Here is a 118,568-nt window from a genome sequence, read left to right on the forward strand (position 1 = left end):
ATGAAAAAAATGTGATATATCTCACAATGCAATATTATTCAGCCATAAAAATAAAGAAATCCTACCATTTTATGATGACATGTATGGACCTGGAGGGCATCATGCCAAGTGAAATAAGCCAGACAGAGAAAGACAAATACTGCATGATCTCACTTATATGTAGAATTTTTTTTAAGTCAAATACCTAGATACATTGTAGAATGGTGATTGCCAGAATCTGGGGTGGGGGTGGGGAGGTGGAAATGGGGAGATGTTGGTCAAAAATTACAAATTTTCAGTTATAAGGTGAGTAAGTTCTGGGGATCTTATGTACAGCAAAGTGACTATCACTAACACTGTTGTATCTCTCTTATATTTGAAAGTACTTATAAGATAATCTGCAAGTTGTTATGAGAATAGAGCTTTAATGTTCTCACCATAACAACACAACAAAATGGTAACTGTGTAGGTGAAGGACATAAGGTTATTGGGGGAAACATTTTGCAATATACAAATGTATTGTATAAGTGTAATACACATGAAGCTTACACAATGTTGTATGTCAATTAGATCTCAATAAAGCTGGAGGACCGGGGGAGGAAGGACAGAATACTAATACACACCACAGGTTGGATCTCAAAAACATGGTGCAGAATGAAGACAAGGCAGCATTTACACAGCCAGCCATTCCACCGACCTGAAGTTCTAAACATGTAAAATAGATCTGTAGGGATAAGAAGCAGATAAATAGCTCTGTCTGGAGGAAACTGACTTGCAGGGGGGAAGAGGGAACTTTTTGGAGTGGTAACTTTTTGATTGCATTTTAGTTACACGGGGATATGCATTTATGAAAAAATGCACTCAGCTATATAAGTAAGATTTGTGCATTTTACTGTATAACTAGTATACCCTAAATTTGGCCTAAATGTAGTTCTGATTTAAAAAAGAAAGAAAGACAAGACAAGACAAAACAAAATGTTTGTTTAAGGATGAACCAGAATGAGAGAAAAAGCAGGCTCTAGATGTGAAGCCTGAGCAGAAATCCTGGGCACTGCCACTTCCCAGCAAAACCCCTTCAGCTCCCTATGCCTCAGTTTTCAAATCTGTAAAACAGGGAGAATAATATTCCCTCAATCAGTCACCAGACTTTAAGGAACAACTAAGTTAATTTGTGTCAAGCACTTAGAATATTATTTGGCACATGGGAATATCTCAACAAATATAAACTTTAAAAAAATAATAAGTCAGCCTCGGGTGTGCGGGCCTAAATAGCCCTCCGCATTGGAGCCACGTCCTGGGCTAAGAAAAGAGGGCCTCCTGGGGGCAGTCTCTGAGAGGCGAGGTCTGCAGAGACTACAACTCCCGGCATGACCCTGTGGGAGCGGGGCGCACTGGGAATTGTAGTCCTCGGCCAATTATACCCAAGGATGCAGGCGGCGGGGAGCCCAGCAGGTATCAGCCACGCTCTGGTCCAGGCTGGCTCTAGCGATAGGCATGGGCGTTCTCTTGTCACTAGAATCTCCCTACCTCCCGAAGGAGATATCATCGCTCCCATTGCACACACAAGGAAACTGAATCTCAGAGAATGACCCAAAGGGAGGAACCAAGATGTACTGATCTCTGAGTGTTTGCTCTTTGTGTATCGATCCCTGATTCCACTACCAACCCCTGCAAAAAATTCCGAGGCTGGGGGAGGGGAACAGACTATCCGCCAAGCGAAGGTTCTCTGAACGGCCAGGGAGTCGTATTATCTTTCCTATTTAGTCACTCGTCCAAGGTCACACGGGTAGTAAGGAGGTGGCTGGGCGCTTCGCCCTTGCGCGCCCTTCGCCGCGGGACACTGAGTGGGCGTGGCCCAACACGCCCCGCCCCCCCGCCCTCCGCTCCTGCGCGGTTGGTGCAGTCCAGGTACTTCCATACGCGCGCGGGAGCGAGGGTGAAACTGCGCAGCCGGCGTGGGCACCGCGCGCGTGCGCGCGCGCCTGGGTGAAGAGGTCTGCGGACGGTTCCACTGCGTGGGGCCAGAGGGGGGGCCGCGGCAGGCGGCGCTCGGGCGGCAGCGGGACCGGGACCCCGGGCTGCAGCGGGAGCGACGCGCCGGCCGCCCGGTGGGGGTGGAGCCCCGCCGCGGCCCCAGGTAACGCCCGGCCTGGACCCTGCGCCGTGCGCCCGAGGAGCGGGGCAAGAGAGGACTGAACGATAGGGGGCGGCCGCGGGCTGGCAGTGTGGTGCAGGAACCTCCAGCGAGGCCTCTGCCTGCGTCCGCAGGGCCAGAGCTCGCTGTACGCGGACCTGGAGCCAGAGCCGCTCCGCCCGCTAGGTCCAAGCGCCCCAGTACGGGGACCCCTGGGAACTACAAGTCCCAGCGTACCCTGCGCCCCGCGCATGTACCGATTGCAACCTCTGGCGGGTCTCGGTTTCAGCTGGGGCCCAGGCGTCCGGGGCAGAGTTGCAGTCGTTTGCCCTCGCCATGTCTGCCCCAAACACTTTACCAGCGCTCTTTGTCCCAGCCGCTGGGGAGCCAGAGCGACCCGAGCCCTGCCCTGTAGCGGCTACGGGTCCGGGGAACAGACCACTGCTCACCAACGGCGTCGTTACTGCTTTGAGGGTGTAGGAAGGCGGGGGCTCGAGAGGGTCTGTTTCGCCCAAAGTCACACACCTTTCGTTGCCAGAGGGCCACTAACCCTGAGTCGAGACGGTGCCGGGAGCCGGGAAGGCGATGTGGGCCTAGGAAGCTGGCTTTGGAGAGTAGGGAAGACGCTTAAGATGGAGTGAAAATGGGGAATTCGGTTGGACTCATCTCCCTGGGTCTGCCAGGTGCCCCCACTCCTGCAGCCCCCGATTTTCATTTTTGTATGATGTGATGGTACCTGCTTCTTCCTCTGCAGTCCCTGCAGGTTCCAGTGGGAGCTACGGAGAGGAAGGAGTCAGAAAAGCGAGCCCCTTACAACCCCATACCCACAGAACTCACATATTCAAACGCAGACCCAGACCCAGAAAGTCAGGCAGGTGTCCCGAAAGGTGTACACCCAGTGAGAGCCACTATTGACTCACGGAGGTAGGTACAGTCACCCCCATTTTACACTTGGACAAACCGAGCCTCACAGAGGTGGTAACTTCCTGAAGGCCACCAAAGTGATGAAAGGCAGAGCCAGGGTCCGAGCCCAGGTGGGCTGGCTTCAGAGGCTCTGTGTTTAGCCGTCAGATTATTTCTGCCCCGTCCAGAGGCGACAGGAGATGAACGGCAGTGCTACACAAAGTGCTCAGTAAACATCATCTGGCACTAGTGTTGTCTTCATCCTGATTTTACAGATGAGAGACTGAGGAAGAGTGAGGCCACATAGCTGACCAAGTCTCAGAGCTGGAGCTAGAGCGCTGCAGCTGTGAACCCAGAGCTGGGAGCAGCTTTACAGACACTCCTCCCGCCCCCATATGCACAAACAGCTTCTGTTTTTCAGGAAAGCCAAAGCTTGGGCCTCAGGTGTGTTCCGGCCCACCCTGGGCAGAGGGGACTTGGCAGGGGGCCTGTCAACTCCCACCCTGGAGTGTGAAGCTCTGGGCTCGTGTCTGATGCTCTGTGGTGGCTAGGAGGTGTGTGTCCTGAGCTGGCTCTACCAGCCTGTGCTGTGCGTCCCTGGATGGTCCCTCCATCTTTGTGTTCTGCCAGCTCCACTTGGGAAGGTTACTAGGCCCTACATCTGGAGGAGGATTTGAGGGGTCTTAGAAGAAAGGTGTGGAGTACTTTCTGACCCTGATGGAGGGAAGGAGGCAGCCCACTGTCGAGGTGGACAGATGGAGCAAGGGCGGGCCACAGAAGGAGCCAATGACCCCACCTTCCTCCTGCCTGTGAAGAGTCCCTTCCATCTCCTGCAGAGGCGGCCTAGGAGTGGCAGCTGGAATATAGCATCCAGTGCTTTGCACTTGAGGGACCATGATTTGAATCCCTCCCTGCTGCTCTTGCACTCTTTTATCTGGAGCTACCCATCCTGGAGCCTCCCTGGTCTCATCTTGCCCCAGAGACACCTGTGCTTTTGAATAGTGAGCAACCCCTGGGGACCCTGTGTTGGCATTTGTGTTGCATGGACCAAACCTCATGTTAGGTTCAAATGTGGTCCCAGGTTTGCCCCTTGATGGCTGTGTGATGGTGGGTGAGCCATATCCCCTCTTGCCCCAGCTTCCTCATCTATAAAATGGAGCAAACACTGGTACCTAGCTCTTAGGTCACTGGCAAGACCAGTGAGAAGATGATCAGGAGGACCTGTTCAGACTTGCCCAGATCATGCAGGAGACCCTAGAACCCTGATTTATCCCCAGAACTTCACATCAGATGCCTGGGCAAGAGTAAGCCCCCCCACCCCCCGTGGTTTCCGGAGCGCCCTGGGCCACACTTCCGGATCTGTGGCCAGGGGAGTCATTTCCTGAGCCACTTTCCTCTTCTGTAAGATGCAGGTAACAGAACCTGCCTTCAAGGGAGTGAGGTGATAAGAATGAGGCACACAGTAGGTGTGCAGGCCACAGGCCCGCACTGGGGTTCCAAAGCATAAGACTTGTCAGTGAAGCTGGGAGGAAAGTCCAGACTTCTGTCTTCTCTGGGAAACCTAGTGAAATTGAGCCTCCTTCCCACTTGCTCCAGAGTGATTCTGCATGTGCCCAGGAAAGTTTTTCAGGTCAAAGGGAGATGTGTTATTGGTCTCTGGCCCTGGGGGGAACCCTGGAGGGCTGTGAGGATGTACTGAGGGCCTCCCAGGGGAATAAACCAGAGGGTCATGCAGGAGAGAAGGCAGAGTAGGAATTTCCTGGCCCTGAAGCATCAGAGGCAAGAGTTAAAACCAGAGCCCCTTCCTTGGGCATCCACGGCTCAGTGGGAGCGAGGCCCTGCTGGGGGTCGGGGGAGCAGTCCCACGGAGGTACCTTCTGCCATCATGATGCGATGCAGTAACAGTCTTGCTGTGTATTGAGGAAGCCAGCAGACAGGTCAGGAGAGGCTCCGAGGAGGCGACCTTTGAGCTGAGCCCTAAAGGTTGAGCAGGGTTTTACCAGAGGTGAGTGGGGGTTGCTGAGGACTTTTTAGGCTGAGAGAATGGCACAGAGGCTTGGTGGCTTCAGAGCAGTGACTGGATTGTGCAGTAGTAACTGCAGTCGCTTTCTGATGGTGGGATTCTCACTGTGTGGCCTAGGGCAGGTCATTTCACCTCCTTGAGCCTCAGATCCTCACCCTTAAACAGACTGGTTACCCAGTCTGTGGGGTCGGCCTCTCAGTAAAGGCCGGATGTCAGTGCATTTAAAAATGCCAAATCCCCTCAGGCCAGGAGGAGATTATTGAGTAAGATGTGAAGGATAACAGGGCTGCATGCAAATTAAATGGCAGGAAGTGAAGGTCAGGGTGCATCTAGGCCTGAATTCAGAGATGGGAGAGTTGAGCGCAAGCTGGAGACTTCACAGCTTCCTGTAAGAGGTAAGACGGGAGCAGAGCCTTGAAGGACAGAGATGAGGAGTGGCTTGGTAGAAAGGAAGAGGAAGGGCATCCCAGGCACATCGGTCAAGCTGAGCAAAGGCAGGAAGGGGGCAGGCAGGGAAGGCTAGGAGCGCCGCTGTAGTTGTGGGAGAGAGGCTGGGCAGAGGTGGACCTGAAAAGTTTGGTGAGGGAACCTTGTCTTGTTGAGCACAGCCCGGAAGGCCAAGCATTATGGAGCCATTGCAGGTTCTAACCCAACATGAGTGAAAGAGGTGATCTTAATGTAGGTAGGTACCTTCAAATGTGAGAAAGATTTTCTAATTGCGTTTACATAGGAAGAAAAATAAAAGGTTGGAAGGGATTTAGGAGAAGGAAGAGTTGATAAGGAGAAGGTTAGAAAAAGGCATCCCCATTTATTTTCATGCACACATAGTTTAACTGTGATAGATAGAATGTGGCATTCCAGGTAACATCTGTAGCACTGCCTCATGAACTTGATCTTGTGTCCTTAGAGATCTGCAAACGGTGCACAGGCACCACCTTCAGTCATTGTATTGCCGGCTGCACATCCAGTGTGGTGTCAGATTATTGCTGGCCTAAACAACACTTCGATAAGCACGTCTGTTCCCCAGACTTGCTTCTGGATTGTTTCTGTTGGATCGCCTTCCTGAAGGGGGATTTCTGACTCTAAAGCAATACAGGTTTTTTTTTATGGCTTAAAATATTTAAAACACTCTTTTACAGTAAATTTCTTTAGTATTTCTAGTAATTTATACAGTGTAGGGTTTAAAAAAAAAAAAGAACAAATGTACGAGGGGAGGATATGGCTTAATTGGTAGAGCACATGCTTAGCATGCACAAGGTCCTAGCACGTCCTCTAAAAATAAGTAAATAACCTAATTACCTCCCCCCACCCCCAAAAAGAACAAATGTATAAAAGCATATACAATAAGAGGTCTATCCTCAACCCAGTGCTCTCTCCCAGTTCTCCTTGAGGACAATTGTTAGTTTCCTGTCTATCCTTCCAGAAATATTCTATGCAGATACTGTATATACCCGGTGTTTTTTTTAATTGATACTGTTATACTGTGTTCAGTATCTTGCTTTCAATTTTATTTTTAAATTTGGGATTATGAAATATACTAAATTAGCACAGAAAATCACACACACACACACCACCACCACCACCCCCGCTAGTAGCCTGCCACACAGCTTTAACAAATGTTTAACATTTTATGTTGATATCTTGTTTAGGGCTGTCTTAAGAGGTAGCCGAATGTCAGAGCTCCACACAGAGGAGTTGATTATATGCGTACACCATTCTTTATTCGGCCTGTTCCCAGCTCTTGGAAATTGAGGGTTTTTTTTTTTTTCCTTAAATAATTGAGTGGAGGTAATACCCCACCTTGTATAATATCTGCCTGAGGAGGCACCAAGGCAAAGGGGAGCAAAGCTCGGCTTTGGCTTGGGTTCAAGTAGCTGCTCAGCCACTCTACATAGCTGTGTGACCTGGGGTGGGTGACGCCCCTCTTGATTCTTTTTACTCATCTGTAAAATGGGTAGGTTGTAGTAATCCGTCTCATAGTTGCTGGGTGGAGGAGAGCAGAAACTTAAGACTTAATTGGGTTTAGTTTCCCAATCCCTTTAGGCAGGGAACTCTCCGCGGGACGCCAAACTCTCCTGGCCTAGAGCAATTAGAGCGCCGGACCCCAGCTCCTCAGCTTCAAACTGTTCCCCGCCCCTTTCCCCGGCCACGCTGGGGGCGGGGCGGTTGAATGTTTCTGTGATGTCAGCGTGCGCAGGGCCAATCCCCCTTCCCGGCAAGCATTAGCTTATTTGCATGGGTTGCCCATTATTGGTTCGTTGGGCAATCCAGGCCGTCCCAGCTTTTTAAAGCCACCGCGTAGTATAAACAACGAGATGCGGGGCGGACAGGCCATGATGTCATCGCGGCGCAGTAGCTCTCAGGGCTGACGTCATCTCCGGGGAGGTAGCCCGCCCAGGGCTCTTAGGGCCCTCCTAACCATTCGGGCTGGCTGGTTTAAGAGGCCGCTTCTGCCCCGTCGAAGGGCAGCTCCATTGCACTTCAGTGTCCCAGGCGCCGCCTTGTCCTGAAGAGGGGACCATGACACAGTAAGTCCAGGCTGCGGCTCTCAAGGCGGGACCCAGTTCTCCGGCAGGGAAACTGAGCCTCAGAAGCACGAGTGATTCGCGAATTTGCATAGCAAGTTAGAGTTGCAGCCGATTTGTCTTGCCCACCCCGGGGTCTCCCATCTTTAGATCAGGCCATGTGGCCCCGCCCCTTGCCTGCGATGGCTGCGGCTACTTTAAACGAGAAGGTGGGGGCGAGAGGGTTTTTTTTTTTAAGGAAAAAAAAAAAACCTGCCTTCCAAGATGGCGGCCCAGTAATCACGTGCCGAGCCGCGGCGGGTGATTGGGTCTCCGTGCTACCGCGGGGCGGAGCTCTTGGTGAGGGGCGGGGCTTCCGCGGGCAGCAGCCGGTTACTGTTTGCCGGAACCTCCCGGCGCGCCCCCGCGAGTCCCCCTCCCGCCTGGCGCGCGACCCCGCCGTTTCGAATGTTGTGAATCAAATGTGGGGTTTGTTACATTCCGCTGCCGCCGCGGACAGTTCTTAAAGGGCCAGCCGCCGGCAGCTGCGCAAACCGGGCCGCGTCCTGCGCCGCCTCCCGCTCCCCGAGGGCCTGGGCCTAGAGACTGACCGCGCGTGGGCCTCGCGAGGCAGACGCCCGGCGGACGGACAACAAAGAGAGGGGCCCGGAAGGAGCCGGACTGCCCCTGGACCGGGGGGTGGGAGGGGAGCACATTGTTCCGCAGGGCGGGGGCTCTTAAAGGGTCCAGGCAGCACACCCCCACTCCCCGCCCCCTACCCAGCTTGGCCGTCCTAGATCGGGAACAAAGGAGTCAACGTGTGGCCAGGCGGCCGAAGGTGAGTCGGGCCAGAGCCCCCAACTCCCGATTTCCGCATCCTTGGAACTCCCGCCCCCCTCCCCTGGGACTGGGGGCTGTGATCTAGCTGGCTCCGCAGGAGTTAATCACGGGCAGTCCGGAGCGGGAGCGGCGAGGCCTCCAGAACCAGGGACCCCTCCCCATCCCCAGCGCACCCCAAGGCCTGGCCGAATCTCCCTTCTCCCGAGGCGAGGCAGAGCGCTGCGGTTGGAGAGGAAGGAGCCGCCCCCTCCCCCTGCCGCCGCCACTTCCTTTGTTGTTGCTTTTGTCTCACGCCGAGCACATGGTCCGGGATCCTTGGCTCTTAAAGTCACAGCGCTCCGTCCCCGACGCCGCAGTGTGGCCACCCGCCCCTCATCTCCCTCTGAACACGGCATAAAGGAGTGAGAGGGGGACGAAGGAAGACCCTCTTCGGGCGAATATCAGCACTTCGGCCCACTGCCCCCATCCCTAGGGAAGGATGGCTGAGGAAGCTCCTCAGAACCCCACAACCCGCGCCTGGCCCATACTGAGGAGGGGCACTGGTGCTCTCCCCCACTAATATGACTACCAGGTTTCTTGTCTCTTCTGGTTTTACTTGGGAGCTCTGGGAAGAGAGGTTTCTACCCCCATTTTACAGTTGTGGCAACTGAGATTCACAAAAGTGAAGAGATTTCCTTGACCAAGGTCACTCAAGTAGTCTGGGGTAGCAGAAGACTCTTAGCTACCAGCCTGGTGGTCCTGCCTTTAGCTCCATCCAGGCATTGCAGCTGGGGAACTCTGCTTGCCTGCTAGGCAGTGCTGGTGCCTTTGCGGGGGGAGGGGGGGTTGGGAGGAGGAAGAGGGCTTCTAAACCTGCTTGAGTGTGCTTCTGTTCTCTGGGCCTGACTTGGCTTATCTGCACAACAGCTCCCAAGCCCAAATGGTATGGCGGGGTCTCCCTAGACCAGGATGGTGTATAGCTGCTTGGGGCACTGGAAGTAGAGAGTTGGCTGCCCCCTGGGGAGACGGTAGATGCAAGGTGCAGTGCCTGCTTCTGGGCAAGATTGGATTTAGGGACAGGACCTTCAAGACGCATTTACCCAGACCTCATTGAGAGCCCAGACAGGAGAGGTATGGCAAAAGGCGGAGCAGTTAGGTGGTGGTCACCTGGCCAACCCTTGCTGTTGACCTTGAGCAAGTTGCTAGCTCCAGCTCCAGCTCCAGCCCTCACTCACTTCTCTCCACAATGGGCCTAGTCAGGATGCCTGAAAGAGAAAGCTCTCCTGATCTCTTTTAGGGCCTGGAATAGAGAATTGAGATTAGGTAGTTCTTGGGGCTATGGATGGGGTTGAGGGAACTGGGGCCTGTGGGCCAGCCAGGACTAATTCTGTCGCTCTCTGGCTTTATGGTTTGGAGCAAGTTACTTCCTTTCTCTGGGTCTCAGTTTCTTCAACTGTGAAGTAAGTGTGTCTACCCTGGGGCCATCTCTGTTCCCAGTCAAGAACCCGGGCCCCCTCCCTTGCCAGCTGCGGTATTCCCAGAGGGAGGCACATTTCCTGGCTGTCTCCTTCAGGTCTTGAAGTGGCACCTGATTTCTGCTTGGGGGATGGGGGTGGAAGCCATCCTGTCTTATTTTCTGATAATGATCATTCACACCTAAGCTTTACAAATCACTGCTGTGGCCTTTGAGCAGTCCTTGCCAGTCCACCGGGTGGTGATTATTACTAATACTGTTCCCATTTTACAGATGAGTTAGCTGAGGCTCAGGGGAAGCAGTGTCCAGTCCTCAGCTAAGACTCTGGCCAGAAGTCAGGGTAGCATGTGTAAGATGCAAGGTTTGGTACCATTGTCCCCAGCTAGAGGCCCTTCTGTCTGTTGGTTTGGTTTCTCAGCTCCTTGCCACTTCCCTTTCCTGAGGAATGGGTGTCTTTGAAGAGGTTGGCCAGAGCAAACTGCCGTGGGCCTGGGCCTGGGCCTGGGCCTCTGTGGTTCCGCACCCCGGAGCCTGCACACTGCCCAGGCTTCAGCAAGACAGCTTGGGACAAGAGGCGCAGTGAGGGCACTGCCGTGTCCTCGTGCACTCACAGCTCCCGCTCACTGGCCTTGGACCGGCCTCTCTGAGCCTCAGTGTCTCTGCCTCTGGGGGTTGTTTTGAGGACTCATGAGGATGGCCCATGGGAAGTGCTGTAGTTGGTGTTGTTAACACCCCTCATTGGTAGGCCTGCGGGCTCCCAGGATCTCTGAGGTCAGTTAGGGTAGAGGTTCTCAAGCCTGGCTGTGCTGCAGGAACCGCTGGGGAATTTGCGCCCTTGTTCAGGAGGTCTGGGCCAGGCCGAGAGTCTGTTGTTTCAGTTTTTGGGGGGTTTCCTCTGACTCTTAGTGTTTGTTTGCTCGGCTGGGTTATCCGCAGGCTGTGTGTGTACGTGTGTGTGTGTGTGTGTGTGTGTGTGTGTAAGGCCATGTGCTTGGCCCAGGCCAGAGGTCACAAACCAACTCACCTGTGGTGGGCAGGCAGGGAGTGGGCTTGCAGCGGCCTAGAGGGAAAGCTCATGCGCAGAGTGAGGGGGACCACGCAGAATGAGGGCCCAGTGGGACCAGATTATCTGTTTCCTGCCACCCTTCCCACAAGGCCAGGTTTTTATGTAGTCTCCCAGTTTTTGTTTGCTTGTATTTTTGCGGGGGGGAATTAGGTTTATATACTTTTTTTTTTTAATGGAAATACTGGGGCTTGAACCCAGGACCTCCTGCATGCTAGGCATGCACTCTACCACTGAGCTATACCCTCCCCCCTGTCATCTCCCAATTGTTAATCACTGGCGCTAACTTCACTGCTGCCAGACTGTGGCCGTATGTAATCGGCTCTCCAGTGTGCATTTACTACATCGAGCCTGCCCTGTGCTGGACACAAGCTGATCACTGGGCCCTGCCCTCCCCTCTGCCAAGTGCTAGAGCCCAAGTTGGGCAGGGAAGGCATGAATTCTAGCCCTTACACTTCCTGGCCATGGCCTTGGCCCCATGCTGTAATCAGGTAGAGAAGAGCCTCCCCTGCAGCCTTGTTTAGAGATTTAGGGCCCGGGTAAAGCTCAGCACAGAGGAAATGTTCTTCCCACTGTTGGCAAGAAGGAACAAGGTGTTGAGGGGACAGCACACCAGTTCCCCGGCTGTGTCAGCCAGGTGGTGACACTTAAAGCTGGGTATAAAGGAAGCATAGGAGTTTGGTGGGATGGAGGCTGGGCTCCCTGTGGCAGGAACAGCCAAGGGCTGGTCCTATTAGATGCACCCTTCAGGGCCTGACAGGTTCCAGGCCTTTCCCTGCCAGGGCCTCACTCCAGCCTCTGGAGTTAATGACAGTCCCCCCAACTTCCCCACCTGGATCCCAGCTCCGGCCCCGCCTCATTCCCACTCACCTTCCTCCCTTAGATTTAGGTGCATGCTTCCTTTTTTTTCTCAGCAAGCCCCACCTCCCACCTGGGGGCTGTGTTGGTCAGGTTTGTCCATCCCCCAGCCCCTTCCTGCCCTGCCTCCAGTCCTCCAGAGGCTCACTTCCTTCATCACCTTCTGCAACAGGGTGCAGCAAGAGGCTTGTAGTCAGCTTACCTCCCAGCTTTGACACTTCCTGTGGGGCCATGGGCAAGTCCTTTCCTGTCTCTGAGCCTCAGTTTTCTCTTCCTCAAAATGGAGCTAACAGTACCTTCCTTGAAGACTAGATGGAGACCACTTGAGTAGGCGCTGCGGGAACAGGTTATGGAAAGAAAGCATACAGTCGGCCCTCTATGTTCATAGGCTCCACATTCATGGATTCAGCTAACTGCAGATTGAAAATATTGGGGAGGGGGCAGGATTCTACAGAGTTGTAAAAGCCAAAACTGGAATTTACCACTTTCGTGGCTCTTACGCTCTATTAGGTGTCATACGTAATGTAGAAATGGTTTACATTAAGGTCCATGGGACGATGTGTGTAGGTTATTTGCAAATGTTACACCATTTTATATAAGGGACTTAAGCATCCTTGGATTTTGGTATCTATAGGGGATCCTGGAACCAATCCCCTGTGGGTACGGAGGGACGACTGTACTGACTTGTCTTGGGTTGGGAGCCCTCGAGAGCAGGCACTGGGTCAGAACCCCTGACCCCTGACAGTGGAAGGAGAACTGGGCCCCAGGCCTATTTGGAGTCGTCCCCACCGCCCCCGCCCCAGGAACCCTGGTTATCTGGAGGTCAAAGTTGCAGACTGTCACACCAGTCTAGGGTTCCCTGGGGACCCCACCCTGAGGGAACCTCACCAGAGCCACCTGGCCTGGAAGCATGCTGGCCAGCCCTCTGAACTTACCACAACCCTGAGGGGGACCCTGATCTCACTTCAGAGCAGGAAATGGGAGGCCTGGGCTCCCTGCAGGCCGAGCCTGTCCCTGGTCTGTCAGCCCTGAACCCCGGTGCTACAGTGCATGCTGCATGGGGAACACGGGGGCGTGGTGGACCCAGTGGCCCACCTCTGGTACCAGGCTGCAGGGGGTTGATGCTGTTTCCGCCACCCCTAATGGAGCAAGGGGCTGGACTTCTCTGTGCCTTAGTTCCTTTGTCGGTTTGTCTCCTAGGGTTGTGAGCCCCGGCCCACCCCTCCACCCCTCTGCCACCCCCGATGCAACCATGGGCTCTGGCAGTGACTAGGTGGCTGCCCTCCGTCCCTGTGGGTCAGCGGCGATTCTCTGCGGGACCCGGCAGCAGCCCGGGCCAGCTCCGGGGAAGGTAGGAAGGAACCTCCCAGTCCTGCCGAGCCTGAGCCCCCGGTGCTGGAGCTGTCAGCCCGGGCTGGGGGCACGGGGGCCAGGGGTGGCGGGGCACAGGGCCCTGAGCTATCTCCCTTCCCCAGTGGGTAGTGACCGTGGCTTCTCTCCATGCTCTGTGAATGAGCGGCCCCCCTCAGTCCTCCTGGGGCCTCCTCTCTGTGGTGCAGCCCCGGCCGCGAGGGCCCCCTGGCCAGCCCACCTGCCCAGGATGAGCGCTTACCCTCCCAGCAGCCGCCGCCCCGACCAGCACACCTCCCTGTAGAGGAGCGCCGAGCCTCGGCTCCTGCCGGCGGGAGCCCCCGAATGCTGCACCCAGCCTCCCAGCAGAGCCCGTTCATGGTTGATCTCCATGAGCAGGTAGGCGGGATGCTCCCCCCCCACGCCCCCCCACCCCGTTGCCCCTGGCCTCTGGCCAGCCAGTCTGAGGAGCAGAGGGAACAGCCCTGACTTCACCTGCTGAACTCATTGCACATCCGGGGAGGAACCGTTAGCCCTGTTTTACAAGTTGGTAAATTGAGGCCCAGAAAAGGGAAGGGCTGTTCCTGGGGCTGCACAGAGGCTGAGTGGTGGAGTCAAAGCCCCTCCCGGGTTCCCAGGGGGCTCTCTGCTCTCTGGGGCCTGGGGCAGGGGGACAGCCAGGTCTGTACCTGGGTAGGCCCCAGCCACAGAAGGGAAGGGAGCTGCCCTGGTAGGACTTTCTCACGTGGGAGCAGCTGAGTGGCCTCCCTCCAGTTCCTGGGTCTCTCTCTTCCTACAGGTGCACCAGGGACCTGTCCCTCTGTCCTATACGGTCACCACAGTGACGACCCAAGGCTTCCCCTTGCCTACAGGCCAACACATCCCTGGCTGCAGTGCCCAGCAGCTCCCAGCATGCTCCGTGATGTTCAGCGGGCAGCACTACCCCCTCTGCTGCCTCCCGCCCCCGGTGAGTGAGCACCTGGGCCTCCTACCCCACCCCCGGCTGAAGCCCCAGGCACAGGCCAGTAGCAGAACTGAGCTGAGCTTACCTTGCGCATCTAGGCTGACAGCCTCTACCCGCCTCCAGCCACAGCCCTGTCCAGAAAAGTGTCCATGCATTCGTGTGCAGTGGGAGAGCGTTTCAGGGTTCCGGGACCCCCCTGCATCCCAGCGCCTGCTTTATGCTTTGGAGCTGTAACTGTGGGTCTTAAGAGCGAGATGCCCCGCCTGGGAGGCCTAGGCCAGGGATGGATGGTCCAGAGGACTTTGGTTGGGACCTCTTGCTGGGTAGTCTGGCCCCTGGCCCTGGCTCCAAACATAGGCCCAGCCCAGAGCCCAGAAGAACGTTCTCCAGCCCCACCCACTTTTCAGCAGCTGATCCAGGCGTGTACCATGCAGCAGCTCCCTGTGGCCTACCAGGCCTACCCCCACCTCATCTCCAGTGAGCACTACATCCTGCACCCACCGCCGCCAGCCCCACACCCCCAGCCCGCTCACATGGCGCCTCTTGGGCAGTTTGTGTCCCTGCAGACTCAGCACCCCCGCATGGTGAGTCTGGACAACGAGTCTGACGCCAGAGGGGACCGCAAGGGGCTGGGAGGTGGGGCTTCCCCTGTCGCTGACTCTGCTGACCCCCCTCCGCTCCCTCCAGCCCCTGCAGCGCCTTGACAATGACGTGGACCTGCGGGGGGATCAGCACCCCCTAGGGAGCTTCACCTACTCCACCTCTGCCCCGGGCCCGACCCTGTCCCCGTCCGTGCCCCTGCACTACCTGCCCCACGACCCCCTGCACCAGGAGCTGTCCTTTGGTGTGGTGAGTGCCATCCCCAACCCAGGCTTTAGGGTGCCCGGGAGACAGACCTGCTCTGACCTGCACCTGGCCCCCCTCCCACAGCCATACTCCCACATGGTGCCTCGGAGACTGAGCACCCAGAGATACCGCCTGCAACAGCCGCTGCCCCCGCCGCCCCCGCCGCCTCCCCCACCACCGTACTACCCCAGCTTCCTGCCCTACTTCCTGTGAGTACTAGCACCTCTGCCCCAGGGCCGTGGGGCTCTGTTCTCTGGGGGCCTCCAGTGATTAGACCCAAATACAGCGCCAAGGGGCCCCAGGGCCTCTCAAGCCACTTGGCCTCTTCACTAAACCACACACGCACACTCACGCTCACCAGCTGGGCTCCCTGCCCTCCTCTGACAACCTGGGACAATCACTGGGGTCCCTGGTGTGAACCGTGCAGAGTTCTGGGGTTTGTTTCTTGGTGGGAGTCAGGGTAATAGCTCTGCGCCCCCTCTGCCTTCTGACTTTGACCCTGGGCCCGCATACCTGTCTCTCCCTAGCTCGATGCTGCCAATGTCACCAACAGCAATGGGGCCCACCATCAGCCTGGATCTTGATGTGGATGACGTGGAGATGGAGAACTATGAGGTCCCGTGAAGCCCTGTCCTGGGAGGTGGGGTCTTGGGGGACCTCCAGCCCTAGCCGCCCCTGACCCTCCCCTCCTGCCCACGTCCAGGCCCTCCTGAACCTGGCAGAGCGGCTGGGAGACGCCAAGCCCCGCGGCCTCACCAAAGCCGACATCGAGCAGCTGCCATCCTACCGCTTCCACCCCGACAGCCACCAGTCGGAGCAGACGCTGTGAGTGCCCTGACCTCCTCTCCTGCCCGTCTGTGAGCACGGATGGGCTGCAAGGGGACCCTTCCTGGGGGGCTTCGTGCTCCACCATGAGCCTTCCCTCACCATCAGTGTGGGGGTGACCCCTGTGCCTTCCTCCCAGGTGTGTCGTCTGCTTTAGTGACTTCGAGGCGCGGCAGCTGCTCCGGGTCCTCCCCTGCAACCACGAGTTCCACACCAAGTGTGTCGACAAGTGGTTGAAGGTAATGCAGCCATGCCGGCTCCCAGGTGTGGTGAGGGAGGAGGGCGGGCTTGGAGGGCTTCCCTTCACGTCCTTGTCAGCATCTAGAAGTTCTGGCTCCATTTAGGCAGCCAGGTCCCCACCAGGCAACGGAATAGCCCCAGGTGGGATGGGGGATAGGGGAGAGTGGAGCCTGATGTGCGGCTGCTCCCCGCAGGCTAACCGGACGTGTCCCATCTGCCGGGCCGACGCTTCCGAGGTGCCCAGGGAGGCTGAGTGAGGCCCACAGCCACCCAGGAGAACCCTGCCCAAAGCTCTGGAAACTCGGGGTGCCCAGGGAGGCCGGGGAGGCAGTGGCCCAGGCCTGTCCTGCCGTTCCTGCCTGCATCTCCAGAGCTGGTGCCAGGGTCGGCCCGAGAGAAGCCCCTGCAATAAGCCCCTGCATTTGCCAAGCTCCAAAGACTCCCTCCCCATCTGCCCGCCAGTCTGCCCGCCACGGAGCGGCCTGAGTGTCCCTAACTCGGTCTCTCTCCTGTTTGCCCTTGGGTCTGTCTCCTTTTCCTACTGGCACTGGGAGCCAGGGTCTGTTCCCCCAGTGCGGCTGGTGGAGACCCTTAGGCCCCGGATGGGCAAGGGGGTGCTGTCCTGGGTTGCCTGGTCTCCTGCACTGCAGTGGTGTGTTCTCTGCCCAGGTGGCACTGACAGGCGTGGACAGACAGTGGCAGGAGGCCAGTGGGTCCTCCCGCCTTGACCCCAGACAGACTCAGGCAGCCAGCTCCACTCAGGCTGCTGCGAGGGGTGGGTCTGGCTCCCTAGGGGACCCTCACCCCAGGCACAACATTCCAGCCCCACCCCTGGCTGGAGGGCATCAGAGCCAGCCTCCTGAGCAGTGGGGCGGCATGTACCCTGAGGGGGCCTGGGCCCAGCCAGGGAGAGGGACCTCCTGTGTTGCTGGTGGCTGCCCGTCCCTGGCTGTGCCGGGGCCCAGCCCCGCCCCCCGTCTCCCTCTCTGTCGTTTTGCATGAACGTGAGGAGCAGCAGTTTTCGTTTATTCATTTGGCCCAAAATCGCGTGTAGGATTTGGGGGTGTGGACTTTTAAACAGTTTCTTTTCTTTTGGTTTAATGGGGGGTACAGGGACCAACCAGGGCCAAGTGCCCAGGGGGCAGGGAGTGGTGTGGTGGTGCCGCCTGCTCTGCGTTGCATGCGCGCTGCTGGGGCTGGGCTGGGCGGCTGGCGGTCGTGGGCGGGGTTGAGGGGGGTCTGTGCTCAGCTGATAACTGCCATGCACTGTACTGCACACGTCCCCAGGGCCTACCGGGACCGTACGCTTTTCAGGGCATTTCTCCCTCTCCAGCCAGGGCCTGTCTCCCACCTGCCTGGGCGAGTCTCCTCTGAGGAGGTCCCCGGAAGACCTCTGGGGGCCCCCTCCCAGCCTGAGCCCTGCCCTCCAAGGTCTCGAGGAGCCCCCATAAGGTCTGGCTGAGCTCCCCACCCTCACCTTCCCTGTCCCATTTCTTTCCTTTATCACCCCCAGCTGGGGTTGCTGCCCGAACGAACCGCGTGTGGGGCCGGCACATCCTAGCAGGCAGCCCCTGGCGCCTGCTGCCTCAGGGATGCTCCAACCACCCTCGTTCTCCCCGCAGCAGCCCTGGCTCCCTGCCACACACCCCCACCCCACCCAGCCTGCCATGGGGCCCCATCAGCCTGGCCCCACCCGGTGGAGAACCCAAAGTCTTACTGTATATAACTCCAGGTGACATTTCTATATTTATAGCAGTGTTGAAACCCCACGTGTTTTACACAGAGAACCACCCTCTCCAATCCCCTCCCTTCCCCACCCCCCAAAAAGGTTTTGCAAAACCCTTACGGTTCCCGGGGCAGGCGGAGACAGGCTCATGGGTTGTGCATCGGCTGCAACAGTGATTCCAACGAGCAGCTGTTGGGGGGGAAACACAACATGAAAAAAAAATCATTAAAAAAAAGATTTATAAGACAATTACTTAGGATGTTTGTGATTTGCCGACCTTGCTATAGATGCCATGTTACCAATGATTTCCTGTGGTGGGGGCTTGTCATTGTTTACTCTTTCATTTACCAACTTCTGGCCTAGGCATGACAGTGGGCACCATCCCCCAGCCCCGGCTGGGCCCGGCACCTGTGTTCTGTGTTAGAAAGGTCTTATATATATATATAATTACATATATATATATAAATATATGTAACTTTGGGGGCCCTGTTCCTTGCACATTTTACAGTTACCTCATTTTTCCCATGTATGTATTTGAGAAAATGCTAATATATAGAGAAAAAAATGGTTCTTAAAGCTTAAATGTGTGGTTTTTTCCATTCCATTGGATTCACATTGGTTTGTAGCATTTAACATAACTAGTATGTTGTACTATATGTATGTGTATACTGATTGAAATTTTTAACAGATTTGTACTTTTTTTAAAATGAAAGTTGCTAGTTCTGCTTGACCAAGTAGTGCAATCATTATTTTTTTTAATATTGTTGCTGATTTCAGAGGGATATTCACTAATAAATGTATGATGTATACCAAGGATCGCCCAGGCTGCCTTTGGCTGCCTGTCTTCTTGCTCTTTTGTTGGGGGTGGGGGTGGGGGCTGTTGGCATCAGTCTGAGAGTGGGTGGGAGACGGGGATGAGGAGGGCAGAAACGGCTGTTCTCTGCTGTGGAATCTTGGAGGAAATGATACCACCCGATCAGGAGGGATCTACGGGGATCTGCCCGCCGATTCAGTAAACTTACTCTGTACCAACCTGCTTCACATGCAAATCAGGCAGGGTCCCCTCTAGCTAGTTCGAGGAAAGTGGCACTTAACTAGCCTGTCCCTGAAGTTCTGGAAGGAGGTTCTGCCGCAGCCTGACTGGATCTCGCTCACACACGTCATCAGGAACCAAGGTCTCCCTGCATCTCACAACCTTGTTCTGTGTGGTGCTTCCTGGTCGTTCTAGCTCAGTTTCCTCTAATTGAGCATCCTCTCCCATGTGAACACTTTTTCCCTCCTAAGAATTCTAACAATTTCTGGTCTGAAGTCTTGTTAGGCCATCAGGTTGTGTGCCCATCCCTCAACCATGTGCCCCCGTTAGGGAGCTCGAACAGTGTGACTGGCCCGACCCGCATCACACCCACACACCCATGGGCCCCACTGAACCTATACAGGATTGGGCCCCTCATCCCCAAGCTCAGTGGGACCAAGGGCTTGAGAGCCACCAAGGGGACCAGACTGGTGATGGTACGTTGCTCTTGCCTGTGATAGTGTGTGGTGCTGCGATTGGGAGCAGTGGGCGGGGCGGGGCTGCGATGCCACTACCTGTGATCTTGGTCAGGGTACTTTCAGCCTTGGGTCATCTGCAAATCAGGGGACAGACTCAGCTGAGTGACTCCCTGAGTGTGTTTCAGAGAAATTTCCTGTGGAACATAATAGGGTTTGTGCAAAAACAGGGCTCTGTACTCAAATAAGTGGGAAACTCCAAGTTGAAAGCAGCAGGAGCCTGTATTACAGGGCTTCTCTGAGCCTTGGCTCTGCTGATGTGTGTTGTAAATCTCTAGCAGTGGGTACATTTCTCTGTGCAGCGTTTCCTACACTGCGCTGCCCTGGCCACGTGTAGGGCTCAAGCTGCATGCTCTGGAGTGCTCTGGGCGTGGTGGGCTCAACCAGTGGGAGCAGCTGAGTTCCCAGGGCCCTAGTCTGAGAGGACTGTCAGATGGGGAAGACTTTAAAATGTTTTCAATATTTCAAAAAGTCTGTAGGAAAGGAAGAATCACATCATTTCAAGTGATACAAAAAAAGGGGGGGGGGTGGCAAAATTCAACATTCATTCATGATAAATTGACAAAGATCATCTACACAAAAGCCTACAGCTAACATCATCCTTAATGATGTGAAAGGCTACATACTTACCAGCTCTGAGCTCAGGACCAGGCAAGGGTATCCATTTTCACTACTTCTGTTGATGTCACACTGAAAGTCCTAGCCAGCACAATAAGGCAAGAAAAAGGAAATCTAATTAGGCATGCGGATTGAAAGGAAGAAATAAAACTAACTCTTTTTGTAAATGATATGATGAAGTTCTTGCATAGAAAATCCCAAGGAACCTACAAATGACCACAACTAAATGAGTTCATCAGGTCAGGGTACAAGTTCAATATACAAATAGTAATTGTATTTCTATATACTAGCAATGAACACACAAATTGAAATTAAAAAACCCCAGTGACACTGTTTATAATCACTTGAAGGAGAAGTTAAATACATGTATATATCTGACAAAATAGGACTTACATGTCGGTAACTACAAAACGTGGATGAAACAAGGGAAAGAACTATATAGACGGAGAAACATGTCATGTTCTTGGATTGGAAAGCTCATCTCTTCCCAAATTGACCTGAAGGTTTGATGCAATGCCCATCAAAATCCAGAGAAGTTTTTTTTTTTTTGAAATACAGACATGCTTATTTTAAAATTTATATGAAAAGGCAAAGAAATCTGAATACCTAAGACAATGTTGGAAAACAAGAATCAAGTGAGAAGGATCACGCTGCCTGATTATCAGCCTTCACTGTAAGATGCATCCATCAAGACGTTTCTTATCAGCAGAGGGACGGACAAGTGGATCAGCAGAACAGAATAAGGAACCCAGAAACAGACCCACACAAGTACCACCGACTGAGTTTTGGAAATCCAGTGAAGAACCGTTAATTTTTAACAAATAGCACTGGAGTACTTGGACATCCATTAGCAGAAAGAAAGGATTCCTGAACTAAAACTCATACTTTATACAAAAGTGAACTCAAAATGGATCATAAATTTAAAGGTGAAACGTAAAACCAGAAAATGTCTGGTGAGGGAGGGCATGGCTCCGTGGTAGAGTGTGGGCTTAGCAGGCACGAAGTCCTGGGTTCAATCCCCAGTACCTCCATTAAATAAATAAACTAACCCCCACCCCTCCGAAAAAAGAAGGAAAAAAGAAAAAGAAAACGTTTAGAAGAAAACAAGTGAAAATCTTCACTAGGATCCAGGGCTATGAGAAGAGTTCTTAGACGTGACACCAAAAACACAATCCATAAAAGAAAAAAATTGATAAATTGGACTTCATCAAGAATTAAAAACTTAATTTGCAAGTCACAAACCTGACAAAGGACTTCTGTCAGATACATAAACAACTCTCCAAACTCAATGAAAAACAATCCAGTTAGAACATGGGCAAAAGATACCAACATGCATTTTAGCAAAGAGGCTACTATGCATCGTGTTCAACACCACTTGCCATTAGGGAAATGGAAATTAAACCACAATAAGATAATTACACCTATTAAAACAATGAAAGTAATAGATGGTGACAATATAAAATTCTTGCAAGGATGCAGAGAAATTGGCTTTCTCATACATTGTGGGTGGGAATGTTCAGTAGAGTCATTCTGGAATACAGTTTGGCTGTCTCTACTTTTTAAAACATTGTTTAAAATATTAATTTTGATATAGTCTATCATGTCAGTAGAGATGCGCCTGTGAAGGAAGAGCCCTGAGCCATCAATTGGTGAACATCTGAATGAGGTCCCAGCTCATCCCAGGGAGAGCACACACCTTCCACACTGTTCCTGTCCACTGATTGCTTCCAAATCCAGGTGACCAGGCCTCGGTCTTCAAAGCAAGTTCACAATGGTTGGCTCAGCCATTCCAGCTGCACCCCTCTTTAATCCCAGGTACATCATGAGAGGAATGAAGCCCCAGTGAGTGGCAAATTGGTGGCTCTTGAAGAGCTGTGGCAGCCCCTGCTTGGCCGCTTTGCCCCGCTTCACCATGGCGACAGCCCAGCATTTTCTTATAAAACGAAACATACACTGAGTATATGATCCAACAAGTGCGCTCCTGGGCATTTATCCCAGAAAAATGAAAACGTGTCCGCCCAAAAACATATACACAAACGTTCATAGCCACTTTTCTTCTTAAAATAGCCCCAAATTGGGGACAACCCAAATTGTCCGTCAGTGAGTAAATGGATAGACTGTGGTCCATCCAGATCATGGATTACCACTTAGCAGTAAAAAAGAATGAACTACTGATACGTTTGACAGCTTGGAGGACCTCAAGGGAATTATGCTGAGTGAAAAAAGCCAATCACAAAGGTGACGTGTAATTCCACTTTTATAACGCCGTTGAAATGACAGCATTAGAGAGATGAGGAACAGATCAGTGGTTGCCAGGGGTTACAGACGGGGAATACGGTGGTGGGGTGGGGGGTGGCTACCAAGCGGTGGCAGGAGGAAGATCTTTGTGGAGATGAAAGAGTTCCGTACCTTGATTGTGGTGTGGTTACATGAATTAACAAAGGTGATGAAGTTGACAGAACTACACACACACACACAAATGGGTGCGTGGAAAACCGGTGAAGTCTGTGGATGGTGTCGATGTCAGTTTTCTGGGCTTATACAAGACGTTATCGTTGAGGGAAACTCAGGGTACATGAGACGTTTTGTAATGTTTTTATAACTTCCTACAAATCTATATTTATTTCAAAATAGAAAGTGAAAAAGGGAACTTGGGTAAAAATTCGACATTATGAATCAGAGTAAAATCCTCTCATCTTTGGGCTGCTGTTCTGTTCCTACGTGTCAGAGGTGGGCGTAGGAGGTCATTCTGGTTTCCTCCTTTCTATCAAAAGATCTGTCTGCCACCAACTGCAACAGTGCCTGGCCTATTGTGGCCATTTTTTGGAGTGAATAAATTGGCAGTGAAGCCTATCTTTATTTTAATAACAGTTGGTATAATTGGCAACATATTTCCAAGGGGCACACACTGCAAGTTGTCCTTGCAAGGAGGAGGGTGGGCTCAAGGACTGGATGCTCTCCCACCACTTTTGGCCTCAGTGTCCTTTGAGCTCAACCTGTATGCTGGTGGGTAGAACGTTCAGAGTCCTTCTCTGGGCGCAGAGGGTATGACAGCCTAGACATTCTATGAAGGCGGCTGAGTTGCCACTGGATCCTCAAGGCCTGGTGGGGTGCTTGGCTTGTCACTCAAAAAACTGGCTGAGTGCTTCTGCCCAAAGCCAGGCACTGTTCTAGGCACTGGGGAAACTCCAGTGAGTGAAATAAAGTTCCTGCCTCCAGGAAGCTGGCATTCCAGAAGGAGAAACAGACAACATCCAAGTAAGCAATTGTTTCAAATTATAACAAGGGCCTTGAGGGAGAATTCAGGGGCACGTGTGCCCTGACATAGGGGTGGCCTTTCGGAGGAAGCAACATTGAGATTAGTGAGACCTGAGTGATGGGAAGGAGCTAGTCAGGCCAAGAGCAGCCCAGAGGGAGGGAACAGACTGCGCAAAGGCCCGGGGGCAAGAATGAGTCTGGGCAGGAGCCCAGGGTGAAGCTGGAGAGGAAGGCAGGGGCCAGTTCCCATAGTGTTTCGTTTACTGAACACCCTGAGTTGAGGTATTTATTATCTTCAGGTTCCATTTGGAGGAACTGAGGCTCAGAGAGGTGTGGATCCAGGCCCAGGTGCAAAGTGGGAGAATCCGGGCAGCCTCGTAGTCTCCACCTCTACCTGCCCCACGTCAGAGACTCTACTTCTGAAAGGCCTAGCGGAGGCCTCCCTTCACACTGTTCCTCCCCCTCTTCCAGGCGGTGGCGGGCCCTTCCCCGCCACTGCCACCTACCTCTTCCCAGGAGCAACAGGTGGTGGAAACCTCTGTCCCTTGGAGGGGTCCTCTGGGGGCTGACAGACACAGAAGGAGTTTTGCTGACTTTTCGTTTTCTCTTATTTGAATGGGGAGACTGACTTCAGCCCCAAATATAAACTTCCTTTGTTATTTCAGAGAAAAATGGACGGTGTCAGAGGAAGGGGTTTCCAGGCTGCTCTTCCTGGGCCTCCCCATCCAGAGGCAGTGGAAGAAGCAGCACCCCATCTAGCCTCCCGTCAGCTCCCGCCCCTGCCGCCTCCCTTCCAGCCACCCCCAGGTTCCCAGGGTTTTTCCAATGTGCCCTGTTTTCACCCCTGCATGGTGCGGGCCGTCCTCTCTGCTTGGAAGACTGCTCACATCTCATGAGCCCCCACATGCTGCCACGTTCTCTCCCATGGGATCCTTCTGTTTTCTTGACTGTAAAGCTGTTCCTACCGTCCTCACGGTTCCCTTTGAGGAGACTGAGAATTGGCGCTCAGGGAGGGGAGCGGCTCCCTTGGCCCATGAACCACACTAAGTTGCTTCAGATGCTCTAAATTCTCTCCTCCTGGTGGGCGTGCTCCCTTCCCGAAGCCCAGCTTGAGCGGTCCCTCCTCAAGAGAGCTTCCTCAGACCCCTCCCTCAAGCCAGAGCAGGTCGCACTCGGCCCTGGGGTCCCACCGCACCCCACGCCGCTGTCTCACCTGACGTGAATCCTGCTGGTTGCCGCATCTCTCCTCACCAGACCAAGGGCCATCACAGTCCCCGCATTCCCAGACCCTATCAGGAGCCAGGCCACAGTAAGCATCCCTGAATGTTTTCTGAATGGATGAGGGCAAGGCTGGGAGGAAAAACGTGTGGGAAGCTGACCCTGGTCCCCAGGTCCAGGTGACCTTCCACAGACCCTGCCCTCTCTTTGCAGGGTCCCAGCAGAGTGACATGAACTGTTCTCTCTCCCATTACCAGTGATTTTTGTATGGTGATGCCTCTGCGTCCCCACTCCAGGGCCCCTGCAGTTTTGACGTGCTGGGAACCCCCTGCCCCGCTGGCCTTCACAGTCACTGTGACCGCAGATGCTCTGACAGAGATGGGCAGGCTGGGAGCGCCCCCCGACCACAGAGGCTCCTGGCACGGGGCCCCGCTCAGCCAGAAATGAGCTACATCTGGTCTGCAGGAATAGATCTATTTGAGCAAATAAACAAACATTTCAGGTAATTTTAACCAAAGTACACCCACAGAAAAAAAAAAAAAAGAAGCTGGAAGCAAATATGCCCAAATCAGAATGTTAATAATCTTGGGTGGTGGGAATGTGAGTCACAGTTATTGTCTTTACACTTTTCTGCAACTTTTTAAAAGAAAATGCTCTGCCTCGTTGTGTGGGGTGCAACCGGGCACAGAAACCTTAGTCCACTCGCCTTGCCAGGCATGCTCCCCAGGCGGGAGTCCTGGCATGGGAAGTGTGCCCTCTGCCCCCGCCAAAGCCCTTCCCACACGGCCCTCCGCCCTCCCTTGCTGAAACCTGGACCTTGGCCCTTCCGAGGTCTGGCTTTCCATTCTGGGACCTACCCCTCAGCCTTTCAAAACATCAGTTTTCTTCCTTAAATTAGCTAGAGTGGGTTCCCTGTTTGTTGCTTGCCAATGAAAGGCCTCTTTGGAGACAGACACCAGAAGGTAAGAGCCGTGAGAACATCCAGGCACGTGGCTGTGTGGGTCTAAATTGCTATGCCAGGCCGTGATGATTTACATCCACTCTCCCTGCCAGTATCTGGGTTGTAAAGAAGCTGGAGTTAAACAAAAGTCTTATAAATGTGATTCTAGAAGACTAGCATCATGTGGTTTTCTAGACACTTACTTCCTGGCAATCAGAGGAGTTTGAAAAAATGACAGTCTATCCTTTAAACCGTTTCTCTTGAACATGAGTTGTCTTGGTCTAGCTTTAGGCGGGAGAATGCCTGCTGTGTCTAGGGGACAATCATGAGATCTGTTTGGCGACTTAAGGTGACCATGTGGAGGGACGGAGGAAAATGAAGTTATGAAGTTCCACAAGGCCCCAGATTTCTAGATTGGGGGGATGGGAGCCTCTGAACGCTCCCATGAGGCCTCTGTTTTCAAAAAGAAATTGGCAGCTGTGAGCAGGTAGACTGGAGGCTCTCTGTGCTGACTCCCACCGTGTATTCTGGTCTCTCACCATCTGACTCTCACCTGGGCCCTCCGTTTGCTGAAAAAGGCTTCTAAGTCTTCCTATACTCTGTCCTGCTTTCTAAAATAGCTATTGCAGAAGCATGAATTTTTTTTTAATCTCTCTTTTTTTTTAATGGAGGTACTGGGGATTGAACCTAGGACCTGGTGCATGCTAAGTGTGCACTCTACCACTGAGCTGTCCCCACTCCCCTGAAAGTGCTATTTCAAATCTTCCTCAGTCTTCTCAGACCTCTGGCCCCATCACTTCCCCTCAACCTGACAGAGAGAACAGACATCATCACATGGGGACACCCTCAACTTCTGCCTTCAAACGCACTGACTTCTGCTTTCATCCTTTCTCCTAAGGCCACCCTGCCACCACCCCAGGGACATCTTTCTCTCTTATCCCTTCTCTGTGCACCTTCAGCCTCTTTCTCTAAACTCTCATTACTTTTAAGAGTCTCATGCTCTACCGGCTGAGCTAGCTGGGCGCCTCTAAACTCTCATTGCTTTTAGCATTTAAACATAATGCAGCCTCTCCTTACCTTAAAACAAATAACCCTCCCTCTGTCCTGGCTCCTCTCTGACTTACCCTATTTCCCCCTAACCCTGTCACCAGCATTTTCTGAGAGCTGCCTATATTCAATCTTTCCACTTCATCTCCCATGCGTTACTTCTGCCTCTGACAGCGTACTTCTCCACTGAAACAGCACCTGCCAAGGTCACCAGTGACTTTGCTCCTAAGTTCAGTTGTTGGGGGCATCGCTCTCAATTTCTCACTCTCCTTGACCCTCCATATGTAATCAGCCTCCAAGTCTTGGTCATTATGTCCCCTAAATAGTGCTCAGTCCGTCATTAGCTTCTCTCCACCCCCACGTCACCCCCGACCTGAGCCTCCATCGTGTGGCTTCTTAGTTGTGCCTGCCGTCTTGCCCCTCCCACCATCTCTCCACAGTGGGAGAATCAGCTTTCTCAAACCCCCATCTCAGGTGCTTCCCTGGTTTAAACCCCTCAGTGGCCCTCAGGATAAAGTGTGAAGTCTTTGCCCTCATTCACATATTCTGACTCCCAACCTGTGGGAACGGAAACAAAAAGACATTCTGCGTCAAGTACCAGCTGGGGAGCTCCTACGTTCCGAAATGTCTTGTAAGAGGCCATTGAAGATGGTAAACAGGAGGTCACGGGTGACCGTAAGACACAGTCAGCGGGGACGAAACGTAAAATTAATAAAGGAGGTTAAGAAAGAATTGGAGGCTGGTTGTGCAAACTATCTTGGCAGAGAAGGAGACAGGGTGGTGACTTGTGGGTAAAGCAAGATTAAGGTTTTGTAAGGGAGGAGATGCCAAACATTTTTTGGTAGAAGATAGAGATCCAAACAATTGAAAAGGGCATGTTGGGAGAGGCCTGGTGATGATGACACAGATGGGAAACTGAGCACACACTGCTGGTAGGAGTATAAATAACTTTTCTGGACTACAATTTGGAGATAAAAACATTTTAAAAAGTAAAAATTTCCATTCCCTTTTGACTCAGTAACATCACAACTAGATTTTTTTTTTCCTGAGAAAATTAACATGGACATGCACATTTAGCTACAGGGATGTTTATCAATCTATTATCTAGAAAAGCAAAAAAAAAATTAATAATCTAAATGTTACAAGAGCCTTTTGATCAATTTATGATACATCCAGTCAGTGAAATGCTGCACAGCCATTAAAAAAGATACAGAAGAATGTGTGAAACTGCACAGTATTTATAATATTATCCCATTTCTGTACAAAAATATTTTTATATGCAGTGAAGTCTGGGAAGGTATACGTCATAATACTGACAATGGACATCTCTAGACAGCGTGGTAGAGTAATTTTCTTTTTTTTGAACTTCCTAAAATTTCCCATCATGAAAAGAAGTTACAAAAGCATACACACATACACAGTGGGTCCATTTATACGAAGTTTAAGAGCAGGCAGAACTATGTGAAAGCAGTCAGAGCGGTGGGCCGTCTCCGAGAGGCTGCTGAAGGGGGAGACGTGCAGGGCAGGTTTCTGCGGTGATGAGACGTTCTGCCTTTTGGTTTTGGTTTACACTTAGGTAACACTTTATGAAGTTGTGGATTTAAGTCACATGTCTTTAAAAAAAGAATACACCCACAAGACAGAAGGGAAAGAGGAAGCAGGTGACATCACAGAACAGTTTGGAGGTGAAAAAGGCCGATGAGGAAGTTGTGTGACCAGACCTGTTTTCTCAGGAAGTAAGCCGTTGCGATGGGCTTCGGGTGAGGAGGCTGCAGGTGGCCTTGGCCTTGGGGAAGGGGGACAGAGGGGAGCAGCGTCTAAGCGGGAGACACGCGGGGGGCTTCTTAGAGCTGGATCCCAGGGGCGGGCCTCGACCCCCAGGGCCCTCGGCTCACTGTGACCTCGGGCTTGGGTCCTGCGGCTGAAGGAGCGAGAGACAAACCGGACGGCTGGTTCACTCTGGGACTCGTGACAGTCAGTACTGGCTTGCAGTGAGGCCAAGGCGATTCCAGGAGGATGAGAGGGAAGGGACAGGCAGGTTCTGAGGGCAGAATAGGGAGAGTGGAGTTGTAGCAGTAACGGCTGTGCTGAGAGGGACTGGCTCTGAAGCCCCGAGGGCGAAGCAGCCCTGGGGGGCGGCGGCCTCGCTCGGCGCCCGCCCGGCACTGCTGGGATGGGGGGAGGAAGCGAGCACTCAGTGTCTATCCGACGCCAGGCACTTCACAGATAGCGGCAGCTCGCTAAAACGGATTTCGCGAGGATGCACTGCCATGAGGTTTATATATGAGGAAACTTGCCCTGAATCAGTCAGCAAGCAGCAGTTTCAAACCCAGATTGACTCCAGGCCACCATACTCAGCTGCCACACAAAGCAGATCGGGAGCAGGAGGACTGGAATTTTAGGGAACCCACATACGTGGACAGGAGTCATTGAGGCTGCCGCTGCAATGTATCAGTTGCCGACATCTGGAGAATGGCCAGCAGCAACCAGAACAGGATAAAGTAGCCCAAGCAGATGGCGTGTGCTCCAGGAACTCGTCCTGGAGGACAGTGTGTCAAAGTGGCAGAAGAGGCCTGAGGAAGGGACTCTGGGAGCTGGGGGCTCGTGGCTCCATCAGGGTAAAAGCACACACGGAGTTCCAGCTGCAGCGACAGAAGCATGTCAAGAAAAGTGTCGGGCACTATTTGCCCAAAAGCAAAGCCTCACCTTACCTCCTCCCCTTTTTCTCCCCTCCCTTGATCCACGCAGTGGGCAAACTATAAACTGTTTGGAAATCAGCAGTAAGACCTTTCACCCAACATTAACTGCACGACACACTGCAGCTGCAATTCATCGAATCTTTACAGTTGGCCCTGTTTCACAGATAAACTGAAGCCTAGAGTTGAGGTCGGTTGGCCACAGCCACAGCCAGCATTTGAGACCAGCTGTATCTGGCATCAGTTTGCATCTTCCTTGACTGTTGATCGACGGCAAAGTTTTCATATGTAACCTTCACCATCAGTTGTGGAGTGTTCATTTTTAGTGCATTCTGATCTAAGGTGAATAAACTCATCTTGCAGACTTACTAGACCGAGAAGACATTGTAGTTTACACTTATGCTGTGCATTTTTAAAAAATACCCCTTTGGGTAAGGGACAGGGAAGACTCTGAAGGTGACAAGAATCCGTAACTCACAGAAAAAAAAATAAGTTCTTTGTCCAGGATGGATAGTGGGAAAGAGAAAGGCAAAGAACTGAGGCTTCAATTTCCTCTCAGAAATGACAATATAAGCCAAAATGCCCTAGGAGGGAGTCCCAGTAGTCCAGAATCTGTTAGGTCCAAAGTGCCTCTTCCCTAGCCTCTCACTGGCAAGGACATAGGTCTGTTCTAGCAGGAGAAATGACATTCCTTAAGAAACTGACAGTTACTACTGCAAGGAAATGCACCTTCAAAATCCACTTCCTTAGAGAACGGGGGACAGACACTTGACGACATCAGTGCAGTCACGAGCTTTATATACATTTATTTGACTTTATCTACAAACCTATCCTGAGGTACATGGTGCTAACTTCATTAATAATTGGGAAGACTAAAGCTTAGGGGAGCTAAAGAACTTGTCTGAGGTCACGGTGGAGCCCCAGCTTGAACCCAGATCTGCCAGCTCTCTGCAGCACCCCCCACTGCTGGAGCCGCCATTTTTAACAGGAACACATCACAGAACATCTATTTTAACTCCTTGTTTCTTTTTCATTCTCCTTTGCTGCTCGGCAATGCAAAACCCTGTTCCCTCCTCCCGTGTGTTCCAACCTTGCCTTCACACAGAGAGAAATATCTACCACCTCTCTCCTAGACAGAAAGACCCACAACTTAGGAAACTTTTGTTATAAAACATTTAATGTTAACCTACAATACAATGTAAACCTTTATGAAAAAAATTTAAAGTACACTAGGTTTTTTCAGCAAATTATCACGTAACTATTCAGGTGCAGTACAAGCTGGGGCACTGCACCTTTTGTGGATGGATTTCCTGTTGCTGCATCCTCACGAGTCCTTTAAAAAAAAAAAAAACAACAGTTGTAAGTGGAGCTCCTTGTTCAAGCACCAGATAATACTCCCCTGGTCTTGCACTCTGGGGGTCATGACTCTCCCACAGTCATTTTCTGTAACTTGCCTTGGCCTTGGCACCATTAGCAATTTTCATAATGACTGCTCAGTTGAAGATTCTAGGTTCTTTTAGCTTTTTTTTTTTTAATGAGATAAATATTCTCCACTGGTCATCTCTTATACAAACATCATAGTGGAAGCAAGCAAGGAGAAAAGTATTTGCTGCAGGAAATTCTGCAGAAGTGGAAAAAAAAGGCCAGAAGGGCCCCAACTGATGCTGCAGAAATTCAACTGACTCCAATTAGGTGTCTTTGCTTTGTCATTTCGTGCGGAATCTCAGCCGAATCTACTTCGGTCTTGGGAGTGCAGAACAAACTGGAAACAAGTATTTTTGTTTAGTTGATGACTTGCCATTTGGAAACAGCTGAAATAACCCAGAGGTGATTTGGAAACAAAATGCTTGCAGATCACCGGCTTCTCAATGTTTTCTCATTTCAAGTCCCATCGAGTTCCCAGAGGTCCACAGATTGTACTGGCATTGACAAAATGTGCATCTTTCACAGAGGAAAGGAGATGGCACCCAGGCAGCAGCTTTGTCAAGGACACAGGATCCGAGTCTGAGTAAAGCAGGGCTGGGTCAACATGGACCAGAAACGGGGTGTGGGCTTCAGGTGGAGCCTCTTGAAACTTAAAGTAAATGGGTAAGCCATCCCAAGAGTTGCACCAGCACAAACAGACTTTCTCTTAATACTCTGGCATCTAACCTCTTTCACTGGACAAGTTATCAAAAGGCGAGAGGCATAAAGTGCACATCATAAAATAAAATGCAGACTGAGTTATTAAGGAAAAAATTTACAACTTCCCAAAGAGGTGTGGGCAAGATACTTGGTACAGCCAGCCTGGCGAGGGTCCTCAGTACCCTCCTGCGCACTGCAGAGAAACCACTATGAATTCCAGACGGGGAGACGAAGTGGAAGCACTCCTCTTTGCATGGTTGTCAGCAGGAAGCAGACTTCACGTAAGGTGGAGAACAGGTTTATCCTGGTCATCACTGCAGGTACATTTCATGACAGCAGTGAGATGGTGATTTCCCACTCGTGTGGCCTTGGAACAGCAGGAAAGTGGAAGAACAGGCAGCCAGGAGCAGAATTAGATTTTCCTGGAGACGGTGCTGTAGACTCCTGTGCCAAGGCCATCGGGAAGCCCTCAGGTTTCCCTGGGGCCACCCCTGAGGCCCCACGCCCTGCTCCTTGGGGTCCACCCCAACCACTCAGGGCTACGGGGAGCAGCAGCCACACCACTACCTTAAAGAATGGTCCGTAGGTTTTAGCTAAGCAAGAGGAAGCCTCTGGAGGCTGCAAATCTAACAAGCTATGCTTCATCTTGGTAGGAACCCTGGGCCTCACAGCCCGCTAGCGACCTGCAGCAACTTCAGGGCCCGCAGTGCCGGGTCTGCGCCAGCTGCAGAGCACTCTGGAACACTCGTCAGCTCACGCGGGCACCTGTTCATATGTGGCCTGACCCGTGCACCCACGAACTCAACCACAGACAAAGCATCCAGGGGTTAAAAACCCTGTTACTTCAACACAGCAACAGAGGGAGAGGACAAAACTGCCTCCAGCAGGTGGCTACATCAGAAACTGAAATGTGCCTTCCAACGGCTGACGCAGGCCGCGTTCTGGCTCGGCGCCCTTCAAGGGCTCTGGTTCTTTCTGTCCTCAAACCACCACCACCACCACCACCACCACACTCCCAACGAGACAGGAGGGGCGCTCTGCCGTGGTGCCGCTGGTCCCACCGCGGGCCCTGCCCGTCCTCTGGAAAGGCACCAAGCCTGGTGGCTCAGGGCCAGGCGGGACAGCGTGCACACAGCAGAGGAGGAACGAAGGGCTGCTGTCCTTTGGTTCAGATCCCACAATGACCACCTGGCCGACTCCAAGGAGACGCCTGGCTTGTGTGCACAGGTGCGTCCACACGGAGTTCACGGCACATACACGGGTGCATATCCATACACGGCCTTTGTAGGGTTCCAAACCCAGACTTCCTCCCACTGCTCCACGTGGGGTGCACAGAAGGCAAGAAGGACAGCAAGAATTGGACCAAAAAGAACCACCTCTCTGGGAACACGAGAGGGACAATGGCAGAAATAAGCACAAACCAGCCAGGGGCACCTTTATTACACTCTCGTGGGCTACGGGGCCCAGGGCATGAGCTCATGGATTTATGAATTGGCTCTTTATCAAACAATGTTAAGGAAAAAAATACACCTATGTCAGCCTCATTCCTTTGGTCATTACAAAGCAACTGAAAAAATTTAAAAGTTATTCGTAAGTTGTGGGAAGTTCAAGGAACATCTCTGCTCTGTGCCTTCTCTTCCCTCTTCTCCAGAGGGGGAGAAGCGAGTCCCCAGGAGATGCTGCAGTGGCTGGCTGAAGGAGGTTTTTTCACTTTTATTTTCCATAAAAGCAAGAATGAAGAACTGGTAGGAATGCTCCCTTCCCCAGTGGGGACGACGGCTGGGTCGGAGGTGAGGCCTCCTTTTGCTGGAGATGCGCGGTGCAGACGCTGAAGGGAAGGGAGAGCTCGCCAGCGGGAACATTCACTGCTAACCTTGCGCGTGCACACAGGTGGTGACTCCTGCAGGCAGCATGGTTTCTGATCCTTCCTTAGGATGCAGCAGTCTTTTAAAAAAAATATTGTATTATAATAATAATAATATGAATTTCTCTCTTATTTTTTGTTTTTTTCCATTTCTTTTAGGGACTGGGGTGGAAGAGGAAAGGAAGAAAAAGTGTCATTCGTCTGTTAGGTCCTGAACAAAGAGAACTTCTGTGTGGCTGAGTCCGGCCTCCTGCAGCGTCGGCGGGTTGGGCCACTCCTCTGAAGGGATGCAGGGCAGGACCCTCCGGGGAAAATTGGCTTCAATCTGAAACTTTTCAGGGCTTTCTTTCAAGGAGAATAAGAAGTCGTGGATCACCTGCAGAGGTTGCACAGAAAAAGAAGGGCAGTGAGAAAAAATAGACAGACACACACACATACATACAACCACAAAATCGAATAACCCCCAGCTCCCCCCAGGACGACTCAGAGATATGAAGTAATCACATTACACTGAAATTCCACTTCAGAGTCAATCCATCTCACAGAGCAAACACGTAGGGTAGCTCTTTTAAGAGATTTACTACACAGTCCAATGTGAGTCCTGCTCTGAACTGACCCATGTTTCTTCTCTGAAAACTTGTCTGATATAAAGCTAAACATTATTTACTTAGAAACAATCAAGAGTTACAGGAAAGACGGAAGAACAGGACACAGAACCTGTCTCTCTGAACCAGCTGAAAACGAGCTACCAGCTGAACGTCCCGTCACCCCATACACTTGCGTACATCTTACAAGCAGGACGCCCCCCTTCACAATACAACCCTCGAAACCAGGAAAGCTGATTCGTTGTTGCTGTACTATAGTAACATACATTGCATTTTCATTCGGGATCCATTCAGGCTTTGGCAGGTGTCTTTTATTTATGGCGAGAGGACTCAGTTTGGGATTGTGTTACGTTTAGTAACTGTCACATCTCCAAAGTCTGCTCCTTCAGCCTGGAACAAAACCTCAGGGCTTCTGGGGCTTTCATGACCTTGACATAACCTAGAGACTACTGGTCAGCTGTTTACTTGTAGACCGTCTCTCAAGCAATCCGTTTATCTGACGGTTGGTCACTCATGATTAGATTCCAGCTGTGCATCTCTGCCAGGAGTATCACAGAAGTGACGCTCCCTTCCACTCAGCGCGCCCTGCTCGGGAGAGCGCGGTTTCAGTCGGCTCCATCACCTCTGACGCTTTGACCACTTGATTAAGGTGGTGCCTGTCAGGCCTCTGCACCCGAAGTTACTCTTTTTCTCCTTCGTAATTACTGAGTATCTTATAGGGAGGTACTTTCAAACTATGGAGACATTCCGCTCCTCAGACTTTCAATTTATTTATTTGTATTAACATACATTTCCTGTGTTAGTCAATAGGTTACAATGTTGAAATTGTTTTATTTATTTAACTTTATTTTATTGAGTTATATAGTCAGTTTACAATGTTGTGTCAATTTCCGGTGCAGAGCAGTTTTTCAGTTATACATGAACATACATAGATTCACTGTCACATTCTCAAATTGTTTTAGATGGAGCCTGAGGAGACCACTCCAGCTGGCTTCTGTGTCTTTTTGACACGTCTCCATTGTTCTTTGAATAATTCCTTGCTTTGTTCCAGGCTAATCTTGTATTTTCCCTGTCCCAGCCCTGGATTTCCTTAAGGAACTCTGAGTCTTTGTAATGGACAATGGCATTTAAAAGCCACGATCTAGATGCTAGGTGTGTTCCCTGCTACTGGGTGTCGATGCTCCCAAGCACTCTCTGCGGAGAAAGCCAAAGGATACGAGCATACACACACACACACAAACACACACACACACACACACACAACCTGTGACTGTGCTTCCCTCTACATCCCGAAAGCCACGAACTGATTCCCCTCTCCTCGTGTACACCCTCCTCACCCAGTTCTGGCTTTAGCAACCCCCCCTCCCCGGGCCACTTGGGCTCTGGCTTCTCTGCACTGGGCTGCCCCTACATGTGGACGCCCTCCACGTGGACCTCTGCTCTGTGAGAACGCCCCCTTCAGCTTGGTCTGGCTCTGACAACATATGGGTAAATTCCTAACGTGAAGCAAGGCGACAGCAGGAAAGCTCACACTGCTAAGACGTGGCATGTGCGATGCCCGTGTAACAGGCCACGCGTGAACAGGCACCCTGCATGTGCTCTATGGTCCTCGTCATCTCAGATTCTACTTCTTTTGTTTGTATTTTACGTTTTTGTTTTTCATTTTTAAAATTGAAGTTTAGTCGACTTACAATGCTGCGTTAGTTTCCGGTGTACAGCAGTGACTCAGTTATACAGATGTGTATTTTCACTGTGGGCTATTACAAGGTATCGAATATGGTTCCCTGTGCTCTACAGTAGGGCCTTCTTATCTGTTTTATACACAATAGTCAGTATCTGCCAATTCTGAACTCCCACTTTATCCCTCCTGCCTACTCCATAACCATAAATTTATTTCCTACATCTGTGAGTCTGTTTCTGTTTTGTAAAGAAGTTCATTTGTGTTATTTTTTTAGATTCCACACATAGGTGATATCACATGGTATTTTTCTTTCTTTCAAATTCTATTCTTAACAGAGACTCTAACAGATGTGCTATGGAGGGTGTTGCTAACCTCTTTCAGGTCCGTTCCAAAGATCAGAAACACATCTTCAAGTTGCCCTTGCTTTTTTGAGGCAATTTATTTATATGTTCTTCTTGTTCCACCTCTCGTAAGTTTATTCCCCTCTGCAGGAAGCAGTTTTTCCTGCCTTGGTCTTAAATTTACCTTTTTAGAACTTTTAAGGGGCTATAAAAGCCACAGATCCATTTGAGTAAATTCTTCTTCCTCTTACCTAATCCATTCATGATTTTATAAACTTATACTTTGATCCGTCAATCTCATTTTCAGTTCCTTACTCTGTCTCATTGCTTGACAACACTCAACACTGGCACAACACTGGAATTTTATTGTTTCTCACTGGCGATGTGCTAATACCACCAGGGAACAGGTGAAATCACCTTTAGGGGTCCCTTTTGGTTCACAATGGATAGAAAAATGATCTCTGGGCTGAGTGTAATTTGGATTCTCTCTTATAAGCATTCATTTAAGAGAAAGTCAGCTGCCACTTTTCTGCCCACTTATGGGAGCTGTAAGTTTTTCTGTAGTTGGTCCTTTTTATCCTAGCATTTAACCACTCCCAGGAGCTAAGCACCAGGTACAAGCTGAGCTCTTCACTGAACACTCACTCATTCAGAGTATTTATGAAAGGCAGAGCTCACAGGAAGATCACACAAGGTCAGAAAGAGCACTACGTCTACAACTCTTCGTTCAGGTACATGTTATTCACTCTACGAGCATTAAGTGGAAGGCAGCGCCGCCCCTGCACTCCTCACGCACACCCTCCCATCTCTGAGCCCTGTCCCCATTTACCAGGTATTCCTCTCCGCCTGAAGCTGTTGTTGATTTTAAAATAACTTTTGAGTGTGAACCTGTTTAAAAGCCTACAAGGATTAAATAGTTAACAAAACAAATGGGTTGGTTCCCCTTTGGCGCCACAAGTCTATTCTGTTCCACAATTCTAATAGATTTTCCTCCAAAACTCTCAAGAGAGTAAATTCTGGTTAGGGTTTTCAGATACCTAGTAAGAGTTTGGAGAGTAAACGCATCATAAAAGCTCAGGTGCACTTATAAAGAAACTGCTAGTGAACACAGCTGCAAACTAAAATCCGTACACAAACCAGTAGTCAGGAAACACACTGAGGAAGGAAACGAACACTTAGGGGCCATCTACCACCTACGACGTGGAAGGTCCTGTGTGAGGCTCACTTATGTTACTCCAACTGAAAGTTCCAGAGTTAGAGACGTGGGCACCCTCCCCCGTATAAATCAGTGTATAAACAAGGGACATGCAAAATGAGGACACTACCGCTTCCCTCTCACCAGGACGCCTCACAACTTTTTGCTGAGTTAGCTCTCTGAACCGCCCTGCATTCCTTACTGGCCAGCAAGCTCTAGGAATCCCAGCTGCCTGCAGACCCCCAGCGCGCCCAGCACACTGCCCGACGTACCTTCAGTTTGACATTACCAGATGGCAGATTACGTTTCCATTGTACACACGGGAACCCGAGGCCCTACAGAAGGTCACGTAGCTCGCCCAGTCCTCTCCAGTTACACAGGGAGAAGTAATGAATGTGCCTCCCCTGACTGCAGTACACCCACACTCCTATTAAGCAGTTTATTCTGGATTACGTCAAATGATCAGGGAAATGCCAGAATCTATTATAGCTGTAAATTTGGAAAGGTGACATACCGACTCTCAATATAAATAGAAACTTCCTTTTGATAATAAACACCAAAAACATTTGAGTGCTAGTTACTAAGTGCCAGGTACAATGTTGAGCACTTTACGTACGAACTTAATCCTAACCATCCTATTAGACTGCCGATTATACCCATGTTACAGACTGAATTTAGAGGTTAAAGCGACCAAGGAAACATATCTATTCACACCAGAACAATGAGAATGTGATCCTCATTCTGTAAGACTCCGAGAGCCTCTGCTTCTAACTACATCCCTAAGGAATGGCAAACACTATTTACCTACGGAACTGGGTGGGGCTGCTCACGGGCTAAATGAGCCGAGTGACAACTGCACGCAGCCTGCCCGAGCCCTCACATCCAGCTGCGTAACGTATAATGCCAGAGCCTCCAGGGCAGTGCAGACAGAGCTCTCGCTACACAGTGAGGGATCTGAAGACAATGCAGGCCGAGCAGCATGGAAGAGCCTCCCACCTCAAACATACAAGCAAGTATCGTTTCCTCCTAGCAGAGCTCGGACATGGTGAAATAAAACCTTAGTACCTGCTCTGAGTTGGCAGCTAGGTCTGAAGGAGACTGCAACGATTCAGTGCGCTCTTCTCTCTCTCTGCCCCACCCCCTTCGCCCTCGTTCATCAGAGCAGCAGATACACCAACAAGACTCTTACAAGTCCTTAAAAGCTTCCAAATCTACAGTCCAGACTGTATATACGTCACACAACTCAAGTAGTCCTTACTGTTAGAGACTGTGAAAAATGGAATCGTCTTTCTACTCGAGAATCATTGGGTAATTTGAAAATGATTTTGACACTTTCAGGGTCATCAGGGGAAGGCTCCGGGGGCAGGCATTCCAACTTCCTTTCCTTCTCCTCTTGTAGGTTCTGCAGAGACACAAAGCAGAGTGAGGCTACAGCTCCTATTAGGGAGCAAGGAAACCAGAAATTCAACAATATGCAGGTTTACTGGGCAGTCAGATGAAAAATTAATGACCAGCATCAGAAGAAAAACTTCTTGGCGAGAATCAGAAACACCCTAATTCAAACTCTATGTATTTGATCACATGCTATTGCATCACATGTATTATTTACTGACTATGTTAAGATACTTAACTGTTTGACAAAAGGGAACGACCAAAAGACACAAGCTTTAATCAAGCGGCAACACACAATGAAACAAGATAATGAATCAAGTGTCAGATGAGCTAACGCTGTACTAAGAATGAACGCTGAACACTACTGCTGTGAATCAGCATTCTCGACCGCTTTACTTTTCATGGAACAGAGCGGTTTTGCCTGACTTTCACTCACTCTTGTATTTGGTTTAAAAAAAAAAAACTTAAAAAAAAATTTTTAAAAGACTTCGGCATTGGAGACTGTAAGTCACTCACTACCCCATCATCTAGCTTCCCCTTTCCCACGCCAGAAGAGACCACTTCGGGCGGCTCCCTACCCGCCGCCGCCTCTCCTCTGCCAGCTTCTGCTGCTGCACCTCCTCCTCCTTCCGCCGCTTGCGCTCGCGCTCCTCCCGCCGCTTGCGCTCCTTCTCCTGGTCAGCCCTGAGAGAGGCCAGGTAGGCCTCGTCCTGCTGCTGTCTCAGCACCTGGGTCTGGTTTCGTTCTTCCCTGCGGACAGAGCAACAGCGCAGAGGGAAAAGATATATCTCGCAGAGCTCTGTGTTTTCTTAGATCGAAACCTTTTTTTGGGGGGAGGGCGGGGGCGGTGTCAAAAGGTTGACAGTCCTGGCAGATGACTATTTCACATTCCCATAAAGGGTTCCAAAGCAGAGCGCTGAATATCTGAATGAGCCATCTCTTCTCTGAGTTTAATTTGGCAGAAAAAGAAAAGGCCAAGTTTTCTCCACACAGTATTATTCCTATAAAATGATCAATGACCAAGATTTCACAGGTAAATGTCTTTTTGGGTTACCGCATTTTTATGTATGCTTTCGTAAAACCAAAAAACCACATACACACATTTTAGAAGATTTAAAAAATACAGAAATATTCAGAGTTCTACTAACCAAAGAGAAAAAACACTGTAATGTTTTGGAGTATTTCCTCCTTCCGCTCCAAAAAATTGTGTACGTACATAGGAATGTGTGTCTGTGCTTATAAAATTAAAGGAAAATATCCCAGAATGTTAAAAGTGGTGGTAGGATTATGAGTGTTTTAAAATTTCTTTGTGCTTTTCTGTTTCCTGAGTTTTCTACATTAATGAATGTACAATACTTACGCAATGAGGGGAGAATTATAACCACTCCTCAGTTTTTACATTTAAGTTCTTTATATCATGTTGAGCTGCTTTAAATGACATATCTATTCCTGAGCATAGAGTCTTGGCTTTATTTTGAATAGGACTCTATGTTTTAAGAACAGATGATCTGATGGACAGTTATTTAGGTAAAAGTATGTAAAAAATCTTAACACAAAATGAACAAGGCTTTTAAAGTTGCCTAACACAGAGAAGAAATCAGGATTTGTGAAACTCTAAGTAAGGCACCCAAGTCTGCAGCTGGCCTCTCAGTTCCAGAGAGGAACTCCCCTGTACCTTTCCAGGCGTTCTGACACCAGGTAAGTCTGGTTTGCATCCATGATAAATGTCAGCTGGTTAATGAGGTCATCAGGCTGAATAAGGCCTTCCAGCCGTCCCACCACAGTCATCCTCCGATCCTTCAGCATAATCATGGCCAGGAATGGATAGGTGTTCTCTCGTAAAGCCTGGGAGACTAACAGAAGACCCAACAGATCGAGGGCAGGACTTAGGGATGAAACAGATCAACTCTCAGACTTTCACAACAAGCTAGAACTGCTTTAGTCTCGGCTGGGAAAGAAGGGCGGTGTCATTTATTCCCTGCCTTTTTTCCTCCTAGTTTCTTAAATCTTTTTGTTGTTGCTATTTATTTGTGTGCCTATTCCTAGGTAATCTGATTAGAACAGGATAGGCTTTTCTGGTGGGGCGCGGCTGTCATGCTGTTGCTGCAGAGTTCAAGGACAGTGCCGGTAGGAAAAGGATCTCTAAAGGGTCTGGCTGCTGCTCGGCGCCACTTCCCCACGTCAGGGTCAAGCGTACGGTCTCAGCCCTGTGCTGCTGGAGGTAATCTCCACCACTGTTCTCCTCTGGTTTTTTCCTTCTCTTACCTAATTCTTACCCTCTCTCCTATGTCCCACCAGCCCCACCCTGCCAAAAAGGGCTAGTTTTTCTGTTCCAAAAGAATTTAGAAAGTTGGTCTCCCAAATAACCAAGATTTTACCATAAAGAGTTTTGCCTATGTTTTTTCTTATGGCTTGAAAGGAGAGATTTTAAGCTTCTATTAAAAACACCCTTGAGGGTGGGGAGGTACATCTCAGTGGTAAAGTATGTGCTTGGCGTGCACAAGGTCCTGGGTTCAATCCCCAGTGCCTCCATTAGGGGGAAAATAAAAAATAAAAAAATAATAATAAATTAAATTAAAACAAATATATGTTAAAAAAAGGAAAAAAATCCTTAGTCTCCTTCTATCCATCACCCCTTACCACCAAAAGCCACATCAGAATAGCAAAACATACACCACAGGAACTTAGGAGGTATTTTAAAACCAACTAGGAGGAAAGACTCAGAGGCCAGGCTGCAGGGAAGACACCTGCTCACCTGCTGCATCTCTGGTTCTCAGGATCCATCCAGCACAGGGCCTGCTGTGCTAGCAGATCCTCAAAAGCTGCTGAATAGAAGTAGCAGCAGAGTAGCTACATGTTCCTTCACTGGATGCCTTTATATCTTAGATACTGACTTCTAAAAATACTGGCCTCCAGCTAAGAGTTACAGTCCACACAGATCTGAGCTTTCTGAATCCCTATCAGTACTCAAGGTACTCAAACAACTAACTCATTGTGCAAGAAGCTCTGTTAAAACTGCTGGTGACAAGAATGGAGTCTTCAGTAGGAAGCCCATTAAGATCAAAGGTAAGCTGCTGGCCAGGACTGGGTGTTTTAAAATAAGACAGGCTCTGGCAAAGGTTAACTGCAATGAATGGGCCAGTCTGACAGACCTGAGCTTGCTCCAGACTTGCCGACTGCGTGACCCTGAGCCATTGGCCTGAATGCCCTGAGCCCACTCCCTAAACCATGAAGTGGAGGGAACACACACCCCACCCCTCAGGACTGCAGAACAGTCAGCCATGAACACAAGGAGCACGTCTTTCCAGATTATTCCAAAGATACCCCAACCATCTCAGTGAGACAAAAGCAGCACAACTTACCCCTGTATCCCTCAGGTTTGTTTGTGGAGCACGCCCAGAAGAGCATCCTAGTGTTTATTAGTGAAACAACTTCAGGTGCACAGAGTGTGTTGCTGTGGAGAGGGGTGAGAAGAACTTGCTTACTGTAAACTGTCAGCAAGTAAGACCAGAAAAGAGAAGAGGAAAGGTCAGTCCACGCACCGACAGAACTCGTCAGAGTCCTGGTGATCGTCTCCGTGAAGGTAGACCAGAAGGAAGCGCAGCTCCCGTTTGGCATCGTTGAGTGCCTGTGAGAAAAAAAGACACCAATTATTATGATGACTGTGCTTTGAGCTTTTAATTAGGCTAAGTGTCCTAATGGATACACTGTGTATTTAGGAACAAAAGAAGAAATGAGGAAAAAATGTGAGCAAGGAAGCCAGAAAATTCCTGGGCTTCTACCTTCACACCCCTGGCATTTCTCTCCCTACAGAAAGTCCATGCTAACAAGCTTCAATGAAAAGGTTTCAGTGTTGTTAGGATTTAAATTGCATCAGGCACATGAGAGTAGACAGGCTGATGAAGAAAGTTCCCCCTCCCTCAAATCACAGAAAAGCCAGCTGTTCCCACAGTCTAAAGAAAGTTTTAAGAACAAGTGAACCTGACCTGAAAAAGGAGACAAGAATTTTGCCTCTTTACAGCTACAACATCCTTGTAAATAACACACTGAGAAGATGAGCCTGATTGCAGGCCACGCACCAGGCGGAGCTGGAGGGACTAAGGGGCCCAGAGGCCTCCTAAAGAGCATGGGGTTTAAACAACCTTCAGAGACAAGGCTAGTGTCCAAGATTCCTGCGTATGCATCTGCATTTGCAGAATATCAAGCACATAATTCAATTAAGATTTCCTGAATGACCAATGGGGGTCCACTCTCAGGATCACAGCAAAGAGGTATATGAGAGGTGCCCATCTCTGTCCGTATCTCTAGCATTGAGCACGATGTGTGGCATACAGTAGGTGCTTAATGCTTGTTGAGTGGGGTGAGAGCAGCCAGTGAGAAAAAGCAGATGTGGGAGAATCACAGCAGGAAGCAAGAGTAGAGCACTCTTCTCTTTCCCCAGATTCAGGAATCCTGGAGGCTGCAAAACGGAAGCCCCCTTAGGCCTCTGCCCACAGTGTTACTTCTGCATTTTTCTCCAGTAAACTAGAGATATGCCTAACACCCATAGAATTCTTAATTTTTACCCCCTGAGAGTTAGTAACAGTCAAAGGTCTGTGTGGCTTGGGTTGAATGAGATGTGCTGTCTCAAGTCTATGGTCGATGCCCTTATTCAGTTCTGTGAGGGAGCCAGGAAGACTTACGGTTTGTCTATAAGGGGTTTTTAGTCTGGTATAGGAGATAAGACATGAACACAAACAACTATAAAATAAGGAAGAATGTGAAACTGATACTAGTTAAAAAAAAAACACCACTGTGAGAGTACAAAAGGAAAGATGACTACTTCAGAGTGTAAGGCAGGCAGGGCAGGGGACAACAGTCAGGAAAGGGTGTAAGAGGGGAGTGGCACGAGCTGGTGAAGGATGGGCAAGATGCCAATTAGTGAAAGCGTGAGGACGGCACTCCAGAGAGAGGGACAGTAAAAAGCAAAAGCAAAGGCACAGAGGTGGCAAAGTACAGAGTATGTTAAGCAAATGGTTTGGCTGGAACCTGAGGTATGGGGAACAAGTTATGCAGGAAAGACCTCAAAAGGAGGCTGGGATCGGATCAAGGAGGGCCCAGTTAAAGGGCTTGGTATTTTTCTGTGTAAGCAGTGAAGAGCTATTTTAGATTTCTGAATAAAAGAGTGACATGATCAGTGCTGGGCTATGCTTTCCTTTGAGGATAGAATCATATCAATAAATTGGCATCTATATGGTTTGTGGCACTGACCTGGCTGTACGTTCCCTGGTAGAAGACAGGGTGTGCCCTCCCATATTTCTCTTCAAAAGAGTGCATAAATGAAACAATGTCCCCAACGGGGTCAGTGACCCGGCTGCGAGGGTCAGGCCGTATAAAACGAAGAGCAAACCTGGGGAGGAAGGAATAAATATCACATGAATCGGCTTACTGTAGTGCACACGGAGTGGGCCAGTCTGTAAAGATTCCCACACAGAGCCGCAGGCACGGCCGCAGAGGGAGTTCAGTGAACGGCCTGTGAGTGGGCCATCAACCCTGAGAGTACAATCTGGCTCAAAAGGCACAAAACAGTAAGGGTTGTACCACTGCCTAAGAAGAATGCAAATGACTAGGATTATACATTCCAACACTGGCCTAAATAAATCCCGAGTGCTTTTTGCAGAAAAATTTAGGGCTATAAGAATTGGGAAAGGAAAAACACAGTATCCAAAAGAGACCACAGGTCAGGCCGTGCTCCCAGACTCTGTAATGGCGCTGCCTGATCGAGCAGCCACCAGCCACGTGCGGCTATCGAAACTGACATGGAAATTAAGTGCAAAATTCAGTTCTCAGCCATAGCAGCCACATTTCAAGCGCTCGACAGCCACATGTGGTTAGTGGCTTCCACCTTAGACAGTGCAAATACAGAGTATTTCCATCATCACAGAAAGCTCTGTTGGACAGCGCTGCTCTGGGACAGAGCTCTGTCTCTTTCTTGGTGTTCTATTTGCATTTCCCTTTCCTTTTTGTTCTCCTGGAATTTTGATTTTTCTAAAACGCTGTTCAAATTATGGACAAGAACTTCAGTTCCAAACCTGCAGTCATGATTTACTTACTCTTCAACGGGGCAAGTAAATCTGCTCAGTGAATCAGTTAACAGCTTCCACGGAGGGAGTTATGAACCTGAGCCAGACAACACTGGCAGAGTTGGAGACCTGACAGCTCTTGGAAGGTTAAAGGTGGTACCACACACCTGTTTCTGAACAGCCCATCACTTTTGTATACCGCCATTTGTTTATCCTTTGGGTTTCCATAAAAGGCAATAAGCAGAGGCCTGATAAGTCAATGTGCTACATAACACTAAACAAGTTGCTTGGATGATACAGTTGCATTAAAATTAGTAACACATGCCATGCATATTTTTTCGAAGGAAAGCAAACAATATTTATATACTTCAGGAATTTTTCAGCAAAGAAAAGCTGACTACACTATTATACCTCCCTTACCAAATCTTGAGCCAATTCCTTATTCTCTTAACAAATTCCCCATATGTACACAATTTCATTTGGAATCTGCCCTGAGCAATCAAATCAAATTCACTGACACAAACATTCCAGAGCAAACTAAAAACATAAGAAGCTGTGTGGGGGGGAAGTGGTTAAATCCTTCAGAAGACTGATGTTTTGATAACTCCCTAAAATCAAGTATTTTAGGATTATCTTATTACTCTTTTAAGTTTTCAAATTTTGGTCCATTCAAGAACGGATAAAGGTTTTAACTTTTCCGTTTCTCATTACAATATATCCCCATGGCCAACACAATTTATGATAATCAGCTTAAAAAAAAAATAGAGGTGTCAACTGACTCTTCATGGGGTGGGTACAGCTCAGTGGTAGAGCATATGCTTAGCATGTACAAGGTCCCAGGTTCAATACACAGTACTTCCATTAAAAAACAAAAACAAAAATTAAAAAAAAAACCCTGAGTCTTCATTATGATTTTAAAGGTTCTGATATGTCCATTCTTAAATAAAACAGGATGGGAAAAGTACTAATCGTTAATTGGTGAACAACAAGACCTTTGCTAAAGCAAGGAAGCTATTATGGCAGCAGCTCCATAAGACACCAAGCGGCCAAGGTGGAAGATACTGTCTGATCCTCACACTTCAGCAACTGCCGGGTCCCTACCTTCAGCCTCTGCTCCCGAGAGCAAGGCAAAGATCAGCCCATATTCAGAGGGAGGTACAGGCTGCCCTGTATGCAAGGCCCAGATGACATATTCTAGCTCCATCTGTTGGCCTGGATGCTCATAAATATTTTAGTTCTCCACAAAGCCTTGGTGTAGGTTTATCTACTACTCAGCTCCAGGCCAGACACCCCAATCCTGATGTGCCAGCAACTTGGGCCCCGTGACAGTTTCTAGCCTTTCTGTAGCTTCCTGTACTAAGCTGAGTGGTACATGAAGGAAGTGAGAAGAAACTTGAAGGTGTGAAGCAAAGGGGTATGCATGTGGAAGGGGTCCAGTGCCAGCAACCCATGGGTTGCTAGGACAGCGGGAAATGTATTGAAGGTGTGTCTAGAACGGTGAAACTTATACGAGGAATCCAGAAAAAAGTAGGTGAACTCAGAGGAAGAGAACTTGCTGGGATTATGAACTACAGGACGGTTCAGGGTAAAGTTACAAGAGTGTGAAGCTAGTAGATAACAGTGGTTGGAAAGGAACGGGTGCGAAGATTAACTAGGAAATGTCAGGGAACAAACATGGTGGGATGGGGAGGATGTCACACATGTAGGCAGTCATTTGTGAAAATGACAGGCAAGACTAGCTTTAAAACAATTCCATTTCACAACATCTGCTGTTACGCTTGAAAAACAAAGTATTTTCACATTATATGAACACTTCAGAAAAAGTACTCAATCTGATGACAAACTGGCAAGTCAAAACTGAGAGAAATTAAATCTCATTCCAGTCTATGTTTTAGCTCCGAAGTTTACCCTCTTGCTAGTAACAACTACTAACACACAAATACAAAGGTACGTACCTAAATATATCAAGTATTGTGTAATAGGTAAACCGGAATGGAAGCATTATCAAGTAATAACCCCATCCAAGCAGCCCCTGAAATTCCAAAAACAAAGTTAGAGCTCATTCTCTCAATCCTTAATACCTTGTAAAACTGCTAGTTAAGATTTTCACTCTTTTCCGTCCTTTCACAAGAGTCTCCCTCTGCAATATGTGATTCTCTCTTTCTGGGCACCTTACCCTTCTTAAAAACCAACTACCTTTGACCTCATTTCATCTAACACTATTATATTTTCCTTTTATCACATAATTTTTGTATTAAATTTGCTTCAACACTTTTTTTCTGCTACTTATATTGTCAAATTCAACTGCAAGTTTTCCTCCCCAAATCATAAATTTTCATTCTTTCCCTTTTAGAGTTAACAGACTAAAATACAATATTTAAAAATAACAAGAAAGATAACCACTATTACTACCCTGGGCATTTGTATATAAACGACATAATTATATTAACCATAACTATAAACCTCCATACAGCTGCTAATCTTAGTGATGATGTTAATTATTATTTTAACAACACTGATTTTTGCTGCTCTTATTATTAAGTAGCATAGATAAACGGCTCTAAAGTTTACAAAGCATTTCTTATACGTCATATTGTGTTAACCTGAGACCCTCTCTGTGCCCATGGCCTGAGAGCTCGGAGGCTCCACAGTGGACATCAGGGTCCCAAACAGTGAAGCCCAAAACAAAGTGAGGAAACACTGGGCACACAAAGGAGGACCCCTTGGGTCATGTGATTGTTTAAGGAATCTCTGCTCTTCTGCTTCAGAATACCCCAAAGCAACCACTTAGAAACTCCATTTTTAAAACACTGCCAAATATTCCACAAAGAGGTATGATGATGGATGATGGAGTAAATTCCAGCTGCTGCAAGGGTAAAGGAAGCGCTTTCTTGGAATTCTAAATCCAAGTGTAAGAGGTGCATGTAACCCCAAGAATAAGAAAAAGAAACTCCAAAAAGCTCTTTGGAGCTCATTATCAGTACACACACCTGGCTGACCTAATTTCACTGCAAATAATCTGAAGGGGAAAGAATGCCTCTGTTCATCTCTAGCTCTCCAACAGCAAAATACCAAGTGCACTGGGGCACTCTTAAATGCCTGCGAATTTAACTGAACCACCTCCTTGCTACTGGCCCTTCAAGACTAATTTCAAAGATATGGCCAAGGCCCCCACAGTCCTTCCCTAGACGTAGCATAAACTTAAGCAAAAGGAAGCAACAAAGAATTCAGTAACATTCTAGAAGCTGAAGCTCTATTAAACATGTAGCAAACATTTTTAGACATGTAAATAAAGCACTATTACTCAAAACAAGGCAAATGAAACTCTTCAAATAACTGGCATAGAAATGGGAAAAAAAGGACAGTTACTCTATCGTTCATTAAGGAATCAAGGAAAAATGATAAATCCAATAAATCTGCCAAGGAGCTAGTCTAGCTAACAGGTTTACATTCTGAGTATTTCCTTCGGTCCAATCATACAGAGAACACCATAACCAGGTAAATGAACTTATAAAATAAAAACGGGAGGTTCCAGTGATGAAACAACTTGCCCTTGGTTGTGGTCTGGAGACAACGTAGCTGTAGATCCTGTGGTCAGCTGTATTAACCTGCAGGGGTCGGGATGGCGGTGGGTTGAAAACACTTGGTACACCCTCTTGCTCATTCAATCTGTCCTGTACAGCAGCCTGGGAAGAAAAAAAAAAAGTAGCAAGAGCTTCAGTGATGCTCTCATCAGACTAGAAGAGACGAGGCAACCATTGCTCAGTGTTTCAAAACAGGCCACCAGGAAGTATATGCTCATGGACCTTTAACTTATGGTGGGAGGCGGGCAAGCTGTGGTGATGGCTTCAGAATTCACCCACAGTAGAGTAGTCCAAGCAACTTGCCTGGACACTCCATTTATAAGCAAGCACACTGCTTTTATTCAAGTGGTATGTGTTACTTAGAGTGGCTGGGATACAAGGTGCTTCACTGTAACAGCCTACGGAAAAATGTCTGCAGAGAACACAACGCAGGCAGTGCCCCCAGAGCTGTGCGACGGAGCAGTTCTGATGGGTGTTTTTGATGGAGGGCTTGGCTTTGCAGTAGAGGAACCTGGGTCTGAATCTAACTCTACCACTTGGAAAAGCTGTGTGGCTTATGAGCCTCAGTTTTCTCATGAGCAAGATGAAGAAACAGTATTTCTCGGGGTTTGACAATTTGATGAGGTGACCATACATAAAGTTTTTAATACAATTCTTGGCAACAGATGATGTTTAGTGAAAAAAAATCTTAGTCTCTTCCTAACTCAGCTCCTGAAAATGGGTATTTGTCCCAGTGTAGTAAAAAATTCAGCCTTACCCAAAGGAAAGCCTGGTCATTGCCTTGCCTCCTGGAAATAACCTGTGCCACATCAGACAGGAGTGTCTTTGTTATGGGATCTTAGAGTGGGGCTGACCACCCTAGAAAGACCAACCATGTGATTTAGGCCAGGACTTGCAGTAATGCAGTACCAGTCAACCTGAAGACTGAGTTCAGTCACATAGGCAACCAACCAAATCAATCATGCCTATGTAATGAAGCCCAAGTGAAAACTCTGGACCTGGAAGCCGAGGTGAGCTTCCCTGGCTGGCAATACTTCATGTATACTGTCATACATCTATGCCAGGAGGGTAACACGCCCTCATTCCATGAGATAAGTATGGAATCTTTGTGTCTGGAACTCAAGACTCTGCCTTACATGTCTCTTTCTTCAGCTGATTTTAATCTGTCTCCTTTCCCTGTAATAAACGGTAACTGTGAGTTATAATAGCTTTCAGTGAGCTCTTCTAGTGAACTACAAAATCTGAAGGTTTTAGGAGTGCCCTGAACTTGCAGTTGCTGTCAGAAGTGGGGGTGGTCTTTTGGAGGACTCGTATGACCTTGACAGCTGGCTTTCAACTCTGTCATATAACTTCAGGCAGTCCTCTAGGTTTCATGTTTTCAAGTATGAGGACCCAATTCAATGGGTAAAGAACAGTCTTTCCACAAATGGGACTGGGACAACAGGACATCCACGTGCAAAATAATGAAGCCTAAACCACACTATATTACAAAAAGTAACTCAAAATACATTAAAGACCTAAATGTAACAGCTGATATTATAAAACTCTTAAAAGAAAACATGGGTGAAAATCTTTGTGACCTTGGATTAAGCAATGATTTGTTAGACAAGACATTAAAAATACAAGCAACAAAAAGAAAAAAACACAGGTAAACGAGACTTCATCAAAACCAAAAGTTTTTGTGCATCAGAGAAGTCAAAAGACAACCCATGCGCTGTGGTTACGCAGTCCTGGTTACAGCAAATGCACCCCGAAGTACTAGTGGTGATGGGACATCCGGTAGGCAAGCTACCCTGGTTTAAGAAAAAATAACTTCTGTACTGTACGTACAACTTTTCTCTAAGTTTGAGATTGTTTCCTCATTCTATGAAAGGTTTGAAAAAAAAAAGACAGTCCACAGAATGGGAGAAAATACTTACAAAGCATCTATCTGATAAGGGTCTGGTATCCAGAATACATACAGAATTCACCATTGAAAAGACAAACAACCCTATTTAACAATGGGCAAAGGATTTGAATAGACATTTCCCCAAGGAAGATACACAAATGATCAAGAACCATGTAAAAAAGACGTTATTACATCATTAGCCACCAGAAATGAGGGATTAAGGGTGAGCACTGTCTTATTTACACTTTTTAGAAATATTTGCCTGTGTGAGTGTGCATGTGTACTTTTCCAACAAGTTTTTAACATTTCTATGTCATTTCCTGTTACAGAAAGATTGATATTACACCAGAGTAACTGTAAACCAATAAATAAAAGAGGAGCAGCAATAGCAATAAATCAAATTTAAATTTAAAGTAGAATTTAAAGTAATTAAGTATCACCTGATATTAACAGAAGGTATTATTACAAGAAAGTTCTCACAGCTATGTGTTTGTATGTGTCAAATAAAATAATCAAACTATATATAAGCTAGAAAATGTCTCCCTCTCAAAATAAACATAGAATTAGTGCATTTTACTTGCATCACGTAGGCCTTTCCACAGCATGTAGAAAAGCATTCTCTTTGATACACTTGTTACTAACACTGGGAAAGCTTATGCACGCTGTCAGCACACCTAACAGAGCTGTACACATAAGGAAGTCTGGAAGGACATGTAATACACTAAAACGTCAAACGTGGTTATCTCGAGTATGGTTACCAAGAACTTTCATTTTCAACTTTATAAATTCTGTTTTAAATTTTTTGTAGACATGTATTATTTTTGTAATTAGGAAAAAAAAAGACATTATCAATGGGAAATAAGGAAATCTATAAAACCACATTCAGGTTCATCACGTCAAGTAGTCTTATCAATAAGTAAACAGAAAAAAAATAGCAGATTATAATCATACATCTAATGAGCTTGATTGAATGCAGACACCAAACCCTTATCCCACAAAAAACACACTGCTTGATAAACACCTAGTTGTCAACAGTGGTTGCTTCTAGGAAAGAAAAAAGAGAGGGGGTGGGGTGCGGGCTGGGACAACACACAAGCAATGTACGTGAGGCTTTGATTTTATCCATATCTGTTTAAAATAAATTTGAAACAAGCATTGCAAAATGTCTGGTTTTCAGGAGCTGGATGGTAGGTACATGGTTGTCCCTTTTATCTCTGTATTTTTCTCTAAGTTTGAAACACTTAATTTAAAAATATATAATAATAAGGAATATGATTAAATCAAAGAACCTCCTTAATATATAAATGTTATATTAAAAAATAAAATTAAAGATCAATATAAAAAGAATAAATTTTAAAAAGCCAACAGGAATTCCAAAGTATTCCTAAATAACTCTTGGGCCAAAGAAGAAAATCAGAACTTTTAAAATGTATTTCCAGAAGAAAATCCACAGCCGTAAATGCAAGCGTACCAATAAATTTGTATTCTTAAAAAAAAAAAAAAACTGCAAAAATCAAGATGCTAAAAAAAAAGACAATCATACAAAAGTGTAAAAAAAAATTAGATTTTGCTTAATAAATAAGCAGAAAAAAAGAACTGATAAATATAAGAGCTTTCTATAAATAAAACAATCAAATTAAAAACTAGTCTCCAGCAAGTCTCATTTTTCAAAAAGGAAAAAAAGCATAAGAAAATAAGGAGAAGAGGGGATAACAGAGCAGACACAGAAGAGAGCAAAAGACGTGCTGCTTTGTACAGCCTGTACCATAAATCACTGAAAATCTCGACGGAAAAAGCATTTTTCTAAGAAAGCTTATTAAGAAAGAAGTAGGAAACAGATTATGAATAATGGGTAAAAACACGAAGAAGTTAATAAACAATAGGCAAAAATAAGTTTTCAAGTGCTTTCTTTCAAATCTTTGCTATTTATGCTTCTCAACTCATTTTATCAAGTCAGTCATTTTATAAAGCCAGCATATGCCTGAAATCAAAGTCTAACAGAGAGAGAGCACCAATGCATCACACAGGGCAACATCATTCCCTCTGCCAACGTGCATTTCCCCCTGAATTCTCACAGTCATCATTCCTTTTCATCACTCAGGTGTCAGCTCAAATATAACCTCCTCAGAAAGGCCTTACTTATTAAAATAACCTCCCAGATCCTCTCGGTTACATTTTCTGCACTCATTTGTAGCATTTATTACAAACTACAATTACCTAGAATTAAACTCCATGGGAGTAGGGACTTGGTCTTGTTTGCTGGTATCCTGCCAGGCCCCAGAATTTAATTCCTCAAAAATAGTGCTGCATAACTAAGTATCACTTAGGAATATATTTTCAGAAATCCAGCACCCTATTCAAATAATATACCGTAACTACAACAGAATTTCAAAAAGAGATCAAAAGGGTCCTTGATAAATGTCAACATCCACTCTTGATATAAAACTATTACTGTACCAGGATGGAAAAACAGTCAACAGATACCCCCTGAGAGCCTATGATGTATCAGGATCAATTTTAGATGCTGGGAGCACAGCAGTTAACAAAACCAAAAAAACCCAAAACAAAAACCAAAACCCTCTGCTCTCATGGAAGTTACTTATATTCTAGTGGCTCTATCTCAAAACAATGACCAACATCACACTTGATGATCAAACACTAGAGGCATTATAGTAAGGACAAGACGTTTGCTACTACAGTTATTAACTGAGATTGTTCTGAAGTTCTAGCCAATTCAATGATCAAGTAAAACAGAAGGTCCGTATGCTGAAAAAAAAAAACAACACTGAGTTGCACATGACACAATTACCTAGAAAATCCAAAAACTAAATTATAAAATAGGTAATAAGAAGGCTCACATTATGGTATCTGGTTATAAAACAAAACATAAAAAACAGTATTTTTTCCAAAGGCCATTAAGAAAAAAATAAAAGAGGGAGGGACACTATATTAAGGGATTTGGTCACAACCTCTTCTATGATGTTATAAAACTTTGATTATAATCTTCATCTTGCACAAATTTATTTTTAAAGACCAAAAAGTCATACAGTTAAAAAAAAATCTATTGAGAGGAGATTCATGCTGTGAAAAAAAATACATGTCTTTGAGATCTGTTATCAGACCAGGGAAAAAGAAAGCAGCTCAGAATGAGTCCTACTATACCTCTATGTTCCAGTTATGCTGTTCCAAGGTATGGCGACACTGATCCATAGATTCTATGCCAGTCAGATCCTGAAAAGAAAGTTAAGAACAAAGTTGCTTAGGGAAAAAATAACAGTACTTACTGGATATTTTTACTGCTAAGAGAATACTTATAAATACTGCTGGGAAAATACACTAAGAAGTGTTGAAGGCAGATGTTCAAACATGGTCAAACTTCACTATTCAGAATTTATTCACTCCATTATTATAGCTATTACTCCCATAGAAACAAAAATGAAAATTTCCTGTCTTGCAAAACTTCAATCAAGAAGACTACTTGATTAAAAGCAATGCTATCTCAAATTCAAGTTTAAAAATAAAAGATTTCTTCAACCTCTGGGTCCAACAAAATATTCTTTAATGCTAACCATCTATTCTGTTTATAATACATAATGATATAATTATGCAGGTTTTTTGCAAAATGCAAGGCTGGTCATTAACGTACATCATTTTACCAACTGCCACATAATTTAGCTTATACTATAAATTGTACAAAACTTTTTATTAAAAAGGGCCTGTAATTCAGACGTTTCCCTACAGTAAGAATTTTCCCTACTCCCTTAACCTTGTACTATTCTCGAGTTTCACTTTGTCTATGACCAAAGCTCCTTCTCTGGCTCCTCTTCTTCCATTCCCTCTAAATGTAGGTGTTTCCCTAGGGATGTGCCGTTGGTTTTTGTCTTTTTCTGGCAATCTCATTTAATCCTCAGCCTTCAATGATCCTTTCTACTCAAATAACTCCTAATTTAATTTCTGGACCCACCTTCTCTTCTCAAGTTTAGCAGCACTTTCCCAAGAGCCTATTCCACATTTCCACCTAGATATAGCATCAGCACTATTTAAAACCACCATATGTGTTAACGCCACCACCACCCTCCAAAATACACAGGCAAACATGACACCTGGAACCGCAGCCTCATCTCTGAGTACTCTATCCCTTGAACTCTACGCTTCATCAGTAATCAAGTCTGTTTTCTGTATATCTACAACCACATTTCCATTTCCAGAGCCAGCACCTTTAATCAAGCTTTTATAACATCTTGAGTGAACTGTCAAATTAAATTTCTTTCCTTCCTAACTCTTCCCCCGCCCCCAGTCTCTTTTTGTGTCTGGGTGTGTGTCTGTTGCTCCTCTGCTCAAAACATTTCAGCTGACTGGATAATAAGTTACAGAATCCTTAGTTTGGCACTCAAGTGTTCCTATAATGTGACCCCCACCTAGCTTTCCATATTATTTTCTATTTCCCCTTAGGTGTCCAATACTCAACAAATCTAACAGTCCACGTGTACATCTAATGACCAGGATTGCCAGAGCTAAATCCTAGCCTTCCTTCCAGGTCAAACACAAAAGCCAAACCCATCCATCCATCCTTTCATGCAACACACATCTACTGTTACTGTCTACTTTGTGTATTACTCTGTCCAGGGTTTTGGGATGAATACAACACAGTCTCTACCCTAAGGAATTCCTCTTAACAATCAGCAACCAACAGCAAAAAGAGACTGAGCTCAACCTGACAAGAACGTGTCAACAGGCACCGGTGAGTCAGGAGCCTGAGGTTCTTTGGTTCTGCATCCTGTGATCATGGACCAGACACATTTTAACTCTGAATTTTAGCTTCCTTTATGTGCAACATGAGGGATTTAATTTGGACTGAATATCCAGAGCTTAAAAGAACAAAACAAAAACTGAAGTTTGCATTCTTTAGGAATGCAATTGCCTTTTTTTAAAATTCACAAGTAGTACACAAACTTCGCTAGTAAAATTTTATGTTTAAAATACTGTAAAATTTTCAGTACTTCAACTGGAAAGCTCTGCTAAGAACTCTAAAGCTCTAGTAAGGACTCTTGGCTTCGACAGCTCTGATAATCTGGATATTGGTTCCTGACCTTCCCAGGCCTCTCCTACCAGTTTGGCTATCGCCCTCCGGCTTGTAAGAGGCTCCCCTGTAACTTCTAATTTCCTTACAGCCCCCTGCGGAGAACGGGGATGTCCACGGTTCCACCTTCCCTCTGTACATTCTCTTTAAGAACTGGATTTTATTTTTACCTTCTCAGGGTGTGAATGACCGCTCTGCCTTTAAATACCAAAAATGTTTCTACCTCCTTCATGTACCTATTATTTTCTACCTTCTTTCACAACTATTTACATTCATTCTACTACTCCTTAAGCTCAATGTCTGGGATTCATCTATATACAATGCTCCCCAATACCTAGCACATAGTAAGGGCTAAAAAGGTTGCAGAAAAAGTTAGTCCAAGGCAAAAAGATGTTTTAGTATAAGCTTCAACAATCATAGCTATAAAGTGAAATCCTCCAGACATTGTCACCAAATCTCATTGTACATTAATGCCCTGAGACTTTCAAACTCCAAATATTTTTACTAGATCCTAAGATAGCTGTTAAAAATGCAAATTTGCAGAATCTTCCTGGAGATCAGTAAGTCAGGGATGGAGCCAGAGAATCAGGGTTGGTTGGTTTGTTTTTTAAAAAAGCTTCTCAGCTGATTCTAATGTACAGCCCGATACTGTACACAATTTTACACAGGACTAGAGAGAGTAATTCACTAATTAAAATAACTTTTAAAAAAGGGTTATAAACATTGTAGGACAGAATAATCAGGGTAATTGCACATCTTCAGTATACTGAAATAACCTAATTTGCAAGCAAAATCCTTTTGTAAGTAGTGAATCAGGGTAAACTGGAAGCCTAACTGAACAAGCCTGCTTTCAACCACTGCTGATGAATATTAAAGACAGGCACCAGCCATAGTCTAGGACAGGACTATTCATTCATATAGCAACAAATATGCACTGAGCCAGTATTCTAGACATCCAGGACATAGATGCAGTCTCTGCTCTCATCACATTTGTTTCCTACCAGAGGGAGACCAAAAGAAGCCACATACACAGAGCAAATAAATGAAAAAAAATGTAGGCTAGGGGATTCCTTAGGACTGAGTGCTCAAGGAAGGTCCCTCCAAGGAGGTAACATTTCAGAGATCTGATGAAAGATAAAGGTCTAACCGTGGGGAAACATGTGCAGGCAGAAGGACAAATGCAAAAACTCTTGAGACAAAAAAATACGTATGAAACAACAAACAGTAGGGGTGGGGGGAAGGTGCTGACCTAAGCAGCTGGAAATGAGTGTGGAGTCCGTAAGATTAAAGGCAAAAGGAACCGCATACAAGCACGACGCTTCATTTGATAGAGTGGTCTCACATGGGGGTATGTGTTAATTCTGAAGCCACTGTATCTATATAAATATACTGGACTTGAACAATTAAGTAAACAGATCGTGGGAGCCAGTTTTCTCATTGTTGAAGTGGGAAGTTACAGTCATGGGGAGAAGGCCAGAATAATCCATGTGGTAATGGATGGGAGTTGAAGACATTTGAGTCAACTCATGTTTAAACTTATTACAGACAGATGGTTGCATACAAAAAGTTAGCTTAGTACATTCACATCCTTGCTCTGTCAGCTGAGAGCACCTAGGATCAACAACACACATGCCAGCAGCAAGCACACACATCGCCCAGATTTGGGGTTCTAACACTGGAGCATCTTGCAGTGCCAGAAAGAAAGGAAGCACTCATAAACCCCACAAGGATGGGGGTACATCAAAGCGATACAGGAATCAGAATCAGCTGAAAGAACTCTGTGGCTAAAGCTGGTACAATCTGAGCAACACGAAGTAATACTGGATTATAATCCAAAGTACAAAACAAACATCCATGAGTCCAGACAGATAGAAATACACGATTAAATAAATAATTAAACGGGAGAGAACAGACAAACATCTTGCGCAGAATTCCAAATAATTATGTAAACAGATACTTTGCCTTCAAGGAGGTGGATTATAACTCTTCACTTCTTTGGTATGGGCTGTGCATACTGACTTCCTTCCAAAGAGTACAGTATGGAAAAGCAAGAAAAAAGATTAACTTCATAGTGGAGAAACCTGACAAACACTACCCCAGCCAAGGTCAACATCATAGTGATAAATCATGTTGACAGTATGCACCCTCGATAAAATCTAATGAAAATGCACTTTACAACTCTGTGGTCTTGGTCCTCAGACCCCTAACTCCAGCCTAATCATGAGAAAAACATTAGCCAAATCCCAACTGAGGGACAATCCATGAAATACATGACCAGCGCTCCTCAGTCAAGGTTATTAAAAACGAAAGTCCTAGAAACTGTCACAGCCAAGAGGAGCCGATAGTCACTAAATGCAAGGTGAGATCCTGCAACAGAAGAAGGACATTAGGTAAAAACTAAAGAAATCTGAATAAAGTATGGACTTTGGTCAATACTTCAGTGCAATAACATTGGCTGGTTGTGACAAAAGTGCCCAACCAATAATGCAAGATGTTAACAGGGAGCACCGAGTGACGATGGGGAAGTCCGTGTACTACGTCCGCAAGTTTTCTGTAAATCTAAATTTATTCTAAAATAAGAAAAGTTTACTCAAAAAGAAAAAAAAAACTGGGGTAGGAGGGACACACCTGAGACAGAACAAGCTTGGCAAGTCGGTAGATAAGGTCTGAGGAGTAGGCAGGAGAGACAACATTCATCTAGGGCAGTTTTTCAGCCTTGCTTGCATATCCAAAGCACCAGAGGGGAATCCACAGGTGACTAGAGCCCTCCCCTCCTCAAAGCAATTTAATCAGATTCTCTGAATGTACAGTCTAGGCAGAGGTAAACTTTTTCCTGGGAGGGAGGGAGCTTCTAGATGATTCTACTGCAGAGCCAGGGTTGAAAATCACTAACCCAGAGCCTTAATTTATTTCTGTTCAGAAGTGTCATGACCATATGTAGATTTTTTTTCAAGTTATTTTAGCTTCTGTGTGAGGAATTAATTGTAGAGGGCATGAAAGAGAGCAAGACACCGGCAAGGAGTCCAAAGGAAAGAGAATGGTGGTTCAGCATAAGATGGTAGCAGTGAAGAGGGGAGGAGGAGGATAGACTGGGGGTATCCTGTAAAGGTAGAGCCAAAGAAAGTGGATAATGTGTGCAAGTGGAAGAGAAATATTAAGATGGATTCATAAGTAAATGAGATGATAGTGTTATTTACTAAGAATGAGGGAAATTATTTTTTGCCCATCTTAGTGAGAAAATTTTATTTTTGGTAAAGGAAAGTGTTTACAAAGATTAGGAGAAAAAGTGGAAACAGACTGCTAAACACAGATAAATGCACTTATTTACTCCATCAAGATGCTCAATGCATCGTGTGGGAACAGATTCCCTGCCCTCAATGCTAGCCCCAGAATGGCCAGTGACCTACTCACAGGGGCAAATGGAAAACGTGCCAGACTCACCTGGCACTCATTGTCTGAAAACAGCTGCACTCATAAACCTGGATGAGGGTTGGCTACCTAGGTTTTCTCTGTCTTATACTTTTTAAAACCTAGTATAAGTGAGGTTAAGAAAGTTTAAATACTAGAGAAAGATAGGGAAGGGGGAGGTTTCCTTGTGGTCACAACCACTATTAACTGTTTAACATTTTAGTATACTTCCTTCTAGTTACCCACACTCTAAGAAGAGGATTTAGAGTTTTGATCCAATTTCCCTTTCAAACTTTATGTATATATATATATATATATATATATATATATATATATATATACACACACATATACACACACATACACACATATATATGGACTGGTAAATGGGCTTTGCTTCTCCTTTCTGGACTGTAAGCATCTTATGAATAATGTATTCACCTTTGCTCTTTGATGTCTGTAGGACTCTTCTGGTGTTTTCCCTTGTGGCTTGGGAACCAATCTTTCCACCTTACTCCTTCCACATTGTAACCAGCCCCAGCTTCATATCACTGCATACAGTCAAGGTTTGGGGAGCTTTCTCTATTTTCTCTTCTTGAAATTCCTCTCTCCTATATATGTACAAATCTGAGCATTCTTACTTATTCTACCAAGGAGTCCCTTATGCAATAGTCTTATAACCATTTTAATGGTTATATAATATTCCAATTGGCGAAAACAATATACATATAGATGTTAAAACTGCTTCTGATTTTCTGCTATTAAAACAGCACTCTGATGAACATTTCTGTTTATAAGGTTTCTCTGTATTTAGGATTTCCCCTCTTAGGATCCAGTTAACATTATGGGCCAAGAAATATGCATTTTTTTTCACAGTCTCAAATTTCCCTGAGAGGAATATGCATATTTTAAAGCTCTTGATACATATTGTTAAAATGCACTTCAAAAGGCTTATTCCATTTTATACTGAATAGGGCTGCTTTCAACATGAGTCAAAAGCTAAATGTCTCAAGCCGATAGCCATTTCAGCACCAATTAAGTTTTGCAATGCTAGCTTTGTTCAAAAAGAAAGAATACGGCAGCTTTGGCTGGAGACACCGGATTAACTTTGCTACCAATTCTTCCCTCAGCAATAACGTTTTGCTATAAGCACTTACAGAGGAGGTGAAACAGGGAAGTAGACAGAATGTTGTATTTAATAACCTCAGTCACCGGTTTCAAGTTCCTCCCAAACTAATTTCTTTAGAACTCAACAGGCTGTAATTCTCTTTTAAAAGGAACTTTCCTTTAAATCTAACTACCCCCACCCCAAAAAATTGAAAAAAAAAGGAACATTCTTTTGAGAAGAGAACTCTTATCTCTCTATCCCCAAGACCCAGTGCAGAGCCTCACTTAGCATACAGTAGAAAATGTAAGAATGAATCCTGTCCCCATGCTAATGGTCAACTTTGGTTTCTGTATCCCTCTCTAGTTTTTAAGCATGGTTCTTCTCATCACTCATTTATTCCTACTTTGTGTGAGAACCATGCTAGCCATCTTCACTGCATTTTCCTCAACAATCCTATGAGACAGATACTGCCATCATGCCCATTATCAGCTAAGAATACCAAGATTCTTCAAGAATTGTGTGGAGGGCACTCCACACTAATTCAGGCATACAACAAGTGCTCAGTAAAGGTTAGCTAAATCTGCAATCTCTCCTAACTTGCTTGCTAGAACTCTAGTTTACATTTAGATCCACAGACATTTGAGGTGACTTAAGATGGCATTGGACAAAACAGCTTTGATGTATAGAAAGGTTAACTCTGGGACCTCCTGCTCCCTCTAATCTCTCAGGGCCAAGGTCTCCTGCAAATCCCCTTTTGGGCCATCCATCCAAGTCTGTCTTACTGAGATATCCCTTACTCTAAGATGATCTTTCCCTGCTTACTCCTCCCCTTAGAGCTAACTCCTCTTGCATGAATTGTCCTCCCAAGAACTTAGCATAATACCACATTTAGTTACACCAATTTACACAAAAGTGTAACTGACTGACAGCATTAGCAGAAGGGCAGTATTTATCTTTAGGGCAAAAAAACCCCCTGGACCCTGATCAATCTCAAACTAGCAAAATGAACAGGATAGATTGGAGGAAAGTGTGTGAGCTATTCTATATACTTCTACGCCAGCCTTCATCTAACTTCCTTCTCTCCCAAGGCAGAAGGTAAGAGGCTATCAACACCACGGGGTGACCTAATTTCAAAATACTGTGACCCCTGATCTCTCTCTTGCTTAAGTATGACTCAAGGAAGTCATCACAATGTTTTAACCAGATGTCTCGTTCAATTATATGGATAGGGATTGGGTAACTAGAGTTAATCACTCCACAGTAATCACGGGTGCTTACCTAAGAAATGTTTCTCTTCCCACACCTTAGCTGTTTATACTAACAGACACCATAGGAGGGGAGGTCAGTGTGAAATCTCAGCTGAAATCTACTCTGTAAATCCCACTTGGCTTGTTGGCTCTAGCTTGTTGAGGATGCGTGTTTCAACTTTTGCTTTCAGTTATTCCCGGAGATAAACTTGGCAAAAAGCAGAGATCTTTGTTCTCCCCTTCCTACCACACAAACAGCTTTGCTTTATGCAATAAGCAGTATGCCCTCTGGGAGTGGCAGGAGAAATGGAATTTGAAGTCCCTCCAGGAAGTGAAGTGATCATACCTAGGCTTTGATCTGTAATTAGAGCTCATAAACCTAGATCATATTTAATTACTAATCACCAAATTAAATACCAGCAGTTTCCATTTATTAAGCACCTATTACTATGCAATAAGCACCATAAGTAATAAAGCCCTCATTTTCACCATTGAGAAACCTATGGATTCAAGATTATGTACCTTGTCTAAGAATATCCTTGTCTAAGAATAATGATACGTGGTGGAGTTGAGACTGAAACCTGCCATAACTACCTCCAAAGTCCAGGTTGTCTCCTGTGCTATACTGCCTCCCACTATTATTTAATTAATTCATGTTAGAAAACAAGAAGTTTTCCATAAATTCTCAATTCGGAAAATTTCAACAAAACTTTTGTTCAATTGAGAAAAAGATATCTTTTTAAAACGTTTTAAATTTTCACATAAAGATAAATTGAGGACAATATTTCAACTTCTTTTTGCACAAAAGGAAACTGGGGCTTAGTGAAGTGAACAAGCTTCCCCAAGTCACAGAGCATGAAGTCTTGTTCCTGGTCTCTCCTTTCTTCACTGTACCTATTGGTAGCTAAATAAGAGCTCATAAAAAAAAAAAATAAGAGCTCATAGATGTATATAAAATTTCTATTTATGGCCAGGGTTAACAATTAATAGGTAGAGATTTGTTCTCTAGACAAAGGATTTGGTGTCAAATAAGACTGGAAAATGCTACATATCAAATTCCCCTTTTGGAAATTCCCAATACATCTTTTAAAGGCTTTGCAAAATCCTGCCTTTAATTAAAAGGAAAAGGAAATTTAACTTCACAACTGGTCTATAGTTTTCTTGTGGTATCTGGGTATCAGGGTAATGCTGGACTCATAAAACGAGTTAGAAAGTGTTCTCTCCTTTCCAACTTTCTGAAAAAGTTGGAGAAGGACTGGAATTAGTTCTTTAAATGTTCGGTAAAATTCATCGGTGAAGCTATCACGTCCAAGAATTTTTTTTTGATGGGAGATTTTTTATTACAGATTCAATCTTACAGTTACAGGTCTTCTCAGATTTTCTATTTCTTTGCGATTCAAAATGTCTTGAGAGGTTTTACTTTCCTAAGAATGTGTACACCTTCTCTGGGTTATCCAACTTGTCGGCAGACAATTGTTCATAGTACTCTCTTCTAATAATTTTTTATTTCTGCAGAATTGGTAATAATGTCTCCATTTTCATTTTTGACTACAGTAATATGAATCTTCTCTCCCTACCCTGGAGGTCAACACCTGCCATTATGTATATTCCAAAATAGCTTGAAATCATATTTCTAAAATTTGACATGCATAAGATGTGTCTATGTATGTATACGTGAATATACATATAATCTAATATCAAGTCACAAAATGTTAATTTACTATTAAATTTAGTTAAATAAATTTTCAATCAAAATTTGACATTATAAAGTATTCTAGGATTTAGATTCAATTTATTAACCCTCTATAAGCCAAGCACTGCATTATGTGCTTTCTTATCCATTCTTACAACATTCTGTTAAAATGAGATACATTAGAGTCACTATGCAAGTATGGAAACTGAGGTCTAGAAGGACTGATTAAGTGTCAAGATTTCAAATGGTGCAATTCCTAATATGGAGCTCTCTCCTCTATACCATGCTGCAAAGATGAGAATGTGGTTAACTGGAATTTTTGTTTTTCCCTTTGTTCTAAAAATGAGATACTTAAAGCTGCTAGAACTGTTTTAGCAAAGAGAGAGACACTAACAGGCATCAAGAAAAACAACAATCACAACAAAGCCCCTCTGGCTAAGTGAGATTCCTAGTGAGTTATTAAATTCACTCAACAAACATGAACTGAGCCTCATGCAGCAAGCACCACAGAAATCACAGACCTGATCCCCCACAACTCTGTGGAGTAAAAAGACACGTAGATAATTAAATTATTATGATAATGACTGACCATACACCAGAAGTAAACAAATCAAAGAGTCTTTGGGGGACTAGGGAAGATACAATTCTGAGCTGCAAACTAGTGAAAGGAGGTATTTCAGAGCAAGAAAGGAGTATGCATGGAGGCACAGAGGCATGAGAAAGAACTTCATGTTAAGGGAAATTTAAAACATCACTGGAAACAATAGAAAAGGTGAAATTATGGAGTTGGATGGTGAAGTATGAGCCATATCATGAGATGCAACGAGACTGCATGCTGCTCTAATCAGTACAGAGCAAATGAAAAATCTTAACACAATGACACAATCAAATCCTTGCTAGAAAGTTTATTCTGGAAAAAGTACGAAGGCTAAATTGAAGAGAGGCTCTCATTAGGGGCACCAGTACAGTTATTGAAATAGTCCAATGGGGAAATGAAGTGTGAACTATGGTAGACAATGCAGAGTGGAGGATTAATTGAGAGCAGTGGATTTTTTTTGACTTTTATTTAACTCCAATAGGAATTTATAAGCACTAATACATATATACATGTATAAATACTGAAAAAAAACTCCCCAGATATTTAGCATGAAAACATTTTCTTTTCTAAATATAGTCCAGGAAACTGAGAAAATTTTCACAATTTCCTTGGTTGAAAATCTAAAGCTAACAGGCACCTCAGTGTTCAGTGATTTTGCTATTTATCATCTCTGGCACTCTCATAAAACACACACACAACTAGAAGCAGTTAACATCAAATCTTCAATTTTATTAATTTACTATAGTGTTGCAATTCATTTTAAAGAAAAATATAATATTGGAGAAATGGCCAGTAAGATTTCCTAAATATGTCAAATGAGCCTCAAATGGCCCAAAAGAAAATTGACAAAATTAATCTTTATCAATATCCACCTCGAAGATATGCTTCTAAAAGAGTATCTGCAGTACAGATAATCCTCTACTGAGTAATTTGCACTTATACTACTCTGCCAATTACACAAATGTTATTCCTTAAAACACTTAGGAATGCATAAACAAACACTGATGCCCAGCCCATTCTGGATAACCCCAAAATTGAACCAACTTGATCACAAATGCCTGTAACTGTTACACAAAGATGTATGTAAAAAAGCTTCCAAGACAACATAACCATGTTCTTGAAGAAGAATATTCAACAACATAAATATGTCAATCACATCCCCTCAAATTCACTGACAAATTTATTAAAATTTCAGTTTTGAGAAGTTGAGTATAAAATTCTTTTGGAAAAGCAAATAAGTAAGAAAATCTGGGAAAACCCTGAAAAAGAGCAAAAAGGGAGACAAGCCTACAAGATTAAAATTTAAGAGTCTATAATTATGAATAGTATATACGTATATATAAAGACCAATGGAACAGAAAAGAAAATCGAGAAACCCAAATGCATACAGAAGTTAAGTATTGACAGACATCTCAAAGCAATGAGGAAAACACAGTTTAAAAAAAATTAATAGACCTTATTTCTTTTTAAGAAATATTTTTAAGAGTATATTTTTATTTGTTTAACAGAGGTACTGGGGATTGAATCCAGGACCTCATGCATGCTAAGCATGTGCTCTACCACTGAGCTATTTTCCCCTTCCCTTGATCTTATTTCTTAGAACAGTTTTATGTTGAATACAAACTATGGAGAATTTCCACATACTCCCTCCCTGATCCCCAGCTTCCCCATCACTAACATCTAGCGATGCTGTATACATTTGGTTTAGCTGTACATTATTATTAACTAAAGTCCATAGTTTACACTGGGTTTCATTCTTTGTGCTGTACATTCTATGGGTCTTGCCAAATATATAATGTCATGTATCTATCATCATAGTGCCATAAAGAATAGCTCCACTGCCCTAAAAATCCCCTGTGTTCCATCTATTCTTCCCTCCTTTCTAAACCCCATCCCTGGCAACCACTGATCTTTATAATCTCTATAGTTTTGTCTTTTCCAGAATGTCATATAGTTGGAATCACAGTATGTAGACTTTTTGGACTAGTTTCTTTCACTTAGCAATATTCATCTAAGGTTCTTCCAATGTCTTCTCATCGCTTGACAAATCATTTCTTTTTTACTGAATAATATTCTATTGTATGGATGTACCACAGTTTGTTTAATATACTGAAGCACATCTTGGTTGCTTCCAAATTTTTGGCAATTGTGAATAAGGCTGCCATAATCATTTGTGTGCAGGTGTGGATGTAAGTTTTCATTTCACTAAAGTAAATATCTAGGGGCATGATACGCTGGGTCATATAATAAGACTACGTTTACCTTTGTAAGAAACTGTCTAACTACTCCAAAGTGGCTGTACTATATTTTCTATTCTCTCCAGTGATGAATGAATTTCTGTTGTTCCATACCCCTGTCAGCATTTCGTGTTTCAGATTTTAGCCATTCGAACAGGTGAGTGGTGCTATCTCATTGTTCTTTTAATTTGCAATTCCCTAATGACATTTGATAATAAGCATCTTTTCATGTTTATTTATCACCTTCTGAATATCTTCTTTGGTGAGATATCTGTTCAGATCTTTTACCCACTTTTTAACTGAGCTGTTTCTTTATTGTTGAGTTTTAAGAGTCCAATCATACAAATATTAGAAGAAAACACAAGTGAATTCTTCTGTTACCTGAATGTGGGGCAAGGCTTTAACCACAACCAGTCATAAGCAATAATGGAAAAGATTTTGTATTATATAAATAAAATTTTGACTGTATAAAAAGTTAAAAAACAACATATGCAAAGTGAAAGACGTGGGAATGATATGGAATGACATTTGGAACTTACTTCAAAGACAAAAGATTAATATTTCTAATATACAAAAAATTTTTTTAAATACAGAAGGAAAAGGACAATTTGTTAGAAAAGTGAGTAAGAAAAAGTGGACAATTCGTAGAAAAATAAACTCAAACGGCCTTTTAAATATATGGAAAGTTGATCAACCTTACTCATAAGAAAAAAGTAAATTAAAACTATACTGAGTTTGACACACACTCTGTTGGTGAGGTTGTTGGAGCCTCATACATTCTAGAATACAAAATGGTACAAACCTCATGGAGGAAAGTTTGGCAGTATCTAACGACATTACATATTCATATGCATATATATATATAAGCATTTAACCCTTTTACCCTGAAATCATTCTAGGAATCTATCCCAAAGACACACTGACAAAAAATAAGAAGTTGGTACACAAGGCTACTTATTGTATTATTTACTACAATCAAAAGATGAGAAATAACCCAAATATCCATCAATAAGGGGCTAAATTATGGTATATCCATACAATAGAGTATGACATAGCTGTAAATATGAGAGAAATAATTACCCATATTGTTATGCAGTGATCACCAGGCGATACTAGGTATAAAAGTCAGCTGGAGAAACGTGTGTAATATACCTTTCCATTTATCTTTTTAAAAATATTATTTATACTTTAAAAGTTTTTATTTTTTAATTCTAAGCTTATCTGTAGGGGTAGGCAAGGAAGAGGGTAAAAGGGAAAGGAATAAGTTATATTTCTTTAAATATATTTTACATGTAGATCTGACTTTGGAATCATGTAGCTATTTTATAAAACAAAATTCAAAAAAATAAAGCTGCAGCAACAATCCCTAAATATCAGAAGCAAAAGTCAAATGCAGCATAACTATGCCAAATCAAACTGTCCCACATGACTTTAAAGCACAGTTAATTGACTATCTATGTTCTGCAATAAAAAGACTTAAATTGTTTTAAATAATCACATTGTTGTTACTAGTATGTGTATTATTATTTGGGGAAAGTTAAGTGGTGATTATGCAATAATGCAAATGAATAATTATGTTAGTCTCATTAAGAACCAAATTTTTTGGCATGGAGAAAGGAGAGAGGTAAAATGAGGTGCCAGATTTGAACTGGTAGTCCTGAATTTGAATTTGAAATATCAGATTGTTTTATCATGAAACAATACAAATATATGTCCGTGTTATATATTACACGTATTTCCTAGTTCTATTAACTAAAAAGCACTAGACCAACCCAAAAGCAATGAGCACTCATAGCACCCAGACCTGTGGCATCTAAATATCATTTCTTACCAAAAAGAAACAAAGTTTCTTAGAGAAATGGCTGATTCTAAATCTAGGCAGAAAATGCACAAGATGAGTCAAACATAATGTCAAACAACTAAAAAAGCTACCAAAGACTACTGGGGCCATGGCACTATGGTAAGTCTTCAGGAAAAAGAGTCAAAGATGGCACAATCTAAGACTTAACAAGCACAATGGCAATGAAATGTAATACAGCAAATATGCCTACATTCAGTAGTTTACTGTAAACTTCAAAAATTTAAAATTCAAATTAAAAAACCCTCATTGGTTACTTTTGGAGAATGCTAGGAAATCAACTCATTATTTAAAAACTAATAAATAACTGAAAGAATCAATGTTTATTTATCCTGCCTTTACTTACATACTATTATTCAGTGTAACTGAACAGGTGAAGGAACATGTATCTTTATAGAGGAATCCCTATTAACAAATAAAGATGGGAAGAGAGAATTAGAATGTCATCATTTTGTATGTAAAACAGCTAGGTAAAAGCTAATGAAATGTAACATATTAATATTAAGTTTATGGAAAATGGTATCTCTAAGGCTACTAAAACTGTAAGCTAAATTTGAATTTTCAAGTGAAAAAACTCTACAAAGCTTAATTGTTAACACTTTTAATCCCAAGATCACAGGGGTAAGTCTGTATATTTAAAAAATATCAGACTAGTCGTCTGTATGTAAAACCTTTTCTATATGTACCCTTTATGAAGAGGACTTGCGCTCCTTCAAGTATATATTAGGGTACTTGCTAAGTATTTACCTTCTAAATTGCAATTTTAAAAAAGGATAATATTTTTACAAATTCTCAATTCTACCCTTTATTAAATATTCTCTGGAAAAATAGAAAGAAAGGTAAGAGAATATGCATACAGTCGAACATTCTCCAAGACTGCCCCTTTTTTGATAAAGTCCTAGTATTTAACAGGGACTTCACATGCATGGTCTCATACAATCCTTTTAAGAACCCAAGATACCCTTTCATGATAAAAACGTAACTGGGACTAGAAGGGAGCTCCCTCACCCTGTTCTGAGAAACACTCACAGCTAACATAATAATGGTCAAAGACTGAATCCCCTAAGATTAGGAACAAGATAGGATGTTTATTCTTGCCGTATCTATTCAACCCTGTACTATAATAATTAAGCAAGAAGGGGAAAAAAAAGAGTGGGGGGACATCCAGATTGGAAACTAGGAAGAAAAACCGTTATCTATTCACAGATGACATAATCATGTATACAGAAAAACTAAGAAACCTACAAAAAAAGCTAATAGAGAACTAATGAGTTCAACCAGGCTATAAGACAGAAGACCAATATACAAGTTATATTTCTATATACTAGTAATGAAAAATCTGAAAATAAAATTAAGAAAACATTTCCTTTCTAGTACCATCAAAAAGAAAAAAAACACGGAGAAATAAATTTAATAAAAGAAGTGCAAGATTTGTGCACAAAAAACTACAACATCATTGAGAGAAACTAAAGATGACTTAAACAAATGGAAAGACTTCCCACATGGACTACAAGATTTAATATTGTTAAGACGGCAATGTTCCCCATACTGATCTATAGAGTTAACAGTAATCCCTATCAAAGTCCTAGCTGCCATTTTTGCAGAAACTGCTAAGATGATCCTAAAATTTATTTGGAAATGAAAGGGATCCAGAACAAAGTTGGAGGAGTCACACTCCTTGATTTCACACTTGTCACTCAACTCCAATAGTCAAGACAGTGTAGTACCAGCGTAAGGATTGATACAGATCAGTGGACTAGAAATGAGTCCAGAAATAAACCCCTAGTTAAGGTCAATTGATTTTCAAGGAGGGTTTCAAGATTATTCAATAGATAAAGAGTACTCTTTTCCAGAAATGGTGCTTGGGAAACTGGATATCCACATGCAGAAGAATGAAGTCAGACCCCTTCCTCACACCCATTAACTAAAAATAAATCAGGCCTTATATGAAAGAGCTAAAACTGCAAGTCTTAAAAGAAAACAGGTGTAAATCTCTGTAACCCTGGATTAGACCATGATTTTCTTAGATATGACCAAAGCACAAACAACAAAAGATAAAGTAAGTAAATTGGACTTCACAAAATTAAAAACCTTCAAAAGACACCATTAAATGAAAGACAACCCACAGAATGGGAGAATATTTTTGCCAATGATATATCTGATAAAGAACCTGTATTCAGGATATACAAAGAACCCTAACAACCCAACAACAAAAGACAAAGAGCCCAATTAAAAAATGGGCAAAGGACAGAAATAAACCTCCACACCCACAGTGAATTAATCTATGACAAAGGAGGCAAGAATATACAACAGAGAAAAGGCAGTCTCTTCAACAAGAGTTAGGAAAGCTGGATAGCTACATGTAAATCAATGACATCAGACCATCCCCTCACACCACATACAAAAATAAATTCAAAATGGCTTAAAGACCTAAATGTAAGACATGATACTATAAAACTAGAAGAGAAATAGGCAAAACATTGGACATAATCTTGGACATAAATCACAGCAGATTAGTCTCCCAAGGCAAAAGAAATAAAAGCAAAAATTAACAAATGGGACCTAAACAAACTTAAAAGCTTTTGCACAGCAAAAGAAACCATCAGCAAAACAAAAAGGCAATCTACAGAATGGTAGAAAATATTTACAAATGATGCAACAGACAAGGTGTTAATGTTCAAAATATACAAATAGTTCATACAACTCTATCAAAAATACCCAACAACAAAAAAACCCCCAAACAACAACAAAAAACCCCAACCCAATCAAAAAATAAGAAGTCTTAAATAGACATTTCTCCAAAGAAAACATACAGATGGGCCAACAGGCATGAAAAGATCATCACATCACTAATTATTAGAGAAATGCAAATCAAACCCACAGTGAAGTATCACCTCACATCTCTCAGTACGGCTATCATTAAAAAGAACACAGATAACAAATGATGGCGAGGATGTAGAGAAGTTTCGGAACTCTCCTATATTGTTGGTGGGAATGTAATTTGGTGCAGCTACTGTGGAAAACAGTATGGAGGTTTCTCAAAAAACTAAAAACAGAACTACCATACGACTCAGCAATTCCACTCCTGGGTATATATCCAAAAAGAAAAAACAAAAACTAAAACAAAATAAAACAAAACAAAAAACACCACTAATTCGAAAAGATATACATGCACCCCAATGTTCATAGCAGCATTATTTATAATTGCCAAGATACGGAAGCAACCTAAGTGTCCATGAACTGATGAATGGATAAAGAAGATGTGGTGTGTGTGTGTATATATATAAAACAAAGTACTATTCAGCCATAAAAAATTATGAAAATTTGCCATTTAAACCAACATGGATGGATTTGGAAGGTATTATACAAAGTGAAATCAGTCAGATAGAGAAAGACAAATATTGTAAGATATCACTTATACGTGGGATCTAAAAAATGCAACAAACTAGTAGGGTAAAAAAAGAAACAGACTCACAAATACAGAGAACAAACTAGTGGTTACCAATGGAGAGGGAAGGTGGGGGACAATATACAGATAGGAGATTAAGAGATACAAACTATTATGTATAAAATAAGCTAAAAGGATATATTGTACTACACAAGGAATACAGCCAATATTTTATAATAACTATAAATGGAGCATAACCTGTAAAAATTGTATATCACTATATGTACACCTGTAGCTTATATAATATTGTACATCAACTGTATGTCAATAAAAAAGATGTTATACACACACACAAAATGGAACATTACTGAGCCATAAAAAGAATGAATTATTGTCATTTGCAGCAATATGGATGGACCTAGAGACTATCATACTAAGTGATGTAAGACAGACGAAGAAAGACAAATATTAAATGATTATCACTTACATGTGGAATCTAAAAAATAATACAAATATATCTATATACAAAACAGAAACAGACTCAAAGACATAGAAAACAAACTCGTGGTTACCAAAGGGGAAAGAAGCAGAGGGATAAATTAGGAATAAGAGATTAATAGATACAAACTACTATACATAAAATAGATAAGCAACAAGGATTTACTGCATATCACAGAGAACTGTATTTAATCTTGTAATAACCTATCATGGAAAATAATCGGAAAAAATATATAACTGGATCACTTTGCTGTACACCTGAAATTAACACAATATCATAAATGAACTATACCTCAATTTTTAAAAAATAGACCAAGGATTTGAATTTTTATCTCCAAAAGAAGATACGCAAATGGCCAACAAGCATATGAAAAGATGTTCAACATCATTTCAGTCATTAGGAAAATGCAAATCAAAATGAGGTAACACTGCACACTTAGTAGGATGGTTTCAAGGATGGATGATTAACAACTGTTGGTGAGGATGTGGAGAAACGGGAAACTTCACACACTACCAGTCGGGAAAATGGTGTAACTCCTTTGGAAAAAGTTTCACAATTTCTCAAAAAGTTAAACAGAGTTACCACGTGACCCAGCAATTCTACTCCTAGGAGAAATGAAAACACGTCCATACAAAAATTGGTATACAAATGTTCACAGCAGCATTATATTAACAGCTGAAAAGTGGAAACAATACAAATGGCCAACAACTGATGATGGATAAACAAAATGTGGTTTATCCACACAATGAAACATTATTGGCCATAAAAAGGAATGAAGTAGTGACACATGCTACAGCATGGATGAACCTGGAAAACATTACGCTCAGTGAAAAGACGCCAGGCACAAAAGGCTTGACAGTGTATGATTCCATTCATATCAATAGCCCAGAATTGGCAAAACCTATAGAGACAGAATATAGATTAGTGGTTGCCAAGGGTTAGGAGGAGAGAATGCTGAGCTAATGAGCATGGTTTTCTTTCTAAGGTGTTGAAAATGCTCTGGAAATAAACAGTGGTAATGGTTGTACAACTCTGTAAATACACTAAACCCCACTAAATTGCATACTTTAAAAGGGTCAATTTTTGATATGTGGATTATACCTCAATAAAATTATTAAAAAGAGCCCAAGAGACGGAACTAGAAAATTAGTAATTCCCAAAAAATACAAGAAACTAGATAGAAAAAAATCAAAATAAATGTACAAAATTCAACAGCATTTCTATTAGTAATCATTTAGAAATAGAGATATCCCATTCATAGGGTGTCCAAAACTACAAAATACCGAGGAATAAGTTTAATAAGGAACACACAAAATACTAGAAGTTACAAAAAATATTTTAAAGGACATGTGACATCTGAATAAAGAAATGGATATGTTCCTGAATTTCAACCTGTCCCAAATTAATATACTATTTTTATGCAAATTCAAAAATCCCATAACTGCACAAAATGATTTTTAAATGTATATGAAAGAACTTGTAAGAATTATCAATAATTTTTCAAAAAAGGATAAAAAAGAAAAAGTAGGGAAGGAGTTCTGTCCTATCAGATATTAAAATTTGGTATAAAGCTATTATTATTAATTCAGTAATGTTACTAGTAGATGGGCTACCAAAAACAGAATATGCACAATAAAGAGGACTATTCAAATCAGTGGGGAACGGGATGGACTATTCAGCTAACCTATGGCCTCTTCTGGAAAAATGGGAAAAGTGAAGTTGGGTTCTTATACACACTAAGTATTAAATGCCACAATCTGATTTCAAAAAGAAATCCGTAAAATATTTTGAAGAAAACAAATGAGAACATTTACATAATTTCATAAAGTAGAGAGCATTCTTAGCCGAAACTAAAAATCCGAAAGCCAGAAAGAAAAAAGCCAACTTAAACAAATCTAAGTGAAAAGATAACAAAGATAAATGAAATCATGGAAGAAAATATTTGCTATATGTGATTGGTATACATAAAGAACTCCTACAAATTGATAAGAAAACGTCAAATAATCCAACAGAAAATGAACAAAGGATAGACAGGCAATTTATAACTAACCATAAATAGCCAAAAGGAGCTCAATCTCACCTGTTATCAGCAGTTTATGGAACAATGGGATTCAGTCTTAAAATCAGCACTTTTTATTCTGCAACCAACTTGGCCAGAAAGTGAACATTCCATATACCTGCATTATCTCTTTATTTTTTTAAAAACAAAGGCTGACAAGCCAATCCCTCACTCTCCCATTTGAAATAGCTTAAAACAAGTGTTTGTATTAGCTATTCAAACTCAACTGATTGCAAAACGAAACTGAGAAATCGAAAACTACAACCACCACTACCTCTAGAAATGCAAATTAAAATGAGAACTCTGAAAATGTAATCAGATCGACAACACCTGAAAAGATACCATCCAATTCTGGCAAGGATGTGGAGAAACAGGTCCTTTCACATCCTCTTGGTGGGAGTGTGAGCTGCCAAAACTCCCTGGAAAGTAGTCTAGCAGTAGCTATTAAAGTATACAAAGTACACTGTTTTGACCCAGAAACACCACATTTTTAGGAGTCTGTTCTACAGAATTAAAAGCCCTCTTATATTAGCAATATCTCCTAGATTATGAACATCCCTGAACACTTCCTTCCCCTTTATGTCCTAACTGAAGCTTAGCTTGTCCCTGAAGATACTCCCCTGAAACCCTCTCTCCCATTCTTCTCTCTCATACCTGTGGGTATGGAAGTGAGAGAACGGTCCTTCTTGTTCATTCCCACTTTGGGGGATTCTTCTTCCCTTCTCCTTAAAAAGTCCATCTTCATGTAGAGGAGATTAAGAGAATTAACATTAGTGATGATGTCCAGGATTAGAACCACACTTCTGGACTTCCTTTGCTGTGTTCTCTTTCTTACAAGTGCCCCATACTATTTCTACTGGCTCTACTCACTTACCTGTAGCTGAGAACAAAACAACACCGAGAGCCAGAGAGACAGTGTTAGGTGGTAGGAAGGAGGATTCAGAGTTCTGGATTCAAATCTAAGCTCATCACTAACCTTGGGTAAGTTCTCTCCTGATTCTAGTTTACTCACCGATACTAGAACCTACACCATGTGTTTATTGGGAGGGATTCAAAGATACAATGGATCTAGAGAACTTAGGACAAAGTAAATGCTCAATAAGTGTTTCAACAACACTGAAAACAAACACACCTTCAAATCTCAAATTTCTTACCCCCGTACAAGCAGAAAAAAATGGGTTTCTTCCTCTATTGGTCATGCATAGCTCCTTTAATCCCTTCTCTCTTTGTCCATGCCATCCTTTTCCAAGTGTTATATTTGGAAATTTGGGAAAATGAATTCGACAAAAGTGACCTTCCCCATATACTTGTATTCGCTCCTCTTAAAACCCATTATTTCCCATCTGCAGCAGCCTAAAACAAGTATCTGCATTAGTTATTCACATGCAACAGGTACCAAAATTAACAGGAGAAAAGAAAAAGTAGAAAAATCTTTAAAGACATCAAATGGACTTAGAAGCCTGGTAAATATAATTTAACGAGTTCCAACCAAATCAACGTCACAAAAATTTAAACAAAGGAAACCTGAGATGTCTAGAATACTTACTTTTGCTAACTTCAATGTATCAAATGAAACAACATACTGAGAACTGACTCCTAGCAGTGTCACCCTGCTCTGTCCTGACCCCTGTGGAGATTCCAAGCACACGCTCCATACTGTCAGTCTAGTGTTATTTCACTCTCCAGCTGAAAAGACCTTTGATGGCTCCCTGTGCCTACAGCTTAAAGTTTAAACCACTGTGCACTGTGCACTCCAAAATCTGGCTCTAGTTTACCTTTCCAGTCTTGTTTTCCACCTCCAATTCTCTAAGTCCATCACAACACACACTCCACACTATTCCATATCCACACCTTGCTCGAGCTATTCCTCTGCTTTGAACATCTTCCAGCCCACCACCTACTGAAATTCCATTCCTCCTTCAAAGTAGCAATCTTCAGTGGAAAGAGCCCAGCCTTGAAGTCCAGATCCAGACTCAGTAGATTTCTAATTTCATCCCCACTACTTAATAGCTTAATAACCTTGAGCAAATACTTCAGTAGACATGTTTCCTCACTTAGGAGCAGGCCCACCACCTGTGGCACTCTACAAGGCTACTGTGAGGATTAAGCATACTGGTTATAAGCTATCTAGCCCCATGCCTAAGGCACAGTAGAAACTTAATGGTCCCTACTAAGCCATCCTTCTTCCCTGCTCCCACCCCCATCAATATGCCTATCACTCCCTAAATTCCCACAGCATGTTGTTTATACCACTGTGTTTATTACACTGTGAGCGCTAATACACTGCGGAATACTCATTCTTTATGTATGCACCTCACTTCTCCATTAGGTTATAGACAAGATGGTTACAGCTATGGATTTCTAAATCTCTGCCACTTACCACTTGAGCAAGTTATTTGACCTTTCAGAACCTGTTTCTTCATTAATAAATTGAATTGGGGTTAACACCTTAGAGTGTTATGAAGAGGTTTAAAAGAGTTAATATCCATCAAATACCTAGTATAACGCTTGACAATCAAATACCTGGTATAATGCTTGGCATTTATTAAATTTCTCCGAAGATGAATCTGATCCAAGCAGCACGGGTGCTTAAAGAACACACAAATGGTGAAATCCATTTGCTTTATTAAAACCAATTTCACAGTGCAATCTTAATACAACTTTAACCTGCTACTCACCTCTTACTGATAGAGATACCCAATGAAGACAAAAATGGAGGTTCCTATGCACTTTACCTGAGAAACGCTACCACACATTCATGTTCTTCCAGGACCAGACTAAGTACTTCAGGACTTACAACTCACATCACCTCACTACACTTAAAACAGCATGCAGGCTTATCCCTCAAGAGATGTAAAATGTAAAATGATCTGCCAAAGTTAAAACCCTGAAATTAGTGGTCCACAAGGAAGTGGAAGCTAGTTGCCTACTCTTTATTCACTCTGATTCTAATGTGCTGTATCATCACTTTCCCTACTCAAAATTCCAGTCGAACTTCACCTACTACTATGGCAGTATTTTCCCATTTATACACTTCCAACCCACTGCTCAATTTAAGAGACAAAACACTTGAAAATTAACCGCAGTGAAATCTAATCAAGGAAATTACAGAAAAGTGGGGCCGTGCCAAAAAAAAAAAAAGACTTAATATTAGAGTGTTTGCATTTCAATCTCAGTTGTACACTGACACTCGCACAGGTTGTACAGCACACACATCAAGAGCTCAGGAAAGGTTCTGGAAAGATGGACGTGGTTTTAAATCTGACACCACCACTTAGTAGCTTTGAAACTTAAGCATGTTACTTACGCCTCACATCCCGCATCTGTAAAACAGGGACTGCAACAGTATGAATCTCACAGGACTGTTGTATTACATACATTAGCATGTATATATATACACAGTATATATACAGTATATAATGTATATATACAACAGTATATAATGTATATACATGATAATGCATTTTAAGTGTTCTAGCAAAGTACTTACAATATTTATTGCTATTGCCTGAGCGCTAAGGTTCTTAGTAAATATTGTGGAATTAATGAATATTTAGCACATTTTATATCAGGATATAAGTGTACTACTAACTTTAATTCTATCCCAAGTTAAATAATGTTTAATAGTAGCAATACTGATTGAGAGCAGTTTACAGCTTACAAAGCCCTAGCCATCCATAAACTCATCTGATTGCCAGAACATCCTTAGGGGATAAATACTTTAAAGATACGTGTTTTAGAAATAAGGAAACTGGCATCCATCAGGGTAACAAAGAGCCGAAGTTACCTATGTCTCCTCCTCCACTGAAATTCTCTAGCTCAGAGGTAAGTGCCAGAAGTTCTTAACCCAAACAGCCACTAAAAGGAGACAGAGCAAGTTACCACCCTCCGCAAGCAGAGTCAAGCACGTGAGTCCAGGAATAAGCCCGGGGTAGTAAACCCCGTCGGAAGCCACTGATGACATTAATAATGCTGCACTGTTCGCTTACGAAGTGTCCTCCTACACCTTCAGGGCGGGGGCCAGACCTGCACACCGCCGCCCCCGACCCAGAGCGCCCAGCACAGGACCTGGCACCCCAAGAGGCCCTCAGTAAATGTTTGTGGAAATGGCACTGGAGGCTGGTAGGAGGTTTTCCAGAGGCCCGAAACGAGGCCCACTCCGCGGTGGGGGTTAACCATCTCAGGAGATCCAGAATCGTGGGGTGCAGAGGGTCCGACCGGTAACCATGCTGGAAAGGACGGGTGAGGACGGGCGCCGCAAAGGGAAACCGGAGAAGCTGACCCGCTGAGGGGAGAGAGGGGAAGCGGGTCTGGCCGCAGCCACTGCTGGGAGGCCGGGGACCCACACAGGCTCGGGGCCGGGGGCAGCAGGGCAGTTGGCGTCTGGGGGGGAGGGGGCCGACTGCTGGTCTGAGAAGAATCTCGCGCCCAATCTGAGCAAGGTTCTGGGCTCCTCTAGGGACCCACTCCCTAGCCCGCGGCGGCATCCGCTGCACCGAGTACTCGCTGCTACCTGAAACTGCAGCAGCTTCTCGGTCTGCTCCTGGGTTAGATCCCGCTCCTCAGGCGCCGCCATCTTGCCGCCGCCTCTACGCTTCTGACCCGTCCGCACCGTCACCCGCCGGAAGTGACCTCAGTGGCAACCACATCCGGTCTGAACGGCTGCCGGCGGCGTGCAGATGCGTTTGGGCGTGCGGGCTCGGCCTGCGGGCCGGGGTTGGTGACGGTTCTCGCCGCCAGAGGGCAGCACTCTCGGGCCTAACCCGAGCACTTCCGGAAATCGTCGAGGAACTGTCTGTACAAAGTCGCCCTTAGGATTTATGCGACCGACAAATCTGCCAAACTTAGAGAGAGTCCGAATGCTCCAAACTGGGGAAGTTCCCGAATGTCACTCGGCAGATTTCACCTGCTCCTTAACCGTTTTCCCGTCATCTCCAATATGCCTGAACGTTTATTAGGAAATGGTGGCTGTTCCCAAATATGGGTTGATTGATGTTTTATTCCAGCCATGTTTCCAAAAACTCCTGACCATAGGTTCCGAAAGTTCTTGAATACTGGGGGCGGGGTGGGGGGCGTTTTCCAAGCCACCTTCCAGCTGGAGGCTGTATAAGGTGCTGGTCACTTGAAAGTCGTGACAAGGGGAGGGTATAGCCCAGTGGCATAGCACATGCTTAGCATGCACAAGGTCCTGGGTTCAATCCCCAGTACCTCCAATAAAAAATAAAAAAGTAATGAACTAAAAAAATACATAAATAAACCTAATACCGCCCCCCCTCCCGCCCAAACCACTTGAAAGTCGTGACTTGCAAGTTGCCTGCTAGGATTGTTCGTAATGGGCCACCCAGGTCGCTGACGATTAGTGGCGCTACCAGTCTTAGAGCTTTGGTCCACCCGTCTTGCAACTCTCTTCAACCTCCTCCATCGCTCTGCCCACTGGCCCATCTTCTCTGTGATCAAGGGAAAGGAGATCCCAGGACTGGACAAAGAAGACTTGGATTCAGGTTCTGGTGTCCACCTGGCAAACTGCGGGACATCCCTGGGCAAACTGTTACCCAAAAAACTGCGTTTGCCTCTTGGCAGGTGTTGAGCCAAAAGACACAACAAAGCCAAAGATCCAGAGAAGGAAGGATTTATTACTTGTAGCCGTTAGGATAACACCGAAAATCTTTCCCAAAGTAGTGTCCCCAATAGCAAAACTGGGGAACTTTTAAGCTAAGGGTATATGCATATTCTTGAAGGTGCTTGGGTGGTCAGCAGAGTCCAAGCTTTAGTTGATTGACATCAGGAGGGTCAGAAAAGGTCAACATCAGCCCTTAGGTACCAGTTTTTCTGGTGGTTGAGCACTTCAGGCTAATCTTTACCTTTAAAAAGGAACTGGGAGTCTTTACAACTGAATCTTTGCTATTGTCACTTCTCTTGCCTGATAGCAATCCTTTGTTTCCACATTCTTTTGTTCCCACATTCTTTTATTTCCTTTGGATCATTAACTGCTGAGACCTGTTCAAGGACAAGCATTATGGCTAGGCTGACATCACAAAATGGCTAAAGCCAAAAATGGCTTCTCTCTCAAAAAAATTTTTTTTCAGAGTTTTTAATATATATATAAATACATATATATTTAGTGAAGTATAGGCAGTTTACAATGTTGTGTCAATTTCTGGTGTACAGCATGTTTCAGTCATATATATACATACATATATTACTTTTCATATTCTTTTTCATTTTCATTATAGGTTACTACGAGATATTGTATATAGTTCCCTATGCTGTACAGAAGAAATTTGTATGTCTATTTTATATATTATATATATTGTATGTCTATTATATATAAATTAGTATCTGCAAATCTCGAACTCCCAATTTCTCTCTTCCCCCCACCCTGTTCCCCCCAGTAAGCATAAGTTTTCTATGTAAGTCTGTTTCTGTTCTGTAAATAAGTTCATTTGTGTCATTTTTTCAGATTCCACACATAAGTGATAGCATATGGTATTTTTCTTTCTGGCTCTCTCCAGGTCTTTCCAATGCAGTGCTGCAAATGGCATTATTATATTCTTTTTTATGGTGAAGTAGTATTCCATCACATATATCTTTTATGTATGCTTTCTTTATCCGATCATCTGTTGATGGACATTTAGGTTGTTTCCATGTCTCAGCTATTGTAGATAGTGCTGCTGTGAACATTGGGGTGCATATTAAAGGCTTAAATTCATCAGGAGACCTTACAATCCAAAAACATGTATGAGCCTAATAATAATAAAGACTCAAAATAGTGAGAAGCAAAAACTGATAGAACTAAAAGGAGGCAAATACAAATCCACAACTGTAGTTGGAGATTTGAATTCTCTCTCAGTAACTGATGGAACAAGTATAAAGTAAATTAATATGGATATAGAAGACATACAACACTACCCACCAACTTGACTTAATTGACATAAAATACTTCACCCCAAAATGATAGGAAAACATAGTTTTTCAAGAGCACATAATAAACAAGTTTTTACTGTATAGCACAGGGAACTATATTCAACATCTTGTAGTAACCTATAATGAAAAAGAATATATGTATGTATATGTATGACTGAAACATGCTATACACAAAAATTGACACAACATTGTAAACTGACTATACTTCAATAAAAAAAAGTTTTTTAATTTTACCTTATAAAGTTGATTTTTAAAAAAGACTGATGAGATATAAATGTAATATGGAAACATTGTTTAGATTCTGGTTCTAACAGACCAACTGCAAAAAAATTATAAGACAATTATGAAAATCTGAATAGTTACTGAAGATACGCTCGTATTGATATTCTTATTTTTTAATCTATGATAATTATATTATTGTTGTAATGAAAGGGGATAAGAAGTCCTATTTTAGAGACATGCTTATGGATGAATTGATACAGCATGTTGGATTTGCTTTAAAAGAATTACAGCACAAGGCATTAGTGGGTATTAGATGAAACGAGTTTGGCCAAATATTGATAATTATTGAAACTGGCTGATGGACACACTGGGGTTTATTATATTATCATAATTATAATTTTAGTACTATTTTATATCTTATATTAATTTTGTTGTTATCTCTACATTTGTATATGATTGAAACTGTCCATAGAAAAACATTCTTTTTAAGGAACTTAGAAGTTATATCAACCAAATGCAATGCTGTGACCTTGTTTGGATCCTAAGTGGGCAAACCTACAATAGAAGTTATTTATAGCACAATTGGGGAAACCTAAATACTGACTAGATAATGGATGACAGTAAGGAATTTGGAAGAGGAACTTTTATTGATTTTATAATAATTTTGTGGTTATGTAAAAAAGACGATGAAGACTAAGGAGAAGGCGGGGCCAGGAGATGAAGCTGTAGTCACTGCCGTGATCACACCTGGCACACGGATCTTGGTTTCTTCCTATTCCTCGTTGAAGTGGCTTATCTTTTTTGCCAGTTTTATTGCGATGTGAATGACACACAACGCTGAGTAAGTTTAAGGTGTACAACCAGTTGATTTGATACATTCATATATTGCAAAATAATTACCACCATAGCTTTAGCTCACACATGTCTGACATTAATCATCACCGTTTCTTTTTTGATTGAAATGTAGTTGATTTACAGTATTGTGTTAGTTTTAGGGCTATAGCAAAATGATTCAGCCATATAAATATATATATTTTTCAGATTATTTTCCATTAGAGGTTGTTATAAGATATTGAATATACTTCCCTATGTCATAGTCAATCTTGTTGCTTGTCTGTTTCATGCATAGTAGTCCATGTCTGTTAATTCCATACTCCTAACTTATCCCTGCCCCACCCCCACCATTGAGCCTTCCCCCTCCTTTCCCCTTTGGTAACCATAGTTTGTTTTCTAAGTCTGTGTGTCTGTTTCTGTTTTGTATATAGATTCACTTATATTGCTTTTTAGATCCACATGTATGTGATATATTTGTCATCCTCTGTCTGACTTACTTCACTTACTTTGGTAATCTGTAGGTCCAGCTATGTTGCTGCAAATGGTGACATTTCATTCCTTTTTTATGGCTGAGTAATATTTAGTTGTGTGTGCAAGTGTGTGTGTCTGTGTGTGTGTGTGTGTGTGTTTTATATATATACAACATATTCTTAGACTCATTGTCTGTTGATGGGCACTTGGGTTGTTTCCATGTTTTGTCTATTGTAAATAGTGCTGCTACGAACATTGGGGTGCAAGTATCTTTTTGAATCAGAGTTTTCATCTTTTCTGGATATATGCCCAGGAGTGGGATTGCTGGATCATATGGTAACTCCATTTTTTTGTTTTTGTCTGTTTGTTTTTGTTTTTTTTAAAGGAACCCCCATACTATTCTCCATAGTGGCTGCACCAAGTTACATTCCAGCCAACAGTGTAGGAGGGCTCCCTTTTCTCCACACCCTCTCCAGCATTCATTATTTGTAGGCTTTTTGATGCTGAAGAAATGGCTGCTTCATCTTTTTTTTGTTTGTTTGTTTGTTTTGGGGTGGGGAGGTAATTAAAATGGCTTATTCTTAAGCCTAGAACATTTTGCTGTACCAGAAAGTGATAATGAGCTCAAAGAATGATGCAGACATTACAGAAACACAGGAGCTAGCTTGAAGGGGCTTCCAGTGACCCAATCTTGGACAATTTGAGCACTAAAATAAATAATGATAGCAAAGTACTACAACCTACTTGGATAAAGTTTATGAACCTTGTAGACATAACAAACAAACAGTTTATCAATATTAGAAAGCCAACCAATCTATGTATAAGGAATGATGGAACTGGAAAATTGCCATTTGGCAACTATCATTACAATGCCTAAATCATGCAAAAATCAATAGATGCTATAATGAATGAATGGGTGAAGTTTTACAGAGAGACATAAAATGTACAAGTCTTAGTGTTTCCCTCCACAAGGTATTTATTAATTATAAAGGGAAAAGTAGCGATTTTACAGTGGAGAAACCTGACAAACATCGTCTTAACTAAACGATCAATGTTAATATCACCAGTAACTGGTGAAGTTGACACAATGTGCTTTCTATTTTGATGCACTGAGAGGAACTCAGCAGCACATTTGTGTTATTCCTGCCAAACATGTTTAAGCTGAATCCAATCAGGAGGAAACCAAGGTAACTCAAATTGAAGGGTGAAATAAGTAACTGATTAGTAATCTTCAAGAGGTCAATGTCGTAAAAGAGACTCTCTTTATTTAAAGAGAAGAGCTGTCCTAGATTGAAGGAGATCAAACTGATTGCAATATCTAATCTGGGATTTTGTTTTCCTCTATTGTTGGGATATTTGGTGAAATCTGAGTAAGTTATGTCAATTTGATAATGGTATTATATCAGTATTAATACCTTGATTTTTTTTTCTGGGGAAGGTAATTAGGTTTATTTACTTATTTAGTTTTTTGATGGAGGTGCTGGGGATTGAACCCAGGACCTTGTGCATGCTAAGCATGTGCTCTACCACTTGAGCTATACCCTCCCCTCTTTAATACCTTGATTTTGATAATTGTATAGTGGGTATGTAAATGGATGTCCTTATTTTTAGGAAAACACAAAGTGAAATATTTGGGACTGGTGTCTACAACTTACACAGCAACAGTTTAGGAAAAAGAGAAGACAAAAGAAAAAAGCCAATGTAGTAAAAAATGTTATCATTTAAGGAATCTGGTGAGAAGCCTATGGAAATTATTTGCAGTTTTCTGTGAGTTTGAAATTATGTCAAAAAAAAAACCTTGAAAAAAAAATCAACCAATCAAAAAAAGATAGAAGGAGCTTATTAGTGGGAATGTAAAATGGTGCAGTAGCTATGGAAATCAGTATGGTGATTCTTCAAAAACTTGAAAATAGAATTAACATATTATCCAGCAATTCTGTCCCTGGGTATAAAAGAGATATTTGCACATCCGTGTTAACAGCAGCATTATACATAGTAACAAGGTGGAAGCAACCCAAATGCCAGGGCCGGATGGATGAAGAAAATGTGGTACTGTACTTAACACTACTGGACTGTACACTTAAAAATGGTAAAGTGGGAGGGTGTATATATAGCTCAGTGGTAGAGTGCATGCTTAGCGTGTATGAGGTCCTGAGTTTAATCCCTAGTACCTCCACTTAAAAAAATGGTGAAGATTGTAAATTTTATGTGTTTTTTAACCCACAGTTTTTTTAAAAGCCCGAAATTAAAAAAAAAGAAGTTAATGTAGTGAATAGTTTATAGATGAAATTATATAACACATAGGGAGGAATAAAGGCAGTAGATGAGACAAGACTGACTACATGTTGGTAATATCGAGGTTCAGGACTTGGTATGTGTCTTTCTACTCTCTGCATGCTTGAAATTTTCCATTTAAAATGTTTTAAACATTTCTCCATTTCAGACTTCGTAAGTTAAAATTTTGATTCTGGAGATTGCCTCTTATCATTACTCAACGTTATTTATTGATGTCTTTTGACCTTTACTGAGTTTCACAATTAGATGGAGAATTAGAAGGCTAGAACTGTATTTAGAGACCTCCAAAGATATTCTGGGAGGTGTCGAGAAACTGGGAATCTCTATCACAAAGAAGTGCTACGTGGTTCAAAATATAATTTTAATAATAATTTTTAATATGAATGCTTAAGAGTAAGAGTCACATACTAGAGCAAGCATGGTTGCAGAATGATCTGGACCAGTAATTTGTATCAATTAAGCATAGAGCTAAATTCTGCTGATGGCTAAATTAGGAAGGAGCAGGAAGGAAGGAGGAAGTAGTTGGGAAGAACGCTTGCAGTGAATTTGCACCTCTATATGCAGCGTAGTGTTGCCTGAGTTACTGACTGAAGTCTCCGGGAATCAAATCAAAGCATCCAGGGGAGATCACAACGGGTGCATAGACATGTTCAATAGTCCTTCTGTCTCCACAAAACCTGGAGTTAATACTGATGACTGCTTTGTTAAACTAGCATACTTTTGAGGTGTTTTCAGCACGTGAGCCTGCAGTTGGAGGATGGAGAAAGAAATGTGGGATAGATGATGGAGCAATGCTGTGCTTGTGTTAGAGCAGGCAGATACCTCAATATGAGCAGAGAAAGGGGGACAGGTCAAATGGCAGGAACGGGGCAGAAATAAGGGGCATGGGCCAAATACAGGAAACCATACATCTTGTAAGCACCATGGGTCCCTGGGCAGAGCAAGAAAAGCAGAAACCTCTGGGCTAAGTAGTCACACCTTTTAGGGTGATCAGTGCCCTGGAGGCTGACAAAAAAAGGTGAGAAAAGGCAGGAATCTCCAGTGTCCGAATTTAACCTTTGCTTATTATGCCCTCATTACAATAAAATTAGCCTTGCAGATTAGAAGTACCCATCATGCACCGAGGCCATGACACTTCTGATCCAGATGAAATAAGGACAAAAAATCCCTCCTCCCTTTGGGAAGGTAGAGTTGGGATGAAAATCAGGGAATATGACCCCAGACCCTTCCCTCCCTAATGAGTGTTGCCCATTCATTTTCACACTCTGTGTAACCAAATTGCCAAAACAAACAAACAAACAAAAATGTCAGGGCAGCCCCTCACCTGCAATCCCCTTGAGAGTGTACTCTCCATCCCTTAATAAATCCTCACTTTACTTTCTTAACCTCTGCATCTTGTCTCTGAATTCTTTCTGGGATGGGACAAGAACCTGGACACCGGTTACATCTACTGGCAACACTTGGACTAAGTTGTGCAGGGCTGGACGTGTCTTTCGTTCTTTTTCATGCAGCTGATAAATGACTGTATTCTCACTGTAAGAGTGAAAACTGCATCAAAGTATTACTGCGCAAAACCGAAATTGCCCTTCAGCCCAATTCTGCTTCTGCTTCCTACCCCTGAAAAGCACCGCTACCCACAGGCTTGGGGTGCATCTTTCCTTTCTCCCTTCCTGTTCGTAGTTGATCTTGAAGTTTCAAATCAGGAAGGGAAAATCCCAGTCTGGGCCCCCCAGTACCCTGTGTTTAAACGTCAGCTTCGCCCAGGGTGCTGAGACCGGTCATTTGCCATCTGCTGGTCTTCTAGACTGTAATCTCCCCATGGCCAACGCTGAGTTTTACTATATTTTGGAGACTATTTACTGAAGGTGACTGCGTGGAGGAGAGGCAGGTTGCCTGGCTACATTGAATCAGCCTTTCTCAGGCTGGTTCATTCTTAAGGGACATTTAAGGGGCCCAGCCTCCAAGCAGGGACCGGGTCAGGTAACACAAACTCCGGCAGTCTGAGCTGAAGCCTCTCCAAATGAAGAGAAACGTATACGAATTGCACGAAAGCAGCACGGCCTGGTGGAAAAGGCCCTGGACTTGCAGGAAAGATGGAATGAAGCCGCGGGACTTAATGTCACCACTCCAAGGCTCATCATAATGGAATTCATCATATCTGCCCAGCTTGGGAGAAGAAACTTTGGCAGAATGAGTCAGAAGCAAGGTTGCGCAGCGACCACCTCCTCAGCGCTCCCAAGGCCTGGGCTGCCCGCCCGCGGTGGCCCTGTGCGCGCTCTGGCCACTTGGTCCAGTCCGCTTCGCGTCTGGAGCGGGCCGGGGCTGCGCCGTGTCCCGAGGTCCTGGAGATGCGCTCTGCGGGCCGGGAGCGGAGAGCGCCGCCGGGGCCTCCGGGCCCCTCGGGCTGCGCCGCCGTCCTGCTGCCGCCCTCCTGCGGCCGCTGCGAGGCGACCTCCGGCCGTCCTGCGGGCCCCCTCCCTCGGCCGGTGACATCACCGCATTCCCGTCCCGGCTCCTCCCGCCTGCAGTTGCAGTGACAGGCGAGCCGGGCCCGGTGGCGGAGAGGAAGTGCGGAGCCGCCGCGCCGAGCCCGTCCCCGCCGAGGCCGGCTCCCCCGGGCGGCTCGGGTGACAGTGTCGCGGCCGCCGGGCGCAGCGCGGGGCACGCGCCAGGCAGAGCCGAGCGCCGGGCGGACGCTGCAGCAGAGACGCGGGGAAAATGGCTGATGACTTTGGCTTCTTCTCGTCGTCGGAGAGCGGGGCCCCCGAGGCGGCCGAGGAGGACCCGGCGGCTGCCTTCCTGGCCCAGCAGGAGAGTGAGATCGCGGGCATAGAGAATGACGAGGGCTTCGGGGCAGCTGCCGGCAGCCAAGCGGCCCTCGCACAGCCGGGACCCGCGAGTGGGGGTGAGTCAGCTCGGTGGCCTGGAGACGCGGGGTCCGTCCTGGGACTGGCTCCCGGGGTACCCGGCCGGCGCAGTCCCGGGCTCAGGGCCCTGCGGGAGTGGAGAGGGCCTGCAATGGCCAGGCAGGAGCGGGCCTGGGGCTGTGTGTGTACCTGAGGGGTCCTGGGGGAGAAGAGAATGGGGGAGATGGGGGCGAATCTTCTTGGAGATCCCCCTCTGAGGCCCCGCCTGGGGCTGTGGATCTGGTGGCTCCCAGGATAGAAATTCGTCATGACATTTCATCCCCACGCCAACTCCACTACTGCCTGGCTCTGGGATCGAACGCAGTCCAGCTCTGAGAGTCTCTCCTGAGCCTTCCTGTAAGCTGGCTGCCCCAGGCTGAGCCCTGCAGGTGTGGGCAGAACCCCAGACCTCCCTGCCCCTCAGACTTAGCTTCTTCCTACCACTGGGAAAGCAGGGGACACTGGCTGTTCCAAGATCACAAACCTTCCTCGGGGTCCACCTGCCCTCCTGCAGTCACTGATCTAGACGCTTTACTTACATTTAATCATTTCATATAGATTATAAAACCCATGTCAGAGATGGCAAAACTGAGCCTCGGAAGGTATTCTCCTGAAACAACTAGTAAGTGGCAGGGCAAGGACTTTAAACCTATTTCTCTCAGACTCTAAGCCCTCTGCACTGTGTCTCGCATAGGCCTGGCCCTGGGTTAGACACCAGCGTGGGGGCAGGGGCACAGAGGGCTTCAGTCAGATGTAGACCTGTCCTCCTGGGGTTTACCACTTAATGGTTTTCCAAAGGTGGTGCAGGGTTATTATGGTTAGCTTCAGACTCAGTTTTGGGGGCCTGGTCCTTGCAATAGCATGTTTATCAACAACATTCCTGCTTCAGTTTTTCTTGAAAGATCTTTTCTTAAAATGGTTAAAAGTAGATGTCACCTTTCGTGGCTGCGCCAAAACAGACCTTGCTTCCAGTTAATGTCATTTTGATGGGGTTTAGGGGCCTGTTGGAATTAAGTGGAAGCTTACATTTTTTTTAATGTTTACCAATAAGGCTCCTTATAGTCATGATTGTATTCATTCAACATTAACTGAGCACCTGCTATGTGCCAGGCCCACTGGGGATACAGAAATGAGTATGAGTTCCTGTGGCTTGAGGAGCTTGAAGCATCTCCGTATACCCTTGGTATGAGAAACATAACAAAGCTTTTGTAACATATGAGAAACTGGAGGCCCAGAGAGCCTGAGTATCTTGCCCCAAGTCACATAGCCGTGAGTGACAGATCTGGGACTTGATCTCAGGCCTCTCAACTCTGGGCTCTATGCTCTTGTAAATGCTGTGGCAACCACCCTGGGAAGTGATGGAATGTAGAGGTAGGGAAGGGGGTCTTTTGCTACCCATCCAAGCCAGCAGTAGAGGTCTTTTGAAGAAGCAGCAGTTCCTAGCATCTCAGCATGGACCCTCACACATCCCAGGGAATTCCTAGGAAATGCGGGTCTACGTTCACTCTCCCATATTCATTTGTCCACCCCCCCCTCAAGACGACCGGTTCCCTAGTCTGGTTGGCCTGGGAGAGGCCCCACTGGGAGAGCCAACGTCAATACCACCTAAGAGAGAAGCAGGGAGAAGTCAGGCAGAGGGCAGCCAGAGGCCTCTGGGCATTGAGCAGGCTGGGACCTCTCCCAGGACACTGGAGCTCCAGGGGCTCACAGCCTGGGTGGGAGGTTCCCTCTCCGGCAGGGGTGGTGTACAGATTGGCCCCATACCTGCGGTGGCAGGTAGGAAAACTGGGACACGGCCCTCTGACAGTCTCCCAGACTTAGAACCACGGAAGCTGCCAACGCTCAGCTGCCCTGCTGAGTGGGGTACGGGGGTCAGGAAGGTGTTACAGGATGGAGGGTCAATAGATGGCCAGACAGGATGGAATTGATGTGACCCTCCTCGGCCTAGATGGTACTGAGCAAGTAATCCTCCCTGCCCAGTGATGAATGCCAGGAGCCCGGATGAGGTGGAGAAAATGTGCCTGGGCGGAAGCTGGCTCCCGCAGCCAGCACCAGTCATCACTTCTGAGTCTCATCTCTTAAATGATGCCCCAGCGCTGAGCACCCTGACATCGGGCCCCCAGGTATCCCTGGGGAAACAGTGTTTTGTGTAGACCTGAGCCTGAGCCACTTTGAGACTCTCCTGTGGGGCTGGAACCGGGGCCAGCCTGAGCAATGGATACGCTGTTTCCATTCATCGGCCTTGGGTAGGGCCCAGAAGGTTTACATTTTCACACCCAGATTTCTGAGCGCTGAGCCTGGCTCTGCCCTTGACTTGCCCAGTCATTTCCTGGCAAGTTCATTTCCCCTGATGGGCCTCAGTAAACTCCCAGGAATGTTCTGGATCCTGTCTGCCCCTGTTCCGAAAGGGGTCAGGGATCTGAGGGAAGCAACACCCAAGGAGTTATTTCTGGGCCTCGGGTCTGCTGAGCCCCTGTTCTGCTGGCTTCAGAGTGTGGACACGTGGTTATCAATGTGCAATAGGCTAGTCAGAAAGCACTTGTGGGAACAGACTGGTAATTCTGTGTGTGGCTGTGTGTGGATTCCCAAAGAGGCTGAAGCCTCATTTCCAGGGTCATGCTCATGGGACTGAGAGACAGGGCACAGACACTTTCTGAAGGCCAGAGAGGGGCACCTGGCAGCTCCTGCAGACGAAGGGCCTGAGACTGGGACCGGGCAGGGTGAAGTGGGGCTGTATAACTTCCACTCCAGAAATGCCAAGTGCACAGACTGGCATCCTCGTGAATGGACCCCAGGCCCTGGTGGAGGAGGTGCCCCAGGAGAAGAAGCCCCTTTGCAGGTGATGCTGCCATCGAAACCCCATCAGCGCACCTGATTTAGGAACCAGGCCACCCACGCAGGAGAAACTCTTGTCTGAATGAGCAGGGAGGACGGCTGACATGGCGGTAAAATCAGTCACCGATAACTCTGAAAACAGTTGATTATAATTTATATCAGCTAGGCATTACTTCCATGGGGTTAAAGCACTGTCAGTGTTGCTCACAGCTCTGGCTGGCTGGTGAAGTATACTGGGCCGTCTGTGATAATCTCATGTGGCCTCCTGGGGCTCTTGGCCAAGAGGCATTTCTGAGAGTCCTCAGGCCTTGGAGATAACAGTGGGGCCCAAAAGAGCAATTCAGCTTCTACTGAGCCAACCCTTACTGCTCACCCTTGAGAGCTGAATGGGGTACACAGCCTGATAAAGGGGCGTGTGACCTCGGGATTGCATCAGAGGGTGGGAGGCGGGTGCTGTAACGTACTCTGGGATACCCCAGAGATGAGACCTTCCAATAGCGCCCAGGGAAGTAGGGGAAGTCGTGGAGGGCTTCCCAGAGGAGGTGACTTGTGAATTGGGCCTTAGAGAACGCCTGGGTCCCAAAGAGCATTCTTTAAGAGAGGGAAGTAGGAAGAAAGGCCTGGGGTGTGGCGTGGTGTGTTTGGAGAAGGAGGAAGCCAGAATAGGGTTTGTGGGAGGGACTGGTGGGAAGTGGCAGGAAAAAGGGGGCAGGGCCAGATTGTAAAGCTCCTCATTCAATCAATATTTATAGAGCCCCTGTTGTGTGCCAGGCACTGTTCTAGTTGTTGGACCCCAGTAGTGGGCAAAACAAAGTCCCTGCTCTCATGGAGGGTGCATTCAAGCGGGGAGGACAGATAATAAACACACACAGAAATAAACACATCGGGCGGGGGTAGGTGCCCTAGAGAACATATTGCCCAGAGGAGGCAGGAAGGGTGCTGGACGATGAACGTCGGGGGTGGTCAGGAGAGGCCTCTAATAAGGCAATGTTGGAGCAGATGCTAAAGGGAGTGAGGGAGCAGCCCACGCAGAAGTAGGCAGGAGAGCCTTCTAGATGGAGGGGACGGCACCTGCCGAGTCCCCAAGGAAGGAGCAGGTCCTACAGGCCGCCGTGGTCCCTGGGAAGAGGATTTCTTTTTGGTTTGTGTTCATTACTTGTTAATTGGGGGAGTGACATAGGTAAGCGTGTGCTTCTCAAAACATCAGCCCTGGCGGGTGGTTTGAAAGAGACTTGGGAGAGGGTGAAGATGGAGGTAGGGAGGCCTGGGAGTGGACAGAAGCTGTTTATTCTTTCTTTCTTTTTTGCATTGATTCATTTATTTATTCAGCAAATAGTTTCTGAGCTCTTCCTGAGTCGCAAGTATGGTGTCCGGCTCTGGGGAAGACAGTGGAGGGGATAAGGGCACAGGTGTGCCCCTCCAGGTGCCCGCCGCTAGTAGAGCAGACACACCAAAGTAGCTGCACCCGTGGGCCAGGCAGGGGGCGGAGGGCAACTCTGAGGGTCCTTTTTGCAGCAGCAGCCACAGGAATTTGTGACTAATCAGATGTCAGGGGAAGGAACAGGAAAGAGCCACTGTTGAAGGCAAAATAAAATCCTTCTGGGAGGGGCAGGAGGGGGAAAATAGGCCAGGTGCTGCCTGGTAGGGGCTGTGGTTCCTGCTCTCACAGGTGGAGCCGTTGCTCAAGGCACCACAGGGACAGGCAGAGACGCGCAGGCCCCTCTTCCCCAGCCCTCGTGGACCCCGCCCTGAGCCTCCAGCACCTCCGCCTGCTCACCGAGCACAGGCTCCACCGACAATTGGGCCATTCCCAGCTGTGGCTGAGGGGAATTTCATTTCGGGTGGGTGAGGAGCTATTACTGGCTGGGTGACCTTGGGCAATCATGTAGCCTCTCTGAGCCTTGGTTTGAAAATCTGTAAAATGGGTTGATAATAACTTTATCACAAGGCTGTGGTAAAAATCAGATGTGATCATGCCTGGGAGAAGGCTTTGTGAACAGTCAAGGATCGAGCCCAGGCTATGTATGTATGTATCTGTTATGTCTGCATGTGTGGGGGTGAATACACACACAGGCGTGTATGGAGGTTGGCTTGGGTGCTAATGTAGGACCATTCCCTGCTTGCAATAAACTGAGTAATGACTTATGCTGTCTCCTTGTTCTCTTTCTAGCAGGTTCTGAGGACATGGGGACCACAGTCAATGGAGATGTGTTTCAGGTAAGCAAGATTCAGTCTTCACAAGGGGAGGGACCGACTGCCTGGGTTTCAGAAACTTATGGCCCCCACCATTGGTAGGATTCGGGCTTCACGTTCTGTTCATTGGGATGGGGACATTGAGAAAGGTTTTGACATTAAAAAAAAATTGTGTAGGGGAAGGGGATGAAAAATAAGGACCACTAGAGACAAGGGTCAGTGGGGTTTGCCCTCAGATTGCCCGTGGTGATGTCCAGCTGTCAGAGGGTGAGATAAAGTGGCCCACAGTGGCATGGACTAGAGGAAACACAGGGCGCTGCACATGTGGGTGCCATTAGTGGGAGGCTGAACCCAGTGGCCATCTCCACCACGTCTGAGCATTTTAACTGGGCAGGCTTTGGATCCAGAGAGTCTACTTCTCAGAATTTTCCTAAAGGAATTAACTGAACAAGGACATCCGGATTCTTTGCAGGATTATTTACAAGAGCAGACAAACTGGACACAACCTAAGTGCCCAGCATCAGGGACCTGGGTAGGTAAACTGGAAAACCATGCCGTTGTTAAAAAAAGCAATCAGAGCTTTCTGTATTGAAATGAGAAGAGGCTCATAAAATCGTAAATGGAAAAGCAGCTTGTGGAGTAATATGCACAGTATGGTCCTGCTTTTTCTTTTAGAAATATGTTTGCACGAAAGATCTGAAAGGATGTGCACCAACTGTTAACAGTGGTTAGCCCTGAGTTCATGGGAGGAGGGGGCTAAGAAAAGGGCTTTTACTTTCTCTGGATTGTTTTACAGTTCTTTGTAGTGATCCTGTAGCACACATGCAACACACACACACACACAAACCAGGAAAAATCTGGCTAGTAAAGATATTTCTAGTTAAAAACTGCTTCTCTCTGTACCCACCTAACCCCCTCCCCTCATAATATACAAACCATCTTAAAAGTACTTAAAGAACTTGGACCACAAATGGCATCCCCAGGACCCCACAGACCTGGCAACAGTCCTTCACAACCTCCACCCCCACCTGCAGATGCCTGGGTGGGGACAAGCCTCCACTGGATGAGCCTTAATTCCCGCTGGACCGGGTCAGAGACCCTTGACCGCTGAGGTTACAGCTGCGGGATCACCTGAGCTCTGCCCGGTTGGGGAGCTGGCCTCCTAAATCTTCAGGGAGAACAAACAATACTTTTCTTATGTAAGAGGGATGGGCTGGTACCTTACACAGGGCAACTGGCCAAGCCCCATTTCTGGAAAATTACTCAACTCCCAGCAAGCTGGAAAGGTCAGTCTCTGGGACTTTAAGAGCTTCGTTGTCTCCTTGGGCTTGAGAGCATCAAATAAGCGGCATTTACACCTGTGCGGGTTGGCAGAGCATTGAGACTCAGGCTGCCCCTGCCCTGGGCACACTCAGAAGGACTTCGTGTGACCCAGAAGATCTATATCCTAAAGTGGCCTTGGACCTGGAGATAACGCTTGGGACCGCAGAAGTACCTAGAACACCACACTTGCTGTACGTTAGGATCTTGAGGTCTGATCCCTCCTCACCCCCGGGCTCACTGTGTATTTAGTGGATCTGAGGAACCCTGGGCCTCCTCCCCAAGTTCAGTGGGGACTCTTATTCTCACTGCTACCAAGAATAACCCCAGGTATGTTTATCTGTAAATCGCTTCACATCTGTGCTATCACAGCATCCTTCCAGGGAATGGGGAGGGGTCCCAGATGAGGTGAATCGCTCAGAAGCTTAGTGGCCAAGTTTAGGTTCATGTAGATCTCCTGCTCCTGATCTGATCCCCTTTGTACCACCCCTGTGTTGCTGGACAGGGCTGGCCATGGCGGCCGGCTTGCAAGGGGATTGCCCCCCACAGACTTTCCATAGGATGGAGCCTAGAGCAGGGTCTGTCTTGTGGTGTAGGGGGAGAAGCCTTGCCTGTGCACGCCGCATGCTTTTAAGGGTCCTGGGCAGAACTTTCTTGCTACCTTTCTTAATCTTTTCTGGAAGCCTATGGGACACTAGGGGGTCCAGCTAGGAACCTGATCCCCAACAAGCCCCGAGGATAAGCCCGCCCACACCCATTCCAGTCTGCCTGATGCTGCCAGGGGCAGGGAGAGAAGGGCCCGGCAGGGCTCCCTCCTCCCGCACACGCTCTCCCCCTTCCCCCACCCACTGCCATCATCCCTGCTGAGCTACTTAGAGGAATCAACAGCTCAGCCCAGCTTAGCTTCAGCTGGTCAGTGCCAGAGATCGGGTGTGCCTCATCCTCCTGGCTGTCCGTGGAGTCACAGAACATGCTCTGCCCTGGTGGTGGTGCCCAGTGTCCAGCACAGGGGTCCCTCAGGAGAGGGCTCGGGAAGCTGGTCTGAGACCAGTTTGGTCCTGAACGTAGCCTCCTGTCTTTTGGTCCCAGCCATTCCCCACCCCTCCCCTCCCCTGACGAGCTTGGAAGGGGCTCAGAGCATTCCTGCAGCCCCTGGTGAGCCCTCCTGGGCTGCCAGCACCCTAGTAGCTGACACAATTTCCTCACTGGCAGGGTCGGGGCAGGAAAATAAGTCGGGAGTGGCCAGAGAAGGGGAGCCAGCAAATGGCTTCTCAGGACCGGGTCTGCTGGCAGCATGGCTGTGTTCTTCCTGGTTGTGGTGGTGGCGCAGCCTGGACTGGCCTGCTCGGGGCCCGCCATGTGGCGACACCGAGCCCTGCAGCTCCACAAACCTGGCACGTGCACACCCGCTGTGGGGCACCGCAGTCGCAGGGCGGTTATCACACACGGGTTCCACTTCGCATCCGGAGTGGGGTGTTGTCACTCCCACTTAACGGGTGGTGAGACCCAAGGAGCCCAGGGAAGGGACTTGTCAAAGGTTGTGCATCCAGTGAGTGGCAGGAGGGGACTTAAAGGCCAGCCCCTCTGACTCCGTGTCCCAGGCTGTTCCTGCGTCGGCCACATCGCACATCACTTTGCAGGGGGCCCCTCATTCCTTCACTTAGTCAACTCCCATTCTCCGCCAGCCGCACACTGTGCTCAGGGTGGTGGATATAGAGGCAAATCCAATTGTTTGTCCTCAAAGAGCTTGCTTCTGACAGAGGACAGAGACCTGAAAGATGGGGTGTAGGGGGCGGGGGGAGAGGGGGACAGCACAGGACGGCAGGGGTTTGGGTGTGAGGCTGGTATCAAGAGCCAGGAGACTGGGTTCTTACGATGTGTCAGGTACCACCTAAAAGTTTTACATGGATTAACTTATTTCATCCTCCCAACACCCCTACCATGTAGGTTCTGTGCAGATGAGGAGGGAGAGGCACAGGGAGGTTTAACAGCTCCCTCTGGTTACACAGTGGGAAGAGCTGGACTCCAATCAGGCTCAGGCGCCAGATGCTGCACTGAAGTCAAAGGGTGCAACAGGGAGGGATGCTGGAAGTGGGCTTCTAGGCTGCCCAGAGCGGTGTGGGTGGTCCTGGCTGCGGGAACAGCATGTGCAAAGGCACAGAGGGTAAGGCACTCAGTCTGGGGCTAGCCTGGAGCCTGGCTCCTGCTGCAGAGAAGGGTGTGCTGAGGGAGCCTGAAGAGACCACAGGGGCAGGGCTGGTGTGTCTGCAGGTGGGAGGACCAGCGGCAGGGGGTGAGGGGTGTTCTGGGCACAGCTCCCAGCCAGAGCGCTTCAGTGGGCCATGCTGCTGGCTGACCAGTGGTGGAGGAGGCGGGCCCAGCTTGGCCAGGCTTGGCACCCTCTGGACACGACATGCTTGGAACACACTGTACAGTGGCCCTGGATGTGCTGTGCTGCTGCTCTAGGGGCTAAGAGAAGCACTGAGGGTCTAAGCGGTTTCTCGAGGCTCCTCCTCCACCCAGACTGGGGCGATGTGGCAGGTTGCAGCGGAGGAGTTTGGATGGACTCAGACAAACTGGGCTTCATTCTTGGCTTTTCCCAGCCGGACGACCTTGGATCAGTCACTGCTCTGAGCCGGATTTCTCACGTGTAAAATGGGGATTGGAGGCTTTGTCCTGGTGCCCCTCCAGTTCTGTTGAGAAGAGTGCTCTGTAGCCCTGGAGGCTTCTTATAAATCCCAGACGCAGGCACAGAGGGACCCAGGGCAGGGTACGGGTGTGGGTGTGAGAGAGAGATGGGGAGTGGGGCGTGGGCAGTGGGAGGGCGCACAGTCCTAATCTTGGGAGGTAGACTTACCAGGGAGACAGAAATCATGTGCCACGGAAGTGACTTTGATCCCTATTGGCTACGTGTGGCCAGTACGTTTACACCCAGGAATTCAGTTTGAATTCTGACTCTGCCAGTTCCTGCCTGGCTGAACTTGGGACTTTGGAGTTAGACTTTTCCTACCTATAAAATAAAGATAATAAAACCCACCATGTAGAGTTGTAAAGACCAAAGAGAACCGTTTAATTGCAAGTTTCCTGTAGGCTTTAAAACACTATAACCTGTGAGTCTTAATTTTAGGGTAGTCTTGATGAAGATGGTGAGTTCTGCCCTTAGGACCGTCTCTAGCCCACCTCTCCTGCCCCATCTCCTCCATGCCTAGTAGCATCTCTGTACTCAGATTTCCCCAAAGGCACCAGCTTCACATGGTCCTCACCCTGCTGGCTCTTGGTCTGAAATGCCCTTTCCCCATCTCTTCGTAGCCTGCTCTGCTCCCAGCCTAGAAGGGTCACACCCTCCCTTGTCCCTCCTCTTTTCCTGACCTGTGTTACAGCGCGAACCCCAGGTTCTCATTTGTGAGGGACTCCTTCTGCCAGACTCCCAGTTGATGGGCTGTCTTGTTCATCCATGTGCCCAAGCCTGATCATCATTTAATTCATTCATTAAATGTTCTTGAAATCCTCCTACAGCCAGGCCCTCCCTGTCCTAGACACATTACAGAGACAGGCAGTCTGTGTCGTCCTGGAGGCCACTGCTTGGCGGGGCGGGGTGCGTCGGGGAGGGCAGATGGTAAACATGTGAACAAACCAGCCTTTTAAGATATAGATGAGTGCCAAGAAGAAACAAAATGTAGCACCTGGATAAACACAGAGACATGAAAGGGACTGCCGTTGTCTGCAGATGGGACATTCTCTAGGATTGGGCAGAGGTCCTTGTAGCCTGGCCTCGGGACAAGGTTGTTCCCAGAAGTGGGTAGGGTGGGGCTCACCCAACATCAGTGATCCGCTTGTCCAGATTAGGGCCCTGGAAAGGCTCCTCGAGATGTCACGAGAGACTCTAAATTGAAGCATAACCCTGTGCAGGCCCACTCACAGGTGGGCCTGATCTGAGGAGCCAGCCTGTACCGCCTCACCCTGGACCTGCCCTTCCCTCTCCCGCTGGACAGCTAGAGATGCAGCCTCGATGTCCCATCTGTGTGCTCCTTCACCCTGCTGCCCAGAGCCCCTTGGGCAGACGCTGACACAGCACCTCCCCTGAGCCAGGCATATGCTGGTTCCGGGGATCTCCGTCCATACATCCTCTGCTTACTGAGCAGTGGCTGTGTGCGGACAGTGGGCATCACTGGACAGGTGCTGTTGGTGGGAGAAGACATTAAACAACACCAGTGTTCATGAGAGTTTTGGAGAGTGCTTGAAGGAGGAGCCCCGGGAGTCATGAAAGAATGGAACGGGGGTTCAGAGGGTATAAACTAGGTTCTGCCCTGCCCACTGGGAGCTCGTGGTCCAGCGGGGAGACGCACACAGTAGGTGAAGGTCGTGCCAAGGAGCCCAGGGAGGAGGGGGCGTGAAATCTGCTTGGGGTTGGGAAATGTCCCAGAGCTGGTACTTCTGAGATGGAAACTCAGGGCATGGAATAAGATTTCATCAGCCGGAAGAAGGAGGGAGGAGGCTGCAGGAGCAGACAGCGGTGGGGCAGCATGAGTGCGGGGATGCCTGCAGATGGGGATGCATAGGGCGGACAGAGCACCACAGCGGGAGTGGCAGGAGGTGGCACTGGATTGTAAGAGGTCTCAGTTTTGTAGGACCACAGGGAGCCAGCTCCTTGCTGGACTGAGCTTTGAGTCCCCACCTTGGCAGGAGGCGTGGAGAATCAGGCAGAGCCCTGGGCTGGGAGTCAGAGGCCTGGACTCTGGCCCTGGTTCTGCCACTGTGTTGTGTCATCCCTCCTCTCAGTTTCCTCCCCTGTAAAATGGGAATGAATAATAATAGTAACTCTAGCTGGCATTCACGGAGCCATCACTCCATGCCAGACACCCTTTCAAATGTCTTACAAATACCGTAGCATCAAACCCTCACAACCGCTCTTAGAAGTAATAAAACTATTATGATTCCCCTCTCAGATGAGAAAACAGGCCAGGCCAGGTGAAGCAGCCTGCCGCGGCTACACACCTAGATAGCAGGCAGTAGAGATGGGATTTGAACCCAGATAGTCCAGCTGCAGAGTCTGAGTTTTCCCTCCCTGCACAGTCTTAGCCGTGGCCGTTTCAGGGCTGCTTGTTCACTCAGCAAACAGTTATTAAGTATCTGCTGTGTCCCAGGTACTATGCTGGGTGCTGGGGACATAGCAGTGAACAGGACAGGCAAGGTCCCTGCTGTCACAATGGTGACATTCATATGGAGGAGACAGACAATGGACCAGTAAGCATATTATAAAGTGAGGCCATTTGGGACTGTGTGTCACTGGGTAGAGTGTGTGCTTAGCGTGCACGAGGTCTGGGGCTCAATCTGCAGTACCTCCATCAAAAAAAAAACAAAATAAGGCAAAAAATAACCCCCCAAAAAACAGAAAGAAAAGAAAGACTAGCACCTAAGAAATATAGGGGGTGGGAATAACTCAGTGGTAAAGTGCATGACGAGGTCCTGGGTTCAATCCCCAGTACCTCCATTAAAAAATAAATAAATAAAATTCAACCGTCAACAATTTAAAAAAACTATAATAGAGAGGGGCTTTAGTGATAGAAACATAGCGGACTCCTCGTGTGCCAAGAAACGTTTGAAGTTCTTTACCCTTTTTAACTCATTTCATCCTTATATTAACCTATGGAGTGGGTGCTATTTTGGAATTTTATAGTGAGGAAAGTGAGGCACAGAGAGGTTGCTGGCGGAGGACACAGCGAGAGCAGAGGCAGGGAAGGGTCCCAGGAGACAGTGGGTGTGAGGTTGTCTGAGATGGGAGGGGTGTCGGGTGCTTGGGCTTCAGAGACAGCCGGGCAGGTGGATGGGCTGGACACACTGCTGTACGTTTGTGTCCTAGGAGGCTAACGGTCCAGCTGACGGCTATGCTGCAATCGCCCAGGCCGACAGGCTGACGCAGGAACCCGAGAGCATCCGCAAATGGAGAGAGGAGCAGCGGAAACGGCTGCAAGAGCTGGGTGAGGGCAGGGCTGAGGCTGGGAGCCGGGCTGGGGCGCCCCCGACCCCGGGTTCCCTGCTGGGTCGGAGTGGGCAAGCCTTAGGGTGTATGGGGCCCTGCGCCACCGTAATGTGGGAACTGGCGGGGGACGGACCAGGGCAGCTGTGCCTGCACATCCCTCCTGGAGAGCTGCTGCTCACTCACCTGCTGGGGTCGCAGATGCTGCCTCCAAAGTGATGGAGCAGGAGTGGCGGGAGAAGGCCAAGAAGGACCTGGAGGAGTGGAACCAGCGCCAGAGTGAACAAGTGGAGAAGAACAAGATCAATAACCGGTGAGGAGCTGTGAGGGCGCGAGGGGGCTGTGGGGACGGCAGCAGGGACAGGGACGGGGGAGGACCGTGGGGATGGCAGTGGGGAGAGGGACAGGAGGGGGCTGTGGGGACAGCAGCGGGGACAGGGACGGGAGGGGGCTGTAGGGAGGTGAGGGGCCATAGGGACATGAGAGACCTATGGAGACATGAGAGAACCTATGAGGACATGAGAGGAGCTATAGGGACATGAGAGGTCCTATGGGGACATGAGGACCTATGGGGACATGAGAGGAGCTATGGGGACATGAGGACCTATGGGGACATGAGAGGAGCTATGGGAACATGAGCGGGCTGTGGGGACATGAGGGGAACTGCAGTGTGGGGGACAGTCTCGAGAATGGGTGACTTGATGGCAGTAACACAGAGGAGGGAGAAGCTGAGCTCCCAGAGCTATTTCCTCCGTGGCCTGTGGAGTTCGGAGCCCTGAACTCTGCAGAGCTGGCACGCTGTTAAGCCCTCACCTCCTCACCACGAGAGAGAAAAAGGGAGTTCTGTCAGTTAAGAGATGAGGCCCCAGGACCCACTGGAGCGTGAGCCAGGCTGTCCCATAGCCCAGAGGCCAACGTCTAGGCCTCGGCCCCTTGTGGCCACGGTTAGCATCCCAGAGGACACAGGCTGGCTGGGCGGGAAGAACCGAGCTGCGTGCAGGATTTTATTGCTTATAGAAATGCAAGGCTTTGACCCAGAGTGGCTAAAGAATAAAAGAAAATGAGTGGCCCGTGTAACTGGGAACCAGGGGGAGGGCTGCAGGCACCATGGGCACAGGGGCTGAAACCAAGTCCGTCAGCGCTCACCTTTCCTGTCTCGGCTCTGCTTTCCTGGCTGTGACCTTCACTCCTGGCCACCCATGCCTGGGAAGGGGGCAAAGATGGCCACCAGCAGCTCAGGCTTCTGTGCTATTTTCTTGGCATCTTCAGTGGGAATAAGCCTCTTGCTCCCAGTAGCTCCAGCTGAGCTGACCTTCACTGGTCTGGTGTGGGTCACGGGCCCATCGCAGGCCCAGTGACTGTCCCGGGGAGGGACTCTCCGTGGCACCCAGCCTGGGCGGTACTCCCATTCCTTGGGTTGTGCCTGGGATCCGGTCCCCCCAAACCACAGGGACCAAGTGGAGGCAGCTGATGCTTCAAAGGACAATCTGGATGCCCCTCCTGGAAGAAGAGGGACAGATTTTGGGCAGGAAAGACAGCAGATGCCCACCACAGACCACCTTGGCAGAAATGGTTTCAGACTAGACACAGCCCAGCAGCCCCGGCCTTTGAGGCTGTGCCCTTCAAGGTACCAGCCCTGCCAGGAAGGGAAAGGCTGGCTCTGGGAAGCCCCCTACTTCTGTTCAGGAAGCTGCTGCATGCCAGGCTCTGGGCTGGGCACTGGGGAGACAGATGAGAAGGACCCAGTCTGTGTCCTCAAAGAGCTCAGAGGACAGAAACACACATGCACAACTGAACTGGAGAGTAGGACCCTCTGCAGGAAGGCTCTGGAAGCAAGGGACGTAGGAGGGGCAGGGACCTCTGTGTCTGGGGTCTGGGTTTTGGAGGATGACTAGGAGTTCTTCAGGAAAGAGGGCAGAGGATGGGCAAGGGTATTCTAGACCAGGGAACAGCATGATATGAAAGGACTTTGGGTCTTGGGCACCAGGGAATGGTGGGAGAGAGGGCAGGAATGAGGGCTCCTATGTGCAGGGCCTCAGATGCCAGGGTTGGGCAGACTCAGGCTGTGGGGAGCCACTGGAGGTTTGTAAACAGGGGGCGTAACATGATCAGGGCTGAGTTATAGAAAATGCCACCCACTCGGGTGGGTGGAGGCTCCCCGCTCTCCTCTCTGGGCTGTGGAGACTTGCCAGGCCTTCCAGAACTGTGCTTCCTAACGTGTCCCCAACTGGAGGTACTAACGCTGTCTCTCTTTCTCTTTAACCCTCTGCGTGTCCGTCTGTCTTGCCATCCTGCCTTCCCCCACCTAACCCCTTTCCCTCAAGGATCGCTGACAAAGCATTCTACCAGCAGCCAGATGCTCATATCATCGGCTACGTGTACGTGTCTCCTTTGCTCCTCTGCAAAGGCCCCTGTGTGTGGCTGGTGCCATTTCTGGTCTCCCACTTGCGGGGTATAAATGAGTGTGGCTGGGCCTGGGGCGATGATCAGAGCAGGAGGTGAGCCCGCGGGGCGGGCACAGGCACTGACCTTCACCTCCATCCCTCCAGCAAGTGTTTAATGAGCATCTCCTGTGCCTGGAGACAGCTTGGCTAAATCCAGGCAGAGAAAAGAAAAGAATGCCTGGCCATCCCCAGGTGAGAGGCCAAGGGCAGAGCAGCCAGCTCCCTCCCTCTGAGACGCCTCTTAGGCCCAGGAGGTGGGGTGAGTCTTCTGTTGAACAAAACAAATGTTGAATGCAGAAGGAATGCGCAGCCCCGTCCCCTGCTCCTGCCCCCAAGTGCACTGCTCCTCTGCAGAGCTTCAGCCTGCATTTGGCCACGAGCCCCTGCCCAGACCACCATGGGCCCCCTCACGTGTTCCTGGTTTGGGGTCTAGTTGGTCCTGCGACTACTTTAGACCTGAGACGGCAGAGATCTCCTTTCACGCCGCCCCAGTTTGTTGGTAGTGACAGCCTGGAGGGTGTGTTGCGGATTGTGAAGCCGAAGGAAAAAAAATGCAGTGATGACGGTGTGATGATGGTCACGTGTGTAGATGCCAAATATTTGCTGTTCGTTGCTCTGGGTCCGCCCTTGGCAGGCCTCTGCCGCTGTCTGGGCTAACCCTTTTCTCATCGAACACCGGACACTCCAGAGTAAAAGCCTTCCGCTCCTTCCTTCCGTCCACGCTCCCATCTGTCCAGTACTTATTGGCACTTACCCAATGCCAGCGTCTGGTCAGACAGGAATAGGACACACACAGCCCGTCCCCTCCAGTTGCTCCTGGTCAGGAGCATGTTGTGACAAGAGCTGCATGGAAGGCCACGCCGGGATCTGGGAGCCACCGTCTGTGGGGGGAGACAGGGCGGGCTTCAGAGATGCAGGACCTTCAGCTGGACCTTAAAGTGTGAGAAGGAGTGTGCTGGGTGGGGAGGATGCGAAAAGTCGCTGAGGCAAAGGCCAGGAGACCGGAAATACTTATCTGCCTGCAGCGGCTGGGGCAGGGAGGTCAGTTTGGAGCAGGGTTGCAAAAAGCCTGTTGTATAGTGTTAAAAAGCTCAGACTTGATCCTGAAGGCAGTGGGGAGCCAGAGGAGGTTTTAAGCAGGAGGGTGTGGATGGCAGAGGGGCACTGGCACTGGGGAACACCACAGGGGGTTCAGTGCTCTTGCTGTGCCTGAAGAAATGGTCAAGGAACACCCACGGGAGTCCTGAAGAGAGAAGAGTCTAGACCAGTGCTTCTCAGACTTCTCAGTGCCCGTGAATCACCAGGGGATCTTGTCAAAATGGAGATTCTGATTCAGGAGGCAGAGGTGAGGCCAGGATTCTGCACTTCCAACAAACTGTAAGGTGATGTCGATGCTGCTGGTCCATGAACCCCACTTGGAGCAGTGAGGTTAGAGGGGAGCCTCTTGACCCAGAGGAGAGCTCCTAGGATTGCTTTCCACAGCCCCGCTGGCCAGCCGACTCCACACAGCACTACGTTTTCCCCAAGCCTGCACACACCTGCTGCTCTGTTCGATTCTCAGCCCAGTGAGACAGATCTGCTAGGCGGAGGTGCTGATCCCCACTTTACAGGTTAGGAAATGAGCCCAGGGCAGGGAAGCAAGATCACTGGTGGCGGGGGTTGGGGGGAGTGGGCAGTACACCTGATCCAGGGCCAGCTCATCCTTGATCCCCGTGGGGGTCACCTGGAGAGCTCTCAGCCGTCAGCCAATGCCTGGCATGTGGCAGAACTGGTCCTGCTTGAGATGCAGGGGGCACTTCCAAGGAGAAAGGGGCTTTCAGGGACACTTGTTGGCCAAACAGGACACAGACCCAGTCCTTTCCACCCAAGAACCCCTTATTGTCTTTCTCTTAATGACTCCCATGGTTAGGTTTTGTCCACTAAACTGCATTTACTATATTTGCTTCTCCACTGTTCCTTAACAGTGGCTTCTGTCACTGTCAGCCAGAACTCATGATGAAGAAACCACCAATTTTCATCCTAACTTGATTCTAACCAAAAGCACAGACTTCCGTGGGGCGCTCCCCAGGCTGTGGCTCCATAGAGGTTAACGGTCATTCAGGGCTAAAAAGAGACCTGTAGTCAAACGTGCTTGCGAGGTGGTAGGTTCTATGCCCATCACGGGGGTTCGTGATGCACACAGCGCATTGAAGGCTTTGAAGATCCTCTTTTGAGATCTGCTGTGATGTTTGACCACAGCCGTTTTCAGCAGAACACATAATGGGGTCCACAGAACCCTGAGGGAATGCTGACCCAGATGCTTCAGTCACTTAGGGGGTTAGTCAGTGTCCTGTCTCCGCCCAGTTTCTGGAAACACTGAAAATAGCTGAGGTGCTGTATTAGTTCCTCCAAAGGCCTTTAAATGTCAGGAGCTCCAATTTGGGAACTCTTTTTTTTTTTAAATAATTTTTTCCCTTTTTGGGAGGTAATTAGGTTTTAATTAATTAATTAAAAATGGAGGTACTAGGGATTGAACCCAGGACCTCATGCCTGCTAAGCACACACTCTGCCACTGAGCTATACCCTCCTCCCTCCAATTTGGGCACTCTCGATGGAGTGGTATTGAACAGAGAGTGCTGGGGCAGGGGGAGGAGGCTACTTTAACTGCAGTGGCAAGAAGGGAAGACCTTTCTGAGAAGGTAAGCCCTGCACTCAGATGTGAGTGATAAGAAGCAACAAGCCATGAGCAGGTCTGGGGGAAGCCGTGACAGCAAGTGCAAAGGCCCTGAGGCAGGACCAAACTAGGCTTCCTTTGCTGCCCAGGCTGTTCCTGGGGGCCTGAGGTCAGAAGGCACGGGGCTGGGGAGGAGACATCTGGACAGAGTACCCCGGAGTAGACTGGGCAAAGCAGCCTTGCCCAGTGGAAGCAGAGTGTCACTGATTCAGGGGGAAGGCAGACAGCTATGAAACCTGTCCTATCTCCACCTGCAGGGCATCTGAGGAGGCTTTTGTGAAGGAATCCAAGGAGGAGACCCCAGGCACAGAGTGGGAGAAGGTGGCCCAGCTGTGTGACTTCAACCCCAAGAGCAGCAAGCAGTGCAAAGACGTGTCCCGCCTGCGCTCGGTGCTCATGTCCCTGAAGCAGACGCCGCTGTCCCGCTAGCAGCCTGCCACCAGCATGGCCGCAAAGCAGGGGCCGGGCCGGGCCGGGCAGAGGAGGAGCAGCTGTTTTGGCTGGGGTGGGGGGGAATGCCTCCAGCAGCTGCTACACAGCCTATTCCGTTCCTCCCCATCTCCCGGGGCTGGGAAGGGGAACCCTCACCCCCTCACCCCTTGTTCCCTCACGGCCCTATGCCCTAGCCCCTCACACTTTCAGTCCACAAAATTGTGACTGGCCCTCCTGATGTATTTTTTTGTCTTGGCTTAAAGGGTGTGTTGTTAACTCTTTTTACACTTATTTATTATCATTCTCATTTCTCTGGAAGCCACAACTGGTGTCAGGGCTCAGTTTGTGCTTAGAACTTTCCCAGCTTCATGGACTTGAGAGAAGGGAGGGCTATTCCCCTGGAAACCCAGGAGCTCCCCTTGGAAGTGGGGGTCCCCATCTGTCTATGTCTGCAGCCCCCAGCCCCAGGGGAAAAGACCACCTCTCACAGAATGCTTTTGCAGCCTTGATCCTTTCTGATCCTTGAACAAGCCTGTGAGATAGGGATTCTGTTGTTCTCATCATAGAGCGACAGACCCCCAGAGGGGAAGTGGCTTGGAGGCAAGAGGCAAGACCAGAAGTTCCTGGTGGGGGCTCCCTCTACACCTGGGTTAGAGGCTGGTGAGGGTAGCCTCTGCTAGAGCCCCTCCCTCCTTCAGCTGTACTTTGTGGATTTGAGAGAAACGGTCGGTGACTATACCTTCTTCCCCATCAGCAGAGGTTGCAGAAAGGCTATGTTCAAGCCACCATGACCTGAACAGTGTTTAAAAAGATCTGAGTACCTATCAACCGTATCAGTTTCCCAGAGCTGCTGTAACAAAGTACCACAGCATCTGGCTCAGAACAATGGAAATTTATTGTTTCGCCATTCCACAGGTCCGAAGTCTGAAATCATGGTGTCAGTAGGGCCGTGCTCCCTCTGAAGGCACTAGGGGAGGGTTTGTGGCAGCCTTCTCTTCTAGCTTTGGGCAGCTCAGGTGTTCTGTGGCTTATACAAGCATTACTACAATCCTGAGTTCATCTTCATATCACCTGCCCTCTATATGCATCTGCTTTTGTGCCCAAATTTCCCTTTATTATAAGGGCACCACTCAGACTGGATTAGGGCCCACCCTATGACCTTATTTTAACGTGATTACTTCTGTAAAAACCCTAGTCCCAAATAAGGTCACATTCTGAGGCACTGAGGTTATATCATTTTTTTTTTTGGTCGGGGGGTAGGGTAGGAGACACAACACCAACAGTTAAAAATAGTGGTCATCCTTTTTAAAAGTGCCCTAGTCCTCATCACTTCCCAGATGTTCCTTGAATCGTGAGGCCACAATATCCTGCTCTACATTTATGATCTCTGCCTTACAGCTGAAAGACCATGGTGGGGACAAGAAGCTTAGCTGGCCTTAGTCATACACTCCACTGAGAAATCTGGACTGTGCCAGGAGGCTCAAGAAGTAGTTGTATTGTCTTCACTTCCTCTTTTCTGGCAGCTTGCAGGTGGTGTTGAAATTGATGGAGTCACAGATGGAAGGAACCTGGATGTGAATCAACCCTTTAGGGCTGACTGCAGACCAGGAACCCCTGTCTGAGACTTCACATGAATGAGAAACTCACGAGTCCCCTCTCTTCTAGAGTCTGCTCAGGTCCCCGTCCTCCTTTCTTCCGTAACCATAAAACACGAGGTGCTGCCACAAACCACTGGCAAGCTTTGGGATTATGCGCTACGCTCTTTCCATTATGATAAACTGCTTCTCTAAGCCTCAGTTTCCTGTTCTGTAAGAGGCATCAAGACCCAAGCTGAGATGGTCTAGATCAGTGGCGCCTCAGGCGGTGGGAGTGGGGTCAGGAGCAGACGCACAGTGGAGGGCAGAGCTCCCTGCCCCGGACAGAACCATGGGGGGGCCTCATGTGAAGGAAGGTTTTCTAACGAAAGTTTGAAAATTGTTGGAAAGATCAGGTTTTTTTCAGATAACATCACTCACTAGAGTCTTTTCTACTTCTAACAAGTGATTGTTAAAGGTGACTGTTACCAGGAAAGTTTTGGAATCATTAGACTATCCCATGTCTAAGGGCCCCTGCAGTCTTTAGTCTGTTTTCTCCTAAAACCAAAGATCAGAAACCATCGGGGTGAGGCTGGAAATGAATTCACCAAGCTACAAGTAGGTCAGAGTTTATTACGTAGGGAGTGGAGAGAGTTCAGCACAAACAGAAGTATGCCACACCCAAACTGAACCGAACCTAAGGTTTCTGAAAAAAAAAAAAATCTGTCGATTTCACAATTGGCCACTTCCGCCCCCGCTGATTCAGGGGCACATCAGGGGAGATGAGGGAATAATTCCTGCCACCGGTGGTTGCTCCCCGGGGTGGGAATAATCTCCCCGGAGCTTTCAAGGCCAGGCCACCAGCTTAAGATCGAGATCTCATTGAAGATACAGCTAGACCCGCCAGGATGGCCACGACCGTGAAGCCCTGGGCGGCGATCCGGGTGCGCATCATGAGCTGGGAGCGCTGGCTCTGACCCCGGTGGAAGCAGAAGAGGCCGTAGGTAAGGGCAGCGGCTGTGCCCAGGCAGCCTGAAGAGGAGCCAAAATATGTGAGAAGTGGCAGGTCTGGCCCGCTTTGGGCCTCCCTCCCGGTAAGGTCAAGAGCTCTAATCGGCAGCTGAGGGGAGGAAGGTACCGGTGGGGTCTGGGTGGGAGGGGTCGGTGGAAGCGGGGTCCTGCGAGTCAGAGTCCGCCCCATCCCAGCCGCTCAGGCCCCCTCAGCTCCAGCTCCAATCATGTTCCCGCCCCGCCCCGCCCCTTTGCTACATCTCTGGTCCACCCTCATTCTCGTCCCCCCTGGTGTCCCCGGTCCTCCACTATTTCATTTCTTCCGACATCACCAACCTCTCGGTCTACAGTTCCTACCGCTCCCGCTTACCTATGGGTACCATTGGATTCTCGCGGGTCTTGCGAATAAACTTGTCCTTGAAGCTTTCAGAAGTGCTGTATACAGTGGGGCCAAAGCCCTCAATGACTGGGGGCTGCGATGGTTCAAAGGGTGCCTCCGGAGTCACAGGGCCAGGAGCCGCCATGTTCCAGCCAACATCTGTAGGAGAAATCCCGGACGCTAAGCTCCGCCTCCTGATGAAGTCATTAAAGAGGGCGGGGGAAAGAACTATGCTGAGCGTTGTACGCAGGCGCAGACGCTCATTGCGTTCTGGGAGTTGTAGTAATCAGCAGGCTATCGCTACGAGGAGGACTACATTTCCCAAAAATCTGCAAAACCACGCGCGCACTCGCCGGAAGGAGTCTGCTCCACGAGGTGCTGGGGTGAGAGCATCCAGTTTGAGTTGCCGGTGTTGTGGTCAGCGCGATGCCCAAGGCCAAGGGGAAGACCCGGAGGCAGAAATTCGGTTACAGTGTTAACCGGAAGCGTCTGAACCGAAATGCTCGACGGAAGACAGCGCCGCGGATCGAATGGTGAGGGGACTGGGCTTCAGGAGGCACGGGGCCTCGGCCAAGACTGCAGGCGAGATGACAGTTCCGCTGTCGCCCTCTCTTTTGCCGTAGCTCCCACATCCGACATGCCTGGGACCAGACCAAATCGGTGCGGCAGAACCTGGCCGAGATGGGTTTGGCTATGGACCCCAACAAGGCGGTGCCAGTTCTTAAGAGAAAGGTACTGACATGGTAGGCTCCCGGCCCTTGCCGCCTGTCCCCCGCCATACTTAGGGTTTCAGAATCCTGGCCATTACTTCCCTCACTCCCCACAGCCAACTTGGTCAGCCCGTACTGACTGTGGTTGCCAGGCCCTTTACCTGTACCTCCCTCGTACTTCCTCCCCAGCACATACAGGACGTGGGTTGGAGCTTCTCCTTTCCTTCTCCACTCACCTTTTTCTCTGAAATTAAACTGTTTGGGCCCCTTGGCATCTCAATGGTATTTTCCAGAATTTACCTTTCGTCTGCCCTTAGCCTTCCTGGTAAGGAGTTTGAGATCCTTACTTCCTGTTCGTTACACCTTTCCTCAGTTATCCAATCATTCTTGGTCTGAGGCTTCCCTAGGGCTAGTTCCTCCTGAATAAGTCTTTTTCTGGACCACTCTCAAAAATAGCACCCCTTTTCACTCAGTAACTTTTTCCCTGCTTTGTTTTAATTCATTGGCACTTGTAAATACTTGATGGTATATTACATTATATATTTGTTTATCTGTTTATTGTCTTTGCCTGTTCCCCCCAACATAATCTCCTTGGGGACAAGGACTTTGTGTTCCATTCACTACTAAATCCCCAGTGGTGCTTAGGTTGTGACTAGTCCTCAATAAATAGTTAATATGAAGAGTGGGCTTGCTGGTTGAATTTTGCCCCCTTACTTTGAAGCAAGTTTCTTTTTATCCCTTCATTTTTCCAGAGGAAGATGGCCCTACTGTTTCTTGAGCAAATGTGAAGCTGTAGCCAAGCATTGTCAGCTTGCTCTTCCCCATAGAAAAGATAACCTGATATCTCTCCCTCAGTGTAAAGTCCTTTCATGTGCATTGTTTCATTTGATAATTGCACAATGAAGTGAGGCTGGCAAAGGGTATTATGCCCATTTTATAGACTGGCACAGAAAGATGAATTGTTTGCTTGAGCCTCTTGGAAACCATGAAGTGTCCGGGGCATTGGTTGTTCTTGTCATCTGTTCCTGCCTGACCTTGTAGAGGAATTCTTATGGGTAATGCAGGAGCCTTTAGAATTTTCCCTTATCCAGGATCTTTTCCTTTGTCTACTAAACTCACACGGTGTCTGTTCTCTGCAGGTAAAGGCCATGGAGGTAGACGTAGGGGAAAGGCCTAAGGAGCTTGTGCGGAAGCCCTACGTGCTCAATGGTGGGTATAGGTCACTCTAGGTCACCATCCAGCAGTCAGGGCTGGAAGGGACTCTCAGATCTTCTCATTTTACAGATGGAGAAACTGAGGTTCAGAGGGAAGAAGCAGGCTGGTTCAGGGCTCACAGAGTTAGGACTGTGTCCTGGCTGAGACATTTTCAGTCTACTGACTAAACTCCAGTGTATGAGGGGAGCTCAGAGATGGTCACGGAGGATGGAACCAGTGCCTAAGCGGATAGAAAAGAAAACTGTCTCAGGCATGCATTCAGGTTCTCATGAGTTTAAGGATGAACACATTTTTAGAGATTCCACCATCTAATCTTTCCAGTGACAAATCAATTTCATGTATATTAAGGCTACAGAGACTGAATATTAAAACAGAAGAAGGTAGATTCTGCAGGGAAACAGGAATGCTATGAAATTCTCTACCCTTCCTTCCTCTTACCTGTCTGAGATTTTTAATAGTTCTTCTGAAGGTTAAAGTATTTGAATGTCCAGACATTTGATTCAGAATTCTGTGAGTTCCTCTCTGTAGCCTATCTCAGTGATTCTCCTAAGAGTTATTGTACAGGATTGTATATAAAAAACTGTGTGTACTTATTGTAGTCAAAGCTAATCTTAAAAAGTTTTAATTCTTTGATTAAAGAAGTTTTTAATCGTGGTAAAAAAACACATAAAATTTACCATTGTAATCGTTTAAAAATCTGTAGCTCTGTAGTGTTAAATATATTCACATTGTCAGGCAACAGATCTCCAGAACTTTTCTTTCTCTCTCTTTTTTGTTTTTGAATTTATCAATTTATTTTTAATTTTAAAAATAACTTTATTGCAGTATAATTTTTGTACAGTAAACTACACATATTTCAGATGTACAGTGTGATGAATTTTGATAGATCTGTACGCCTATGAAACCACCACTACAATCAAGATACCTAACATTTCCATCACTCCCCAAGAGGTGCAAATTTCGAACTCCCAGTTTATCCCTTCCCACCTCCTTTACCCCCTGGTAACCATAAGTTTGTTCTCTAAAGTCTGTAAGTTTGTTTCTGTTTTGAAATAAGTTCATTTATGTCTATTTTTTAGATTCCAAATATAAGGAATATCATACGGTATTTTTCTTTCTCTTCCTGGCTTCACTTAGAATGACAATCTCCAAGTCCATCCATGTTGCTGCAAATGGCATTATTTTATTCTTTTTTTTTTTTTTTTTTAATTTAAGGGAGGTACTGGGGGTTTGAACCCAGGACCTCCTGCATGCTAAGCATGCTCTCTACCACTAAGCTATCTCCACTCCCCTATTTTATTCTTTTTTATGGCTGAGTAGTAGTCCATATTGTGTGTGTGTGTGTGTGTGTGTGTGTGTATACACATATACATATATATATATATATGTATATATATATACACACACATATGTACACCATGATCTCTTTATCCAGTCATCTGTTGATGGACATTTAGGTTATTTCCATGTCTTGGCTATTGTAAATAGTGCTGCTGTAAACATTGGGGTGCATGTTTCTTTTCAAATTACATTTTTCTCTGGATATATGCCCAGGAGTGAGATTGCTGGATCATATGATAAGTTTATTTTTAATTTTGTAAGGAATTATACTGTTTTATACTGTCCTCCATAGTGGCTGCACCAATTTACATTCCCACCAACAATGTGGGAGGGTTCCCCTTTCTCTACATCCTCTCCAGCAATTATTGTTTGTTGACTTTTTGATGATGGCCATTCTGACTGGTGTGAGGTGATACCTCATGGTAGTTTTGATTTGTACTTCTCTAACAGTTAGCAATGTTGAGCATCTTTTCATGTGCCTTTTGGCCATCTGGATGTCTTCTTTGGCAAGCTGTCTATTTAGATCTTCTGCCCATTTTTTGATTGGGTTGCTTGTTTTTTTTTTATATTAAGCTGGATGAGCTGTTTGTATATTTTGGAAATTAGTCCTTTGTCAGTCAAATCATTTGCAAATATTTTCTCCCATTCTGTAGGTTGTCTTTTCATTTTGTTGATGGCATCCTTAGCTGTGCAAAAGTTTTTAAGTTTAATTAGGTCCCATTTGTTTGTTTTTGCTTTTATTTGCATTACTCTAGGAGCTGGTTTGAAAAAAATATTTCTGGGATTTATGGCAGAGTGTTATGCCTATGTTTTCATTTAGGAGCTTTATAGTATCTGGTCTTAAATTTAGGTCTTTAATCCATTTTTGAGTTTATTTTTATATATAGTGTTAGACTGAAATTGTCTTTTAAAGGTAGCTGTCCAGTTTTCCCAGCACCACTTATTGAAGAGACTGTCTTTTCTTCATTGTATATTCTTGCCTCCTTTGTCATAGATTAATTGACCATAGTGTGTCGGTTTATTCCTGGACTTTATCCTGTTCCATTGACCTCTGTGTCTGTTTTTGTGCCAGTACCATACTTTTTTTTTTTTAAATTGAAGTATAATCAGTTACAATGTGTCAGTTTCTAATGTACATTATAATGTCCCAGTCATGCATATATATACATACATTTGTTTTCATGTTCTTTTTCATTAAAGGTTATTACAAGATACTGGATGTAGTTCCCTGTACTATACTGAAGAAATTTATCGATTTTTATATATAGTGTTTAACCTTTGCAAATCTCAAACTCCCACATTTATCACTTCCCACCCCTTTGCCCCAGTAACCATAAAATTGTTTACTATGTCTGCAAGTCTGTTTCTGTCATACAGTTTTGATTACTGTAGCTTTGTAGTATAGTCTGAAGTCAGGGAGCGTGATTACCCCAGCTCCATTCTCCTCTTTCTTTGTTTTGGCTATTCGGGGTCTTTTGTATTTCCACACAAATTTTAATACTTTTTGTTCCAGCTCTGTGGAAAACGTCATTGGTAATTTGATAGGGATTGCATTGAATCTGTATATTTCCTTGGGTAGTATGGCCATTTTAACAATATTGATTCCTCCAATCCAAGAACATGGTATGTCTTTCAACTTATTTATGTTTTCAATTTCTTTCATCAGTGTCTTATAGTTTTCAGAGTACAGGTCCTTTGCCTCCTTGGGGAGGCTTATTCTTAAGTATTTTATCTTTTTTGGTATGATGGTAAGTGGGATTGTTTCCTTAATTTCTTTTTCTGCTATTTTGTTGTTAGTACATAGAAATGCAACTGGTTTTTGTATATTAATTTTGTATCCTACAACTTTACCAAATTCATTGATGAGCTCTAGTAGTTTTCTAGTAGCTTCTTTAGGGTTTTCTATGTACAGTATCATGTTATCAGCAAACAGTGACAGTTTTACTTCTTTTTTCCAATTTGGATTCCGTTTCTTTCTTTTTTTCCCCCTCTGATTGTTATAGCTAGGGCTTCCAAAACCATGTTGAATATAAGTGGCAAGAGTGGGCATCTCTGTCTTGCTCCTGATCTTAGGGGAAATACTTTCAGCTTTTCACCATTGAGTGTGATGTTAGCTGTGGGTTTGTCATATATGGCCTTTATTATTTTGAGGTATGTTCCCTCTGTGCCTACTTTCTGGGGGGCTTTAACATAAATGGATGTTGAATTTTATCAAAAGTTTTTTCTGCATCTGTTGAGATGATCATACGGTTTTTATTCTTCAGTTTGTTAATGTGTGGTATCACATTGATTGATTTGCAGGTTTTGAAAAATCCTGGCATCCCTGGCGTAAATCCCACTTGATCATGGTGTGTGAGCCTTTTAATGCATTGTTGGAGTTGATTTGCTAGTATTTTGTTGTGGATTTTAACATCTAGATTCATAAGTGATATTGGTTTATAATTTTCTTTTTTTGTGATATATTTGTCTGGTTTTGGTAGCAGGGTGATGGTGGCCTCAAGGAGTGAGTTTGGAAATGTTCCTTCCTCTGCAATTTTTTGAAATGGTTTCAGAAGGATAGGTGTTAACTCTTCTCTAAATGTTTGGTAGAATTCCTCAGTGAAGCCATCAGGTCCTGGACTTTGGTTTACTGGGAGTTTTTAAATTACTGACTCTATTTCAGTACTGGTAATTGGTCTATTCATATTTCCCATTTCTTCCTGATTCAGTCTTGGCAAATTGTACCTTTCTAAGAAGGTACATTTCTTCATTGCCTTTTTTGTTGGCATGTAGTTGCTAATAGTAGCTTCTTATGATCCCTTGTATTTCTATGGTGTTGGTTCTAACATCTTTTTCATTTTTGATTTTTATTAATTTGGGCCCTCTCCCTTTTTTTCTTGATGAATCTACTAAAGGTTTATCAATTTTGTTTTTATCTTTTAAGAGAACCAGCTTTTAGCTTCATTGACCTTTCCTATTTTTTTTTAAAGTCTCTCATTTATTTCTGCTTTAATCTTATGATTTCTTCCCTTCTACTCACTTTGGGTTTTATTTGTTCTTCTTTTTCTAGTTGCTTTAGGTGTAAGTTTAGGTTGTTTATTTGATATCTTTCTTGTTTCCCGAGTTAAGCTTGTATCACTATAAACTTCCCTCTTAAAGAACTGCTTTTGCTGCATCCCACAGGTTTTAGATTGTTGTGTTTCATTTTGATTTATATTCTTTGATTTCCTCAAAGATCCATTTAGTAGTATATTTTAGCTTAGGAGTATATTGTTTAGCCTCCACATGTTTGCAGTTTTTGTAGTTTTTTTCTTGTAGTTGATTTCTAACCTCATAGCATTGTGGTTAGAAAAGATGCTTGATATGACTTCAGTTTTCTTATATTCACTGAGGCTTGCTTTGTGGGTCAGCATGTGGTCGATTCTGGAGACTGTGCACTTGAGAAGTATGGTTTCTGCTGCTTTCAGATGGAATGCTCTAATAATACTAATTAAGTCCATTTGGCTTAATGTGTCATTTAAGACCTCTATTTCCTTATTGATTTTCTGTTTGGATAATCTGTCCATTGATGTAAGTGGGGTGTTAATGTCCCCCACTATTATTGTGTTATTGTGAATTTCTCCTTTTATGTCTGCTAACAGTTGCCTTATATATTGAGGTGCTCCTATGTCTGGTGCATATATATTTACAATTGTTATATCTTCTTGGATTGATCCCTTGAGGATTATGTAGTGTCATTTGTCTCTTGTAACAGTCTTTATTTTAAAATCTATTTTGTCTGATATAAGTACTGTTACTCCAGCTTTCTTTTGGTTTCCATTTGCATGGAATGTCTTTCTCTGTCCCCTCACTTTCAGCCTGTATGTGTCTCTAGCTCTGAAGTGGGTTTCTTGTACACAGTATATATATGGGTCTTGTTTTTGTATCCATTCAGCCAGTCTGTGTCTTTTGGTTGGAGCGTTTAACCCATTTACATTTAATACATTATTGATATGTATGTTCTCATTGCCATTTTGTTAATTGTTTTCGATTTGTTTTCTGGTCTCTGTTTTCTCTTCTTTTTGTTCTCTTCTCTTGCGGTTAAATGACTGTAGAGTTACATTGGTTTGCAGTTATGTCTGAGGTCTTGGTATAGAAGTCTGTATATATACATAATTGTTTTAAGTTGCTGATCTCTTAATTTTAAATGCATTTTAGATGCCCTGCGTTTGTACCCTTTTCCCCTCACGATTACTTTTCTTGTTTCTGGTTGTGGCCTTTTCTTTTTTTACCTAGAGAATCTCCTTTGACGTTTGTTATAAAGCTGGTTTGGTGGTGCTGAATTCTTTTAGCTTTTGCTCATCTATGAAGCTTTGATTTCTCCATCAAATCTCAATGAGAGCCTTGCTTTGCATCTTACAAAACTGAAGCTCTAGAGTATTCTTTGTTGTAGGTTTTTCCTTTTTATCAGTCAACCAGGTCAAAGATAATCTTGACTATAAACAGTTTTAGCACCTGATCCTGGATAAGATTCGACTACTTCGTTTCTGTGAGGTAGCTATTTTTCTGCCTTCATAGATGTGGAATCGGGGAGTGTTTGCCTAGCTTCTTTTTTTTTTTTTTCAAAAAATTTTTAAAATAGAGGTGGGGGGATTGAACCCAGGACCACATGCATGCTAAGCATGCACTCTACCACAAGCTATACAAACCCCTACCCCCGCTATTTTAGAAGTAAGGCCATTATTGGCTCCATTGCTTGGGTTTTCCCCTCACACGGAGCAGAGAGCTGCCTCAGGCCCTAGTTCTCATTTATTCAGACCTTTCCATTTTCATGCACTGCTGTTAACACCTGAAGATTTTCTCAGAGAGTCTTAGAGCTGGAAGGGAGCCCTGCTCTGTGGACAGGCAGTGTGTTGTCACCTCCGTCCCCAGGAGCTGGCACTAAGAGATTATTGGTTTGGTGCCTTCCTTTTACCCATCTGCGGCCCAAAGAGAGATGACTTGCCTTTTAGGTAGCTGCCATCTGATAGATGCTTGTGCCTTAGGCAGAGCCCGGGACCTGAGGGGCCAAAGGGGAAGGTTGTAGCACTGAGTTTGGAGATGGAGAGGCAAAGCTCATCAGATGGCTGGTGTAGCAACTCTTGTGGCTTGGGCCTGACTGAGCAGCTCAGATTATGTGGGAAGCAGGGCCTCATTCCCTGTCTCCTGGTTTCTCTCAACCCAGACCTAGAGGCCGAAGCCAGCCTTCCAGAGAAGAAAGGAAATACGCTATCCCGGGACCTCATTGACTACGTTCGCTACATGGTGGAGAACCACGGGGAGGACTATAAGGTGAGCGGCTCAGGCCTGGCAGCAGGAACCGCTTGGGCCCGTGGGGAAGGGACCCTGGACCATCCGGGGTCCGATCTGCCTGCTCCTGCCTGTTTCCTGAGACTGAGTGGAAACAAAGGGAGGAAAGAGACTCTGGGAAGTGAATTCCATTGACAGAATGATCATAGCTGGATAGACTGAGGGCCTGTGGGTCATATCCCACTCCTAGATACATTGTTTTGCTTGCATGGTATTTTTAATGAACTTGAACTACAGTTGACCCCTGAACAATTTGGGAGTTAATATGCGTATAATTTATAGCTGGCCCTCTGGGTCTCTGGTTCCTCGCATCTGGGAATTCGGCCACCCGTGGACCATGTAGTGCTATAGTATTATTATTATTATTATTATTATTATTATTATTATTATTATTATTATTATTATTATTATTATTTAGTGTTACAGTATTTACTATTGAAAAGTATCTGTGTATGAGTTCAAATCTGTGTTGTTCAAGAGTCAACTGTAGTTGCCATTTTTATTATGGGAGGTTTCAAATAAAGGTCCTTATTTTTGGCTTCTCTTAAAAACTGAAAGTTCTAAAAAACAAAACAAAACAAAAAAAACCCTGAAAGTTCTGGCTACACTGGACCCCTGTGCCCAGGTGGGATCAGTTGGCTATGGATGGAGAATGAGCTGCTCTGCTGGCCCAGTTCCTGCCTAGTCGCTGAGGGCATCCATCCCCACGTCCCCACTTACACTATGGCTTTTGAGGTGAGGAATCTGATCGTCAGGAGCGGGAGGTGACTTGCCCAGCGCAGGGCTAGGCTTTGAACCTCTGCCGGTCCAGCCCTCCTCAAGCGGCCCTTCTCCCTTCTTAGGCGATGGCCCGGGATGAGAAGAATTACTATCAAGATACCCCGAAACAGATTCGGAGTAAGATCAGCGTCTATAAGCGTTTTTACCCAACAGAGTGGCAAGCCTTCGTCGATTCTTTGCAAAAGAATAAGATGGAGGTTGAGTGACTGGTTTACGTCTGCCCCAGGCTGAGGCCTCCTCCTGGACCAGAGAAGCTGGAGCCAGGGTCTAAGACAAGAAGGGGCATGCTGCCAGAGACGCGGCTGGCCAGAGCCCTGGAATCGAAAGGTTACACGCACACGCACACGCACACCCACTCTCACACTTCCCTCTCTGGGGAAGACACTGTCTCCCAGAGGCTCCAGTTTAGAGTCTTCTGGGAGCTCCGGGAAAAGTCGGAACCTGCTGTTTTCAGAGCAGATGATGTGTTTGAATATAGACTGTGTACAATAAAATACAGTATTTTACTTCCCTGATGGTTTTGTGTTTGCTGTTCCCTGCCACGCCCCGGGGCTGCCCCTGCAAAAACCTACTCAACCAGGGCAGAGGGGCCACCAGCCCTTTCTGCTCCACATTCCTGGGCTCTCCCAGGCGCAGCCTCCCTCCTCTTCTGCCCTGTTCTGGTTCTCCTGCTCTCTGCCTTGGTTTCATGCACACACAGTTCCATTAACGCTGCTACGGAAGCCTGCAGGGAACCCGGGGCTGCCTGGAAGGGGCCTGCGTGGCCAGTGCTAGCCCTACCCCACTCCTTGACCCTGGTCTCAGGCCAGCTGTGGCTCATGTGCCAGAGGATCAGGAGGTACACAGCTGCCTCCTGGTCTGCCTTCTCCCCTGCTTGTCTCTCCTGATGGGAACCTGAGCCCCCAAATCTGCTGAGACTGCTCGGTGGACTGCTGAGTACCACTCTGCTGTGTGCCAGGCACTGGGCTGCACACTGCACGGTCATTCCCTGGGGCCAGGCCTGCCCGATTTGGTTGCCAGGACCACAGGCAACATGTGAGGTGGGCACTTTATATCTTCAGTTATTAATAATACAAAAACCCTCTCGTTCCTAAGGTTTCTCTTTAAATCTGTCTCCCCTCACTGCTCTTGAAAAGGGCTTAATGTTCTCACACAGAACGTTTCACATAAAGCCCTGTTAGGTGGTGTGGGTTTATCCTCATCTTACGAGTAAGGAAACAGGCTTGAGAGGCGTCAGTGTGGGGTTGGTCTGATGACGAAGCCTAGACTTTCACTTGCCGACCTTCTCTTCGGCCCCTGAAGGCAGCCCATCCATCCCACACCATTAAGGCAGGCTGGAAACTGGACAGAAACCCCGTCGGACCCAGTGCTGGGCGCCGGCAGTGACTGGCCACCGTGCGCACGGTTAGCGCAGCCTTTAGGATGGCGTCTGCAGCAGACCTCCCGAGGGCCTTCAGGATTTGGCCTCTTAACTTCTGTCCCTCACAGCATTCCAGATTCAGGCCTTTGACTAGGCTGGGCCCTTCCCTTGTTTTCTCACCCAGCTCAGGTGCCAACTTGAGGAAGCCTTCCGCTGCCCCAGGCTGTGGGAGTGTCCCGGAGTCCTCATGCCCGACTTCCTGTAGCAACCTCTCTCAGTCCTGCCCGCTGCTAGTCGGCTTGACAACCCCTACCAGACTGGGCTCGAGTGCCGGGACCTCGTCTGGGAATCCGAGAGCCCAGCGCCCAAGCAGGTGCTTGT

The 118,568-nt window shown here is 46.1% G+C and overlaps 5 protein-coding genes, 1 long non-coding RNA gene and 1 pseudogene across 15 annotated transcripts; 3 read left to right on the plus strand and 4 right to left on the minus strand.

The window, feature by feature from the left end:
- The first annotated feature begins 1,905 nt into the window (after positions 1 to 1,905).
- On the plus strand, positions 1,906 to 18,522 carry RNF44 (ring finger protein 44). Of its 8 annotated transcripts, none has more exons than XM_072947190.1 (12): positions 1,906 to 2,116; positions 12,958 to 13,108; positions 13,317 to 13,506; positions 13,907 to 14,074; positions 14,170 to 14,307; positions 14,479 to 14,655; positions 14,759 to 14,920; positions 15,002 to 15,126; positions 15,445 to 15,532; positions 15,621 to 15,742; positions 15,882 to 15,981; positions 16,177 to 18,522. In XM_072947190.1, the coding sequence occupies exons 2-12, from the start codon at positions 13,002 to 13,004 to the stop codon at positions 16,237 to 16,239; spliced, it is 1,440 nt and encodes a 479-aa protein (XP_072803291.1). In that variant the 5' UTR covers positions 1,906 to 2,116; positions 12,958 to 13,001; the 3' UTR covers positions 16,240 to 18,522. The 8 variants fall into 8 exon arrangements, with proteins under 8 accessions (XP_072803291.1, XP_072803295.1, XP_072803290.1 ...); XM_072947194.1 differs by lacking the exon at positions 1,906 to 2,116 and adding an exon at positions 7,424 to 7,567 and having other exon boundaries at positions 13,381 to 13,506; XM_072947189.1 differs by lacking the exon at positions 1,906 to 2,116 and adding an exon at positions 7,429 to 7,567.
- LOC140688407 (uncharacterized) lies at positions 6,735 to 8,789 on the minus strand. Its single transcript, XR_012063067.1, has 2 exons — positions 8,557 to 8,789; positions 6,735 to 7,545 (listed from the first exon to the last, which is right to left on the minus strand). It is a non-coding gene; the product is annotated as an uncharacterized lncRNA (long non-coding RNA).
- Positions 18,523 to 21,629: 3,107 nt separating the features above from the next.
- On the minus strand, positions 21,630 to 21,788 carry LOC116285023 (mitochondrial import receptor subunit TOM7 homolog pseudogene; annotated as a pseudogene).
- Positions 21,789 to 32,567: 10,779 nt separating this feature from the next.
- Positions 32,568 to 77,589, minus strand: FAF2 (Fas associated factor family member 2). Its single transcript, XM_006198954.4, has 11 exons — positions 77,458 to 77,589; positions 52,932 to 53,000; positions 47,849 to 47,983; positions 46,253 to 46,329; positions 43,486 to 43,624; positions 41,778 to 41,863; positions 41,598 to 41,689; positions 39,911 to 40,088; positions 38,814 to 38,985; positions 38,102 to 38,245; positions 32,568 to 33,397 (listed from the first exon to the last, which is right to left on the minus strand). The coding sequence occupies exons 1-11, from the start codon at positions 77,518 to 77,520 to the stop codon at positions 33,215 to 33,217; spliced, it is 1,338 nt and encodes a 445-aa protein (XP_006199016.1). The 5' UTR covers positions 77,521 to 77,589; the 3' UTR covers positions 32,568 to 33,214.
- On the plus strand, positions 77,076 to 104,786 carry CLTB (clathrin light chain B). 3 transcript variants are annotated; one of them, XM_072947195.1, is made up of 5 exons: positions 77,076 to 77,186; positions 91,602 to 91,648; positions 98,805 to 98,922; positions 99,123 to 99,234; positions 104,336 to 104,786. In XM_072947195.1, exons 1-5 carry the CDS (start codon positions 77,171 to 77,173, stop codon positions 104,505 to 104,507), a joined length of 465 nt encoding a protein of 154 aa, XP_072803296.1. In that variant the 5' UTR covers positions 77,076 to 77,170; the 3' UTR covers positions 104,508 to 104,786. The 3 variants fall into 3 exon arrangements, with proteins under 3 accessions (XP_072803296.1, XP_006199019.1, XP_006199020.1); XM_006198957.3 differs by lacking the exon at positions 77,076 to 77,186 and adding an exon at positions 86,191 to 86,595; XM_006198958.4 differs by lacking the exon at positions 77,076 to 77,186 and adding an exon at positions 86,193 to 86,595 and having other exon boundaries at positions 91,605 to 91,648.
- A 1,911-nt stretch (positions 104,787 to 106,697) lies between these two features.
- Positions 106,698 to 107,679, minus strand: HIGD2A (HIG1 hypoxia inducible domain family member 2A). The gene is made up of 2 exons (XM_006198959.4): positions 107,466 to 107,679; positions 106,698 to 107,116 (listed from the first exon to the last, which is right to left on the minus strand). The coding sequence occupies exons 1-2, from the start codon at positions 107,617 to 107,619 to the stop codon at positions 106,950 to 106,952; spliced, it is 321 nt and encodes a 106-aa protein (XP_006199021.1). The 5' UTR covers positions 107,620 to 107,679; the 3' UTR covers positions 106,698 to 106,949.
- Positions 107,680 to 107,776: 97 nt separating this feature from the next.
- NOP16 (NOP16 nucleolar protein) lies at positions 107,777 to 117,342 on the plus strand. Its single transcript, XM_006198960.4, has 5 exons — positions 107,777 to 108,007; positions 108,098 to 108,206; positions 109,324 to 109,393; positions 115,923 to 116,029; positions 116,890 to 117,342. The coding sequence occupies exons 1-5, from the start codon at positions 107,901 to 107,903 to the stop codon at positions 117,031 to 117,033; spliced, it is 537 nt and encodes a 178-aa protein (XP_006199022.1). The 5' UTR covers positions 107,777 to 107,900; the 3' UTR covers positions 117,034 to 117,342.
- Positions 117,343 to 118,568: the final 1,226 nt, after the last annotated feature.

Source organism: Vicugna pacos, chromosome 22 (assembly GCF_048564905.1).
Source record: "Vicugna pacos chromosome 22, VicPac4, whole genome shotgun sequence".
Classification (NCBI taxonomy): Eukaryota; Metazoa; Chordata; class Mammalia; order Artiodactyla; family Camelidae; genus Vicugna; species Vicugna pacos.

Bases quoted from the DNA above. Each gene is read 5' to 3' on its own strand.
- RNF44 (XM_072947190.1), top strand. From the start codon at position 13,002: ATGCAACCATGGGCTCTGGCAGTGACTAGGTGGCTGCCCTCCGTCCCT. The intron at 13,109-13,316 runs GTAGGAAGGAAC...TCTGTGGTGCAG, and splicing joins CCGGGCCAGCTCCGGGGAAG to CCCCGGCCGCGAGGGCCCCC. The intron at 14,075-14,169 runs GTGAGTGAGCAC...TTGCGCATCTAG, and splicing joins TCTGCTGCCTCCCGCCCCCG to GCTGACAGCCTCTACCCGCC.
- FAF2 (XM_006198954.4), bottom strand. From the start codon at position 77,520: ATGGCGGCGCCTGAGGAGCGGGATCTAACCCAGGAGCAGACCGAGAAG. The intron at 41,864-43,485 runs GTCAGTGCCACA...TTTTTCTCACAG, and splicing joins ACCAGGGAACGTACAGCCAG to GCACTCAACGATGCCAAACG. The intron at 33,398-38,101 runs GTAAGGACTACT...CAACCTCTGCAG, and splicing joins ATTTTTCACAGTCTCTAACA to GTGATCCACGACTTCTTATT.
- CLTB (XM_006198957.3), top strand. From the start codon at position 86,409: ATGGCTGATGACTTTGGCTTCTTCTCGTCGTCGGAGAGCGGGGCCCCC. The intron at 86,596-91,601 runs GTGAGTCAGCTC...TTCTCTTTCTAG, and splicing joins GCCGGGACCCGCGAGTGGGG to CAGGTTCTGAGGACATGGGG. The intron at 99,235-104,335 runs GTGAGGAGCTGT...CTCCACCTGCAG, and splicing joins AAGAACAAGATCAATAACCG to GGCATCTGAGGAGGCTTTTG.
- HIGD2A (XM_006198959.4), bottom strand. From the start codon at position 107,619: ATGGCGGCTCCTGGCCCTGTGACTCCGGAGGCACCCTTTGAACCATCG. The intron at 107,117-107,465 runs GTAAGCGGGAGC...GCTCCTCTTCAG, and splicing joins GAATCCAATGGTACCCATAG to GCTGCCTGGGCACAGCCGCT.
- NOP16 (XM_006198960.4), top strand. From the start codon at position 107,901: ATGCCCAAGGCCAAGGGGAAGACCCGGAGGCAGAAATTCGGTTACAGT. The intron at 108,008-108,097 runs GTGAGGGGACTG...CTTTTGCCGTAG, and splicing joins ACAGCGCCGCGGATCGAATG to CTCCCACATCCGACATGCCT. The intron at 109,394-115,922 runs GTGGGTATAGGT...CTCTCAACCCAG, and splicing joins GAAGCCCTACGTGCTCAATG to ACCTAGAGGCCGAAGCCAGC.